The 123,564-nt window shown below is 40.1% G+C and overlaps 3 protein-coding genes across 3 annotated transcripts; all 3 read left to right on the plus strand.

Annotated features, from left to right (window-relative positions):
- The first annotated feature begins 5,933 nt into the window (after positions 1–5,933).
- IL18RAP (interleukin 18 receptor accessory protein) lies at positions 5,934–22,516 on the plus strand. Its single transcript, XM_062579298.1, has 11 exons — positions 5,934–6,015; positions 8,061–8,192; positions 9,348–9,618; positions 9,752–9,926; positions 11,300–11,474; positions 13,881–13,949; positions 14,213–14,333; positions 16,118–16,272; positions 17,107–17,244; positions 21,249–21,419; positions 22,032–22,516. The coding sequence occupies exons 1-11, from the start codon at positions 5,934–5,936 to the stop codon at positions 22,394–22,396; spliced, it is 1,854 nt and encodes a 617-aa protein (XP_062435282.1). The 3' UTR covers positions 22,397–22,516.
- Positions 22,517–24,938: 2,422 nt separating this feature from the next.
- On the plus strand, positions 24,939–59,601 carry SLC9A4 (solute carrier family 9 member A4). Its single transcript, XM_062579426.1, has 12 exons — positions 24,939–25,200; positions 27,500–27,963; positions 33,450–33,709; positions 36,864–37,081; positions 39,374–39,576; positions 40,732–40,818; positions 42,137–42,207; positions 44,515–44,676; positions 51,552–51,648; positions 54,017–54,148; positions 55,117–55,204; positions 59,327–59,601. The coding sequence occupies exons 1-12, from the start codon at positions 24,939–24,941 to the stop codon at positions 59,599–59,601; spliced, it is 2,319 nt and encodes a 772-aa protein (XP_062435410.1).
- Positions 59,602–85,810: 26,209 nt separating this feature from the next.
- Positions 85,811–118,964, plus strand: SLC9A2 (solute carrier family 9 member A2). Its single transcript, XM_062575157.1, has 12 exons — positions 85,811–85,973; positions 91,631–92,094; positions 97,476–97,726; positions 104,507–104,724; positions 106,463–106,665; positions 109,449–109,538; positions 110,987–111,057; positions 112,546–112,707; positions 113,308–113,404; positions 114,319–114,450; positions 116,307–116,397; positions 118,594–118,964. The coding sequence occupies exons 1-12, from the start codon at positions 85,826–85,828 to the stop codon at positions 118,962–118,964; spliced, it is 2,298 nt and encodes a 765-aa protein (XP_062431141.1). The 5' UTR covers positions 85,811–85,825.
- Positions 118,965–123,564: the final 4,600 nt, after the last annotated feature.

Consider the following 123,564-nt stretch of genomic DNA (forward strand, 5'->3'; position numbering starts at 1 on the left):
CATTATTCAATGAAACAGCTGCAGATAGACCACAATAGTCTCATTTTTGAGTTTTATCATCAGCTAAATATGGAATCAATTCATTGCATGGCTTAGTCTTTGTTATATTGCATTGTTGGATCTTCCTTCTTGCCTCTATTGGCCAGAGAGAGTACGTTCATCAGCAAGATATACCACAGTTAAGTGTAATATATTTATTGCTTATTACTTACCAAATATAAAAAATAATAGAGTTCAATACAGTAAGGACTTAAGGTATTTATGGGAGATAAATAGGTGCACAGTTAATTGCTCTGATTCTTTCATCCACTACCATAATTAAAACCAGTTTCAGTCATGTGCTGAAGACCTAATTTCAATATATGGTTATAAATTGTTTACTGTACATTGCAAGAAATTTAGTTGTTTGTTTTTTTTTTTTTTTTTTTTTTGACTATAGCAAAGGAATGCTTTTCCATGAGAATGCTTTTCTAATTATCAATGCTAAAGACTGTGAGAGTGAAGAGATTTTAAAGGCCTAGTATTCTGAGGTAGCTTTTAAATGTGGCTGTTCATGAAGAACTGTCAGTGTATGCTAGGAATCTTCTGAATACCTCTATCAAAAAAAAGCAAAGAGAGCTCTTGAGGGACTTCATTATGGATACACCCCATTTATGAATTCTAAATAGGCATTCATTTAGAAAATCAAGTCTAAATATTCAGCTCAGCTGTGATATCAATGGCTTTGTCTGGATATAGTGGCTTTATATAAGGTATATTAAACTTAAATATTTATATACATAGTACTTAAGGAGTATCCTGCCCTTGGGGACTAATGGCAAAACTTCAGCTACAAGGAGGGACCTCATACCTTAGAAAAGAAAACTCGAGAGAGGAAGAACCACAGTACATTGATCACAATGTTAGGGTTGGTAAAGTGAAGGGAGAAAGGAATAGGATTGTTGTCAATGAATATATCCAGGAAAATGAAAAAAAGTACTAGAAAGGAGGGAGGCATTTAAGCTAAGGAGCGGTATTAGCACATGGACAAATAGGCATGAATGCATTTACAATGAATGTTAAAGCGGTAAGGTATTCTCTGGGAGTAATGGGGAAAATATTCCAACCTATTTCTGTGCTGGAGCACGCTAAGTTCCTGAAAGAAAACACATAATGTAATGGTGGCCATCTGCGTTGATTTTATGTTCCTCAGCCTGTTGTAAGCAGGCTGGACTATCAAAGGTAAGAAGACATTGCCCTTGACTTTAAGGTATTAGAGAATCTTTTCTAATTATCAATGCTAAAGACTGTGAGAGTGAAGAGATTTTAAAGGCCTAGTATTCTGAGGTAGCTTTTAAATGTACCGCAGTATTTTGAGTTGGGAGTGTTTGCTTTGCTCTTTTCTCCATATGCAAGTGGTCTATTCAATCTTCAGTACATCCAAGGATTTACGTGGCACAGGTCATATTATACCCCACTGCCCCGAGGCATATAGTGGAAATGTGGAAGCCCTCTGACTCAAGGGCAGACTGTACTGTAGTGCAGCAAATCTGCACTAAATACCAGCAACTTCCCTTATTTCGCAGAGGAGTGATAGGTGAGTTAGCTCACTGCTCCTAAGCTGCTCTTGACTGTATGCCATTTCATTGACTGTATGACCTTCTTACAGACTGAAGTTGGTATTTAGATGTTGTTCAGACACCTTCTGTGAGAGCAAAATCAATACCACTGACTCAGTTTAAAAAATAAGTGAAGTGGAAAATTTCTTGCCCACTCAGTGTTAACCGTAGCTGGCCAGAGGAGGACGTGATGTGTAAATGTGTGAAGCCAGGATGGTGTCAGAATACCTGAGACATAATCCCTCCCAGAACTCTAAGTAGTACAAGATTATACTGCGTACACACTGAGATGGTGTATTTTTCCCGTGCTTATTGGCTTGCTAAATTCTCGAGCAAAAGTGAGCTGGACAAGGTAGGATACAGACCCCGCCTCACCTTTCCACAGAGGAGGGACAACTCTTTTGTGGGAGTACGCCTGAGCATGGAGTCTGTAATTTCTGTGGCTGTTATATAAAAATATGCTAAACGTGTGTGTCAGTGAAGAATAGGAGAAGAGAGAGAGGGGAAATGGAATTCTAGAGCAGTCCTTTATCCTCTCTTCCGTAAACTTGCTCTAGCTGTAACGGGGAAATAGGAGCCAGAGAAGTAAAGGTAAGTGAAGCTGTTTTGTTAGTACACATATTATTTTTACAAAAGAAAAAAAGAAAAAGGGCTGAATTGCAGCAGAGGCTTGGCCACGTATCTGGAACAGTTTGACAAGATTTTCACCCAGTACAGAAATCGATATGACATACGACCTGACTCAAAACTTCTTGTGGCTGCTGCTTCTGTTGTACTGCTAGACTAAGACCTTTTCTAGAGCCGATGCTGGTAGAGTTGGTCTATCCTACTTAAAATTATTTACTTAATAAACAAATTACCTGGAGAATACTATGTTTAGTATTTAAAATGCATGACGTGTGTTTTATGCGTGTAAGATCCATCTTTGGGAAAGAATCATCTTTTCTGATAGTCTGAACTGTGGCTTGAAGGTGGCATGGGCTTGACTTTATCTGTGTGGGACTCCATAATTCCTTCAAGGGAAGAGGAAAGTAAAATGCTCTTTTCTAGTCAGACAAGACACCTTCTGAATATTTAATTCTTAGTACTGAAACCTAAGAAGATATACTATAACTAATAAACCAAAAGTATATTTTGTTTTGGGGCAAAATACTAAAGATATTTTAGGAGACAATCACCAAACTTGTTTGTCAGTGGGCCCTGTTCTGTAAAGAGCTGAGCGCTAAACACACAGTGGAAGCTGAAATACATAGTTGGCAACTCATCCAATATCCCCAAAAGCTCAGGATGCAACATAAGCAGGCATTAGTACTGGCCATTGCCTAAAAGAATGTGTATGCATGTAAATTGAGACAATGATGAGATCATCTGTTATGTAGAAAAAAGCTTTTTACCTTTTTGCCTTTTTACCTTTTTTTTTCCTTTTTACGTGGAGACCGAATAAAATAGTTGATCCAATCAGCAATAAATAGAGTATACTTCATGTGTGAAAAGAAGAAGCAAGTCCAACTATTTTTCTGGTAAGTCTGATGCAAATCTGTGGACCTGTATACTCATATGATCTCCGCTGACATGGGGGGAATGGGAATCTGAACTGAGAGCAGGGTGCTCTTTGATGCTTTTATGTGGTTTGAATGAATGTGCACCCTGTTTTTTAAGGGTTTCCCATGCACACAGCAAGCCTGGAAGAGTGGTTGGACCATGCGTGACTGTGTACGCTGAAGGGCTCCGCATGGCTAGCAGCTCTGACAGGCAAGTCACAAGTGGTTCATATCCAGGGCTTCACTTTTCTGTTCCTGCTAAAAGCTGTGGCGACAAGGCTTGACTGTGAGGTTATGGACGGAAAGCAGTAGTGAAACACAGCTCCCTTGTGCTGCCGGTTTGCAGTAGATGTCGAAAGTAACTGAGGAGACTAAGGACGAAGAGAATTGGCTATTATAGTGAATATTATTCTGGAGTAGGCAGATGTGTGGCTGTCTTGCAGATTTCCAGTATTGCATACTTTTTTGAACCATTCAGTGGCAGCTTTAGGGCAAAGAAGAAATTATTTTTTGCCCTTCCTGTTCTTAAATAAAGCAAACTAAAAAATCCAGTACATTTTTGGACAGAATGTGAATGAAAGATTTTAAACCACAAAATGCTTTAATCTTTTACTAGGAGTATACTTTTTTCCTTTCTTATTTTTGTAAGAAAATTACCCAGAAATTTTGTGCCTAATGCAACTAAACTGAGAAAGGAAGGGATGATGAGATAGAGGAAATTCCTGTAAAGGAAACAGACTCAACACAGTGCTCAGCTACAACTAACCACAATTCTTACCGTGTAGTGTAGGATGTGCAGGTAAGATTTTCAGATTTTTTTTTTTTTTATGAAAGCATTTAACTTCAATTTTAGCCCCCACCATCTGCTTAACAGGTGAGTTGGCTTTATTTTCTTTGAATATGTATTTTAAAGTATATCAGTTTTAGTTGCTTAGACAAACAAAGCAGTAGTGCATTATAGTAAACAGCTTCATTAGATAGTCTGTATTTTTGCTTTATAGGTATGGTAGAGCTTCTTTATTTTCTCTCCTGTGTTTAAGATTATTAATCTCTTTACTCTTATATTCAGATTAGGTTGCCTTTCAAGTGATGTTAATCCAATACAACTCATAGATATTGATAGCTCTGAGACTGAAGTGAGTCTCAGCCAGATCAGTATAGTAAGCTGTGGCTGGCCACTCTCTGCTAGACTTCAAGGCTATTGTGAAACTTGGTGTCGCTCCCAGTAAATGTATTATGATTTATTTTGCTCAGATTTTGTGTAAATACTTGAAGCAGACTGTGAAGTAGAGATTTGTTGCTATCTTGTGAGAATCCTTTCAGAGTTGAAACATCGGCAAGATAATATGGTTTTTATTCTTCTCTCTTATTTCTTTTTACCACAGGAAATTATGACAAAACCACACTAATTTCCTTTGTGTTTAAATTGCTTTCCAGTGAAATGGTGGATACTGACAAAGATAAAGTCAGTCACTGAGTTTGTCTTACCTTGAGTCCACTTGCAGGGCAAATCAGCAGCTTAAGGCTATCCTGTTTCAAGGTCCCCTCTCCTTTGATAATTACTGTCTGCTTCTGCTGAGAATTTTTCTCCTCATGTCAGGCACAACTAAAAGATGACACGTCTTAAACACTTTATTTCACATGTTATCATATTCTTAATCACTTTGAAATGAGAATTTTCTGAGGACATCTACTGGAAGTCTTATTAGGTAGCCAAAGATTCGTGAGCAAAACCTGACAAAAAGTAATACAGATTGCTAACCAAAGCTATAAAGTTCATTAGTTGCGCCTCCCTTTCCCACTTCCTTCCTCATTCATGCAGACCCTTTGAACCCAAAGAGCACATTGTTAATGTGGCAATAAACTGATAATACATCGGTGGCATTATCAAATACTTAGTGAACTATCTCTTAATGAGATTTCCCTATGTGTAGCCTGCCTGCCCCTGATTACAGATAAACAAGCAGCTGAGAAGTAAGGGCACAGGGATGGTTGCTACTTGATACAGAAGGATGAACAAGATTTAAAATCTTTTCACAGCTTTCATAGATCTAAAGTAAAGTTGTTCAGTTATATTTGAAGTATGTCTTAAAGAATCAACCCCTTCTCTCAAGCACAAATCTGTTAAATAAAGAGGTCAGAGGGGGAGATCAGTTTTCTCTCTTGCTGAGAGATACATTGCAGAATATTGGTTTTGTTCCCCACAGGTTACATCTGGTCTTGGTAGAACATCTGGTTTGGTAGAATCCTTGCTGAGCACTGGATTTTGGATGATGTGTTTCTATCCTGTTTCATGCTAGGTGGAAGCTCTGGAAGGAAGGGGAAAATGTTTGGAAAAAAGCTAGCAGGAAAAAAAAGGGGGGTTGATTCAATCTCCAGATACTGTGCTGGTATAGGACATCTGTATGACATTCGGAACCCAGTGGCAGTGAAAGCATTGCAAAACAGCTCCAGACTTGTGAAGTAAAATGTCCTTCTAAATTTGAAATGAAGGCCATGTCCACACCCTCCATTCTCTGATTAAATCAAATGTGTAGCTGGCTACTCATGGAGACACAGCCATCCCAGTATGATGTTAAGTTGTGGTTTCAGGAGAGTTAATCTAAAGGGCTCACTGCTACCTGATTGCAGAAGTCCTGCTCTTTTCGTTTGTCTCTTTTCTTCCACTCCCAGCTATAAATACTCCCACTGCTTATCTTGTGTCAGGTCAGGAACTCCTCAAGTAGTTTTCTGATGGTTTAGCAAATTGAATTGAATTGGGTCATTGAAGAGCACCAGAGCTGTCACAGGCGAGATGCTGGACCAGTTGCCTGGGATCAAGGGGCAAGGGAGCTGGGAGGAAGATGAGCAGATGAAACTTTTCCCTTTTAACAACAGTAATCTATTAGGTAGCTCACTGACTCAAGAGACTGCAGCATTAAGTCAAATGCAGAGCTCTTAGGCTCTGCTTGCTACTGGTACCGGTGTGCCTTTGCCACACTGGCTGATGGGTGACATAAATCAAAACACCATCTTTTATTTTAGACACTATGAACAGTGCAGAGATGTATCACCTATGTATGCCTTGGGAGATGTCTTTATGTTTGTCCTAAATACAAATTCAAAAGAATCAGGATCTACTAATCATTTTGCAGTGGATATGACAGTCTCCCTAAAGTTTAAGATGGCCTTTGCTCAGTGCTAGTAGGAAGCTCCTTCTCTTTATTCAGACTTATTCGTTGGCTTGGAGCATTAGGAGGATTTTAAAATACGTGTGGGGACATGACAATGGGCAGCAGCTAATTTTGAGGGGTAAGACAAACAAATAGCCTACTCTATGTGACTGTTGAATGTAAAAATAGATCATTCCATTCACTTGCGAGGAATAGAGACATGCTGAACTGAATGATGACTAAAGTGCTCCTTCCTCCGTAAAATAGTTGCCTGAAAAAGTGCAGAGTGGGTGTTCTCTTCACTTTGTTGCTAGCTCAGTGTTCGCTGGATGCTTTGTTGCTGCCTGCTCCTACGAGTAGTGTCTGATTTGCATGAGGTGCCAACCAGTTATGGAGGAACCCTTGCCTGGCTTGTTCTTTCTTTCCCTTGGGCTGACTCAGTGCATCTCTGGCAGCTGTGCAAATGCAGAGTCACTCTGTGGCCCAATGAGCAAAGAAAAACTCCTCGAGTTCTTGGTTGCACAGTGCGAACATCGGCAAAGCATGTTGCGCTTACTCACTGAATAGGGTAGTACACAAATGTCAGGCGCAGGCATTGGGTATATTATAACTAAATACCCAAATCAAGCCATGCCCAACCTGGATGCATGCTGGATAGCCTGCCTTTGCTCTAACCCTGTAGTTGAGAAGGCTGCAGGATACTCAGCTCAAAATTTCTTGACAGTGGAGGTAAAACACCTCATTCAGCAGGGTTTGGGGTTTCAGCCATGGCAGTGCACTGGGCTGGTAACAACCCTCTGGACCCGAGCTGTGATGTAGGGGTCTGTGTGCAGCACAGACTGCTCCACTTGTCCCCTGGGGATCAGGGACCTCCCAGTCTTGGCTCACAGACTACTTACCACACGGCTGATACCTCAGGACAGTGTGGATATTACCCTTTCCAGCATGTTTCTGCTAGGATCATTCAGGTAGTGTAGCGCTGTATTGTGGTACGGAGGTGAGGCACATGCCGGTAAGCTGTGGAGGAGGAGGGTTTCGGGGTTGATCTGCTGACCTTAGCAGAGATCTTGGGGCATGTCTGTGCTAGGCAGAAGTACAGTCCAAGGGGAGCTTATCTGTTGGGTTAGCTCCAACGACCTGATGTCCACATTGTACATATTTTGAAGAGTTTTACTTCCAAATAGTTCTAGTCCAGCCCCATGGACTGAACACTGTTTGCAGCTATAGCTCTGATTTAGTATAATCCCAGAGGAATCTTGTTCACACACTCTGGGCCTTCTCACTTTGGACTTTCAGATACAACAGAGTCTGAAGGAAAAGCACTGGGGATCACTGCCAGTTACACCTTCCTCCTAGTCTGCTGCTAGTGGTTATCTCTAGCTGAAGGCTGATCGTGTTATCAGTTATTTTACCATCTGCCTTAAAGAAAAGGTTTCTCTTACTTCCTTCAACAAGAGATACTGAAAGACCTACAGTTCTGCTACAGATCTGCATTGTTGTAGGTATCACTTGGAAATCCACCTGTGAGCAACTCCATGCAAGATTTGTTTAAAGAGATTGTTGCATGTTCTTGGATATCATCTATCCTGTGTCTGTGTGAAACAGTATGAGCAGGAAGAGCATTGCAGATCACATTTTTAAAATACACAGTATTCAGGAAATATTTTCTGCTGATGTTTATAGAGCTACGTAATGAAATATGCAACCATACCTGTCGTGTATAATGTGGATTATTATTTGCAACAAATGGCTGTTTTCCTATTTTACAGCAAGCAAGACGATTCTTAAAGAAAATATCTCTGAATATCAACCAAAAATGATAAAGAAAATTATACTTGCTTTTTACTGGATCCTAGCATTATTTGTTGGTGGGGCAGAAGTTAGAGAGATTAATTTGCCAGGTAAGAGGCTGCTTTGGTGGGTTTTCATGTTTGTGATCCTTTCTAACAGCCGAGAAAAGTGAATCTACATTTTACCATGCCTTCATGATTTTTTTCTGCACTTATTTGTGCCTGTGTAAGGCAAACAGCTGTATGTAGCCTTTCTGCAGGCCTTTTAAGTGTTGGTAGTAGAATTGGCACTAAATATGATGTAAAATACTGTTCCCCAATGGAAAGAAAAAAGCAAAAGTGAAGGAGAATTTCTGAGAATTGAATGGAGAAAATGAAGTGCTGCTGTGACTCCTTGAAGTCTCCAGCACCTGGTCTAAGTGCATGGGAGGAGGAAGAGAAAGGCAGGCTGAGACCAGTGTCAAAGTCTTCTGCCCACATAGTCTATATGGAGGAGCTTGATCAAGTTCAGTTTGCAGAGAGAAACTGAAACTGCCAAGAGTCTCCCAAGTGGGCAGGTGATGAACCGAAGAATTCATGCCCTCTCTTCTGCTGAAGTGAAATCCTGCTATCCTCCCACTTTCAGACTTTGAACCCTCTTTGGGGTTACCACATCCTGACTGGTCAGAGAGGCTATGCAGCAAGGTCAGTCAGCCTTTAGAGAAACTGTGGTTAGGATGATCACAGATTTCAGAATACAAAAATGTGTTTAATTTTTGTGGCAGCAGCTATAACATAAAAGCAGAAAGATTTGAAAGCGATGAGAGGATGACAAAATGCTTGTCCCTCTTAGGCTGAATAGTGAGTGGGGCAAGTAGGCTATGTTTCTTCAGATTTTTCATATTTATGTTGGTCAATCCCTCCTCCATTAATCTGAAGCGAACTGGGAGAGCTACGTCTACTCTTCTTGAGAGATGACGTTTGACAGGTTAGCACTCATTTGAAAACCTTAGGTTTGTAGAAAATCTTAAGCTGTTTTCACATTAGGCTTTGAAAAAGGCCTATAAACCTCTGAAAACCTTTGAAAACCTTAGAATAAACCCTTGAGAACTTTAACCAGTTCCATCTTTAAGGAAATCAACTTTGCCAACCTAACATCACATAACAAAACATTAGTCTTGAAGAAAGGTAAAAATATATTTTTGCAGTGTTCCTAATTTTTCTAAAAGCATGAATGCTTTCTGTTCTTCTTAGGTGATTCTGATATTTTGTTGTCCTGCTTTTCAGGATGTCCCCATGTAAAACCTCAAATACGGTATCGTGCAATTAGTAATGAGGAGTTTGTTTTACAATGTGCTTTACCGGATAAAGATGCTACCCACATTTTTAACAAGTCACTTCTAAAACAACATGAGGTGAAATGGTTCTGGCGTCGGAAAGATGAAGAGCCACTGAAGGAGATTACTGAGAAAAGTTCTAACCCTATTCATAAGGGGGATGCACTGTGGTTTAAACCAGTAGGAGTTAGTGCTTCTGGAATCTACATCTGTATGATAGGGTATGTAGTGGGGCAAAATGCTTATATTTCTATGCAATAATTATTAATAATAATTAGTTATTAATAAATAATACTACTTTTTTGGTTTTGTTTTATATATTAAATGTTTAACCTGTTTTTCTGCATCACCTAGGGAAAAAATCCCATGCCTCAAAATGATTCTGGAGGTTCAAACAAAGAGTGAAGCAAACTGTTCAGATTATGGCACAAATACACTGTATCTTCTTGCTGAAAATGGGAATTCAATAGTTTGCCCAGGAACAAAATGTTACAGCCCAATAAAAAAGCCAAATGTGAAATGGTACAAGGTAAGATTTGCTGTCTTAAGCATTCAAGAAAGGTCAGTGCAGGCTTTAAGCCTAGTTCACATTTAGGTGCCACAAGTCCCTGAACTTCTCTAGCAGACTGAGATTTACAACCTCAAATCAGAATTTTGTATTACTATATATCAAGTCTGTATGTAACGGTTTTGAAGAAAGTGAAGGTTTCTTGTTTCGCAGAAGTTGGTATGATTTTGAATCTTTTCTCATTCTTAAAAAAATACAATCCATGCACACAAAATCATTCTATGAAATAGAAGGCTAGAAATGCTTTCTCTTCAGTTCCTTGAAATATGTTCTTTATAAAATTTGTACATGACTGAAATATAAACTTTAAATTTTCTTTTGACATTTTAAATTCCAAAAATATCAAATGTACCAAACAAGGAGCTTTGTTAGAAACACAATTATTTTAAAATTAAAATTTCAAAATACTTTTTCTAAGACTCCTATTTTTAATGAAAAACTATATCAGTGAAATGTACTTACACCTTCTTTTTCAAATGACCATTAAAATACAAGCCAATAAAATAAAAAATGCAATAAAAAGCAAGCTAATATTTACTCCATTTATAAGGATTTCACTATACTATATAAACCTGTATAATTTTATCCAATGAAAATGACTGAAAGTTCCTCAATTGTGCATATTTCTACATGGTGTTATAGCATTATTTATTCTATCAAGTGGAATCATCTAATTAAAGCTACTCTTCGGTTACTTTCAAAATTTAAATGAAGCATATATCTACCTAGGTCTTGCTCTGAGGCCCACTGAATTTAAAGAGAGTCTTTCCATTTTGCATTAATGGATTTTTTTTTCAGAAATTTGATTTAAAGAAAATTGTTCATAGCCCTAGAGATGAGCTTTTCAAAAAATAGCCAGCCTTCATCCTTTTGAAAGCAGTGACAGTATTATCAAAACTCAGTCAATCTGAAAACATAATTTACTTCTTGGAAAAGAATGTGAAAATGGCTTCTAATCATTTATTTGCAAAATAAAAATGCCCAATCCTTCATGAAACAAAGAAGTGATCCTTTTCTTTCTTTTTTGGTTCTGGAACTTTATATAAATTGATGATTTCATATTTCTCTCTGCAGGCATGAATGTTAAAAATTGTTTTAAAACAATTTGAAAGACTGTGAGATTCCAATATTATAGAATCCAATGGTTTAATATAACTGACAAATGTCCTCAGACTCCTAATAAAGCTTTTTGTGGCTTCAGTGAGAAGAGTTTGGCTTAGCCCTACCATTACATCAATCCCATGATGGTAGTAATATAGATACTGTAATTAACATCATTAACATCAACAGAGAAAAGCGACATCTAATCCTTGATATTCTTTTCTTCTTGTTAGGATGGGCGTCAAGTAAAACTTCAAAAAGAGAGAAGTAGCCTAAAGTTTGAGCATAATGAAATCTACTTGAATCCAACCTATGACAAAGATGCTGGAATGTATGTCTGTGATTACACTCTATTTGACAACAATACTGAATGGACAATGCGAACCATAGTTACAGTAGAAGTCATCAGTGAGTAATATAACAGTTCAGAATAAAGTATCTTAAGTGAAAAGATGTTTTCTCTATTCTTTCCTACACTATTTCTCTCTTTTGCTCAGGCTCTTCTGCAAAAGGGGCATGTTTTCCTCTTCAGGTTCTTTTCTTACCTTTGGGGCTATTCATGTAAAGTCTTCACAATCTCTTTACACCTTAGCTAACATTTAGTCTCATAATCTGAGACATATATAAAAATAAATTAAAAATCTTCAGCTGGTCCATAAACTGGATGAGCTAAACTTTCATTAAAATCCTGATCCAAGGATTCTGAGCATATCTCTGGGTGTGGACTAGAACCTTAAATGCTCAATAATAATGTATAACATACAGCGCCATAATTTTCAAGATCTGATTTTGCCTTGGATTTACTGTCATTTCTAACAGTGGTGATCACATCTACAAAAGGATCTCTAGATCTGGAGGTTGAATTCATAAAACCCCAGTATGTGCCTGTGTTCTCCATCTATTTTATGTGGAGTTTTACTGCTTTATATGGATAGTCACGTACTAGGAGGGGGTAACACTGAACCTGCATGGGAAATGCAAAAAATAGAAGTCCATCTCAATGCTACCTGTGTCCCTGAAGTAGAGGATTATGTGAAAGCGGGAGTTGCAAAATCCCCTTCTGCAGTTAGAAGCCAATTGTGGCATGGAGAATTTCATCTTTTAACTTGGCAATGATGAGAAAGGTGATGTGGGTGGGTCCATCTTATATGTAACAATTTTATGGTGGAGAACTTGCAGGAGACCTGAGAGCAACATGAATAACAAGCAAGTCACTTGTTGCCTGCTGTTTTGGGGAAAATATTACGATGTGCGTGACCTATTCTTTTAGGCCTTATCTGTAGTGGTAAATAAAATTGGCCACAGCCCTGTGGCCCCATGATATGGCATAGCTCTATATCTTATATTCCTCCTCCAAAACATGGTGACCTTTCCTGATGATTATTGGCCTCTGCTTCTCTTCAGCTCAAGCCTGGACATTTGCTAGAGTATTAGTTGAAATGCACCAAAATTGTGGAAGAGAACATGATAGCAATTACATACCATGGATGAAAGAGCCTATATTTAGTTTGTTAGAAGAGAGATTTGGTTATGCTTTTCCCCAGACATCAGTGATTGACTGCTGTAAGACACTTATCAGACACTCCTGTCACTCCAATCAATCACAGGCATCCAGAGGAAGGCACAGCTACAATCATGCTATGTCTTGAGGTAGAAGGACTTTTGATCTGAGCAAGTATAGCTGTTCTGCAAAGTGGGCCACTCTGCAAAAAGAAGCTTTTTGGAGTGAAAGAAAGGATAGTTTGATGAAAACTGGTTCTATCATGTAATGGTGAGAGGGTTCCTCTGAAGTAGCTGGTCCCTGCTCTGAAATGATTAATACATTTTATACTAAAAAGTCGTGGGAAGAACGCGTCAGGACAGGACCTGGAAACCACATTCCACCACCCTTTCAGAGCTCCTTGTGCTTGGTTACAACAGCAGATGCTAACTCGCTCTTGTCTCTAGCTGTATTTCTGCAGTATTTTCCAAGCAGGCAGGAAGTTGCTCTGCTTTCATTCCGATCAAACCAAAACTGAACTAATACACTGTGCTTCTCAGTTCTTGTCCCTCAGTTCATAGCATGGTTGAAAAAACAGCTGAAAAGGGCCATACACTCTCTGAATTTTCTGTATTGTGGCTTGGCTTTAAAAAAAGAAAAGCAGTGGGGCACCATTTCCTGCAGCGTAGGACTTTCCTAGAATATTGGAGCTGTGGGATTTAGCCCCTTTGGGCAGCAAGGGTAACTGTTTAGATCACAAACCATATTGTAAAACCGTATTGTGCAAAGCGTGGATGCCATTATCTGTACCTTTGGTAGCTCTTAATTTGAAAAAAGCATAGTTATTTTAATGCAAGTATTTGTGTTGTATATTTAAAATGTAGATGAATGTTGATATGCTCTGTGTATGTTTACTGGGCATGGAACTTGTCTGGGCAGGGAATTGCTTTGGGGGTTAGGTTCTTCATTTTTTTTTTTTTTTTTTTTTTTTTTTTTTTTTTTTGCATTGGGATACCTTATCTGTGAATCCTAAATAACTGTAAGGGTGGGATAGATGTTAAGCTGTTCAGCTCAGCTAAGATGACAGAGCTTCAGAACAACTGCAATAGCAGGTCTTTAAGCTAGTCAGCCTGCTCCAACTAAGTTTTTCAGCTGCTAAATCTTGTAGTAAAAATTCCCATGTCTGTGGATTCTCAGACATCTCTGCAACAGCTATAAATCATCCTCTTCAGACTTTGGTCTAAATTCCACCTAAAATTTGGAAAAAAAAAGTCTATCAGATATTTTCTCTAGTCTTCTACTTTGGTGATTAATATTATTACTGTTAATTGCAGCAAAAAACACTATTCATCCACCAAGCTTCTTGTATCCCAGTGGTGTCACGATCCTTGAAGCAGAGCTTGGTAAGTTTTGGTTCCTTACCTGAAAGCAAAGGGAAATATTTGAAAGGGATATTATTAGATCATGGTAGAACTTGGTAGATTTTGATAAAACAAACCAGCTTTGCTCTCCCAGAATGAGAATTTTATTTAAAATGTAGTGTTTCCTTGGGGTATATCTTAGTATAATAAAGGAAGCATCGTATACTATACAGATCCTAAACTATTGAAGGAGAAAATATTCTAGTGACCTCTGTGCATAGTTTTCCTGTGTTAATTTGTTCCAGGAAAGCCGCTTGAATTGAAATGTGTTGTACAGTTTGGATTTGAACGATTTTTTTTGCCGAGATTGACATGGGTAAGAAACAATGAAGAAAATATAAATGAGAAGTTGGAACAGGAAACAAGGTAAAAAACAAACCTAGTCATCTGTTTACACTGTCAGCAATTCTAAAATCTTTCCACAACAACTGCTTAATGTGACATTTCACTGCAAGAAACTCAGAAGGCTCTAATCACACACTTTGTAAGCAGTCAGCATGTTAACGTGTACGTCCCTGGGCCTGTGAGCGGTGCATGCTCTTTACATACAGAAGAACAGCTTAAAAACACAATATAGTTGTGTCAAGAACTTGAATTTACTTTGTAACCTGAACTCTTCCTCCTAAAGCTCCAGCTTACAGGCTGTGCCAGTGTGGATGCTTGGTTCCTTGTGCTGGGATCAGTTGTTTCCATATGCTCCCTTTGTCCTCCTTGTGAGCAATTCACACCAACTGTCTTAGAAACCTGTCTGTGAGCGGGGAATAAAGCAGATCCAATAAAACAGTGCTATGGATAAGTTCTCTGGGACATGGAAACAAGTTTGGGTGTCTCAGAAGTTAGAAGTGTATTTACTGAGCTATACGTGTTTACTGAGGCTGTTGAGTCAATCTGAGGAGTTACAGCACTGATTTTTAAGACTCTTCAGGTCTTCCATGTGAAGAATTAGCTGGACCCCTCAGAGAAGTGATACATGGGGAAAAGGTTTCCTGTGACTTTGGGATAACTTAAATTGTCACCATGTCTCCTTTTTGTTTCTGTAGTTTCCTGCCTCATTCACTTATACAGTGTCCAGCTTGGGCAGGAAATGTGGTGGAGGCAATAGAGACAAGCAGGTCTACATTACACGGCTCTGTATATTGGGGAAAGCAAAAGCCCTACTGTCACTGTTAAAATGAAGTTCTTAATAGAAGCCGAGATGATCACACACACACACACACACGAACACATGCACAAGATTAAGTTTCAGAATTCAGCAACTAACTTATGGATTTTCCTAACTTTTGAATGCTTTGTTTTGTAATGTTCTTTTTACCAATCTTTTAAGCTTTGTAGGTGTGTACACTTCACTTTCTGTTTATTTTTCCAACACCTGCATGAACCTAACACCCCCAACAGGTCTTTAGCACAGACTGAATCCTTAGATTTACTGTCTGTGCCCATACCTGCATCTCTTGTGCTACCACAGTAACAAAAGGTTGTCACTGGGCCATACTGACCTGTAGTAGCGTGACATGAGGCAACTTTAGGATGACCAAGAGACGCTTGTACTTTGGCTTTCAAAGAGGAATGCTGTGACTCAGAAATCCTGACTGTTCTCTAGTGATTGCAGGCACAGATCTGTTGCCCACTATCTGTCCCCAACCCCAGAGTGACTCCTCTGTTTCATCTCCGTCTTCTAAACTTCAGATCACTTATTTCTGTCTTATTCTATTTGCCTATTCTGTCCTCAGGCTTTTTACCCCAGTGAAAGAGACTATGCTTTCACGGTCTTCTTGTCCAGCTAGTCCTCTCTTAGAGCTCCTTTCCAAAGTTTCATTTCCAGGCATTTCCTCTGAGGAAATCTTAGAAAAACACAAATAGTCTTAATGAAGTCAAAAGTGTCTACATAATTAAAGCAAGGCAAATGCTTAAATATTTTGTTCAGCTGATGAATTAAAAAACAACCTTTTAGTCTGTTGACCTTTGATGTTAATACTTTCTTATGATATAAAAACCAATGGAAGTTCCCGATCAGAATATCGCATCTATGTTAAAATGTTAAGCTGAATGTTGAATGTTACTCACTCCTCTTTCTTTGTATCTAAGACATCAGCGTATTGTGTGAATGAACATCAAAGGTATATTGCAAATATATATTTTTTTCTCTTTAGTGTTCTTTCGAGTAGTTTAAAGGGCCGCATACTTCGTCATGTTGCTAAACTGAAAGAAGTTACCGAGAGGGACCTCAGAAGCAATTTCACATGTTTTGCTCAGAATACTGTGGGGAACTCTACAGCCGTGATCAGGCTAAAAAGGAAACAAAGAGGTAAAACTAGATGGAGGGTTATTTGGCTTTAGAGACACATTTTGTTTTACTCACTATTACAGATTCATTCCCCATGACATGGTCATTGGCTTTTCAGTCAACTGCAGAAATTTTTTGAAGCAAGTTTGATTTTTCAGATGTCTAGAAAGACACATTGTTCTGGTGACTACTCAGATGCCCTGAGTATCTGGGAGGCTGCTACTGGCAAGTGGCCCAAGTGGAAGCTGGAGAATAAGTGAGAAAAGAGAGGTGGATCTACTAAAATGAAGCAGAGTGTTTGCTAAAAGTCATATATTCCTTGATTTTTATCAGACATTTCTGTTTGTTTCTCCAGTCCTTAGCATGCAGGTTTCTGAGAAGCTACTCTAACTGATATGCATATGGTAGCCTTTCAAGCAAAGATCAAAAACTGAGTTAGTGTGGAAATTAAATTGCTCTCCTGTTTCTGATCGTAGTTGGTAGTGGAGCAGAACAGGAAGTCTCCAGCTGAGTATTGTGTGTGGTAGTAAACTGATGTGTCTTTTTCATCTCAAGTGATGGCTACTTTCAGGCCTGTTGAGTAGACTATTTTCTCTGTACCTTCCATCACAGACTGGCTTTTCATACTCTCAAGCAGATGCCCCTCAAACATGATCCTTGGTCTTCCTTCAGTCTGTGGATCCATCCATAGACTGAAACACTATGCTGAGATTTGCAGACCTCCCTGAAGTTTGCCAGTGGAGCAAGAACGAAGATAGTGAGCTGACTTATCCTGTTTCCAGAATGAGCATTTCATCCAAGTGTTAACATTATTTTGGAAACCGTGAGTTATGATAGACCCTTTTCTTTCCGCAGTGTTCCTCTTATATGTACTCTGCAGTGCCATTTCAACACTATTTGCATTCCTTGTGTGTGTTGCCTTTGTTTACCAACACTGGATTGAAATAGTGCTGATATACCGAAGTTATCTGATCCAGAATGAAACTACAGAAGGTAAGAAACATGCTATGATATTACTTTTCTCCAGTTTTCTTTATGGCTTTTGCCTTGTGCATTAATCCGGTGTGTACTAACCACTTAATTTAATGCTCTTAGTAACCTTGCTCTCTCTGAGCTGATACAAAGGCTGTTAAAACTAGCAAGATATTCAGTAGATTCAGATAGCAAAAATACCAGACAGTATGGAGGAGATACCTAAACACCAACTGAAATGTCACAGTCAGCCTTTTACGAGATCCCTAATATACCCACAGAAGATCAACATACAACATTGAATTGTGGCGGTCCCTTTATAGAGAACAATAGAGAATTGCCAGTGTTTTAACACAAAATCTTGCATAAACAAAGCCTGAATGCTAGAATCAAATACCCTTGCAGAATCAAATGAAGTACAAAATATAATGCTTTTTTTTTTAACGTTTAAACCAAATAATTTCTCAGAAGAATACGCAAAGATGAGAAATAAGATGACATAGGGCACCAACTGAGAAGTATACTTCTGGGCAATATTCATACTTCATTTCTAAAATTATATTGACCATCTTGACATTTACACCACAGTGATCACCTTCTGTTCTGATATTTCCAATCTCTGAGGTAGTGATACCCATCACATCAGCTAAAATGGGCCTCTAGAATGGCAAAAATATATCAGAAATGACAGTGCCTACTTCAAAGAACTTATCTAATTTTCTTATATGGGTGTAAAGAAATCTGATATTGTGTGCCTTAGGAAAGTTTTCTAAAAATTCTTGAGTCTTGATGCAGCATGATATGTATATGTCTGTGTCTGCATTTGTGTTTCCATATGTATTCTTCATTTATGTGCAAGTGCGAAATAACTGTATTTATATATCTATAAATATGTACACAATGAAACAATTGACTGCCCTTTTGGGAAATATTTTTATGACCCTCATGGCAGCTGGCAAAAGTGATTTGGGAAATCACTCAGAATTTCCCCTCTGTTTAGTAGCAAATTGATGTAAGAACCTCTGGAAAGTCCCCTTAGAGCTTTCCCCTGCATGTCAGTAGGACAGAGACAGACCTGCCAAGGTTTGTACATTGAAGTTTAGGACACTATTGGGTCCCTCACAGCTAACTGCATCTCATACATGTTTCTGCAACTAGAAGTGCCAGCCTCCGTCCCTCTCTACCACATGCACACGTCACCATTTGCAGCATGGACTTGTGGAGCAGGCACAGAACAGCTGTGCCTATATAGCAAGTTATCTACTTGAAGGTTATTCACTAAAAAATATATGTTCCCCACAGCAGGACCACATCCCTCTCACCTCATGTGGATGCATATCAAATCACATGATATATGAGAGACTTGGAAGAGACGGACCAGGGAGCAATTAAGCAACAGTTATAATTTGTTATTTACTATTTCTTCCTTTCTATCTTTTCTTATCATGGAATCAGAAAATTACAGAGTCACGCAGGTTGGAAGGGACCCCTGTGAATGCTGTGATCCAATACCCTGCTCAAAGCAGAGCCAACCTAGACAGGGTGGCTAATGAACCCTTCCAGTCAAGTTTTGCATATCTCTGATGTTAAAGAATTCAAAACTCTGGAAAATCTGTTCCAGTGTTTGACTACCCTCACAGTGAACACCTTTTCACTGGTATCTAATTAGAATTTCTCTTGTTGCAAGTTGTGTCTGCTGCCTATTCTCTTCCTGCTTCACTGGGCACCTCTGAGAGGAGTCTATCTCCATCTTCTCTGTACCCTTCCATTAGGTAGTTAAAGACAGCAGTAAGGTTATGCTTTATCTGATGCCTCTCTCTCCCTTAGCTAGCTCTGTTATGCCTGCTAACAATCTTCCTCTCTCCCACAAAGTGAAAGAAATAATGCAAAATCTGTGCCTCTAACATTTATAGGTGACTGATGCATTCACTTTGCTTGATCTAGATAATCTTCCTTGCCAACCCTCTGTGTATCTTATCTGTCTGTGTCAAAAGTCCCTCAGGGTGGAACTGCCCTCCTGTACAATTCTGGAAACAAAATCCCAGTGATGCTTACTGTGTATATATTTTTGGCACGCTGTTGTTACAATAACGTTATAAAGGAACCGAGACCACTACACTCCTATATATGTTTATACTATGTTTAGTAGTGAGGGTTGTCTAATAAGACTGCAGTGACCTCTGTGGGTGAAATGAGGAACATCTGACTTCTAGTGCAAAGGATTTACTGACATTTAAAAACATATTAAAAGGAGCTTCAATCCAGGGTGCAGCTGGACAGTATAGCAAAATCAGTCTAATGACCCTCTGCCCCAACTCCGACACCAGTCGAAGGTGCCTGCTGTTGGTGATTCACTCTCAACTTGGTGATACACTGACTCAACTTGGTGTAAAAATTACTCAGCAAGAAAATGAGTAGCTAGCAAATTGAATCAGCTTCTTCTGTTACCACAAGAGCTCCAAAGCCAATGCAAGGAAGTGGTGGAAGTGTGTGGCCAGGAGCACAGACGAGGAGCAGAGAGCTGACTTGTATTGTCAAATCAAATCCTCAGCCTCTAAACTAAGTTTCCATACCTAGATTTTATTCTATTGACACACTTTTTACTACATGGTAGTTTTGGATATAGTTGTTCAACCCCAGGTTGTGCATGCAGTCAGCTTTCCCTTTGTATTCTCCACATTCCCTGTAATCCATATTGGCTCTTCTAGATCCTGCGGGAACCTGATGGCTCTGGCTCAGGTTTGTGATCCTAAACTTACATCTTGGTGTAGAAACTACAAATTTAACACTGAAGCATGAGCTGATATTCAGCTCACTGTCATACTGGTGTCTGTGCTGGAGGTGGCTACATGTTTCAGTTCCCATTCTGTGGAGGCCTAATCAATACAGTGAAATTTAGAGAGCTTTTCAGATCACCCTACAGCAGGACGCTGCATTAGGACCCTATTCTGACCAGCAGAATTACTCTCTGGTTTCTACCGACCTTACTGACCTATGGAACAACTCCGCTGATCAACTATAGGTGTCTGATGTCATCTGTACTGCTTGAGAGTGTCCTGCTATTCCCATATAGAGTTTCTGATAGTTCTTGTGTTGTGCTTGGCAGTCCCATCAACCTTAGGGCATCTCAAATGTACTAGGCTCCTACATTTGGGTAAGAGGACTGAGTCCAGTGTGTCTTTTTGCAGCTTTATCCAGCAATTCCATATGTTTTTCTTCCTTCTTCCTCAAATGTTGTTCAAGTTTTATTTAGGAAATAAATATAGTTTTCTTTTGACTTTTGGAGAATGGACCTAATCTTGGACAGCAGAACAAGAGTGTTTCAAAGCTGAGAAAAACCATAAGTATATTTGCCACCTGCACCTAGCAGATAGCTTCCTGTAATGGGACTGAATCAAAATTCTGGAAATGATCAGCACTCGGTTTCTGAGCTGTTATTTGGGTCAGATCTAAGCTTTGTTACTTATACCCGTCTCTCCAATTGGAAACACACCAGTATATAAGAATAGCACACATCTTTTATAAACCTGTGATATACAAGAGCATTGGTCTTCCCCTTTTGTAGTAAAATTAACTACGTTTCCAAAGTAGGTTGTGCACTAACGAGTATTTTTGGAATCAGTGTCTGTGTGAATGAGAGAAAAGAATGGAAATCCTTAACTGCAGCATTGGATTTGGATGGAAGGGACCAGACGTTCCACTAGTGAAGACTGGCACATATTTGTTAAAATGCAGAAAAACGCCCAACTAAAACTACCTTGCATTATGTATTATGCACCATCTCCATTTGCTTTGGTAGTATGCGTTTACAAAATTTTTAAGACAGTGGGGAGCAAGAGGTAGCCTTGAGTAACCAAATGGATGTACTTCATAAACAGGTGACAATTTTCAACTAATCTGTTGCACTCAGTTAAATAGAACACAAATGTACAAGATATAAATGGAAAATAATAAATAATCCAAAAGCTTCAGATATATTTGTTAAGGTATACAATGCTATTTATTTATTTATTTATTTGTTTTAGATGGCAAAGAATTTGATGCGTTTGTGTCCTATGCAAAACTAGACTCTTCTGAAAGTGAATCTACTTTAATTAGTGAAGAAAAATTTGCCCTAGAGCTCCTTCCAGACATACTAGAAAATAAATACGGATACAAGTTATGCCTTCTTGAAAGAGATATTCTTCCAGGAGGAGGTAAGGTCCCCATGGATGGTAAATCTCCAATGCTCTTTAAAAATGTTTTTCACTTTCCAAAAAATCTTATGCAGTAGATCTGCAAATGGTGTGTTTTGGCAGAATTCTCATCATGTTTTGATTTTTGTATCTGACCTCTACACTTGAGGAACATGAACATTTCAGCATGTTCCCTGGGGAGATATGAGGGTGAGACAAAGCTTCTTGTCCAAGAAATTCTTTGCAGACAGACTCCATTCCCTATAAAAAAGACCCCCAAATGCTTCAGTAGTTACTCTCTGACTGAGTTTAGTCAGTGCTCCCTGCAATAATTAAAAAGCCTTTGGTACATTTCACTGGGATAGACAAAGACTCATCCAAGAGTTCCTTGAGACTCTGTTTGACTAGTGACTTCCCAAGTGTGTTGTGGTTTGAGCTGTGTCCTTCACCTCTTGTGCAGCAAGCTGTGGTCTCCAGTAAGACCATAAGAGTGGCAGTGGTATCTCTGACAGCAAATGCAGTAGAGATCATGTGATAGCTGTACATCCGTATTTCAGGTTTTTAGCTGTTGTTAAAGGAACTGGTTTGATAAAAAGTCCAATGTCCAAGTAACCATGACTACTTCTTTTCCAGCATACACAGATGAAGTTGTAACAGCTATTAAACAAAGTAGGCGAGCAATAATTATTTTGAGCCCTGCCTATGTCAGCGGACCAAGCATCTTTGAACTTCAGGCGGCAGTGAATTGTGCATTAGAAGATAAGAAAATCAAACTACTTTTAGTAAAATTCCAGGCTTTCCAAGAGCCAGAGACTTTACCTCCAGTAGTGAAAAAGGCTCTACGGATTTTGCCGGTCATTACTTGGAAGTCTGCTGCTCCAAACAAAAAGTTCTGGAAATACATGCAATATCACATGCCAGTGAAAACTACTAAGATATTGAGAAATTACAGCCTAAAGAGCTTTTTCCGAAGGTTACTCAACCTGGTTTATCAATAACAGAAATCTCACAGAGAGATGACAGCAGACTCGGGAATGGTGACACGATTGTAAAAGATCTGTCTTGCGTCAGGTGACCAGTAAGGACTGTCACTTCGGTCAGCAATAGCTTTCTCCAAAATAGAGAGGTGAACTGCAATGTGACAGTGCTACAGCACTGTGCAACAACTGTAAATATGATTTAAATTTCATAAATTATTACTCATCACCATTATTATTATTATTTATTATCATATTTTATTGTGATATTGATACATGTGAATGTTTTGCATTTTGCACTGTGTTTCTACTGGAAGATCTATTTTTATATTTTTTTCTAGAAAAAGATTAATAAAGGGAACTCTAGAGGAAACTTGCAGTTTAATTTTCTTACACAGTCCAGCAGGACAAATCTAAACTCTAAAAACGAGTTACTCCCTCCTGTGGAAAAACCAAGGAGGAAAGGTCTGGGAAGCTGCCAAAAGTAGGTATGCCTAAGTGGTTGAGAGCAGGAGACAAGAAGGAGTGCTGTTGGGGCTCATTTCAGCCCCTCCACTATTCCTGCAGAAGAAAAAACCTTGTGAAACATTTCATCCTCAGAGACATCTCCACACTGTTGGTCCTATGTAGTGCTGGTCACTCACAGGTCCCACTGACTCAGCTTGTGCATTGGGTGCATCATGGATGTAAATCAAAGTCCTGGTTGCCACAGCTAATAGGGTGACTTTATCCTTCTTCTAGAGACTCTGAAGTGCTTGTGCTTTCCCTTGCAGTCCTCCGGGTGCTAACTCTCCAGGGTTCAAATCATACAATTCACCTACCTTTCATCCAGCTTGTAGTCCGTATGTGTGTGGCTGCAATGGAGTGAAATGGTCTGTGTTAAGAAGAAAGTCTGACTAGGAGAACCACAGATCTGGTGTTCAGCAGGCTTCCTTTGGCCCTCAAGTGAACAAATCCCTGTTATAATGCTAACTGAATAGCTGGACAGCCAGATGATGCATTGGAAAGAGACTTTAAGAAATACTGCTGTTAACAGGACAATATAATGTATACTGATAAAAAGAACAACTCCTTCATAAGCAGGCTGAGCCTTACCTACCTTATTTTGTGTTGGATTCAAATTGGTAGTGGTAGTGTGCAGGAGAAGCAGGAAGTGCCTCTTGTAGAGACAGAACATTCAACTACATTACTGGCTGTACCAGAGAAATTTTTGACTCTGAATTTGCAACTACATTAGGGTTTTAGTTCAGATCATGCTATGCTTTAAAACAAATCTCCCAATTGTCACCACTTGTTGCCTTGTTGTTTGCATCTCAGAGCGTCAAAGAGTGCACAGACCAGATCCCTTTCTGCAGACAGTTGTGTGGAAGATATTCTCAACCCCTGGTGGACATTGAGTCTACAGGACCAGCTAAGAGCCAATTTGAACGGATCCCCTCCCAAACACATATGGTGTGGATGTGGGGCACTGGCTCTGCACTAGCTGTTTTGCTGTACAGCTCTATTCCTGCTAGGCTGAGGTACTTGCTAATGTAGACATAACCCGAGATTCAACATTGTTTTCTAGCACAACCAGACTAGTAGGTGTGAAGAGAGTAAGTGTCAGTAAATTAAATTTACTCACTGCTCATGTGGGCAACATGGACTTTAACAGCTTCTCCTCACAGTAAACATGATTTTTTTTTTTTTTTTTTTTTTTCTGGAGGAGGAGAAGTGACTGACTAAAAAATTTTGGAGCAGGGTGACTTGATTGTCTAGTAAATGTCTTGTTGGCATGGGTAATACAAATGCTGAATACAAGAGATACCTGACATCCAGGTTTGTGCATGTAATCTGACACAAATATTCCTCTTTTTATAAATTTTTTGCTAAAAATTGTGCATAAATTAAATACATGCATTTAAGAAAAATAGCATATTTTAAGGCTAAATGAAGATGTAATTTGTGTGGTCCTCCACCAGATGTCCCTACAGTAAGCCCTGAGGAGTACATTTTATTTACACACCAAGTCGGTTTTTACGAAGTGAGAAAGGACCAGTGAGCAGTGCCAAATGTGGTACCTGAGTTGCTAGCTGTGCTGGGGCGGCAGGCTGGGAGAGAGAGAGAGACGACACGAGAGGCAGGTATGGAGCAGGTTCTTCTGCCTTTTGACGGTGCTGCCATCTCTTCTGTCTGATGCTATGTACTTGTGCTGCACTTTCTGCTTGAGAGATGCGTGTTGCTGTTTAGTTGTCTTTGACAGTGGGAAAAATCAAAGTGAGTTGAAAAATAGTGTAGTTAAGGCTTTATTTCTTAACAGGTGATGCTGTGATGAGAGTTGATCCGGGTCTGAAGAGCCTGAAGAACTGGTGTCTTCATTTAAACTCCAGGTCCACCTGTAGTACAAGGAAGAGCACAGGCAGTTTAGGACTTATAAAATGAACTCTAATAGGCAAATGAAGCAGCTCTGATGAAGAAGCAGCTGGGAATATGAGCAGTGTGAATCGACAGGTGTGAGTGTTGCATACCTCTATGCACTTGCCATATGCTACATCTATAATAGTGGAGAGGCACAGCTTCAGACATGGACTCCCTTGTGCTCACACATGCAAAGCTTTTGAGCTGGTTGCCATCGCTGTTGACTCTGGTATGCTCTTCTGCTGCTGTTTATGCAGATGAGCCCAATCTGAGCAGTAGTTTCTTGCCTCTCTATGAATCTGACCATGGGGGTGCTGTTGGCTCTGTACAAGATGAAAGGCTGCATGTTTTCACAGTTGATTATGGCTATGTGCAAATTCCTTGTGAAGTTACTCTTTGGATACTCCTTGCCTCTCTTGCAAAAATAGGTAAGTAGAAAATGGGATCATGAGTCCTGCTATCTGGGCAAGAAATGAAAAACATACCATGTAATCAAATATTTTACATATATTTTTGTGGCTGGAATTGTTTTTACGGGTCTTATACTGCAAAAAGCAAGTGTGTTCTTTGACAATGACATAATTCCAACCCGAAATGCTTCTAACTTATTTAAGTGAATATATCACCTGTAACACTCATGTCTCTTGGGTCGTCCACGCCTGTGAGTAGCAATGTATCTCTCCCCCCGCCCCGCCATCAGTGCTTTTCATCCCTTTTTCTAGCCTTTAAACATCACAAGAAATCAGAGCTTACAACCTGCCTTAGCTGTAGAAATCAATAAGAGCTGACTGAGACTTTAAGTGTATTGAAGCCGGGAGGCATTCTTCTGTTGTGTGAATAAAAGGAAACAGTTCCCTAAGAGTCTTTGTTTTAAATGTTTGTTGTCTGAAGTTGCTCAGAAAATAATCCCAGAGGAGACAGTCTGAGAGACTAAGAGAGTGTAGGTCATCAGAGAAACAGGGTAAGTGCTACCTGAATGCGTACCAATACATCTAGCTTCTATTGCAGTTCCATATATGTATCTGAATGACAAAAGACAAACTCACAGAGAAGTAGGGACTGCAATTAACACAGCAAAAATGGCTCATCATCTGTTTTATATCTATGTGGCTAGGCTCAAACTGGTTTGGCCATTTAGAACTAATACAACAAAATTAAATAAATGATGAGGTGGATGACAAGTGTGAGGAGATGCATACAAGTGATTTTCCTGCCATGTGATTTTCATTTGATTTTCAGACATTGCTAGAGAATAGACTGATATGTGAGACTGATTATTTTCTGGAGGTGGCCTGAAGATACTGCAATTTTTTCATGTTGTAGTCCAACAACTAACTGTCAAAGATCATTACTGCTTACTGCGATTTGGCAGTTTCACAGCAACTGATCGTTCCATCTCCTATGAACAGATGTCTCTGCTACTAAAACAATTATCAAAATTTTCATGAATGCAAAATTTATCTAATCAACAGTGTGTGCTAACAGTATACTCATATTGACCAGTTTCTTCATGCATCATCTATAGAAGCACAAGACTTGCCATATGGCATATCTACTATATAGTTTGTTTTGAACAAGAAATAGATACTTCAGAAGAGCTTTGTGATCCTGAAGAGCATAAAGACCAGTTCCTTCTCTGGGAGTTTTCCAACAAAATTATTGTTGAAAAATGTAGTGATGTTGAATTCCAAGCTACTTTGAAAAATGAGTTAGTCTGAATTGTCCTGATTTGGTTGCCTAGGGAACAAGATTACCAAATTGTTAAAATTTTTTGGTGTGGCATTCATATATGATCTTCCTTTTGGATTTTAAGATTTTGGGGTGTGAAACATTTCTGAGATCTTGAAAGCCTTTATGAGATGGAAAAGTAATCCTGTCATTCTGTAAAATTGACAGAAGATTTGATTTTTTTTAATTAAAAAAGGAGATTAGTAAGGCTATGACCATAAAATACTTTTTTGTTAAGGGCAGTTAAACTCTCAAGGAAATCATTTTAAATTTCACAAGAAGAATTTTCCTTTCCCTTTAATTTGAACATTGCTAGTTTGAAAGTTGCAGAAATGCAGTCACGTCATTAACGGCTCAGTTTATGAGATGAAGGTTCACCTAGCTTCAGGTATGGAGACACAGCCACTGGATTTACAGGTTTCTTAGTTTGTCTCATTCTCATTCTTGTAAATTTAGAGCAACTCCTTGTATTTCTAGATGAGGAAGCTCTCATTCACGGTATGTTTATACAGTACCTAGTAAAGTGACTAGATGAGCTGTTGTTAGACATCGTTACAGTATGAGTGTCAAAGGAGAATTATATGAATGCACTTGCAGTAGTAATATATCAAAGTAGGCATGAGGAGATTCACATCCACAATATATATACGATAAGTGCAACCCTTTTTCTTGGCAGTTATTCAGCAAGGATTTTTTCCAAATCGTGGAGAACATTTTCAAAATGTCCATGTGCAGATGTATCTCTCTTTCTAGAAATTGAGTCCATATTCAGTCAGAAATTAAGAAAAGAGATTCATGGGCAATTTCTTCCCCTCTTGTGGTGATGAAAATCCAGATATGATTCATTTTGAAAGGAAGAGTACTGCTTTTGTATTTACACTAGTAATTCTAAGAGCAGAACCTGGTCTTCTGAAGACAAAATACTCAAAGATAGTCAAAACATCCGCCTTGATGTCAGGTTAATTTACACTTGAATATTATCTCATTTTTTTATTCAAGGTTTCCATCTTTATCACCGATTGCCAAGACTCATGCCTGAAAGCTGCGTCCTGATTGTCGTTGGAGCATTAGTTGGAGCAATCATTTTTGGTACTGATCACAAATCCCCACCAGTGATAAACACAAGTATTTACTTCTTGTATCTCCTTCCACCTATTGTTCTGGAGGAGGGTTATTTCATGCCAACTCGCCCGTTTTTTGAAAACTTTGCATCCATCTTGTGGTGGTCTGTGCTGGGATCTCTCCTGAACTCCCTTGGGATTGGCCTCTCCCTCTATGGAGTCTGTCAGATAGAAGCCTTCGGCCTGACTGACCTGAACCTGCTGCAGAACTTACTCTTTGGCAGCATGATTTCAGCTGTTGATCCTGTGGCAGCTCTGGAAGTTTTTGAAGAAGCCTCAGTTAATGAGCAGCTTTACATGATGATTTTTGGAGAGTCTTTGCTAAATGATGGCATAACTGTGGTGAGTTTGTTTCCTTCTTCATTTTCCTCCCTTTGAGCTGTTGTGTCTTGCAAGGTTATTTGGTGGAGGGCAAGAGCAACTCTGTGATTCCAGATATCTTATTCTATGGATACACCATTGGCAACCCACACATGCTTTTACATATATAAAAATTGCATCCTATATTAACTCTTTCAGAAGCAAACTGCCAAAGAGCTGCTAGAAAAGGGAAGCAAACACATCAGACAGCACACCCTGCTCTTGCATTCGCTGAAGAGAATGGATAAACTAAAGCTGAGTTTGCTGCTAGGATCATTGTAAGACCTAGCAACATTTTTGATCTTGTGCAAGCAAATAAACAGAAAATTGTTGTACTCTTTAAGGACTGATTGCAGCTGGACAACAATATAGGGAGTCCTTCCTTCTCGTGTGTTACTCTACCAAAAAACCAGGTGTGGTCAATCCCACATCATTCCCTCCTCCAGCCCCTTCTCCTAAGAAATTTCCACTTCCTCGAAGAACTTAGATCAAAATTCCAAAAGCTACTAATGACTTTGCAGAACTCTGTTTTTATCTACATAACCTGACACCTAATGTTCACCTTTCTCAGTGCCTGAGATAAGACACTTGAGTCTTATCTCAAGTGTACAGACACAATGCTTTTGGAGCAAGAGATACAAATTTTTTGAAATAGGTAAAGAGATTTTTTAGAAAGCTCCTTTCACTAATATTTTCCCTTTTTTATCATCAGCTCTACCAAAATTTGAGCAATCTGAAATTCTAGCTTTAGGTCACAATTGACTAAAGCACCTAGAACATAGACCTTTTTTTGAGCAAAAAATGTAAAGGAGGAAGTTCATTGCATAGAAACCAAAAGAACTGCTCATGTGCTGAAAGTAAACTGCAGGATAAGGAGTTTTGCTAGATAAGATCTTTATAGAATTTAAAGCACAGGAATCTGAAACACATTAAAAAAACTACTCAGATACTGTTAAATATGAAGCACAACACAACTTTGACTTCCGGTAAAATCTGTACAGAGTTCATTGCTGAAAGGCTTCATGGGAGTAGTGCAGTTTATGAGTAATGTGAAAAGGAAAAGGAAAGAAAAAAATTATTTCTTGTGGCTACACTCTGTTTATCATAAATCCTTAATCTTGTTGAATCAGAGATGTAGAACTGATGTAGAATTAATGGTCAAATATTCCTTATATTTGCATGCATACCTCTTATATGTTATAGTTTTAACCAAAAATATGCACCTATCACTACCACTTGCCTTTTTGGTTCTTTTAAGTACCGACCTCAGAAAGTAACACCCATTCCTCACTTAGGGTGAGGAGGGGTGACTCAGTCTATCCATTTTTTGACTGGCTCTCTACCATGCCTTCCCTTCATTCCTAGATGTATATGTGATGTAGGTTTAACTCATTATGGCATTTACATGAGCTTTCAGTCAGGATTCTGCTACAGCATGAACTTGTAGGGATAGAAAGTCTTTAAAAGTAGTAGTATTTAGGCATTTCTCAGAGGTACTGTGTTAGCCAAAGAAATGAAAGCGCTGTACATCGGGAGTGTTTCCTGCACCACGATGAGTTCCCTTTGCCCTGCTTGCTTCATCTCTGGGGCTCTGCTCACGGCAGATACATTGCCATCAGTTTGTCAGCTTCTGCAGATAGACTTCTGCATCCCTCACCTCTCATCCTTTTTCTGGGCTTTCAACTTTGCAAATTCTCTACCAGGCTTTCTGTTTGAAAAGGTGGAAATATTTCTCCCTCAGCTGGAGCTAATTAGGTGGCTTTTTCCTCTCTGATACCTCCATTTGTTATTAAAGTCCTCAAAACTGTTTACCTCTGATGTCTTATCATTTCCTCCCTGTTTCTCTCTTAACAGCTTCCTTTGACTTTATGTGTTTAAAAAGATAATATGACTGAGATATATTTTGCTTGCATATTTTGCTATTGTTTGAATGCAAATATTCTCCCAGTTCTCCCCAACTTGCTTATCAATTTGAATGGTTTTTCTGCAGCAGAAAAAAATGTTATAAATTTTGCTGAACTTGTACTTTATGTCTGAGACAGCAATAGGTCCCCCTATCCCATATTTTGTTAAATAACTTGGTACAAAAATTCCCCAAACTAATAGAATGTAGAATGAATGTGGTGATTTAGGAAGTATTTCTTTGGCTTAAGGAGCTGGCAAAAAGGTTGATATTGAACTCCTTTTCCATTATCTTTAGAAAGGCGAAGTCAGTGGGCAGAACAAGAAGGCTCTAAGTCCTGTTAAATACTCCTTTTTCCAGTTACAATTTCTGAGCTGAGCGTTAGCGTCAGAGTGCAGACGAGAACGGGAGCAGGTCTAGCATGGGTTAAACACAAGTGGCATCTCAAGGCCTTGTCTAAAACAGTGACCTTGGTAAATCCAATGCCGATGCCATTCAAACCTGAAGACACTGAAGCTCTGTGGAGGACCCTGATTTTACTGGAAAGCTTTTCGGGCATCTGATGTGTTGCTTCTGCGCACACACAGATCACCTCTGTCTTGACAGGAGCTGAGCAGCTGCATGCATCAGGAAACTAAATATTTCTCCTGGTTACTTCACCTTTGAGGCTTCATTTTAGAAACACTCTCTGAGAACACCTAGTACATCATACTGTACTCAAAAATGAAGTGGCAGTGACCATTTTCTATCATGGTGTCATTTACCTCTCTGATGCCTCTGTGGAGAGTTTTGGCCACCAAGAAATATGGGTGACAGGGAGCAGGATGGAGATATTCTCTACCTCTGCTAGTCTGTTTAGAATAAAATAAAATTCATGCAATGAGAAAGAAGAAAGTAAGAGTTAACAAGGCTGTCTACATCAGTGGTTAAGGCACTTGCTTGAAAATCTTTGTTTCCAATGCTTCTAGGATATATATCCTGTGCGATATTTATGTCATATAAACTGCAGAAGCCACAGCTGGAGCAGGGATCCAGGTCCAGGGGGAGGTCTCCTGTGGGCAACAAGGTCACACTCACTGTTCATCTCACCAGCAATATAGGCCACCCAGTGGTAGCCTACACGATAATGTCTCCTCAAAAAACTCGAAGCGTGACAATCACAGTTGTTAAATGAGGCCTGTTACTAATTCATCCCTTCTTTCTGAGCAAACCAAGGCATCCTAAGCTGACTCAAGCTTTCCTATCATTTAAAGAATTATAGTAATTCATTTACTGGCGGAAACACTACGATGTAACTTAGCCAAGCAGCATTTACAACCCACTTTACTAGTATGGTGACCAATCCAAGATGTCATACAAAATAGTTTATTACTACAAAGCATATCACAAATAAGGAAATTGTGTTATTATACACTTTAGGAGCCAGAAAAGGAAAGGCAAACTTGCTAAATCATTTGCTGATGACAATTTGCCTTACTCAAACTCACCACTATTCAACACCTTGGTACCAGTTAGAAAGACACCTAAGTCTTAGCACAAATTTGTAGTCAGCAAGAAAGGGAGACCGGAGAGACAGAGCAGGCTTTGTAATCAAACGCTTTGGTAAATATAATAAGATGTATTTACTGTAGAGCCATGAACTCTCTTTTTATTTTCTGCCACTGAAAAGACTAATTTTATACATAATCATCAGGAAAAGCAGCTCTGCTTATTTTTTAGGATGTTCTCACATGGAACATTTTGTTGTGGTTTGTCTGTCCCCCAGAAATACCAGCAATGAGCCTCCTGGAGAACAGACTTCGTGACTGCTCAAGGTTATATGTTCCCAGCAGCAGTTTAAGATTAGATAACGGTTGGGGAATAATTATTATCCTAATGAGCTTGACTCTTCTACCTGCAAATATCTGCTTTAATCTTCTTAATACCTAGACTTCCTAAATTAACTCCATGAAGAAGAAAGACCAAAGAAACTCAGATAAGACAAGTAGTTTTGGTCTGTTTTGCACCAGATGGCTTTTGGGACTAGTTCTTTGGTGTAATAGCTATGGAGAATTGGTGTCATTAGATGTTTCCAACAATCTCTGGAAAACTGAAAGGCAACCTTCCCGTGGTAAACATTCTCTGCAAACAAATCTGACAGGATTTAATATTAACCAACTGTCAGCAGCTTCTAAGACATTTTTATTATTACCCCATTCACCCCGTGCAAACCTTCTAATAGCTTTCAAAAGATGGATGAAAGTTGAAAATACTGAAGATTTTTCATCATTAATTTCTGCAGAAGAGAAATTATTAATAATGTAAGTATGATAAACCCAACTGATCTAAACTTAATGCAATTATCTTTACAAGCTGAGCTATATAATGTAGTAAATTCAGTCTCTCATGTTATCTGACAGTGTTTTTTTAAAAAAAAAACATTTCAAGCTTTCAAGCCAAAATGCGTGTGTTAAGGTTAAGGGTCTCTAAGCCCTTTAGAGTGCAAACCAAGCAGAGCTTTTAGTGCCTGCTGTGAGACTGGCAGAACTGACACAGAGTTATTGCGGAGGAGGCTAAGTGGCACTCCCCCAAACCACACGAGGATAAAAAGGCTGCAAACTTCCCCCTCCCGTGCTGTTGCTACACTAATGTGAAATCTGCAGGGAGCAGGATGGGCTGGGGAACTGTGAGCTTACTCAGGACCCTGTGGGCAGCTCCAAAAGAAAATGCCAAAAATGAAGAGGTTTAGGGCCAGACCAGGGCTGGGAAAATGTCCTTTGGATATTTCTAATGATGAATATAGTAGTGACAGTCATTTATTGGTTTTTTTTTTCGTCAATGAGCATAGGCAATACTTACTATATTAATAAGGCAACTCTTTAAAACTTCGATTAAACAAGAGTTCTGCTATGTCTAACACCAATAACAGAAATGACTGCATTTATCTAGAGGCAATATGATACTGGGGTTGCCAGCTCCTGTCCCCTCTGCTCTGCTTTCTTTCTTTTTCATTGCATTTGTGGTACATTTCATGATTTTTATGCATCAAGTACTACTGAAGAGCATTTGACATTTCAAAGTTTATTCAATAAGGTCCAGTTGACAGATCATGTTAGACTGCCTAAATGGCATCTAGGGTAAAACTCTGATTGTTAGTCACTACCCTGCCTTGCCACATCCAGAGACAGAAAGATAAGACGAGGAAGAGCCTGGAGTTGTTAGGGTATATAGCTGCTGCAACAACAACCTCTGCTGCAAAGGCAAATAATGAAGTTTGTCTTCAAAAAAACAAGAGAGCGTGAATATTTTTCGGTTATATTTAAGAAACCATCTAGGCATCTTCCGTTTAATAGCCTGTGACCCCTCAGCATTTTACTTTTTTTACATAGTCATTTACCCCACTTTTTTGCTACTTGCAGGACATCTGACATACCCTTAATTCTGGGACTTATTAAGAGCCAGATGAGGTTTCAACTGTTACTTTGCCAAGCTGTCTAAAGCAAGATCTGGCATATGTATAAAAAACGTTTAAGTCTGCCAGGTTTGTAAAGGCATCTGACTGCTGTCTCATTATTTTCATACACAGGTGTTATATAACATCTTCATTGCCTTCACCCAAATGCACAGATACGAAGACATCGAATCCATCGATATTCTTGCTGGCTTTGCTCGCTTCTTTGTGGTTGGGCTGGGTGGTGTGCTGTTTGGCATCGTCTTTGGATTTGTTTCAGCATTCATGACTCGATTCACCCAGAATATTTCTGCTATCGAACCCCTGCTGGTCTTCATGTTCAGCTATCTATCATACTTGTCTGCTGAAATCCTTTACATCTCGGGCATTTTGGCGTAAGTATGGCTTTTCAGATGCCCTCCTGAGGGAGGGGGCATTCTTTCAAGGAGAATTTTCTTTCTTTCTTTCATTCTTTCTTTTTTTTTTTAAGATTGGCATTAAGATAAGCATTTTCAATATATGGCCTACAGACCTGCAGTGAACTATGGAGTCTGTAAGATGTACCAGTAAGTAGGAAAAGCAATCCCTGTCAGTATGGGCCTCTAAATGTACTGCAGAGGAGTGAATATCTACCCTGAAAAATATTTAGGTATCTGCTGGCTGAAAAAGATATTGCAAGCTGTTGGTCAGATGACTAGTGCTGCCACCATCTGGTTATTTTGTATTCTTTGGGCCTAACTGTGCAATTTACTTCCTCTGCAACATCTGTTTAATGAGAGAATGAGCTGATAATAGAGTATAGCTGTATTTCAATCCTCACTAGATTATAGAATCATAGAATGAGTAAGGTTGGAAGGGACCTCTGGAGATCATCTAGTCCAACCTCCCTGCTCACCAGGGTCACCTAGACCAGGTCAGACAGCGCTGCATCCAGGCGGGACTTGAATAGCTCCAGAGAAGGAGACTCCACAACCTCTCTGGGCAACCTGTGCCAGTGCTCCCTCACTCTCACAGTGAAGAAATTCCCCCTCACGGCCAGGCGGAACTTCCTGTGCTTCAATTTCTGCCCATTGCCTCTTCTCCTGTCACATGGGACAACTGAAAAGAGTTTGTCCCCATCCCCTTGACAACCTCCCTTCAGGTGCTTGTACACATTGATAAGATCCCCCCTCAGGCTTCTCTTCCCCAGGTTGAAGAGGCCCAGCTCTCGCAGCCGTTCCTCATAGGGCAGGTGCTCCAGCCCTCTCATCATCTTCGTAGCCCTATGCTGGACTCTCTGCAGTAGCTCCATGTCTCTCTTGTCCTGGGGAGCCCAGAACTGGACACAGGACTCGAGGTGAGGCCTCCCCAGGGCTGAGGAGAGGGGCAGGATCACCTCCCTCCACCTGCTGGCAACACTCTTCCCAGTGCGCCCCAGGAGACCATTGGCCTTCTTGGCCACAAGGGCACATTGCTGTCTCATGGTCATCTTGTCATCCACCAGCACTCCCAGGTCCTTCTCTGCAGAGCTGCTCTCCAGAAAGTCAGCCCCCACCTTATACTGGTGCCTAGGGTTATTTCTCCCTAGGTGCAGAACCCTGTGCTTGCCCTTGTTGAACCTCATGAGGTTCCTCTCCACCCAGCTCTCCAGCCTGTCCAGGTCTCTCTGAATGGCAGCACAGCCCTCATGTGTGTCAGCCACTCCTCCCAGCTTGGTAGCATCAGCAAACTTGCTGAGGATGCACTCCATCCCCTCATCCAGGTCACTGATGAAGCAGTTGAACAGGATGGGACCCAGTACTGAGCCTATGTAGCATCATCATCAAGTTACAAGAGGGTTGGAAAAAAATTTTAGTGTGGAAAAAGTAAAGAAAGAATATCCGAGTTCTTGCTTTTGTATACAGCCGTGAACATCAGCTTTAAGATGATTTACGGTAATTATGTTAGATTTGAACAGCATTGCTGGGATTGAAACTGGGCAAAAACAAACAAGAAACACCAAGCATGTATGTACACATAGTGTATGTACTTGTATGTGGATACAGTCACATGTACGGACAGCAGAAAGCATGTCTTTGAGATGATAGAAGTAACTTACTATTGTAATGCTAAGGACCGTGTTCTTAATGTGCTGTGACTGCAAGTGTTCCCAGTGCTTATTTTCATTAGAATAGTGAAATTATTAGTAAGAAGAGAAAGTTAATACAATGGGGATTTATTATTCTTACTGCTTCATTAAGGAAGTTATTGCTCATTTTAGGGATGGGAAGTTTTTGTCACCCTTCTGAATTATTGAGGAATTCATTCATTTTTCACTTGGATCATGAAACTCTATTATGCATATGCCTCTGAAAGTCAACAGTATTAAACATTTATGCCTAATGGTCTTGTCTTAGAATGTCCTTGGACCTGCTAAATGTTTCAGTTCCATGGGCAAGCCCTTGAGATTTCTTTGGTGGAAATTAAATGAGTAGAAACTAGATGAAAGATTTCTTAATGAGCAGTCAGCATTCTCTGAAGTCACAAGTTCAGAAAAATATCATCACATAGAAGCCCCCAAAGACTAAAGTAACATCAACAGAAGCTAGGTAGATGATGGAGTATGTTCCTAGCATAGACCTGAATCTATCTATTCATCTACAACTGTGAAAAATAAAGGGGAGAACAGGAAAGCTGAGGATGGTGTTCAATGGCTGATGTAACTGAAAACACAAAAAACAATCAAATCCTGACATCGATGAGGGGAAGCACCTTACTTCACGTGATGTATTTTACTGTCTTCAATTGGATTGCTTGAAGATCAAGGTACTGCTCAGTGAGCATGTTACGAGCAGCTGTGCTGGGTTGTTGCTGATAACTTTGAACGGATTTTATCCTTGATTGAAGAGCAAATTGGTGGAAAATATTCCTTTGGTTTCTTGAGCACATTGCCCATACCCTGGGTAACAGAGAGGGAGGAAAGACAGACTCTAGGATGACTGCATTTCCCCTGCCTTGCAGAAATGAGCTAGAGTGGGTGGAGAATTACTGAGAGTTAACCTCTGCCTGCTGATATGCCAGCTAGCTGGCAGGGCACAGCAGGGAATTTGGACCCAGTGCTGGACTAGCACCATGTGCTTCCACTATCGTATTAAAGGAAAAGATCACTGAGAAGTAGATTATGTCCCTTTAACTGATCCGCCTGCCCGCAGGCTGGTACAGAATTGACTGCCCTTTGTTTGAGACTCAAATATTTGGTTCTTTGTGCACTACATATTCAGAATAAAATGGACTTTGAACTGGAATGTGATACTCTCACTTCCCCTTCAAGAAGGTTGACTAATTTGCTTCCTTTTTCCTGTATGCAAAATGGACTCATAAAGCTCAATTAAGGTACATCTTTAATCCAGGGTCATATAACTGAGCTAACTCACATTACTGAAGAAGTAAAATGTTACTTGATATTAGGAAGGGCACTAAAAGCTGGTGATGGAGAATGGGAAGCATTCTGATGATGAGGGCTGAAGCTGTTCTTAAATCAAAAGACAAACAGATGGTTGTTGCTGATCTCTGATGTTTTGCCTGGTACAGGATGACAGCATGTGCAGTGACTATGAAAAAATATGTGGAGGAAAATGTTTCCCAGAATTCCTATACGACAATAAAATATTTCATGAAAATGCTAAGTAGCGTCAGCGAAACACTGATTTTCGTGTTCATGGGAGTGTCGACAGTTGGGAAGAACCATGAGTGGAACTGGGCCTTCATTTGCTTCACTCTGCTTTTCTGCCTCATTTGGCGCGCACTGAGTAAGTCAACTTTTGTGGGCAAGCTCTTCTGGTTTCAGTGCAAAGGTATGTTAGAAAAGTCTGTGCAGACTGGTTTAACCAGTTTAATAATGAGTTTACTAGACATGTGTTGCTGACAAGTTCATTTCACTGAATATTTTAAGTAAAATTAAAATATTTTCATGATTATGTCTATATAGATGCTGATATCTTAGTTAACTATCCCCTTGGGTAAGTGGGCTTCATAATAATTTCATCAGACATTGTAATTAACTTACTAATTAGCTAATGTACATCAGCACACTTGTTGTACTATAACACTAAAGGTGTGGGGTTCAGGAATGCATGAGGCATTGAAAAAGAGGGAAGGTGAATATACATACCGATAGATGACTTCTTATACCACAACCCAGGCTGACCATGCCATGTTACTGCTCCTCACAAGTCAGCACAGTCTCTGAAGTGTTAAACTACTAGAAAATATTGCCTGTCTGAAGTTACACTGTTTCTACACACTGTCTCTCTCAATTCCTGCAAAGGTCTCCTGCTCCCTAATCTGTCAGACTGGGATTTCTCCAGCATGGACAACCCCAAGCAACCTGTTCTAATCAGACCTATTCTGAGTAGGTGGTTGGACTAAATGACCTCCATAGGTCTCTTCCAGCCGTAAGTACTCAGAGTCTAAAATTTGGGACCAGCTAATTACTGGCATCTGACAGCTGAGAATAAGGTGCTGTTTCTCAAATCTCTTCTCAGGTGGCTCATCCCTCTGTCAAACAGAATAACAGAGCATGAGGAAGAGGCTGGCTTGGTCCTCAAAGCACATAGTAGTTTCAAGACCTTTGAGTTTCAAGCCTGGGAGCCCTGAAGGAGGGCATTTAGTCATAGGAACAAGAGGAAAGGGAAGGAACAGGCTGCCCACTCAGGCTGTTGAGTCTCCATCACTGGAGACATTCTGGATAGGGTCCTGGGCAATCTGCTCTATGTGACCCTGCAGGAAGAAGCAGGTTGGACTAGATGATCTCCAGAGGTCTCTTCCAATCTCAACCATTCTGTGAGGCCTGGAAGGGTTCAAGTACCTGCCTTTGAACAGCCCTATTACGCAGAGATAACCCAAGTACTCAGCAGTGGAAGTGATGTGATTCTGATGGTTTCACAGCAAGAGGAAATAGTTACGTATTTTACTTTTTTATACTGTGTCAAGCACAGCCTTTAAGTTTTTATGGCCTAACTTTGGAGGCTGTTTTGGAATATCCTTCTAATACAGATAGAAAAGATGCTTTCTCAAAAAAAAAAATCATTCTGTTGCTACATGTCTGCCTCTCTCTCCAACACCAAGGGGAGAGCTAGAGCTTTCCAGAGGAAGATCAGAATATTCTCCCTCAAATCTGTTCTGAAAAATTATTGCATCATTTTGCCTGAAACTTGAGCAAATAAAGAGAATTGGCTGGAAGCTGACACCTCGTTTATAGAGTTTCAGTTTGAGTAGTTACTGTCTAATATAAGTAACAAAAAATGGTCCTGTATAAAGCAGCATCCAGCAACCTAAATAACTAGATATTGCTACTGGCCTTACCTATAATAATTCACAGAGTTTATCAACGACTAACATACAGAATAATGCCAGTAATTAACAGCATTTGTCAGCATTTACATTGGTATTGTAACAATTTCCATACGAAACATAGGATACATATGTCTCATGGAAGATACAGGCAATTAAGAGAAAATCAAGCAAAACATTAAGTGTATCTATAAAGTGAAGCTGCAGTCCTTACACATCTGCAGAGTGTTTCATTAATTTTAAGTTTTATTAAAAGAAAAATTGAAGCAGAGAAATAAATAGAAAACTAGAGAGAGAATAAATCGGAGGATTAAAATTAAAGTGCTATTACTCTTCGCCTTGCAGTGAACCTATCCACAGGACTTGTTGGTGAAGCAATACTTTGGGCAGATACTGTGCAGAAAGCAGGAAACACTGGAAGGGAAGGAGCAGGAAAAACTCTCGTGTAGTGGTTTATCTTGTCTCCAGAATACTTCAGAGAAGAACTGTGTAACATAGATATAGAAAGTAAATCTTTTCTTCTAATCTCACTTCTAAATCACTCCAGTGAATTTAAAGCATAAAGCAGTTAGAAAACACACTCTTTTCTAGAACATTTTCTCATAGTTCCATCAGTTGGTCAAAAAGAAGGTACAAATGCCCCAAAAGAAAAGAAAATCCTGTCAACAACTTCCTGGGGCAGGATGTTACTTTGCTTTAAGTATTTTTCCTTTTTAACTTGCTTAATAACAGGTTTTTTTCCTACCTAGGTGTATTTGTGCTGTTGTACATCAGTAACAAGTTCCGAACGTATCCCTTCACCTTCAAGGACCAGCTCATTATTTCCTACAGTGGCCTTCGAGGAGCCAGTAGCTTCTCTCTTGCATTCTTGCTTCCAGCGAATCTCTTCCCTAGAAAAAATTTGTTCATTACTGCTACACTTGTAGTTACATACTTTACTGTGTTCATCCAGGTGAGTGGATTCCTTAATAAATTTTTTTTTTATAACAGAAATGACTGAAAGCTTTATAGTGAAGATTGCACTGGAATTTACTCTTAAACTAGGACAAACTACTGTATTTTATGGCCAGATTTAGCACTGCACTGTATAATATACCTTTTGAGTGTTTTTTAGGTGTTACTGAATAACTTTTTCAGAAGAACTGTTGAAAACTCAAGTCTTATAAAGCATTCAGGGAAAAGGGTCCACTGTATCCAAAATCTTTTCTTTTCACTGCACATGCACTTCCTAATGCTTCCAAAATAAGAAGCATTTTAACCTGACACTTCAACACAGGCAGAGCTCTTTCCTTACTAGCATCATATCTAAAACTGAGCAGAAGATAGTAATTCTGTCTTATATAGGATTTTGAACTTTTGACTTCATTTGTCTTGGGACCAGACTGGAACATTTTGAAAGCCTTCTTTGTAAAAGAATATTAAAGAAAAATATAGAGAACAAATTAGATTTGTAAGAGTAGATGTCTAGTGTGACTTCAAATGCTCTGGGTTATTCTACTCGGCTTACCCTGCTGTACCATGAGGAACTGAATTTTTCTGGACAACTTGCATCACATTTTCTCTATTTTTCTATACAAACATCTCAGATAGGCTAGGGTGTCAATGGGACTCTATACAGTTGTGGTTAAGCACTCAGATTCCACTCAAAATGGTTCAGATAAACAATTTTGTTTCTATTTGCACTTTTTAAATGCTAGATTCTGCAGTAATGCAAAATAGAATTGGCAGCAGCTAAAAATGGTTTCAAAATGAAAAAATAAAATGTTCCATTCTGAAAATGTTGAAGTAAGAGGTTTCAAGATTGTTAGAATCCCTTAAAGATACATTTTTCTTTCAAATGAGTGTTGTTTTGGTGAAAGTTATCAATGGGTTAGTTACTTTACATAGTTAACACACGTTGATAAATGCAATTTTGATTAGAAAACCTGATGCATACTTTTCAAAAGTTTTTGGTTTTTAGTCCTCTTCTGTAGCTTTCCCCACAGGTGACAGATCATTCTTCTAAGACATAGCTTTCCTGACTGCCTAAAATGAAATTCTTTTGCTTTCTTTCTGTTTTTTTTTCCTAAAGGACAATTAACATTTCCACCCATTTTTCCAAATATAGGGAATCACAATTGGTCCATTGGTCAGATATCTAGATGTTAAAAAGACCAATAAAAAGGAGTCCATCAATGAAGAAATTCATGTGCGAGTAAGTTTTTGGTGTCAGTAGCTAGTGTTCTAGAAAAAAGAGGAAAAAAGGTGTCAGTTCCAATGTAGCTAGGTAGAGCGAGACATTCGGTAGCACTGGCAGTTGGTGGATTTAGACAACAAATACTTTCAAGACTATTTGGAGGAAATCTTAAGCATGATATTCTAGAATATGATATCTCATTTGTATTCATAGATTGTCATATTATGATAGTGTACCATAACTGTTGTGGCATAGCAGAGTTTAGCAGGGTGGGAGCTGTTCTATTTTTAAAAGCTCTAGAATAGACCATTTTCCAAAGACTTGAGTGATGCAACAACAATAGGGTGTTAGATTCTAGCCCTTATATCTGGATACTTGTGACCACGTCATCACAGAAACACAGAACCATGAAAGAAGAGCTTACAAAACACATTCATCATCCTTCCCAGCTATATTTGTCAACTTCCCTTGTTGTTGTCCCTTGACTGGTTCTAGCCACATTGAAACCCGAAAAGCCTTAAATCAGGCATTATAACCAGAGTGAGCTGAACCACTGGCCTGCAAATTTAGTTTCAAGTTCTTCCGAGAAATTATCTTTCTCTCTCTCAAACATTTGCTTTAACTTTTCAAATTACCAATACGTAAAATAACAGAATAACAGTCAAACTGACTTAGCAGTACTCTAAAAATATATATATATTAAATTGTTTCATTGCCATTACAGGAAATATTTGAAACAGTCAGAAATATTGCACCTTAAAAGTAAGCAAATGCAGAGACTTTAGAAAAATCAGGGCATCTCAAATGATTTGAATTTCATTTTAAATTAATTCTTGCTATTTCAACCTTTATACTTTGTTTTGAAAGGAATTTATGTTTAAAAACATCATGCCCAACAATATGTATGTAACAACTGGGCATTTGCAAGCTGTTTCAATAACTCTGGAAACACACAAGAGAAGACTGAAAATACTGGTTATCAGTGATAAACTGACTAGTCTCATGGCAATGTTCAAAATCTCTAGGGCATGTGGAGGTCAAGGCAAGGATCAAGGAGTGAGGTACCTGGTCATGTGTCCCTCCCCTTTCAGGGAGGTGGCACATAGGGAGAGGAAATTTGGCTGACAGAAGCAAGAACTTAATTTTTGGTCTCTGCAAACAGAAAACAAAAAGTGAGATATTTGCTTGAATTTGTAGAGAACTGTAGATGTTTTCAGAATTAACTCCCTTGCCATCTCTTTTAAAAAGCTCAAAATCTTGTTAACAGTTGCATATTTGTGGTGATGTTACTTTCTCATAATGGCCACTCAAAACCTTTCCATGTTTGTTTCTCTAGTTGATGGATCACTTGAAGGCCGGTATTGAAGACATATGTGGGCATTGGAGTCACTATCAACTGAGAGATAAGTAAGCATCTATTGCAGCCTACTATAACAAAATAAGCTATCTATGATGTAAAATGTAATAGGTAAATAGAATAGGAAATATATCTTGTGCTCCATAAGGCTAACATAGCATGCAGTATTGAGGACCTGTCTTATCTCTTTTTAAAAAGTAAACTCCTGAGCAACCATTATCTCCTGGGAGTGCAGTGCCCGTACACTGTTTGCTAAGTTGCTTCCGCACAAACAAGGAGAAAGTAGGCCTTCTGAAAGAAAAACATAACACATAAATGCATGCTGCAGGCATGTAAACAGCCTGTAAACATAGCTTTGACATAAATCTTAGATTGCCAATGCTCCTTTAGGTTCAGATTTAGAATGGAAGCTATGTAAGGAAGGAGTGCTTCATTTTCCTTCATTGTAAGTCACCAGGGCAAAAATGATCCCCTGTTGGTAAGTACAGATTAAATAGTAATTGTCCTTACAAATCTTTGCATTCAGTCATAGTTAAAATAATACTGAAGTGAATGGCTGGATTTAAATATCCATCAGCCTAAGCAAATATGACTTTTAATATGGTGTTCATTCAGGAACTGTACAGGGCTAGTGTTATGTCTTCTGTAAGCTTGATGAGGTGATTATGTATCTATGTATCTTCCAGGCATCGTCCAGGACAGACTTGGTGTTCTGAGTTGCTGTTTGCTTTGCACCTTTTTCCATAAGGGTGCTCAGTGAACATTTGGCCACCATCTTGGCATTTGAAGGCAGTATATGAGGATACAATGATCTTCCTTTTCCACAAGCACCATATTCTGATGCCGTGGGATAGAAGTAGTCCTTCAGACTACACCAAGACTTCCGTGCAGGAGCACTTTGGCTCACCCCTTGGCATTGGACCTCAGTGATCCAGTGAAGGGATACTGTGTGGCAGCTTCCTTTTTGCCTGGGTTTTTCCCTGTGGAAATCAGAATTTAGGAATGGGAAGAAAGTGACTGTTTTGCATCCAGTCTTGTCACAATAGAGAGCAAAGCTGTAGCAAGGGCACATATCTGGACCCAAAAGCTGAATGTTCTTTAGGCTCTTGCAGAGTGGACATAGCTTTAAGGCATCCACATGGCCATACAACTGTCTACACAGTGAATAAGCTCACCAAATTCTTCTTGGAGCAGTGATTTCAATCACATAGCTGCATTCTATGTTTCAAAGAGATAAAACACATTATTTCGCCTTATCCCACATCTACATACAGCTATAATAAGAGAATTTTGTCTAAATCAGTCATAAATGTAGTATTTCAGTTCAGGTGCAGATTAAAAGACCATACTGTGTATAAAAATATTTAATGTAGGAAAGGCTGTTCTAAAAGCTACTCCCCATTCATTTCTATGTTATTTTAAAGATGTTCGGTATATGTATTTTGAAATGAATTTTATAAGTGAAATGACACTCGAAGTAGCTTCCTGCTACCTAGAAAAACATAAAGAGCTCTACTTCGAGTGGGAACACATTTGGGTACCTCTCTATGCTATTAGAGTAAGTATAGAAACAAGCCTTTGTTAAGAAAAAGTGTATAAACTCTGTAATGCTTTTTCTAACATTGTGGACCACATTACCTTGCTGTGGTAAACTGCTCCTTTGGAAGAAACTTCTAAGATGATCTGCTGTTGTTCTGCTAATTGTCTGCCTGAAAACACATACCTATTTCAAAACACACACATACATTCTCATTCAAATTATGTCACACATTAGTGATATTTTATAAACCGCAGTGTGCATGCACATAGTACTTTGAGGTCCATTCAAATTTTGTTATTCAGAATACAAAGAAATATATTTTCTCCACTCTAATTGTCAGGATTCAAAATCATCAGCAACATAATGGGTCCAAACTACTGTAACTACTGGGCCGTTTAGAACATTATTGGTGGCTGGCTGAATAAGCCAGGATTACTGTAAGTGCAGCTGCTGCTGTTATGCCCTATTAGAATACAACACTTGTACAAAAGCATGGAGACTGGCCATATTCTTTTCTTACAAATGAGGCAGTGTTATCTGAAAACACACTCTCAGCCCTCTATTTTGCTCTGATTGCAGCTTGTTTCTGTCTTTTGTCTAGTGGGCTTTACAATCTGTGTGGACCAGTAGACCATACCAAATGTCCTCCTAAAGGTTTCTGTTTACTAGGCCTTCTGGAGTCCAGAGGTGTCTCCAATTTGGAATCAGTTTTCACTGCTGAATTATGTATGTGTGCGTTTGAATGAAGATGAGCTTATTCAACAGGTATAAAAACACATTTCTTCTTTACTCTTTGGTTTTAATGTCTCCTTTGCAGATTTAAAAAGTTTGACAATAAGTATCTGAAGAAAATCTTAATTCGGGAACACCAGACCAAATCCAGCATTGTGTCATTGTACAAGAAGCTGGAAATAAAACTGGCCATTGAGATGGCTGAAAGTGGCATGATAAGTTCAACAGCATCTGCTGTTTCTTCACAGTGAGTATTAGCCTCTGAAGAGCAAAGTAGGGTACAGGAGGGAAGGAAACAAAAATGAGGAAACATCTGAGGGATTTTATGACTTCAGTAGAGACACAACAAATCTAGAGGGTTATGAGGAGTTGTTATTTTGTGCTGGCACTTTGGTACTTATCATATGTTTACTTTGAATCTTTGTTCACCGAATGATAATTAAAAAATGTGACATTTTCATTAAGTTTCTCTTCAATAATGGGCAGTGCTAAAGTGGAATCATGAGTCCATCCCAGAATCTACTCTGGCTGCTTTGTGTCACAGCAGTGATTCAAGTCTCCCGTTCTCCTCACTTCTCTAGCCAGTGGATTTTGCTTGTCACTGCTAGGTGCTTAAAGAACTACACAGAAGTTTAGAATAAAGGTCTTTGGTCCTGAATCCATTATTCCAATTAGAAATCTGGGGTCTTAATATCTGAGTTGATATATGCTTTGGATGGTTTTCTTTCCAGAGTTTTGCAATTTCATTTTGCAGTTCCTCAATCTGTCTTCTTACACTTAGGTTTTCACATCTAGCTTTGGCCAGAACTCAGGTGCAGAGAAAATAGATAAAAAGACAGAAGGAATTAATAGAGAGAACTTTCTGAAACAGACCCTAGATGTTCAGTGTTGGAAATAAGGAAGACTTCACATCAGCATAGTTGCCTACTTTTCAGAGTAGTGTGAGACAAATGTTAGTTCTCCAAAGGTATATGTCTGTGAATGATGCCTGGTAGCCAGGTGGCCTCTAATGGAGTTGTCTGACACACTGGGTCTCCTCCAGCTGTCCCCTCTCTCTTGGGCATGCTCCCCTCTACGTCTTGTCCCCCAGCAGGAGCACTACCTATTCAATTCTTATGGAGAGATGAAGCTTGCTTATAGATGTGCATAGGTAATGTGCTAAAAAGTAATGCAGCTTGGTGTTAGACAGAGCTGGGGAGAAAACTGGTGGGATCTCCAAAGACATCACTGAGGGAACTGCCCTGTAAAAGAGGATTCTGTAAAAAATCGTCACTCTTTCACACTGTAACTGCCCTGCACCTATTTATTTCCACCTGCAACACATTGGCTGGAGGTTGTATACTGCCATATGCCTAGCTATAGGGAGGCAATTTGGCATTTACCTCCCACAGACTCTTTCCTGGGCTCCTGCCAGCTGATGTTGCTGCTGCTGCTCTGCTGCTGCAGGCCTTCAGCCTCTTTATTTTGAGGCAGCCTCTGGCAGGGCTCAGCATATTTTCTCTCTTTGATAGTCCTCTCTCCCCATATTAGAAAGTTTAAAAGATCACATCTCAAAAAGAAATAATGACTGGATATTAAATTAAAATCTCTCTTGAAGCTGTTTGTCTCCATCATGACAAGACTCACTGGCTTGTTGGAGACTGACACTAGCATGCAGTGTAAGACCTAGCATTTTCTTTCTAAATCACTCTTTGCTGAATGGGATGATATTAAAAATGATTGTGTGTTTGTCAGGCTTCCTTCTGCTGTATTCCCCTAACTGATCTGAGCCAAGTACAAATGTACCAGGTTGGTAGAAAATCTGTGACAAATAAACCACTTTCCTCTTCTTTTCCTGAAAGAGATATGGAGAAAAAAGACAAATTGCTTTAATACAATTCAGAAAGTCTCTCCTGAGCTGAGAATTTAGGTTGAAAAAATATTCTAAGTAAACAATGACATGATGGAGTGAGTTTTGCCAGCTGTACTCAGGTTGTAATTAAATTTTACTGTGCATCAGCCTCTGATGTGCTCTGATACTAAGGAGAGAACCTTTCCAAAAAAAAAAAAAAAAAAAAAGGACACCTTAAAATATAAAGTACACCCTGTGGCTCAGAAATGTCCCCACCTTTGGAGGCTGTGAGAGTGACTTAGGAAAATACATATTTTCCTAATTCTGTTCTTAAGTAGGTGTCCATGGTTGAACACTATCACAGCCAGGATAATGAGCTGGTTGTATCTTCGATCTGAGTCAATGCAGTGGTTCTAAATCTCCACTCCCTTGAGCTACCAAGTGAGCCTGCTTAAGAGTGAAAGGTTTCAAAATGGAAGAATATATAAACAACTTTATGGCTTTCATTGAGATAGGTTGTATCTAAAGTTGCTGTCCTGAGTGAGGCTACAAAAATGTGGCCATGAACAAGCAATCCTTAAAAGTTCAGATATGAGATCAAAATCCGATGTATTTTATTTAAAACTATATTTACAGTGCCATTTTACTGAGAATATTTTTTCATCAGCACTTCTGATCAATTCTACAGCCTTTAAGGACCAGTAAAGAAATATTCTATGCCAGTCAAGGCAGATCTCAATTGCTCTGGATTCAATCTGTAATCTGAAATTCAATTCATGTTGGTGAGATTCCTGCAGGTGAAATGAGTATTGAATGTGCATTAAACATTTCCAATGTGGATTGGAGAAATTTGTCCATGGACTGTGCAACAAAGAATCTACATCTGAATGAAAATAGAGCAGTTAGTTATAACAGTTTGGAGAATACAAGCCTTAGAAATAAGTATTTCAAAGGCAAAAGCACAGTCAAGCAGATATTGTAAAAACTGTGTTTGTGTTTTGGGAACTATACCTTAGAAATGCCCATTAGAGAGAGAGAGAGGCTGGTTTGACCGTGAGCTTACTTAATGATGGCTTCATATTGCTGCAGTACTGACTTTGGTAAGAGTAAATCTTAGAATATATCAGTACAGAAAAGATCAGAATCAAATACAGTGTTGTTATTGATGATGATACAGTTGTGCAAGGGCTACATCTGATGAAAGTTACTTCCTTCATAGGACTAATGAAGATTAGTGGAGAGTTGGTAAAGTTCAAAATTTGAAATATTTTATATAAAAAGTAACCTTACAAGGTTTTCATAAGGAATTGTATTTCCACACTGTATGTTAACTATATCTAAGTCTTAAAAAGAAAGAGATACTGTCACGGTACTCCCTACAGAGAGATAGTCAGTTATCATAGCATATTATCAGCTCAGTATTTTCTTTGCAAATATATTTCTCATGCTGTGCTTTGTACTTAACATTCAGGAAGTTTCAATAAGAACAAAAGAATGGTGTCAGCAAGGATTGCTTTATGGGTTTGGTAACATATCAGATTTTTTTTTTCTTTTTTGGAAAAGCTTTTTTTTTAATGTGTTGTATGTTGTAAATGTAAAAGCAACATTTTTATTACCATATCTGTGTATCAGTTAGGTAGGTTAATATCTAATCCCATGAAAATAATATATATTCTTTTTATGCTTCAGATTATCTTCATAGAATCATAGAATAAGTAAGGTTGGAAGGGACCTCTGGAGATCATCTAGTCCAACCTCCCTGCTCACCAGGGTCACCTAGACCAGGTCAGACAGCGCTGCATCCAGGCGGGACTTGAATAGCTCCAGAGAAGGAGACTCCACCACCTCTCTGGGCAACCTGTGCCAGTGCTCCATCACTCTCACAGTGAAGAAATTCCCCCTCACGGCCAGGCGAAACTTCCTGTGCTTCAATTTCTGCCCATTGCCTCTTGTCCTGTCAGACGGGACAACTGAAAAGAGTTTGTCCCCATCCTCTTGACACCCTCCCTTCAGGTACTTGTACACATTGATCAGATCCCCCCTCAGTCTTCTCTTCCCAGATCTCATAGCCGTTCCTCATAGGGCAGATGCTCCAGCCCTCTGATCATCTTCGTAGCCCTATGCTGGACTCTCTCCAGTAGCTCCATGTCTCTCTTGTCCTGGGGAGCCAGAACTGGGTTCAGTACTTGAGATGAGGCCTCCCCAGGGCTGAGGAGAGGGGCAGGATCACCTCCCTCCACCTGCAGGCAACACTCCTCCCAATGCACCCCAGGAGACCGTTGGCTTTCTTGGCCACAAGGGCACATTGCTGTCTCATGGTCAACTTGTCATCCACCAGCACTCCCACGTCCTTCTCTGCAGAGCTGCTCTCCAGAAGGTCAGCCCCCACCTTGTACTGGTGCCTAGGGTTAATTTTCCCTAGGTGCAGGACCCTGCGCTTGCCCTTGTTGAACCTCATGAGGTTCCTCTCTGCCCAGCTCTCCAGCCTGTCCAGGCCTCTCTGAATGGCAGCACAGCCCTCATGTGTGTCAGCCACTCCTCCCTGCTTGGTATCATCAGCAAACTTGCTGAGGATGCACTCCATCCCCTCATCCAGGTCATCGATGAAAACTTTGAACAGGATGGGACCCAGTACTGAGCCCTGGGGGACGCCACTAGCCACAGGCCTCCAGGAACTCTGTGCCACCGATAACAACCCTCTGAGCTCTGCTTTCCAGCCAGTTCTCAATCCACCTCACTCTCCACTCGTCTAACCCACACTTCCTCAGCTTATCCAGGAGGATGTTATGGGAGACAGTGTCAAAAGCCTTGCTGAATTCAAGGTACACAATGTCCACTGCTCTCTCCTTATCTACCCAGCCAGTCGTTCCATCAGAGAAGGCTATCAGATTGGTTAAGCAGGATTTCCCCTTGGTGAGGCCATGCTGGCTACTCCTGATCACCTTCTTTTCCTCCATATGTCTGGAGACGACATCCAGGATGAACTGTTCCATCACCTTTCCAGGGATGGAGGTGAGGCTGACGGGCCTATAGTTGCCTGGGTCCTCCTTCTAGCCCTTTTTGAAGACTGCAGTGACATTGGCTTTCTTCCAGTCCTCAGGCTCCTCTCCAGTTCTCCCGGACCTTTCAAAGATGATGGAGAGCGGTCTGGCAACAACATCCGCCAGCTCCCTCAGTACCCGTGGGTGCATCCCATCCAGGCCCATGGATTTGTGGATGTCTAGCCTGCCCAGAAGGTCTCTAATCCTATCCTCCTCAACCAAAGGAAAGTCTTCCCTTCTCTTGGACTTTCTCCCTCACATCCAGGCTGCAGGATTCCTGGGGGCTGCCCTTAGCAGTGAAGACTGAAGCAAAGAAGGCCTTCAGTAATTCTGCCTTCTCTGTATCCCTTGTCATCAGGGCCCCCGCCCCATTCAGTAGCGGGCCCACATTCTCCCTAGTCCTCCTCTTGCTGCTGATGTATTTGAAGAAGCCCTTCCTGTTGTCCTTGACATCCCTTGCCAGACTCAATTCCAACTGGGCCTTAGCCGTCCTCACAGCATCTCTACATACTACATCTTCACACTATCTGTTCTGCTTCTACTTCAGCTGAGCTGAAACTCAAGGAATTTCATTAAACTCACTTTAAGAGCTAAACAATAAGCATTAAATGAATTAGGACTGGCCACTTCTCCTCTATAGGTATATGGAATTGTCAGGTCTGCAGCTGGGAAAGTAAAAAGATGACCTGATGTCTTGTAGATGTTCTGCTCACCTCTTCGGCTCAGATGGAGGAAGCTGTCTCTTCAGTCTGCTGAATATCACCTCATCTCATTGCAATAGTCTGCTTATGGGTCTCTCACATCCCAGGGGTATGCTTAACCCTATTCTAGCACTAATGCTATCTTCTAGCCTGCTAGTGCTATCCCTTAACCTGTCGTCATGCTCACTCTCTCTTTCTTCTTACTTTATGTAAAATTTGGCAGATTTCAGTTTTGTTCTGATAGAGAATGAAAACACATTCAGAAACCTTGAAGTACTTCAGGAATGAAAATTCTTGAATTCCAGGGATCTTGGACAGGGCCAGCCTACCAATGTTCACTCTCTGGTTGATGGTAAGATGTAGACTGCAAGCTGTACATGATTGTCTTACAAGTTTTAAAGATGATCTTGTTAGATTACAGCATAAAATAGTGGTAATCTTGTTAAATAAACTGTAATTGTGAAATTCCAGTTTTTTTCTATGTTTACAGCATAATCTTAGTTTAGTATGAATCTACTTTCCTTTGCTATTAAAAGATTTTTTTTTTAATTTAAGAGGCATAAACAATGAATTTATACAAAGCTTTGGCATTACTGTACAGTGATAATAATCCATTCTGTAATCACATAATTTACAGACATTACTTTAAGGACACCACTTAGCTGAGAAGAAAGATTGACAATTACAGTAAAAAAGAAAAAGAGAAAAGAAAGCAAAACAGAGAATGGAAAAAACCAACAAGATGAACTCTGACTGTGATTCATCCTGCATGATCATTATCTATTTCCCCATTCTCTTCTTGGGAATTTAACTGAACACCAACTCTCATGCAGGTTCACTTACACAGCAGATCTAGTTAACATTTCACAGCAGCCTTCATCAATTGTTTTGTTAGTGAAAGGGCCAGGCAGTTACAAATGACTGTGGACTTCTTGTCCTAGTTTGAAAAAAATTCTAAGATTACTATCTGTTAGGTAATCCTTTCATTTAAATGAAGAACTAGACTCAGTTCCAAGGAAACTCTCTATGTATTCACCTCTGCACAGAGCAGGTCTCCTGGACAGTAACGTTCCAGTCATTGTTAGTGAGGACATAGTTTATTTATTAAGGATGTTCTTCTCTTTCACAAATAATTCAAAAACAGTAAGACAGTAAGGCCCAGCCTGTTAGACCTTGCTGGAGAACATGTTCAAGCAAGGGAGGAAACTTGCAATGCGTTCCTGAACGTACAGATGTTTCTTGCCTAGTCTAATTCTTAAAACTGAATTTCCTTATGGAGCTCTTTAAAAGAAAGAATGATTTCTGCTGTGAGCTGTATGATGGCTTAGAGCCCTTTCTGACTAGCCAGTATATTGATAAAACCCGGGAAAGGGCAAAAAAGGTCTGACGGTTTTCATTCAGCTTTGGATGATTTCAGGCTGTCACTGGTCAGTGAAAGTCTCTTCATATCCTTCTGCCCTAGAACAAAAAGCAGACCATATGTCATTTGGTAGGAAGAGTGTTTAAGCAACTTGTTAATATCATATTAAATCTTCTCTTTTATTTACAGGAGCTGCAGAAATCGGCGAGTACATAGGCTCTCCCCTGCAGAGGTGGAGTCCATGAGAGATGTCCTGGCACATAATCTCTACCAAGTGCGGCAGAGGGTGTGTAAGCAACTTTCATGCTATCACTCTGTATTTATAGACTGAAAGCTCCTGTTTGCCCTCCTTCACATCATAGCAACGGCTGACGGTAGCAACAGGCACTGGAGTCATGCCGATGGGAAATGTGGGCTCCGGGCCCACAGCCCTTCCAACCCAGGAGACACTCAGGGGAGGACCTGTGGTTCTGAGTTCACTCCTTGATGAAGAACAGGCAAGCAGGGTTTTCCTTCAGCTTTTCACCCTGACAGCAGAGGGAAAAGACAGGAAAATCCAGGTCTGAGCTCTAGAGGTCAGGCTTCCCTCACTGTACGGCTGCCTGTGACTCAGAAATGGCCCTTCACAGGCTGCCAGACACCCCTGGCTTAGTTTGACTTTCCAGGTCCTCTCCCTCTAGGCACACACAGCCTGTGACCTCTTTCTGCAGGAGCTGATGGGTAGGGTATTTCTATGGCAACTCAGGTGATCCAGCTGATATGGTGGTTAATACTGGTATTTGCTGGAACAGGCACGGGAACATTTCTAAAGCAAACCATCCGTAGAGGACGTTTAAGACTGCGACCTGTGTAATCTCGGTGAAAGGGCTGGCTGGAAGCAGGGTGGCTGGGAGGCTCCAGGCGGTGAGACTGGCCGGCATGGCAATGGGCTGGTGTGACCTGGCCTCTCGGGGACCTGGAGTCTGAGGGAGACGACCTGAGAAGTGTAGGAAGCTGGATGGGTCACATATGTGTAGCATTTGCAGTGCAAGTGGGCTCGAATTTCATTGAGACAGACGGACATAGTCATCAGAGACAGTAGGCTGGCTGGCAGATGGCCACTAACAGTGAAACTTTTCTGTGGAAGTGGCAGGCCTGGTGGCGGTAAACCTTGCATAGCCCAAAGTCTGCTGAGAGTCAGGCTGGTGAATTCTCGTTCTGTGTGGGAGCTGCAGTTTATATTCCTCCACCACAGGAGGAGAAAGGAAAAGAAAATCCCCTTCTTCTAGAGCTTCATTTTACAGGCTTTTTTTTTTTTTTTTTTTTTTTTTTTTTTTTTTTTTCATAAAATGGAGATGATAATGCCGACAAGGATTTGTTGTGCACAAATTTGTACTGATTTTGATGCAGTTCAGGGTAGAATATCTATTTAATCCAGTCATGTGTCCAGAATGTACATCTGAGTGCACTCATACCGCAGTGTGTAGTAGAGGATATATTACAGTAACCTTGAAATTATGCAGATAAACTGAGATAACTCATGTAATGCACATTTGCTCGAAAATGCTAGGCCTTGCTCATTTAAATGTGTCATTATTAATATGATATTCTTTCCTAATATTGTTTGATTTGCCATGGCCAATTATCCCTAAGATATTAATTTCTTATCTTACTAGCAACAATTTGCATATACAGTTGCCTCATAGATTACTGAAATGAACTTTCTCTCTTCAAAATCAATTACAGTAATGTCCATTTGTGCCAGTCACTTCCTATGTGGTATTGAGAACTGTGTGCTTTTGGAAATAAAAGATATGAAGTAAAATAGTACTCATTTTAATATTTCACATTAAACTTTGAAAGCTTGATGATGCTCTGGTTCACCAGACTAACTTCACAAAGACAAGTGAGATTAAGATCTGATTCTACATTTTGGAAGAGTTTTATAAACTTAAATGAACTCTTCTCTTTGAGGGGAATAACTATTTCCCTGATTTCACAAGATGTACACGACAAATCAGCAAATAAGCAACAAATAAGCTTGTCGTAAAAAAAAGGCTCAATTTTAAGGTAATATTAAGGTGTGGTTTGCCCACATATGGAACGGAAGCTCAGATGTGCATTTCATTCTGGAGATATATTCTGTTTGATACAGACTTTTGCACCTGAGCATGTCTGCAACTTGCTTCTGGATTAGTAGTGTTGGTACCAAATGCTCAGAAGTGACTTAATGAGCTATCTGTCTCCTGGGACTTCCCTCACATCTGTAACTGCCATTGCATGATTAAAAGAGATCTGAGAAAGAGAGGAAAAGCTCAGAGATGTTAAGAGACCTGTACAGGTGGGTATATTTTTATGGTATATTTTGAGCAGGCTCCAAGTCTATCAAAACTGCACCAAGGAACAGGTCCTGAGGGAGGGCAGTCAGCCAAGGTGGGACTGTGTTGTCTGAAACCTACAACTGTGTCCACACTTCCTTAAGTCTTACTGTCCAGGAGTAAGGTTAATGTGAGACTGCATTTCCCTACACAGTGGCACTAAACAGACCCGTGGTGTGTTGGCGGCTTAGCCAGGAGAGGTGTTCTTTTGGCTATGTGATCAAATAGACTGTACAGCTTCGATTTATTGACAGTTCAGGTGTGAAGAGACTCAGCTGAGTGCATTTTCTATTTTAGGCACCATCATACAGCCGACACAACCTGCCTACGGATACAAATGAGAAACAAGCCCAAGAAATCCTCTTCCGTCGACAGCATAGCCTAAGGCAGAGCTGCAGGAAAGGAAACAGCTTACCTTGGGGTAGACCGGTACCTGTAATGCAAACTATTATTCATTTGATCAAGACATATAAAAACACCTTTGTGTGTCTGTAAATAAAAAAGACACCCATTTTTATTTGCTTTTTGTAATAGTTAAAATGGATATTTTTTGCAATATCCTCATGCAGCGCTTAGGAAGGAAGACCTTTACTTAGCATTCACTATGTCCTGCCTCTGGACATTGGTCAGAAAACATTGGCTGTAAGTAATAAGGTAGCTTGCATTGATTTGGCCCAGATAAAACAAAGTGTGATCACACCTGTGTGAATCTGTGGATGGACAAAGGGCCTGATCCAGAGCCCTTGACACCTTGCACTGACTGTTTGGGCTCTAGATCAGAGAGAAACAGTAATATGTATCTGACCAAACATAGCTGTTGGATAGCATAGACATTTACAGCTGAGATAATCACAGCTAAAGAAGAGAAATAAGCTCCTGCTGGGTACAAATCATTTTATTTAAAGTTATCACTTAAAATGGGAAAGGTGGACTTTAGAATAACATATTTCTCTCCACTGGCTATAAAGAAAACCTAGGACGATTGTATCAGATACAGGCATTTTCAGGTGAGGCCGAGTTCAACCTGCTAAGCGAAGGGTTGACCTTACTCACACTTCTTTAAATTTGATTCTAAGGTTGTAGGCACAGTAGAAAAAGGGTGTAAGCATTCTTCTTTACCAGTTAATTGCACTGTCCTACCAAATGCAAACTCTCCTAATACCTCTCCTTTTTGCCATGAAAATGTAAATTATTCTGTAATGGTTACTTATTCACATATGGAACCATTACTTATTCTTTCACCTGTGTCCTGCTGAATAAGCTCAGTGCGGGCAGTGGGAGGACTGCCTGCTCACCAATGGCTGTGGGGAGCGGCATTTGGCTGCTGAGAGAACAGATCCTGTTTCAGGGGTGAGAGGCAATCACAGGCACTGAATGCACTCCGTCTCTGCACGCAGGCCAGCACCATGGGCGTGCGCTACCTCTCGCTGCAGCATGGCTCCCGTCAACCTGCTAGGCGAAAAGCCAGGCGCGTGACTTTTATAGGTAACGTAAATACTTTACTCTGCATCCTGCTCTGGTAGGGAAAGAAACTGGGTCAGCTGTTCAGTGGATTTTAAAGCAATATATGAATACTCCCATGGAAGTCCATGGTCCATTTAAACGAGTTACACCCTTCTCCCCTATCTATTTATCTGTGCTGTTTATGTGGACGTGACTGCTGTTTGTATCTTGTTCCAGCACCACCTATTTCTCTCTTTTTTCCTCTTGCACAAATATTCCTGTAATCTGTGCACTTCGGCGTGCCCACGGCACCCTGCGAGCCCAAGAAAATAAATTGTCTGTTTCCTGCAACCCCACAAACATAACAGCATGTGAAAGTGTTAGCAGTTGCCAAATCCAGTAGCTCAACAGAGGCAAGGCTGCTGTTGCTCCATGTGCCAAGGTCCAGTTAGTAGCGAGGCTGAGCGAGCTATTGCCAGCAGGTGCACGCACACGCACACACTGCACATACACTCATACACATGGTCAGCAGAACAAGTCAGCAAAGGAGAAAGCGCAGCACTCACGTGAACAAAGACAGCGCCAGTGGCTTCATCCTGTTCCCTTCTCTGGCTGATCAAGACAAAAGTCCATTAGTGGAAAATACATATAGATATGTACAATGTGGATCACTCCAGTAACTGGCCTCCGACACTCAGTTCACACAGTAGCTCCTCTAGATCACTGGTCTCCCCAGTTGCTTGCACCTGTATATGTGAGCCGAGCCCCACTTGAGTTGCTAGTGCATACTCACACACACACACACATGAGCATTAACACTGTGGATCTCCCAGAAACTGACCTTAGACACCTAGTCTTCCCAGCAATTGGCCCCTGGAAATTCTGGTCTCCCAGTTGCCTCACACACATGCATCTGGGTGTCTCTGGTAGCTAGCCCTACGACTTTACCAGGAGCTGACCCTCAGGCCCTGTGATATTCACAGTTGCTGGCCTGGACCTCCTGGTTCCTGCAGTAGCCAACTCACAGGCTCCCTGGTCTCTCCAGTATCTGAACTAGCTTCATCGCCACCCAAACACCTGGCTCCCAGGCTTCTTACCCTGCATACTGGCTAGTCTAGCTCGATGTTTGCTAGTGATTTTACACTGACAGAAGCACCCACACATTGCATACACACTCCAGTCTCTCCTTGTGCTGCTCCCATGAGCATACAGCCCCTCTGACCCATGGTCCCAACCCAGGCGCCAGCACTGAGACCTCTATGCCTGCCTACATGCAGGCTAGAGCCCCTCACCTGGGAAAACAGTTAGAAATGGAATTTAATATGAAGACAGGATAGACGGTGCAGGATATGGCCAGATGAGTGCGCTGACCAGCCCGTATTTACATGGGACTTGTCCCTTTTATCTCCTTTTTTTCCCCTCATTTATTCCTCCCCAAACTGCTCTGGTCCTTCTTCTTCACCACCTTTGGTTCCTCCTTGTACAATCTCCCAAAGCTCTTCCCCAGCATCCCAAAATGAGCCCCACACTCCATAGGCAGCACATGGTCTGCAAGGTGATGAGGGAGATCCTCTCTGCCTGAAGCATCACGATGGGTCTGTGTGGATGGATGGTCCCCTGTGGTCCCTGGGAGGGGCAAGAGCAAGAGCTCCTTTCCCTGACTGGGGTATTTTGGGGTCCTCCACCTGCTCTTGTGCCCTGGGCTCCTTTGTGTTCACAGAAATGAGTCTTTAACCAAGGAACTTAAGATAAAAATATGGCACAGTCTTTCCCCAAATAGCTGGTCTTTTTCCCCCTTTCCCAGCTTGTTGTCTGTGAGCATTTCTGTAATAGTATTGGTCTTACTGGAACAATCTATCAGCCAGTGTCAACACTGTACAAATTATCATAGGTACACAATAAAATACAGTCCTACCATCACTTGCAGTCTAAATAAGGAGAGGGAGTTTAGAGATGGAAGCAAAAAGTGGAGCCTAAGGTAAATACAAGATAGTGTTAGAGAAAACATGGACTTGACTGTCCATCATTGTCTCCATCTGTAGTCTCCCCTACTCTTTGCTGATTTGACTTGTGTGATCCTGAAATGCATTTAGGTTTTTCTGAGAATTACTTCTAATTTCTGGCAAAAACAGCAAGTTTTCAGTGAAATGAAACGATATTTTTAATTATTTCCTTTGTATCGAAAATTTGGATGACCAAATTTGTTTCCTGCAGGTGCAAAATTATTTTATTTCTTCTCTTTCTGTTTATTGTTAGATGAAAGCAAAAGTGATCTGTGCAGGCAAACTGTCCTCTGGGGCTTGCTTGCCACATGCACGTGTGATGGAGGCAGAACAGAAACCTATAGAATCTATTCAGAAAGGAAAGTCAAAGTTATTCAAGTTTTTTTTTTTTTTTTTTTTTTTCCTGGTGAAGTGACTCTTTTCTGTGCTTTTCGTCAGGATGTCATAGTGGGGTATGTGTCTTTCTAAAAGATTCAAATTGTTCTACACAGCAGCCTTGGACTTAGAAACACTTCAGACACTTTCAGGGACCAAGTCCTGCTCTCAGAAATAGGTCCATTATTTCAGTGGGGAGAGGAGTAAATCCTGAAGTAGTGAAGCAGTGAAAGTGGGTACATTTACACTAATAGCTGGCCGTGAATTTAAGCTCTGTGTTGTGCTCTATACAAATAATTAGACTTCTTGGCTCTGCTTCTGGCATTAAGTTAGGTCCCTTGGGTAGCATTCACAGCATTTTAGATATCTACAGTCAAAGAAAGTCACCCTAAATTCCTCTCATAATCTGTGTTAGGATGTGATGACTCACACTAGGGACCTGAGAAGAGAAATATTCAATATGTGGGAGATTAGAATGACAACCTCATTTATACACATCTGCAGAGCTAAATGCCACTTCTTCTGCCTATGCCTGGAAACCTTCCTAAAACAAGCACCCTCTGGGCAAGCTTGATTTCACTATGCAAAAAATATGCATATGCAAAAGGTTTGGTAACTAAGAGATCAAAAGTAGTTTAAACTGCCTGTCTTCTTGCCATTCATACACGTGAATGAGCTCATCACTGGTACGTGTCATGCTCTGAAGCACTGATGACCCCAAAGGGCTAATTAGAACCAGACAATCCTTATCATAACCTTTTCCCTTTCAAATCTGAAAATAGCTATCCTATTTTGCTCCTCCTGGGGCAACTGTGGTTGCCCGCATGGTCTACCAGAAGCGGGGCTCAGCTGTTAATGAAATCAGTGCCCTGTTCAGCTGAGGTAAGTGCACATGTTCTTACTCTGTGCCAACTGTGAAGTAAACATTAGTTTAAAATAACTTAACTGAGGTTAAGCTGTGATAGGCCTTGTCTGTGTGTTTGTACTCAATACATGTATGTTTTAACTAATTTTATTTTTCATAGATCTTTGATTTTAATTCCTGACGCTTCCTAGTTTATTGTGAGTTGGTTTTTATATTAAATAACTGATTTATTAGTGCATAATCAGACTGCAAGGGGGCTGTAATTAAGAAAAGTTTAAAAAGTATATTCTATAAGCCCAATGGAAGAGCCAGCTATGGTGTACTTGGAGCTTGGAAAGCCAACAGGAGCAGATCTGACACACTCAGTGTAATCAAAGCACCTTAGAGTCAAACTCCTGGTTTCAGATGGAACTGTTTTTTCTTTTTTTCTTTTTTTCCTTATTGTTAATTAAAGGTGTCTGGTAAACCTGATTTTCAGTGGCACTAGAATCTGCTCCTTGGTTACTTTTTGTCTTCTGCTGTTTTGGTTTTACAATCCCTTTGAATTATCTGTTAGGTGTACTTGTGAAACTTGGAAAAAAATGAAAGCTACATAAAGGCGACTGCCCTGTGAAGGCAACAGCAGCTCTTCAAGGTGCTGATGGGTAGTTAAATGTGCTCACTCACTGATATTTCAGAGAAGAGGCAAGATCAATAAAATCATTTATACATCAGCTTGAGGAAGAAAATAAAAATGTAGGGTTATTTTTAGTTTTCCTTGAGTGAGATCTTATTCTATAGTAATTATTTAAAATGCTTCAGTTCCAGTGTTTAAAACCATAATACTGTATTATACTGAATATCCTTTAATTTGTCATTGATAATAACACAGTGCTTCTCTTTCTCTTGTTGCTAATATGAATCCTTTGTCTTTTCCTTCAGATAATCATAGCAATGAGTCTGATTCAATGTTCCCAGTAACATTCAGACCCCAGCCCCGACTACGGCCTCTTGAAGTGCAGTACCGCCAGGAAGAGCTTATTCCAATGGCACACTTAGATAGACTTGCTGGCCCATCCAATCTGTCAGGTCGACGAGGAAATTCAGTCACCAGGGCAGACACTCTAGCTCTAATGACAAAGCCGCGATTCACTGTGGAAGAAGTAGAAGAGTGTGAGTCAGAAATGATGGCACCAGCCAGGCCATTAGCCAGATGAAGAGCAGAGAAGAGAAATGTTTGCATCTCTAGGGCCCTCTGTGCACCACTCCAGAGAAAATAACAAAGCTCTTATACAAATCAAACCATAATTTCCCTTTCAGGGCCAGTGCACTCATTCTCATATCACTTTCAAACACTGTATCAAGGTACACTGTGCCTCTGAGAAGACTCAAATTCTTATATGTTTATATTAAACTTGCTTTTCAAAAAAGACACTGGAAGAGAGTAATATGATCTTTGTAGATGTTTGGACATGGATTTAAATGACAATAGTTGGACAACATATAATGCTGTCGGTGAAAGTTGATATTGTTTTCCTTTATATTCTGTACTATGGCCTTAATCCGGAAGAAGAAAACACTTAAGGGATGTGCTTAGGTTTAGACACGAGTGCCCAAACTACTGACTTCAACTTGGCAAGAGCTATTGACCTCAAAGTAATCAAGGTATTCTGGGACAGATTTTTTTTAATAAAGGATTTTTAGGGCACCTAAATGCCACTGAAGATGACTAAAAGGGTATTTAAGTGAAAAGAACTGTTTTGCGTACATTTTCAATGGCAATCCTTTGGTATCTCAGTTTTGACTCCAACAAGTGCCTGCAGTTGGTTGTTGTGGTGGTCCAGAACTGCTGCAACTTCAACCAATTTCAGCACATAGACACCTATCACCCACCTACGCCTGTTTAGCGGCACCCTGGTACATACAACTCCAGAAAGGCCTCTTCAGGCAGGAGTGCTGTAAAAACCCTAACACAAAGTTCAACACTTTTATTTGTGAACATGGGCCTGCAAGAATGTGCCCTGTGGTTAACCACACTAGTCCAGTAAGCAGGGGACTTTGTAGAGAAGAGTCAAATCTCCACCTTTTCCCCCACTTTGCTCAAAGGTACTCAAATCACAAGGCCACTCTTCACAGTGAAGTTGGACCAGCACAGGAGTTGGGAGGCAAGAGAATGGGACTAAAGGAAAGGGAGATTTACTCTAGCATATTGATGTTGAAGAGGAGCCCTGTGTTTTGATCCCAACTTTTCTTTTTTTTGGGTGTCTGCTTACATAGTGCATTTGATAAAAAAGTAGAAATACCTGGGGGAGGGAGGGTGTACACGTAAAACTTCCTACCAAGCTCCCTTCCAACTGTTTGTGTGAATCCATGCTCCAGCTTCAGCGGTGGTTGTGCGTAGTGGCAATGACACATAGAATCATAGCATCAGTAAGGTTGGAAGGGACCTCTGGAGATCATCTAGTCCAACCTCCCTGCTCACCAGGGTCACCTAGACCAGGTCAGACAGCGCTGCATCCAGGCGGGACTTGAATAGCTCCAGAGAAGGAGACTCCACAACCTCTCTGGGCAACCTGTGCCAGTGCTCCGTCACTCTCACAGGGAAGAAATTCCCCCTCACGGCCAGGCGAAACTTCCTGTGCTTCAATTTCTGCCCATTGCCTCTTGTCCTGTCAGACGGGACAACTGAAAAGAGTTTGTCCCTGTCTTCTTGACACCCTCCCTTCAGGTACTTGTACACATTGATCAGATCCCCCCCTCGGTCTTCTCTTCCCAGCTCTCGCAGCCGTTCCTCATAGGGCAGATGCTCCAGCCCTCTGATCATCTTCGTAGCCCTATGCTGGACTCTCTCCAGTAGCTCCATGTCTCTCTTGTCCTGAGGAGCCCAGAACTGGGTTCAGTACTTGAGATGAGGCCTCCCCAGGGCTGAGGAGAGGGGCAGGATCACCTCCCTCCACCTGCTGGCAACAGTCCTCCCAATGCACCCCAGGAGACCGTTGGCTTTCTTGGCCACAAGGGCACATTGCTGTCTCATGGTCAACTTGTCATCCACCAGCACTCCCACGTCCTTCTCTGCAGAGCTGCTCTCCAGAAGGTCAGCCCTCACCTTGTACTGGTGCCTAGGGTTAATTTTCCCTAGGTGCAGGACCCTGCGCTTGCCCTTGTTGAACCTCATGAGGTTCCTCTCTGCCCAGCTCTCCAGCCTGTCCAGGCCTCTCTGAATGGCAGCACAGCCCTCATGTGTATCAGCCACTCCTCCCTGCTTGGTATCATCAGCAAACTTGCTGAGGATGCACTCCATCCCCTCATCCAGGTCATCGATGAAAACTTTGAACAGGATGGGACCCAGTACTGAGCCCTGGGGGATGCCACTAGCCACAGGCCTCCAACTGGACTCTGTGCCACTGATGACGATCCTCTGAGCTCTGCTTTCCAGCCAGTTCTCAATCCACCTCACTCTCCACTCGTCTAACCCACACTTCCTCAGCTTATCCAGGAGGATGTTATGGGAGACGGTGTCAAAAGCCTTGCTGAAGTCAAGGTACACAATGTCCACTGCTCTCTCCTCATCTACCCAGCCAGTCGTTCCATCAGAGAAGGATATCAGGTTGGTTAAGCAGGATTTCCCCTTGGTGAGGCCATGCTGGCTACTCCTGATCACCTTCTTTTCCTCCATATGTCTGGAGACGACATCCAGGATGAGCTGTTCCATCACCTTTCCAGGGATGGAGGTGAGGCTGACCGGCCTAGAGTTGCCTGGGTCCTCCTTCTTGCCCTTCTCGAAGACTACAGTGACATTGGCTTTCTTCCAGTCCTCAGGCTCCTCTCCAGTTCTCCCGGACCTTTCAAAGATGACGGAGAGCGGTCTGGCAACAACATCCGCCAGCTCCCTCAGTACCCGTGGGTGCATCCCATCTGGGCCCATAGATTTGTGGATGTCAGGCTTGCCCAGAAGGTCTCTAATCCTAACCTCCTCAACCAAAGGAAAGTCTTCCCTTCTCTTGGACTTTCTCCCTCACATCCAGGCTGCAGGATTCCTGGGGGCTGCCCTTAGCAGTGAAGACTGAAGCAAAGAAGGCCTTCAGTAATTCTGCCTTCTCTGTATCCCTTGTCATCAGGGCCCCCGCCCCATTCAGTAGCAGGCCCACATTTTCCCTAGTCCTCCTCTTGCTGCTGATGTGTTTGAAGAAGCCCTTCCTGTTGTCCTTGACATCCCTTGCCAGACTCAATTCCAACTGGGCCTTAGCTTTCCTCACCGCATCTCTACATACTCTGCCTACATTCCTATAATTCTCCCAAGTAGCCTGTCCCCTCTTCCAAATTCTGTGTATTTTCTTCTTCTGTCTGTATTTGGCCAAGAGCTCCTTGCTCACTCATGCAGGCCTCCTACCCACTTTGCTGGACTTCTTACTCATAGTGAGGTACTGCTCTTGAGCTTGGAGGAAGTGATGTTTGAATACTAGCCAGCTCTCCTGGACCCCTCTTCCCTTAACCCATCAGATTCCCTTAGGAAGCCAGAAACTATGGACTTGAGTCATTTTGGATAAATTCTAAAATTCCAGTCACCTAGTTTCTTTAGTCGAACTCTGTTCTAAATGGAAGCAGCATTGCCACTGTAAACTGTGTTTTAAAATTATAGCTGAATTGATTGTACTCAAAAGGGGGATGGTTTGAATCCACAAATCCAGAAATTTGGGTTTATAGCTACACTAATCTCGGATCTGCAGCTGAGAAAGACAAGTTCAGTCATGCTTTCTTCACGTCTACCTCTCTCTCCTCCACTCAGAGCTTGCTTAGTTGCCCCACTCGAGATTTTAGTCTGAAAATCAGGGAGAATTGGAGATAGCAATGCTGTCTCCATGCTTTCTTTTTTGACTGTTGCTGTTAAGCACTTGTATGTCCTAGACCAGAAAAGCATTTATGTATAAGTTATGGCTTACAATTATACAAAGCTTTCTGAACTTTTGAATTCTCTGTGCTTTTCTTTATTGAGCTAAGAGAAGTATTCAACTTCCTTTCATGAAATGCAATGGCACACTATTAATACAGAAAGCAGGTTTGGGGTTTTCTACTGACTGTGAATGAACAAGGAAATACAAATCTATACCTGAAAATCAACAAGTAAATCCAGATTCATCACATCACATGAAATGGAAACAAACAAACAAACAAAATGAAATGGCCCAAATAGCTTTTAAATGAAAACTTTGGGCCAGGTCTAAATCTTATAGCAAGCTATATCGAGGTATCATCAAATCTCAATAAAAACTTTATTTTAAGAATAGAACAGGATTATTGCACAAGATCAAGCTTTAAATTGCACTATGAGCTACGCAGTAACCACAAGAAATTAAATTGAGGGCAAAATCAACTTTCGTCTGACGTGGTCCTTATGCCACACAGCTCCACAGAGGGCCATGGAGGTGTAGGACCTGCTTTCTGTATTGCAGAGTCAGGAGAGGATGGGATCATCAGGACTTATTTGTGGGTGATGTGAACTGGGAGACAAGCCTTGGGGAAAGTGGTAACCTGAATGGAGGGTGAAGAAGGGCTAATATCTCATCTTCAAGAGAGAGAATATGAAGGAGATTAGAGGAATTACTGTGAGCTGCAAATGCAGCATTTTCTCTTTAAGAAGATTTAATGAAGGAACTGTCTGGGGGAAGTGAACAGATACAAACTGGGCAAGAAGAGGAAGGTTAGTGTGATGTCTGGAATAACACGGAAAAGCACCAAAAGGATACATCGTGAAAAAGAGAGAGACGTGCAGTCTGGTTAGGGTATTTTTAAAAGGTGTGCTTAAAATTTACTCAAATTCTTTATTAAAATATTTAAAATGTTGTATGTAATTGTCTCTTATAAGTTGGCAGTAAAGCATTCAATTTCAGATGACCATTTATATTAGAATTGGAGAAAAATAATTAAGTCTTTCTAAAATACAAATAAAACTAGTGCATAGCTGGAGTAAATTCTCCCACTTTTGGTGCATTCCTAATCTTCTCTCTTAAGAAATCAGTGAGCCACATCTTCAAATAGTGCAAAGCTGTAGAACATCTAGAAGTTAACGAAGCTCTCCTAGGTTTGCAATCTGGCCCCAAACTTGCAAAGTTTATTTTTAGTTTGCTTTCTTAGCAATTAGAAAATAGAACTGGAGGAAATTTTCTTTCTGTGCCATTAGCTGCTGTTAATGGGTTTGCTGGCTGTTAGCCAAGAAGCAATGCTGCAGATGCCTGCATAAAATACACGCCAGTAACTATAAAGTTGCACTGTTTTTATTTACATAGGATTACATAGAGTGGAAAAAAATTCTCCTTAAAGAAGTGTATTACGTGTAGCTGAAATGGCAATAACTACGGCAATGTTTTACGACAGGTAACTAACTATGTTATGGACTCTGAGGCCTGGTCTTTAAAAAAATTGAACCAGTTCAAGGTATGAATTTAAACCCACTTTAAGTCCTCATGCTTGTGAACGTTCTTAAATTCTTATGCTTGTAAATATAGAAAGGTAAGTTGATCTACTATCTCCTGGTTTAGATTGGTACATTTAGTGTTTACTTTTACTCAGGAATTTGCATTGTACTAGCTAGCCTGGTTTATAAACTGATTTAAGCTGAACTAGCACAGGAGACTCAGGCCCAGAAGATGAAAAATTGTTATTCAAAATCCAGAGAAGAGATGGGAATTGCTAACCATAAGATAAATAAGAAAATAAAAAGAACAGTGACAATGAGAACATATTTTAATAATAAAAACAACAATGGTCAGCATATCGCAGAGAAAGGGAGTGAGTTATGAAGGTTGTGAAAAAGTTCTGAGTAACTGACAGTATTTCCATATTTATTACATGGGATGATTAACTGTGAGCTCCTGTTATTCTTCTTGCCGCAGCTGTTTCTCTTCAGCCAGCACCCTAGGCAAGCACGAACTTGTAGCAAAAGGAGCATCTCTTCCTCAAAGAGCTCCCAGGCGAAGCCGCAGCACCGCGGGGAGCTCGGGCAATCAAGACGTGACGGGCGCTAGCACGACGGACGCCCCTTCTGGGGCAAGCCGCGACCTCGCTCCGTTTCGGGCACGCCGCGTAGCAGAGAGCGCTGAAAGCGGGCAGCGTTCCTTCTCCGGTGCCAAACGGTGCCCACTGGGAATTTTAACGACTGCGTAATCAGGAGTGCCTTGGTCTGCGCAGCACCCGGGGCAACAAAACGCCGGCTACGGCTATGTAGTAACGCCGGCAAGCAAGACCGAAGAAGATGCTGTGAAAGGCCTTAGAAGTGCTTCCTGTGTCGCATGAAGGAATGCAGATGCAGGTGGAATAATTCGCCTTGTAGCATAGTTCAAAACTAAAATAAGCGGAGCAGGTCTGTGTGAATCAGGCTGGAGAAGAGCAACTGCAATAGTGGAGACGTAAAAGAATGAAGGCCCACCTCAAACTTCAGATGGATTGTTAGAAAGCCTAATTCTGATGTACGGTACGGTTTGATGTGCTGTATGTGTGGGTCCAGAGAGAAGACCAGTTTAAAAGGCTAAGGTAAGAATTGTTGAGAGCATTTAAGAACAGTTACACGAGATTCATCAAACTATGTCAGCGATTCAGGCTGGAGAGGCTAGTAAAGAAGCAGGACCTGTGATCATTTTCAACATGAAAAAGATAGGTTAATCCATATTTATGAGCAGGGTAGTCAAAGACCAGTTTTAAAGGGGACCAGTGATATCTACAGGTGAAATCATCAAATTGACGAAATTACAGGAAAATAAAAAAACAGCAGTGAAGTGGTTCTTATTTTCTTACTGGCATGTGAGCATTTAGGATTGACATTTTCAAGGGTTTTCTGCTGTAACAGGCCCTGAAATTCACTTTTTATTGTCATGTAAGAAGGGAGACTAGTATTCAAATGCCTGTGTAGGACTCTGGAAAATATAGCAAATTTTTCCAAGTTTCTTTTCTTTATACCTATTTTTTAAAAAATTTCTATCTACTTGCATGTATAGAGCTCAAACATTAAGAGTGGAAAACCAGATTATCTTATCTTTATGTTTTGTTTGCTTTTTGGGTAGGACAATTATGCTTATTGTTTTGCCAAACACTCTATGTTTAAGAACCTTAAAATCAAAGGTGTTAGGTAACATGAGTAATATTCTGACCCAGCTAAGAAGACTGAAAATCTATTGATTGCTCAATTGCCTAATTTATTTTCAGTCTCACTCTTAAATGCATGTGAAACTCCCCCCCCCCCCCCGGCTTTGGTTTCACAGGTGTAAAATTTCAAAAGTCAATATTAGTTCTTGTTTATTTCTAGTCCATCCTTCCTCCTGGAACACTTAGGATTTCTACTACCTTTCAGTTGTAAGAAATGAGACGTGGATTGCAGGAAACGATGCCAGGTTCTGATTTTCAGATTTCCTTGGCAGGGCAGATTACAACCATACCACTAGCGGACAGACTGTCAGGAATAGACAGCTTAATTGTACAACATCCCTGACTTCTTTCCTACTATTGTTGCAGGGGCAAGCTAGGTAAAAAGAGATACATGCCAAGAGTACCTGCAGTGAGCTAGGGGCAAATGTATTAGTCACCCACAACCTACTGTCCTGTTTGCAAACACATCTCGGATTGCTCAGAGCTTTTCCATAATAAGGTATTCTGTTAAATGCAAAATTTCCATAAAAGAGGCTTCAAGTCAAACTGCCCTTGCGCCACTGGGTTTGTCAGGTGCTAATTTAAATCCACAAACAGGTACTGGGCCAAACACCATTTGCTCCTTTCTTTTCTATATTATCACCAGTGATAAGGAGTGACAAATAGTGAGTTATGCACAAATGTTAAAATAAAAGGGCTTCTATCTTTTTTTTTAATATCTTGGAATAAAACCTATAGCTCTCTAACTAGTTTAGTTTGTACCTTTTTTAAGATCAAATTTCACGTCACAGTAGCTTGTTTTGTGTGAATACTCTGCTGAGAAAACAACATATTAATGAAATTCTGTATGAAAAACTCCTGTTTCCTGAAGGCTAGCTGCCAAAATATATTCAGCTTCTGTATTACATGATGATGAATACTGATAGCATTTGCACTGCAGCACAGTGTCTTCCAGGTGCCATGTGATGTGCACAGGAGCAGCAGATAACGCAGAAGCAGGGTTATGAGAGTTATATGCCAATGCCAAATTCTGAGAATTATGCCAATGTTAACCCCCCTGTGTGAAGGCTGGATAGGCTTGCACAAAACAAGTGAGCCATCAACAGAAACAAGTGCCAGGAACTGGACGTGAGACCACAGTCTCTCAACCTCAAGTTTACCGTTACTTCCCTTGGGATTCAGGTGACCGAAACCTGCAGAAAGGAACAAGAAAAACAGCCTGAAACTGCTCCTCCGGCTTTCACCACAAAAAGAGGAAGAATCTGCATAGAAATAATATTGTTTGTGCACTGCTTGAAGTCAGGCAAAAGGACCTGCTGTTTGCAAACACTTAGTGTCCAAAAAGCATCATAAAATTTGATCATATTTAGATATATGTACAAGATACCTGCAATGTAAATAAGACATAATTCTTCATTCATTCATTCCCTAGTACATTCACTGCTGTTCCTTTCCAAAAATGACGTGCATTTTGCATGGTTAGCATAGTTGCAAAAAGCCTAGTAATATTTAATGGACTACTAAGGAAAATGAGAAGAAAATAAACTGTGGCAAATACATTTTTTCCACAGAAGCTGAAACTGAATCTCTTAAAAGTTATTTCTTTTCCACTTTGGTCTAGTAGGAAGGGGAAACTGTAGGTGTTTGGTGCAGATATCAGACTTAGGAAAAATCTCTTCAGCTTTTTGTACTGCTGTTTCTTCACATCTCAAATAGAGGTAAATTAGTCATAAATAGGTACTTAAAGCTATCTGAGATGCCATATTTGTATGAATGAGTCCTCTTCTCCCCAAGCTGGTAGCTGGAGGCCAGGAGGCCCCTTGGGTACTTTTGGATGCTCTGTGTGGTAGCTGAACTGCACCCCAGAGGCAAGAGTCTCTGGGAAGCTAGAAAACACTGCCCGTGCACCTCGGGGTGCAAATCAGTTGAGCGAACGTGTATGGCTATTTTGTGGTGATGTGATCAGCAATTTAGTCTCCCTTGATGCACAGGGAGCTTAGGCACCTACCCCTCATGTAGGCACTGACGCAGGAAATCTTTAACTGTAATTGTCTGAGTCTGAAGTGAAATCCTACTATCTTATTCCTTTAAACCATTTTGATACCTATGGATGACAAATGTCTTTTCAAAACTAGTTGTTAGGACTGTTTCATCAGTTGTTTTGAGGTGGATCTTTTTTTCCTACCCAAGAAACTAAGGTATTTCTGCATGATCAGTATGTACCCACCAAAAGGCAATATATATTTTTAACAGTGCCTCACTGTGTACAATTCTTATATTCTATTTTATTTCTAAAGTAGTTTCTGTCTGCAAGTATATTTGGCTCAAGCTACGGTAATGGGTTTAGCAATAGACAATTGCAAAGCTCACATTACTGCTGGCTTAAATGAACCCTTTAGCTTCCATTTCTCTTAATGATAAATATCCCCAAATCATTCCTCATAATTTTCATAAGCATAAAAACATAGATTCAAAGGAAAATGATTATTGCTGACAAATTGTTAATCATGTCTCAGCAATTTGAAAGAGCTCTTCAAGGAGCTTTTCTCTTGTTTTATGTAGTGTAAAAAATGCCAGATATTGAATTACTAAGAGCTGCAGAGCAGATATAACAGCCAATGTCAAGACTAGATTTACAGGTCTTGTTTTCAGGTAATGAAAGAAAGACAAATGTACAGGCAAAACTCAAAATCTTACTATAGTCGATTTTTCATGAGTTATGTTAAGTTCCAAAGCTCAAAAATAAATCCATTTAACAAACTTCTTTTTGTACATATATTATTTTTGATTTGATTTTCAACACTCCTCTTACACTCCCACTACGGGCAAGTTTTCCTGCACTAGTCTCTCCTTAAGGGATAGACTAAAACTTACCTAGATAAGAGCATTAATACTGCTGGAATATTATTACCATTTTATCTGTTGAAAAAGGAGTGTTTTCACCAAAGAGGAAAAGAGCTGCAGTGACCTCTGTTGATGGAATTAAGCAATGTAGTTAGAGAGCCAAAATCGAAAGGTGACACGTTCAGATCTTCTGCTGGGATTAAATCAGACCAAAAGTAATTGGCGCAAAGTGTTTTTTAGGTGGTATAAGGGAAAGAATACTTCCCAATGCACACTGCAATCAGAATCCTCATCAGGATGATTGCCTTTTGAAAGTGATTTTTAGAACATTTGTTCTTCTCTCATCTAGAATTAAAAATAAAAGTAATCTCTTGACAAGTGGCATAAAGATATATAGGCATAACACATGAGGAGAGATGTGTTTTTACAGATGATATCCTGCATTCTAGTAGTTTATATCACCAAAGAAAAGCATCATCCTCCTACGTATTGCGTGATCTGAATCTGGTGAGTGGTCCGTTGTGCCAGGCTGACACACTGTCGTCTTGATAATTTGAGGCAAAGAAGCTCTTCAACTGGCGGGCTGCCTTTTCAGAGAGACGTATCTAGGAACTGTCATGCTTTTATGACCAAGAATTTGGAACATTTCTTTATGCACTAGTTCTGATCCAGGAAAATAATTAAACACATAAATACCCACAAGGATCTGGGCCTTAATGCTTAACTTCAAGGTTGAGAGTAGTAAATCAAAGCCTTTAAGGACTGATCATGTACAATTAAAGTTACTGAAATCAATAAGAAAAATTCCATTAAGACCTAAGCAGTTTGTGAGAATTGAGGTATTAAGTCCTAATTTTCTTCAGACTTGTGCCTTTGCTTAGGATTGCTCAATGTTAAATAGAGACATAAATGAAGATCAGGGCTTTTTATAGTTAAAGTTCTTTTATGCTTTCATACTGTCCAGTGAATGACTAGTACTCATGCTATTTGGCTCCTCTAGGAGCCACAGTAGTACAGACTGATATATTTTTCCTCCTATATCTAGTCTTATGGTAGGTCTGACTGTGACCACAAAGTTGGTTTTTTTCCCAGAGCAAGGATTTTAATTTGTTAATAACTATGTCAGACCCCCAAGTAGTTTATTTTGGGTATACCTTTCAGAACCAGTGCTGTCCCTCTGATCCTAAACCATGGTAGAACAGATATTGGTAATGACACTTCATTCATAAATTAATCCATTGGTATGGATTATGGAATACTCACTTGGCTTTGTAGAGAATAATTAGTGGAAGTTTAAGGAGGAAAGAAAATCCAAATTTATTCTGTTTTTTAATAAAAAGTATGAAAAGCTATACATAATCAAATATTTAATTTTAATATAAATATATTAAAATAAGAAAATCAAATGATAAATCAGTACAACGTGACATTATTAACTGGTTGTTAGAGGTAGCTACTTATCTAAGGACCTTATGCTTTTAGGCATCAAGGAAGTATTGATGCCCCATATAATGCCCCATATAAAATTAATCATCTTGACAAACACCTTCATGTACTCCTGGGAAAATTATGTCCTTTTTTTCCCTCTGTATGAGCATTTTCTGACAATTTTTTGAAGGGAGTAGTCAGCCTGGGAAACACATAGAGTGGATCAATGACTTCTCTGCCTCAGTATATTTAGCATCCTATGAAGACCTCTACATTTTAAATGTCTCTAGCTACCCACTCACTCTTCCAAAGATACCCCAAGAAGAGACTCTATTTGCAAAGGAGTTTATACATTAAGTAAATAATTCCTTATTAGAATGGTATACAGAATCATTCTACATAAAGAACAATTGTATTCTACCAAGTTAATCTTGTGGTAGGTCACTTTTTTTAAGGTTACCTAACATTATTCTAAGCCCCACATTTGTTAGATTTCATATAGCTGCAACTTTTGCTCTGAAGTCTAAAGTCACTGGTGCTCTGACAGCTATACTGAAACTGAGCCCCAGTCCCACGTGTATTAGCTCTACCACTTCAGACGTGGTCTAGGAAGCAGATTATGACTCAGAAGGAATCAAAATACTTTACTGTCATTCTTCAACTGTTCATTGTTATTACTAAGCATTCAAGTTTTGTAGTTTAGTTCTTTCCCAGTTTACTCTTACAGTGCAATTATGAACAAGTTCCTGAGCAGTTATTTATACACTAGGCTTCAGAGGTCAACTCTTTTGGCTTATCTTATAGGAAAGAAAGGAAAAAGTCAGCAGTCATCTTTTTTTACATCTGGAAAAGTATCTTTTTTCATACAATTATAACTCAAACTGTTTGACAGGAATTTGCTCAAAGTTAAAGAATATCTTTGGATCGAGATTAAAAATGGAAAATTACATCTTCAAAGATGTACTTTTCTTTAAATTACTAGTATGTGAAAACTGTTTTGGAACTTTAATTGCTGCTACAGACTTACTACAAAATAAACTTTGCAATAAACCCTGGCTGATCCTTATCTATAACCAAAAATCTCTACACTGGCAAGAATAATATAGGGTGAAATACTGTTTGGACTTGGAACTTTTTGCCACTGAGTTCAACAAGGCAGGAGTTCCTCTTTCAAACAGCCCTGAACTTCTCCTCTTCTGGGTATATGGGGATTATTTGGATCCTGCAATAATTGCTGGTTGGGTCAATTGCTTGATTTTTTACAGTGGGGAGTCTTACATACTTTCTGGTTTTGGCATCACACAGAAGCTTTTGGGCATGATTTCTCGGAGTAAACTGGACAGTCCAAACCCAGAGTTTGAATGACCTCTTGAGTCAGAAGTCAACTTCTCTGCTCAATGTCAGCTCTGAACCCTGACAGTTGTGCTGGTTTCCAAAAGTGGTATCTGAACTTGCCATTCTTCTGACCATTCTTATTTTGGCAATTTGCATCTTTCTCCTTAGTCTTGTTTTAGCATGTCCAAGGTAGGCACACCTGAGGGAGGCTGGACCCCAGGAAAGCTCCCAGACTAGTAATCACAGCAAAACTGTTAGATAAAATACCCTCTAATGTATGCCTCCTTTCCCCTGTTACATGAATGGTCGCTTAGAGAACAGCTAGGCAATGTTCACAGTTGCAAGTCTGCTCCTAGTAATGGTCAAAACTCAAATTCCTTGCCAACATCATAGCATAATCAGGAAAAGAGGTGTGGAAAAGATGGACAGTGAGGGAGAGGGCACCTCACTCAGCTGTGTCTATTATTTTAATTGTAGCAGGAAAAAAAAAAAAAAAAAAAAGGATTGGAAGCCACCACATCCGACTTCAGATGTGCAAGTCCAGCCTGTTAACTCTTGGCTCCTTTTACACACAGCTGTAAGAGTCAGGATCTACAGAGTGACTGATGGGGTCTGTGCTGGATGCAATAGGCAGCCCCTCTCAAAGGGCCTGCTGCTTGCCAGCAGCCCTGCATGGGGCCCAGAGTGACAAGTTGGGCTAGAGATGCCTAAGTTTGAAACTGATGAGTCACAATGAAAATAAAATTATGACTGCCTTTTCATGGTGATTTGGAAGGCTTTGTATAAATTTTAGTGTTTCCATGGAAAACTAAATTTTCTGTGATGCTAGGGCTCAACTCATGAGTAGGTGTTAAAAGCTTGACATTTTTCATTGTAGTTCTGTACCTGGATACTAGTATTAGCTCTAAAAAAAATAAGTTCCAAGCCAGAATCGAAGCATCTGTCAGTAATCATGCGCCCTGTGCCAGTGTTCATCTAAGAAGACCAGCTTCATTTTGCCCTAAGAATATATCTGCCCACACTTATATGATCCTGAGCTAGTCTGGGAATCTCTCTGCCCAGGCTGTAATGCATGCAGGATCAAAAATGTGTTAGATCCTTGCCTCTGGACTTCATGCAGCTTCAAGTATTAAGACATTTAATTTCTACAGAATAAAATGCAGGTCAAACTGATTTCTCTTTTCTCTGAATTTTTTTCAGATGACTAGAGCTGTTCTGGTATTTTTCAAACATGGTAGGCTGGTTTTTGTTACCTTAACAGGTCTGACACCAAAATGCTGGTCTAGCTGAGATGAACATGAGAACCAAACTGCTTCTGTGACAAACTGATACCTCACCGCAGTGCAAGTAGGGGTTGACTGCACAGGACAGATATGTTGCTGCCGTTCCTTCCTTCAAAACTGGCATTATTGCTTTGCTGGTATTTTCCAAGCTATTCACAAACAGAGAAATGGATTTATTTATCTCTGTGTACCAAGAGATGACAATCCTTTTTGCCCAGGCTTATCATTAGAAGCTTTATTCATTCTCTTCTTCTTCTTCTTTTTTTTTTTTTTTTTTTTTTTTTTTTTTTAAGCAATGCATTCCTTCCTCAGGAGGTAGATGGAGTGTCACCCTGGAGAAGTTCAAAAAGTATTGATAATTAATATGAACATAATTACCCCTTCTTTTGCATGATTTAATGTTCCAAGAAAGTTTATTGAACAAGAGAACAATCAGAGGCAGGTTCAAATACAAGGAAATGGATACAATCCTTTAAATAAAGTAATGCTATCCTGACATGGATTGTGAGTACACTGGTTTATTGTAGGCATCAGAAGTCACTTCCCTATTTCTCCTCGCTTTCCTGTTGCAATATTAGATCAGTGACTAGGACCAAGATTTCCATAACAGCATAAAGGATTTCACCACACACTTGCCAATACCTTTAGGTCAGCAAGAAAACTAGAGATCTGCAAGCAATCAATATTTCTCTTTACATGATTATATATATAAGAATATTCTCAAAGCTATTGTAAAACAACCAATTCTTCCAGAGTACATCTGTTCATGCCAATGTCTGATATAATCCTGTCTTAGATGACAAAATACACATTCTTCTTTGAATGCCCATGCTCATGAAAATAGAATGGGAAATATTATGATACTGTACTCTAGATTTTGTTTTCAGTTCACTTCCCTGCTGACTTTTTTCCAGAATGGGCTGGGGTCTGTGCTCCAGCCTGTGGTTAGGCTGTATTTTTTTTTTCTAAACAGCCTCTTCTCTGATAAAAAACTATGCTCACATTTTGATCCCTGTATGTAGTTGTGGGATGCTTTTTTTTTCCTTCTTCTTCTTCTTCTTCTTCTTCTTTTTTTTTTTTTTTATATATAATTTGTAAATGCTTGGGATTAAGCCAGCAACTTTGACGTTTAAGTATCTATGCCTAGTTGAATGGTTTAAAAATACAATTTTCAATTGAGATATCTGCATTCATGAAAAAGGGGAAGAGTCCTTTAGAATTTAGGAGTGCTAATCAGAGGTAATTACATGGAGGATATATTTAAATATAAATAAAATTACACACACACACACATATATATATATGTTAACATACCTCTACATGTATATATATGTGTGTGCGTGTGTGTGTGCATGTGTGTGTGTATAAAAATGAAAAAGAGACTAGCTAGGAGAACATGCAGCAGTGGTGAACTTGTTTGCTACCTAACTATAACTACTATGCTGACATAATTAAACACAGAGCATATGTAGGTACAGAGGTTATGAGAGTTAAAGTGCTACTGATGATCTCCCAAAGAATTCCACTGAGGTCACAGTAAAAGCTTGTTCTGTAAAAAGTTTCATCAGATCTTTCCAGTGGTGTAAGTTACACTTGCATTTAAAGGTTGGTCATTGAAGTTACCCAAAGTCATTTTACTGAGTCAAAGAAATTTGCCGCCTTCTTCATGATGATATATCCAGTTTCCTGCTACAGTTGCCAGTAACCATTAGTTCATTTACAAAAATTTTCACTTATCTGGGAGTTATCCAATTTAGTGTCCAAATTTTCCAGTATTTCCTGAAAACTGCTCTATCCTTTTCCTCCTTTAAAATACCATTAAAATTCTTTGAAAGGTTTCATCATTTTAGTAATTTATTCTATAAATTTTGATTTTATTATTTCAAAAACTCTGGTATTGAAGATATTTTACATTTATCTTAATATCCTTTTGGAAGGTTAACTGAGGTGTGAGGTTCAACCATGTCAGCTATGAGATCAAGAAAAAGTTCTTTCTCTAAAACAGAGGATTTTGATGCTTGTCTGCTGATAGCTCTAACCGTTGCAATATTGAATGTTTTAGGCTGAGGCTCTCTTAATCCCACCCGCTGAACCTGTTTTACTTTGAAGAGAGGGAAGCATTGGAGACAGGGCTGCAGTTCAGGAATGGTTTCATGTGCAGCTGAAGCGGTGGAACGGCTCACTGCTCCTGAATGGGGGAGGTCTCCCTTTCCTCGTGCCTTTTCTAATGCCCTAGCAGCAGGATCCTGCCTTCCCCTTGTTCAGGCTGTAGTGCTGGTTAAGTCCTTCCCTGAGCTTGATAGCATTTTGATTGTATAGTTTTTCTACCACTTTAATGTGCTCCGCAGGCTCAGTGCTGCCCGGTGCCAGAGCTAGCCCAGGATGAGGTGCAGGAACCCAGTGGGGAGCAGGGAGAAGAGGGCAACCTTCTGCTTTCAGTGGCAGCAGTGAGCTGTCGTGGTGGCCTTTTGTAACACCATACCCTTCCTCTCCTGTGTGGAGAGGCAGAGTTAATGGCTAGAGTCCTGAAAAAGGTCTCCTTTGTTTCAAGAAATGGGACAGCTGGAGGGAGGCTGTGGTGATGCCTTTCTCTCACACACCTATATGAATGCGCTCTCTAGGGGATAGGGAAGGAAGGGAGAGTATCCTACAGCTTCTTAATCAAGGTGTTCTGTGGTTTGGATAGATCATTCAGGACTCTTTGGACCACAGAGGGAGAGCAAACACCAGTGAGCATGACTTTCTAGGTTAGTAAGTAGTTTGTTCCTCTGGAAAAAGGAGCATTTGGCTGTTTTATGCACCCAGGGAAGCACTACATTTAAAGCACATAGTCTACAGGCACTGGCATGCTGATCTTCTCTTTGTCATAAAGAGTGGGTAAACAGATTATCTCTTCCTCTTTTATACTTGCAGTGGTTGTTGCTTGTCTACAGCACGGAGCTGCTACAGAAGAAAGGGTTAGATTCTTCTTTCCACTACTAGTGTTCACAAAGGCAAGCTTGAATGGAGAGAAGCAAGAAATTGAATATTGTTCTCCTACACATTCAGCAACTTTCTGATTGCTGTGTTGTTGAATAAAGAAAAGACATCCACAATCAGTTCCTCTTTCTTTGCTCACGTTTTAGAAGCAAGTTGGCAACCTCTGGTATATTTTAGAAGAAAATGATTGCTGCAGGTATTTCCTATGGACTGAGGTGCTAGCTTGCTTGGAGAACACCCAGTTTGTGGATCCTGTCTGACACCTAACTGCTGACCTCAGGCAAGATGGACAAGATAATTTTCAGGTACAATTTCAACACTTCATTCCTCTAACTCTCTTTAATATTTGGTCCCAAATAGCTTCAAGTCATTCTGGAAGTACTTGTGTGTGGAATTATAGACAAAGACTTGGGAGTCTGTGACCAAGGATTAGTCCAACCACCGAGATAGCCAAGCAGATGGCAGATCAGACTCCTTTCTCCTCAGTCAGGACTGCTCACTGTAGCTTGTGACCCAAATCCTATGAGCCATTGTGTGTAGCAGCTGTCTCTCACCAAATCCTTCCAAGGTGTTGCTGTGTTGAATTCCTCAGCTCTTTTGTCTTTAGCAGCATTTGGGAAACACGCTTAAGTTTGTGCTAGTGAATTATGTGTTTTCCTGAAAATCAGAAAGAGTCATTTGATAAAAGGTAGCTAAATAAATAAAAAGATTCTTTGCTATTCAACTTACATTTTTGACTGTGTGATTATGGTAGTTACAGAGAACCTTAAACCAAAGTCATCTTTTAACTCTCATGGCCTTATTGTCTATGTTCTCCCAACTACACTTTATCTTTATGCAGCAAAGTACAGGGTGGAGTTTTCTAAGATGTTTCTTCTTTATGCCCATGCTTGAATTACTCTACCTTTCCATGTTATTCTCTCTGGTAAGGCATCCTCCCTTGCTTCTTAGTGATCACAAACACAAAGCCAAAATTCACATGCAAAGAAATTGATTTGCTTTCATTTCTTTCCTGATTTTTTTTTCCTTTACTGAATTCTTTTCCTATGCTAATTCTTTTCCAAGGACAGTATTATGTGAAGAGGTGGAGAAGGTTTATTTTTACACAGGACCTTGGAAGAATTCTAAACTGGACTAATTTTTATTGAAAACAAGATGCATATAACATTCCGGGTGAAACTTAAAGTCAAACTCCCACCAAGTCATGTGGAAAACCTGTGTTCACACCTACTGTCTACTGCTCGTTCAACCAATCAGCTGAGATCAACATTTAAAGATTCTGCAAGGTATTATTAACCCTCTGCAATGAAAACACAAGGACGCCAGAGTTGTAAGTAATGGCTAATTAACTTCAGCAAGTAGACTGGATAGAAATAAGAAGTAAAGAAAAAATGGCAGAGATAAGCAAGTTTCAAACAAACTTAAGCCACCAAAAAGAAGTAAGAATTCATCAATGCTTCAAATGTGTATTTCTGTATCCTAAGAGAAAGTTATACATAGCATACACAAAATATAACCTATCTGAGTTTTCTGGTTCCTTCAGAAAATATCTGCTCACCATTTAGCCTCTGTATACACTGTATTAGTACACAGGCAGTTAATTCTTTGGCTAAGAATGGCAGCAATTCAGGAGTTGCCTCTTAGTGCAACCTGGATACAATCTGCAAAACACTTGTTTGGGCTGCTTTCACTTCAGCTGTACAGGAAGCCATTTCCTTGGCTTCCATGGGATATATCAGCCGAGACAGGGTGTCAAAGCTGACAAGCTTTGAGGGTTGTGGAGGATACTAGTTAGTTTTTTATGCTGTAGCCACAGGACGGTGCCCGTTGGCTCAATGATGAATAGCTGCCGTTCGGTTCTGATGCAGTGAGCATGGTGTGTGTGTATTTGTACTTCACAGGCACTCAGGTGCTCCCTGGTATAAAGAGGATAGATGAGAGGGAATCAGAAACAAGGGGCCAAGTGAGAAAGGAGCCATAGGATAAACTCCATGTACTTTCCACATACGTGTAACAACTCCAGCTACAGGTTATAAAATGAACTGACGATAAACTACATGATGATGTCCTGTAAGGTATTCCAGTAGATGTTTCTAAACGCCTTTGATGATCTGAGTCCTCCTGCAAAAGCACTTAGCAAAGGCCTGAATCTAATCTGTGGTGCTGGTACAAAACAGCTCATGTCAATGAAGGTGGAATCAGATTTTAAGCTGTGCTTGTAAACTGAATATAAGCACATAGAAGAAAGCTCCTGGACCAGAGTGAGTGGTCATTAAAGGAGAATCTGGGAATAAGGTGGCATTTGATTTGTCTCAGAACAGAACACACCTTGGAAACATTATTATTTACTTCAGAACTGCTTGAAAAACACGGCAATTTTTTAAATGTCATTTTCTTTGGGGAAAAAAAACAGCTTAGCATTTCTGAAAAGATCATTTGTTTACAATTTTTTGCCATTAAGTTATTGATAAAGGGGAAGCAGGAAATGTACCTTATCAGAGAGCTTCCTGAGACTCTAGGATGAAATCAGCCTATACCTTGCCTGATGCAGTGTTTAGATCCCCAGCCATTAAAATTTACCAGAGTTATAATTATTGGTTATAGTACTAAAGCAATCTGCTCAGTCACCAAGTCCAACACCTGAACTCATAGACAAGCATTTAAACATATAAATATACCAAACTCTATTTTAAAAAGGGGAAAATTTCTCATTGTCTCTTATGATGCCATTGCAAGGCTGAATAACGAGGCATTCTCTTAGTGATTAACTTTTTTCACAAAAACGAAGAAGTTAAACATTTAAATAAGTATTTCTGCATTCTTGGCAGTGACAGGTACTAAGCTTGGGAACAGTGGCTATTTTTGACACCCAGTGTGGGGACATGGCCTCAAAAAACATTCAATGCCTAAGTGTCCTGGTGCAGAATGAGCTAAAGAAGGAATTTACAGCTTAAACATTAAACATGTTGCTTAGCTAATAAACAATGAGATTGTTTTAATCCTTAAGGGATGGAGACCAGCCTGTCATCTTTGGTTCTGGGTTTCTGGCCAACGTGCCCAACAAAGTCATTTTCCAGTATATGGCGATGCTGTGGGATATGAGTAATGAAAGAAAGGAAAAACAGCACAAAACCCCTCCAGTCAGCTCCTCATGATTTTGCCTGTGTTGCTCAGAACACAAGTGCACTTGTAATTCAAGGATTCAAAAATTGACTTAACGGGTTATTAGCATTCCTGGATATAACTGTCCATTTGGAGCTAGAGACCTCCTCAGTCCTCCTGCAATAGCTGATGGTGGGTCCCTTTGTCCTTCTGGGCGATATTTAATTCCGATGCCTTGCAGCATTGCAAAAACCTCTCTGTTATTTGATATCTAAGGCATAAAATGGTCTCCCAGAACTTCCTGGCTGAACCTGCTATAGCTGCTTGCTCACAGTGACCTGTGTCTGTGTACACACAAAAAGGCTTGGGAAGGTCTTTGAGAAGTCATTGAGAAAGTGTTCACGCAGGTGCAATTAACTCTGCTAACCAGAACAGCTGCTACTCTGGGAGGTGGCTGCCCATAACCTGCAGGAAGAGCGGGGTGCTGCTCTCTCGGGGCTCCGTACTGGGATTGCTATGAGTGGTTTCTCGGCAGTGCAGCTTCTGAGTGCAGCCCCAGAAAATGCCTGAAAACCAAAGTTTGTCACTCTGAATTCAGCACTGCACCTCAGCCTAGTGCTCAGCATCGCTGCTGGGTCATTCATGGGGCTGCTCCTGGAAACTGAAAAAACAGCTGCGCTTCTTCCTTGTGCCTTGCATCTGTAATCACGTAGTCTTCTATCTCTGTCACTCCTTGAACTCTGCCAGGTTAGGCAGCTAATGGCGTCTATGTCCTCACTCTCAGCCCTTTCTGATTTAAAACCAAAGTTGTGTGGACACAACAGGTAACATAGTAAGGGCCATAAAATGGTTTACTGAAGTTCAGATCTGCACAACTAAATTGCTACCATTAAAGTGACTGTATTAGGGAGATATAAAACCTTCTAGTAGATGTGGTTTATGGTGAAGGTTGCTAGGCAGCCCTGGAAAAGTCTGTGGAAAAAAAGCCATCTTCAACGGGCTATTGATTTCATATAATAAATCACTTGATAGCTGAGATATTCTTTCACTAATTAATGGGTTTAGAGACAAAGGTACATGGTCAAGGCCGTGACTACATAGTCCTAATAAAGAGCATCTAAGCTCTAATGGAAGAAATATTGCTAAAATAATGTGCAAAGTGAGTGCCCAGCTTCCTACCTCCAAATTTTGTACAACTATCAACCAAACATGCTTATAGTTTCTAATTCCCAAATATCCACCTAAGGAGGCATTTTTAAATGAGTTAAAAACATATATCACCTCTTTGTTGTCTATTCTCCCATAATTCCTTGAACATATTAGTTAGATGCATCATGGGCACATGTCCTCTGTGTTACTGTGATTCCCATGTGGCTGCTGATGTTGAACAAGAACTACCTTTATTCTTTAAGTAATCTAAACACTTTCTTCTATGTTCTAGTGGAAATGCTATAGTTTTTAATGAATTTATTTTAGTAACACACTAATTTATTTTAGTAAAATGGTCCATGTTTAATTTTCTGGACTAAACTTCTAGGGGAAATTTGAAGAAAACCTTTGTGTCCCTTTTAGAGAAGTGGGTAGGAAGAAGAATGACATTTATAGCTTTCCTCTGAACCAGGAACACAGATTTTACAATACTGCTATTTGGACTATGCCAGAGAATACTCAAGCAGTAAGCAACTTAAAAGCTCCTCTGCATTCTATCTCCATCAAAATAAAATGTCAGCAGTAGAATGTCATTTTTTCCCATTTGCTGAAAATGTCTGTCAAAGTAAAATATCAGTGAAAATTATGGACAAATATCTATTTATATATTCATGAAAAAAAATATCTTTTTTTGGATCATCTAACTAGAGAGCAACTATAACATTGTTCCTAGGAGATTAATTTATTGAAACAGTCACAACAGCATTATCAAGAAGAGTTTTCTTGATATCAAGGAAAGATCGGAAAATTAAACATGCAAACATGATTACAGATCACATGAGTTTTAGACAGTCTCTAAAATGGGGCTGAGTTTATGATACAGTGAAAATTCTCATTTACTTAAATCAGTATATACATTTTTTCATTGTGAGAGCAGAGTTATTACAATGATAATAAGGATAGATCTTTTCCTACTATATAAAGTTGGATTAATATTAACTGATGACATAGAACTCTGTAACTCAAAGCCTCATCTACAATGAAAAGGTTACAATGAAGATAAAACTAAACTTGTGATAAATTTAGAAAAGATTAGAAAAACATAACTTGTGATGGTTCATAACACCTATATTAATGACCTGTTTAGTGTGATTACTAATGGCCTCTTTCCCAAACAGCACACTCTAGGCAGCCCAAACAATTCCTTGCTCTGGTAGTAATTAGAAGCAGCGATCAATAAATGGACTAAAAATCAGACAAACTGCATTATGTGAGTTACCATCTTAATATGTGAGATAACATACATCTTGTCGCAGGAAATGCTGTTAGCACTGGATCTTGTAAAGCACACAAAGCCGAAGACTAGAGTTAAAGAGATGACAGTACCCATGGAGGCAGACATGGTGTGGCACAAAGTGGGCGCTGAAGCATTGGTCGGTGACTCGTGGGAAAGCCCTCCATGGATCATTTGCAGTCAGGCGAGTGCGGCGTTCCTGCCTTCTGTTTGTGCTATCATGGGAGCGGTGCAGAGCGACCCGACACAAAATTGTTCCGAGTAAGAGCAGATGCATTGAGCTGTCAGGGGCAGAGCCATGACGAGACACCGCGGCGCCAGGGACACACCTGCACATCGCAGCTATCACTCCCCCTGGCTAAGTGGGCACCCCCCTTACCTCCCCAGGTAGCTTCAAGGCTCAGGTGTATTTTTCTCCATGTGGTGGTGCCCTCATTAGGAGCTGCTGTTGTGTGGATAGTGGTGGGGTCAGGTGGAGTGTGAGCGGTGTTGGCACAGCCAACACTATTGCTACCATGTCCTATGACTTGGATGAAGCGGAGCCAGTGGGAATATTATACCCTGCTCTTCTCTCTCAGATAAACCCTCCCCTGCATTTTAAGGCCTTCCACCAGCGGTCGAACCCTCTGGCTCCTGTGGGCTCTGAAAAGGTAGAGCTTCAGCTGCACAAGACTGGTGGCAACAAAAGGCAGCATTTGCTGCAAATACTGAGTAAGACCCTGCAATAGCTTCAGCCTCTTATACTGTGATGGGCTTTACCACATCTAGTTCTAATGAGCATTGAAGTCAAATATGGTCCACTTCCCTACTGGGTCATATTACACAATAAGGAAAATCCCATCCAAAAGGTAGATATTTTAATCTATAAAATCTATCTATAAAACAGATATTTTACATCTATTTTAACAATAAACAAGATGATTTTGATTTCTATTAATTGTTGCCCACTCCAGTTTTCTTTAGTCTCCCATTTCTTTTGTCCCTGTGTTAGCATATTTATTTGTTATTTCCCATCTTACCACTATCAGGTAAGTCACCTGTCTCGGGATTAATGATGTCATTTCCTCATTTTATTTTTCTTCCCATCTATGAGCTTCTATTTTTTTATTTATTTTATTTATTTATTTTTTAAATGTATTACCCAGATCCACAGCAATATCAGGGCTAGAAGGATTCCTGTTCTATGTGACCTTTGGGGTTTTCTTTGGAGAGGGGAAAAGGTATTGGGACAAATGATGGCAAATACGCCTGACTGTTGAAAGGTATTGATGACCCCCAGGAGAATGAACCACACTCCCGTGTCAGTGATGGGAGAAACTTGTGATTGTACTGAACCTTGTGAACTGGACTCCAAAGCCTCTCTCTGACTCTATCAATACGCAGAAGGTTGGTTCTCCAAAGAAACCTATAGGACAACACAGAAGAACATTTTCCATAAAAGGGGTCCTTCCACATTTTGTACACATTAGAACTTTTCTGCCGAAAGGCTTCTTTTTCGCTTCTGTGACAAACCAAAAAAACCCCAGCCAGTTGTTCAAGATTTCCAGATGTTGATCTAGCGGCTAGTGTATCTGCTGGGAAATCACATGATGGTCCATTTTCCTGCTATATAACGTATTTCTTTGGTGACCGTTGTATGGGTATAGCAGGACTTCCCTAGCACAGAGAGGGATTATGGGGTGGTGTTAAAGAATGTGAGACCATGGGACAGTACATAAATGATTATACTTCCAGTAGCTTTGGTCAGCTTGCTCCTACCATTGCTTTTTCATTGATTTATTCATTGAAGATAATGCTCACGCCAATGTCATATCCTGAAGCCACAGATCAGATAACTAGAGAGGATCTCTATCGTTCTTAGGACACCCATGTAGTGAAACATTCATAACAATATTTTTCAGAAAGGCTTTCCTCACAGGAGGAAATGATCATAAAACTGAACATTAAAGTTTAATTACAAACCATACGATTATTGATGGAGTTAAATTTGTAATTTAGAGTTTGGCTTGTATGTGAGAGATAATGCTGTATCCTTCACCGAAAGGCTGGATTTTTCTTCCAGTGATGGTGTTCTGACAAAGATATTTTCAGGAATCAAGGAGCCTTTTTCTTCTGATATCTGTTTCTTTTTCCATTAAAGGGAAATTTCCTTAGAAGTGACAATGTTCAGCTGTTGCTTTTATTTCAGAGAATTGAATAAAACAAATAATAGGACTTCTGAAGATATATGCAGTTAAAGGGCTAGACAGTTCAAACACTGGTGAGAAATTCAAACATGTTCTCCACACTGACTTGTAGATGAAATACAGGAAAATCTTTTATTGGTATTATATTTTAAAATGTATTATTAAAATCATAGGCTTAGCATACTGTTTTCATGTTGTGGGGGTAAATGACAGCTGTAAATATTCAGCTAATTGACTCAGAGCATTAGCTTTAACTCCCTCCAAAACCAGCAGGCATGCGTTACTTTTGACCATTTATAGAAAAAAAAGGAGAGCTCTTGCTACTGGCTTTCATTTTACTTTAAGTAACATACTGTCATGAATGATAAGGTTTGCTATAAAGGTGTGCAGGATGGTGTGCTATAAAGATTTTATTGATTTGAGCTTTGGAATACCGTATTACTCTTAAACAGGGAAGTCAGGAGAAAATCATGGCTGTCATCCTAACAGAGCCAATGCTCAACATTATCTGATGAAATTCTGGTGTTGCTGAAATGAATGACAAATTCCTACTTCCTTCAATAGGAGCAGGATTTTGCTCCTATTGCACAATTATGGTTGATACAGGCAACATATATATGTGTGTGTGTGTGTATATATATATATATATTTATTTACATATATGCATATATATATTTATACAGTGTGCTCTTTTAACTAAGTTAAGAGAATTCAACTGTCTTAATTAACATGAAGAGGACTTTGCCTATCTCGAGAGAGGCAACACATGTATTAAGGATATACATCATATGTGTACACATGTATCAATTCGTATTAATACAGAGTGTGATCTTTAAACTCGCTAAATTAACAGAATTTAACTCTCCTAATTAGCAGCGACAACATTTCATCTTTCCTATATTTGATGGAGGCAACCTGTATACATATATGTATCTGTAAACATGTACATGCACCAGAGAGTGTATTACCTCTGTAAATGATATAAACGTATGTATGTATACGTGGGGACTAATGCGCCTATACACAAACCTCTTTTAAAGTAATTTGGAGAGTTAAAAGAGCACACGCCGGCTATTTTTATACCTCCGCAGAGCCCAGCCGCTCCAACATTTGACAGGGAGCAGGGGGCCGGCACCGCCGCGATCTGTTTAACGCCGTCCTGCGCACGAGTACCTATCGCTGCAGGCTCTGCTGCATCCTGCTGACTTTCGTGCTAAGCCCCGAGCAGCGGGCCGGGCCGGGCCGGGCGGGTCCTGCCCCCGCAGGACGCGGCGCGCAGGGCGGCCGCGCAGCCCCCGCGGAGCCCCCGCGGCGTTTGACCGCGGCTCGGCGGCGGCGGGGGCTGCGCCCGCGCGGGGCGGGGGCCGGCGGGGCGGCCCGGGGGCCGCGGCGCCGCCGGGGCCGGCGCTGGTGCAGTCACCGGGCGGGAGGCGGAGCCGGCGGCGCCGCGGCGGCGGCAGGTGCCCGCGGCGGCGGGATGGTGCCGGCGGCCGGCGCGGGGCCGTAGGGCGGCGGCGGGCCGGGCCGGGCCGGGCCGGGCCGAGCCGAGCCGTGCCGGGCGGCGGCGGCGGGGGGCAGCATGGGCGGCAGCGGCCCCCGGCTCCCGGCCGCGGCTCTGCTGGCGCTGGCGGCGGCGGCGGCGGGGGCAGCCGGGGCGGCGGAGGCGCGGGCCACCGCGGAGAGCCGGCCGCCCGACGCGGCGGCGATGGGCGCCGGCGGCGGCACGGCGCCGACTCCCAGCGGCAGCGCCCTGGAGGAGACGCGGCTGCACGTCTTCACGCTGGACTACCCCCATGTGCAGATCCCCTTCGAGATCACCCTCTGGATCCTCCTGGCGTCCCTCGCCAAGATCGGTGAGCGGCCGCCCCGGCGGGAGCGGGGCCGTCGGGGCCACCCTCCTCCCTCGGCGGGACCCCCGGCGGCGGGGCGAGGCGGGTGCCGGCGGCTGGGGCGCCCCGGGGCCGCGGGGGATGCTCTGCACCGCGTCCCCGAGCGGGAGGTGATGCCCGGGCGTGACTGGGCTGGGAACAGACACTTTTCCTTCGCTCGGGAAAGGTAGAGCGAGCGAAGAAAGGAGATTGCTTCCTGCCATTAAAGCAAAGCGTTCATGCCAAACTATTAGGACTATCGCTCGAGAGTTTACTGAGCGCACGACAGACTTTTCCCTACTGTCATTTGAGCACTGCTTTCTTTTTCTTAAAATAACGCCGGATATAATGACAGTTCCATAACATAACAACGGATCGATGGAGAGCAAGTATTAATGAGGCTAGAGTAAGCCTCCTCGTTGTACTTTCCCACCAGTCACTTGTGTCCTGTGAAAGAAAAAAAGAATACAGAACTGAATGAGTAAGAAAGGCTACTTATTCCCTCATGTGGAAAGTATTTGTATTGCATAGTTTCAGTGCGTTTTGTGCAGGTTATATATAGTGTTTTTAATTAGTTTTCTGTGTCCCATATGGAAATGATGAATCACATATAATAATCTAAAGAAAATCAGATAAAGGCATACTAGTGATCTATCTAAAAATCAGAAAAATCTCCATAGATGATGAACGTTGTATCTCCTTAACTAGAAGATCATCTTAACTTCAGGAATAAAGCCATGGGAACTAAAGAAAAGGTATACAAGTATTCCACTTGTTTGATTGAGAAGTCTGATTTTGCACCACAGATTTCTGTGCAAACTGTGGTCATACTCACTCTGATAAAATATTCTGATAAACCTTGAAAACGTTGACTTCCAGTTGTGCCATTTAAATAGGTTTTGGGTTACATTCTGATTAGTGCTCACATAGTTCTGACTCTACCTAAACTCATGCTTGAAACTCACCTCCAACCCCAACTAATGTCAAGGTTGGAGGCCAGATGCTCTAACCAAATTAACTGCCTATAGCTTCATTACCTTCTACAGAAATATTGTATGTTGCATCCTTTTCAGATGTATGCATCTTAATGCATGAAAAATGCATTAAGGTTTGCCTACTTAGTCTTGAGTATGTATTTAGGCTTTTGAAGAATCAGGATAGAGTTCATGTATGATACACCCAGATATATCATGAATTGCTATAGCTAGATCTTATGGAGGTATATAAAGAATTAATCTCAGCCAAATTAAAATAATAATGTAAAATTGCTCTAGGTTCTGAGTTTAGATTTTATAATAAGAACTCTTGAATAAGCTAAGACCAATGAGACTGATGTATTTTATAAGATTTCAGTGAAGCCATTTAAAACATCTAAACACACACTGCTACAGAATAATGTACAGTTTCTGTCGGATTGCATTCGTTCTAACCATTACAACAATTTGCTAGTGCATAGGCATCTATAAAATAAAAAAAAATGGCTTGACTATCTTTTTTTTTTCTAAGCCGACTATAGTAAAATAAACAAGCAAACAGTGTAAATGAGGAGAAATGGGTTTGATTTTTAGATCTTTTCAGTTACACCAAACAAAAACTAGTGTCAGTAATCTAGGGCATTATCTCACTTAATATTAAGTGTGCACTAAGCAATAAGGGCCAGATCCAAGAGAGGTCCTAGGTGTGGCAGTGCTGAGCTTCACCACACCTCACTGCAGGGGCCCTGACTCTGAGACTGCAATTAGGAACACCCAGTTCTTGCTCCTGGAGCACTTTTGGCGCTTCCTTATCCAGCGCCTGCATCAGACAAACCTTCCCAGGACAGGCCCTCATTGCTCACAGATCACATTCCCACAGTGTTAATTTTTCGCTCGTTTGTGCCTTCTCTTATATTAAAGATGACCCACGCAGATAGTTCTCTAACCACTGAGATGTAGAAATATTGGCTCTGCTGCATCCTTCTCCTACATTGTTGCTGTGAGTGGGTCATTTACACACATTTCAAAGGGATGGAGGGAGTTTTACAGCCTCTCTGACGATGCGTAGCCCTGAGATAGGCCCGGGATTCTCTGACACACTCATCTCCCCAGGATTTTGTGCCGGGCAGCATAGGCATCTTGCCCATGTCATGCCAGGTGGCACGAAATCCACGAGGAGACTCATGCGCTACCCAGGAAATTTAGATGTGTAATCTGGTGTTGCAGATTCCTTTCTGGGGCTAGGTGCTGAACACGTACACGTGGCACTGCAAACCTATATGAATTTAGCTCTAACTTCTTTTCAACTGCAAGGATCTCAGAAGGCATGGTCAAATTTAATAATACCTCTCACCGTGTGTGAAGAATCCCAAAGACAAATATATTACAGCACCTTTTTATCACTTGATTGGAACATTTTTGTACAAACACATTTTTGCAGAAATATAGTTTCATTGCAGCTGGAATGTTCCAAAGAGGTGCTTATTTCTATAGAGGATTTATTTGAACTGTTTCTCAGATCCTGGCTGTGATGAGGTCACTGTAGACTAGGATTAGAGAGAGCAAGAAAGAGAATGTGAGAAAGGAAAACATAGTTGTCAAGTAGAACTTAAACATTTTGACAAGGCACATCTTCACAAAAACGTTATAGAAAGATAGTGCTTTTTATTCCGCGTAGAACAAAAACACATTTTGAAACTTCAGAAGATCTCTTGAAAGGAATTGTTATTTTCTGAATATCTCTAGTTATTTATTTGTGTAATGATCTTGTGTAATGATACTATAAATAAGATGTTATTAATATTCTGATGGACTCTACCAATGTACAAGTGGGATCCAGTGTAGTTAAAGTATGCCATACTACCTAGACAGTGAAAGTCTATCTACAGTTTTGCTTAATCCTTATGCTATTAAATTTACAAAATATTGCCTAATTTGTCTAAATTCCTGTGACTCCTACCTTTAATCACAAATGCATGATTAGAAATGCTTCTTCTGGATACATAAGCCAGTATCCTTCCTACGGTTCCCTCCTGAAAAAAGGCTTAAACTGTTCAGCACCTGAACTCTGAAAATACCCTTGAAAAATTCATGTATATTCAGCAGTATATCTGACATTACCAGCATCAGATATACTGGATTTCACCCCAGAAGTAGGAGACCAGGACTCTAAGGACTTCTAAATTGAAGATTATTGGATTTACACTTTAGAAAAGTGTCTTAATGCCCAAAGGCCTGAGGGTAACCATCTTCCATGCTAGTTGAAACTGGATCACTGCACAGTCAGGAGTCCAAGAGTCAGTGGTCAGAGGAGCTGAAAGTAGCTGTGAGCCCAGGTCAGATTCAGCAGAGTGGTCAGAGCGTTCACGTGGTGTGGGGAGTCCGCTTCCAAGGTTGTCCTCTGTTTAGTACCATGATAGCTGCAGTGAAATGCATCCACGTTCCTGGTGCAGGTCTGCAGCCCCAGGTCTGCTCTCCCTCCGGCCTCACAGGGCTAGTGCTCTTGACCACACAGGTATGGATCTGGCAGAGCAGGGATGATATCCCTCATCCTACAGGGCATCTATGCCTAACTTAATGTGCTCTCTGGCTTCTACTAGCTCTCAGCCCTTAAATCCTGTAGGATTACCTGTGAATGCCTTTCATGGAGCCAGGCAGTTTTTTAGGAGTTTTGGCGCAGCTTACATGGATAAAAACCACACCTATCATAGCAGGAGCCTTCCCATTACCTTTACAGGGTAAAATAAAACCCCAAAGGCTCTGAGAAGGTCTGAACTTTCCAATAGGAAAGTTTAAAGAAGGAAAGGAAGCAGTGGGATTTTTATTTTATTTTCATAATCAACACTTCATTGTCTTTGTGTTAGAACTGGTTGGGATGTTTTTGTTTCCATGAAAAGCTGCACTAATAAAAAATCCCCTCCTCTTCAATTTTATTGAGAAAATTATTTAATATACTACTGAAAGTCCTCTAAAAACTTTACTTTTAGCAGAATCTGCTTACTTACTCTGGAGAAGCTTCAATCACAGTGTTAGAAATTTTGGCCTCCTGCCACAGCAGAAACTAATACAAGTCATAAAATATTTTTTTGGAAGAGGAGGAAAGGCGAAGAGTCAAGTCTCCAACCATAAATTCTTGTGTCTCCAGAGTTGTTACCTCTCCTACCCATACAGCAAACTGGATATTGGTGATTCCTATTTGGAGGGATGATGGTGAATTTGGCAGTCCTTTCAAGAAGTCACATTGGCTATATTTCTAAGTATTAAAAAAACAGTCTGTATTCATGCATAAAGGAAAAAATGCAGCTCGAGCTACTTACTTTTAAAGATAGTTTTAATAGGTATAGAATCTGTATGTAAAAAGCTCCCCCCCATCCTTCCTAACCATTTTTTTTCCTAACTAAAAGCTCAGTCTGTCTCTCTCATGAACAAAATCTATGGTGAAAGGAGAGTTAACAAAATAGGTGTCACAAGATACAAAAGACTGAAATTGAGAAACTGGGTATGAAATATGCTAAGTTTGTGCTTATTTAACTGTTTCAACTACGGGTGTGATTTTTACTGAAATAGTTTTACTGAAATAGACCTCCGTTATTGCCACACCCAGTGTTTCTGTGTGGCTCTCATTTAAAATAATTAAAATGCTTTTTAGTTAGGCAGGAACTGTAGGATCTTGTGGGTGTGGACAGTTTTCTATATAATTATGTGGGCTAAATATAGATAAGGAGGAGCCTGGAAAAGATTGGCATCTCCAGGTCCTGAAATGCGACCTTGGTGCGTAAGGTTGACCATTCCGTTAGACTGGCCAGAGTAACTTCCTTTAAAATTTTCCCCAGTAATTACAAAAATCATGTTTTATCAGTTAAAAAAAATTAACTGCTAAAATTAATTGGAATCTTTAAATCAAAACTGCACAGCTTACAGAATTTTAACAGGCTATGAACTATTTAACAATTAAGTCTTCATTCAGAATCTTTTTTATTTTTTCCAATACTTTATATAGTTCTTTAATAGGGATTCTTGACACTACCATAATTCATATAATATAGAACAAGGACCATAATAATAAAGGCTACAAGGCTACTTAATGGAAAACATGCAGTTTTAGAGGTTCCAGTGGATGAGGATGAGTCTGTAGAACACTTCCTCATGGTCGCTGAGGAAGTGACCATGGGTCACTGGGGCTGATCATATGTGCCCATTCCCCTAGCTTTGAGAATCTAAAAGATACCTAAAACCAAAATTAATATACTTTTAAAGTTCTTTTGTGACGCTGTGAATGGAGACAGGAGTAGTTAGTATGATTTTTTTTTTTCTATATTTAGGTGTAATCTTGCACTAGAAAAGTCTTTGGGTAATCTGATTCTGGAGGATTCAATATTGCAGAAACAAAATGCTTTTGCAAACAGAGCCCTTGCACACAATTGCTCCTGCCAGTTCAGCTATTAACAGGAAAGGACTATTCGGTAAATTAACTGAACTAACTACCCTAGCTGATAAATTTATCTTGACCTATTGTGGTGGTCCATTCCAGTCTTTACAATGAAAATGGACTTGCCCTTTGATTACTGCTTGTTTGCTCTACAGACTAAGATAACAGAATCCAGCATAGTATTTTGGATTCTCTACAAATAACTATTTCACTTTCTTGTGTTTGAATTTCCTTTGAAGGCTTTCATCTCTATCACAAGTTGCCCTCAATAGTACCCGAAAGCTGTCTCCTTATTCTGGTTGGATTGCTTCTTGGTGGGATTATTTTTGGAGCACAGGAGAAGTCCCCACCTGTAATGAACAGTGATGTTTTTTTCTTGTATCTTTTACCACCAATTGTACTCGACGCTGGATATTTTATGCCAACTCGTCTTTTCTTTGAGAACTTTGGTACCATATTCTGGTATGCTGTGGTAGGCACGCTCTGGAATGCTTTTGGCATTGGAATTTCACTTTTTGGAATTTGCCAGATTAATGCATTTGGTTTGACTGATATCACATTGCTTCAGAATTTGCTTTTTGGCAGCCTCATTTCAGCTGTGGATCCTGTGGCCGTTTTAGCAGTTTTTGAAAATATTCATGTCAATGAGCAGCTTTACATCCTGGTGTTTGGAGAATCTTTGCTGAATGATGCTATAACTGTGGTAAGTTACTTGATCAATGATTACTTGATAAATGATAAATGATTGTTTGCAAGCCATAAATGACATGTTTGCATGTCTTTATATCTAGTTAATACAGTTTGCTGAAAGAAGGGAGTCAGTGAGTGCTAAGGTGCTTATGCAATCCTCTAAATTTTAGACTAGAAAGTATAGTAGTTTAGGCTACACCAGATTAATGTGCAATGGTAACATATTTTATCTAGTCATTTTGCTACCTGATCTCTTTAGTTTCTATACCTTAGAGTTCTGCTGCTTCAGAAATCTTAAACCAGAGGTTTTCCTCACCTGAAGGTGAGGAAAGGTCTGGGCAGGAGAGGACAACGGGCCTACATATACACAGGGAGACTGGGCAAATCCATGAGATACCACAAGCACAGTGTCCAGCTGATGCTGATCTTTTGCATGTGCTTGTCTAGCTGTAACTGCTCGGAGACCACCAATATAGTTCTTTCAGGCTACGGTTGAGCTAGGACAGCCACCTGGAGGTAGTCTTTTCTAATCATTAACTAGCTGAACTGGGTTTGTGGTGCTGACCTGAGGACATCAATTTGCAAATTCCATTAACACTCCCAATGCCCCTTGTTTGTACCTGGTGACACCATGTCTGGAACATTACTGCCATTTATCCATACCTTACTTGAAGTCCTGGCTGTGTTAACTATGTCCTGTCATGCTTTCTGTTTTATGAGCCATATAAGTCCAGTTTGTTGTATACTGGAAAGATTCATAAGCTGAGTCCACACCTTCCCTGTCTGTCACTGGATTCTTACTTACTGTCCCCTTCCATGCAGAATTGTCCTTCAATTTTCATACTTTCTAGGACTTTACTTGATTAACTTTACACGTGTGTACCCCATCCACTTAATCTGAGTCTTGGTGCTGATCATTTCTTTCTTCTGCTTCCTTGGGAGTACTGTTTTTTATTTTTCCACTTACGCTTCACACTTCTGATTCTATTGTTGCCAACCAATTGAATCGCATCCTCTCTTACAGGCTTGCCTTAAAGCCTAGCTTTTCTCATTAGTTGACAGCTGAAACTGCCTGCCATTCCTAAGCTGATATTTAATCCAGTCCTGAAAAACACTTGATGTAAATATTGATATGCAAATGACTGTAATTCAGCCATGACTGTGCCATCTCTTTTAATGACCACTCATGAAGTGGAATTGTTTTCACGTAACCTTTTTAGGGGAAAAAAAGGATATATTTATCTTAATATAAAGAACCTTCTTTGTGGATTTTCCTAAACAAATTCTCTTTTTTTCAGTCAGAGAATCATTCACTTTACCCTGGAAGACCAATTAGTCTAGCAAAATTTGCAAGCAAAACACTGTTTTCTTGATGGAAGTATTTCTGCATGCAATTGCCCAAGGGAGGATTACTTCAAACCACAATTTTTAAAGGCACTGCCATGTACCAATAACTATGATACATAGCTTTCCTATAGGCATCATCATTGCCTTCTTGTAAATATAGTCATTTTCTCACGGAATTTATGCCCAGATGCACTGACGGGGGGGGGGAAAGGGACGTTCTGAAGAACCTGTTCGGCCAATCCAGCATATATTTATGAGGGAATAAAAGGACTCTAGAGTATGTTTGGTCTTACTTCCTGGCTACTGCTTAAAAGTAGTACTTGGCAGAAGATCAAGTGGTTACCACATGCTAAACACTGGTCTGCTAATATCTCCTTGTTATGTTTTTCCACACCTGTAATCATGTGATTTTACTTAAAATGTGACCCAAGCAGTCACAGAAATCCCCTGTGGATTGCCCTTAAAAGACCTTGCCTCCATACTTGTCATAGTGCTTCTGGGCTGGTTCTCTTGGTGATGCCCTCAGTAAGATGGGGGCACGGCGTGGGAGGGGAGTTGAAGTCAGGCTGGCAGTCAGCAGAAAGCTGCTTAATTAATGACCCTCAAACACTTGGCCACTACATTATCAAAAAACCAGAGGCTATCAGATGTGCTGTGCAGAACGGCATGGCTTTAGTAAACATACTTTCTAAATACTTTAAGCCCCTCTTCCTACTATACTGCTCCCTATGTCTTTCCGTTCCTAATAGAAGCATTTATTGGGAAAGCAGTGTCATCTGTGCTTCCCCTTTTCAACAAACTTGCTACCACACTTTGATTTTATAGATAAAGCAAGATTTGCTTTGGTAGGAATCCAAACCTTACTGTACTTCTAAGATGGGTTAATCTACCTTTATCATCGTGTCATCTTCCATGCAGCCATTCAGGACTGAGACATTTCATGATATGTCTGTGCATTTGCATGACCTATTTCACCCACTGATGGAATTTTGGAGTTTGAATTTGACTGGGGACAAAGTTTGCCAGTCAGCCGTAGTGCTTCTTGTTTGGGGTTGGTGCTTTACCGAAAGACTGCTTCAGTAATAACTAGCACAATGGTATTAAATGGCAAGATCACAGCTGAAGTTGAGTGTTAGTAGTTCAAATTCCACTGCTAGGCTTAAGATCACAATGAGGGAGCCACTGTCATTATAGTAATATTATTCCCATGTTAGAAAGCATTACAGCATTTCTCTGTATTATGCCTGTTCTAAAATCTTTATTTTAGAGTGTTTTAAAGTAATTTCAGAAATAAAAGGTAATAACTGAAAATTGGTGAAAATAAGCAATTAATGTCTCAGAAGAGCAGAGAGACTTCGACAAAAGATTGAAAAATTATTGGTGGTTCTTTATTCTCTGGTGTAACCTTCAGTGAGTTCAGCTAAAAAACACTGAGTAAATGCAAAGCTTGAACTTGAAAACGCCCATTCTCATACCAAATGCACTGAAGAATATCGCTAGTGCTGCTGCTGTTTAACCCACCTAAAAGCTTAAAGAGTTGTAAAACTGTAAAACTTTACTCTAAAAACCTTTAGCACAAAAGGGAGGTAAACCTGATTATGAACTCATTTACACTAGTGTAAATTAAAAGATTAAAATCATGTTCGTGGCATTTTGTAGTCCTCATTACTGTTTCTAGTATGGCAGTCTGGTTTTGAACCCAAGTACAAAGAACATTACTTTTCTTCTTTCAAATAAATTATGGCAGCAGACTAAAGGTTTGTAGGGCAATCTGCGCAGAAACAACAGCTCCATTCTAACTATCTGCAGGGTGAACACTGCTCCGTGAAGGTGAGCTGATGTTTTGGAAAGACTACTGCTTGAATTGGTCAAAACTGTAAGTTTCTTTATAAGCAGCTCTCAGCGGCCTTATTTCAGAAACTTCAGAAATATATGTATATATATTTATATAGCTTTATATATATTTATATAGCTTATTTTAAAATACAAAGAAGGCTATTTACCTCCAATTAAGGAAAATCATCATCTCCCCTAATACATACCAATTGATCATTTTGCAAGGTCAGATTCCCTAGGTGTCTTGAAGAGTAACAAAACTCTGGTGTGTGCCACGAAGTGCCACGAAGTGATTCAGGGAAACTGCTCTGCTTACTTGACATGAAGAATAGTATTTGTCTTCAGCCTGTGATTCATGGAGCCATGGGAGTCTGCAAACTGAAGGGTCTTTGTAAAGTGACCAACACAAGCACACCTATTGTTAGTTGGGTTTATTTTGATATATTTTCCCCATGTAAATACATAGGGTCTGCAAATCAAGACAGGTTGAAAACCATTGGCGCCTACGGCATAACTTTCTAGTCATTCACAGGATAAGTTAACAAGGCACAGAGCAAAGACAGGGGTCTGCCTTGCTGCAGAAAGATGAATGGATTTGCACAGGTGAAAACCGACACTTCTCCCTGGTGGGCTCGTCCTGAGCCCATCATTCTTATGAAATAAATAACTCATGCTCCTACACTTGCCCTATTTATCACTTTCTAATCAGAAAATTCTGGTGACCTTGCTGGATTTGATTTGACCTTCTTTTTTCGTGCTAACACTGGAATTTATTTTTTCTCTTCTTTTTCATTTCTTTCCCTTCACTTAGTTGAAAGGACCCATAATAGGCCATGTCTTTACATTAATCTTTAGTGAGGACTTGTATCTGTGTAAGACCTATCAAATTTTGTCCAAGAAAAGCTCTACAACTTCTTTTCTGCCATGTGAGAGAGAACAAGACTGCTAATTTGACAAATCCCTTCCAGTCACTGTTCAAATATGTACGTGTTGGCACAATGCAAGTACTGAGAAAATATTGCTGTCTCAATAACATTTCTTATGGAGGAACCTATTTGGTTTACTAAAAATTTCAGAAGGAAAGCAAAGATTTAACTTTTGTAAGCTTTCCAAGCTGACTAGTGTGGTGTTTATTAAGAACACCAGCGGTGGCTTGGTCTGTGAACCTGATTTTCACTTCTGGTGTTTATCTGATCTGACAGGAATAGGTGCACACGACCAAGCCTTTGTGTGGCCAAGGAGACTGTGCAGCCCTCATGGTATCACATGGCTGGGGGCGTGTGGGCAGCATCAGGCAAAACTTAAATCTCCCTAGCAAATCTGCAGCTAAGAGACCTTATAAGTTTTCTTTAAGAGTCACTGATTTTATTGGTGAATAACATTCGTAACTAGAACACTGTATATTAGAGAAATGTGGACTTTACGTAATTTCCTGTGTAAAATGGAAAAGACTCTGGCCAAGAAAATATGAAAAACTTATCGACGCAACTTGTTTTGGAGAATGGTTATGACCAGTTCAAAAATGAAACTGGGCGAATTCATAGAAATGGGCCTATTAATGGGAATTATATCCAGATCTCTAGAAACACTCCACAGCTTGAAAAGTCTTTACACCACTGGATTCTTAATTGCTAATATGACTGCTCCATGGATGCCTTGTTTCTTGTACTCCTTCTTCAGGCAGCCTCTGTGCACTCTTCCTACGCCAAATGGATCTACAGTCTGATTCACTACTTCAGCTCTTGGTGTCTTACATAGCTCACGCATATGAAAATAATCTGATTTTTCACTGATTATGAAACTATTTTTTCCTCTTCTTTTTATTTTTTTTCTGAAAATAAGTACAATCTGAAATGGCCATTTCTGGAGAAATTAGAGCTTGCAAATGATTGAGTTTATAGAAATAATGGATAGAGTTTTGACCAGGACTTTGAATTAGCCAGGTAAGGATTCTGCTCATGACTGTACTCCTGACCTACAGAATGACACCTTTTGCAAGAATGAGGATCATGGTATTTACCCTTCTTTGTGAATCTCCCTGATATATATGGATGACAAATAATATGCCAGAGGTACAAAACAGCGTATCTCAAAAGTGAGTTCAAGGTAGATACAGAAATACAAAGTCCAACATTGAAATGGAGGAAGACAATGACACAAAGAGAAATTAAGAAGAGTTCAGAAACATAATGTGCTTTCTTTTTCCCATAGGTCCTGTACAATTTGTTCAAGTCTTTCTGCCAGATGCGCACAATTAAGGTTGTTGACATATTCGCTGGGATTGCTAACTTCTTTATAGTGGGGATCGGTGGAGTATTGATTGGAATCCTTTTGGGATTTGTAGCAGCATTTACCACCCGTTTCACCCATAAAATCCGAGTGATTGAGCCACTTTTTGTCTTCCTGTACAGTTATTTGTCATACATAACAGCTGAAATGTTTCATCTCTCGGGCATCATGGCGTAAGTACCCCAAACTTCAGTAATAATAGCACCCAAATAAGAATGCCAAAGGAAATTGCAGATTTTGCAAACTTTGCCATATGGCGTAGTTCCATTGTGCATGGCAGTGAAGCTGGCTTGAGGATTTCCGGCCTCTCCCCTACTGTTCCCATCCCATTGTCTCATCTTGCCACCACACCAGCTGTGTCACTAAAACTGTTCATGGCATCACACCATAAACCATATCTTTCAAATGTTCCAAGTTAAAAATAATCCCTTGCATTTTTGATGGTGTTATTTTTAACCCAGATCAGTTCTGTGACCTGTGTCCTGGTGTGACCCCACAACTAGTCTTAAAGACATGACTGAAGGGTGATGAATAATGATGTGGGGGCAGCAGTGGTTGAGAAGGAGTGGGAGTGGTAGCCAGGATATTTCATGAGCTGGCTTCACAACTGTGCCAATGTTCTGTGAAACTACATCTTCACTTAGACATGTGAGCAGCCAGTAAGTACCATGCAATGAAGGTGATGAAGGTGAATATATCATTAAAGCAAAACTGCTGCTGGATTACAAGTGCAGTAAGGTTTGGACAAATGTAAGATTTGCAGAATCTAGTCCAATGGTGATATAACCCCATAACTTAGTTTCCTGATATGTATGCCTGTGTATTACAATGCTCTTTGTATGTATATAAATATGTATAAAATAATATTATTATTCTCACTTCTAACAGATAAAAATACTATGCTTTCTCACTCCTGGGCTTCAGTAAAGAGCATAGCCTTTATTTTATGCTGCTTATACTGTAACAACCTCAATTTTAGCAGGAGCCTTTATGACACTACTTAAATGGTTTTCTCTGGTTGCAAGCAATATTTTTAAAGGCCAACCTTTTTTAAGGTCTTTGTATTGTTCTAGTGACAAATATGAGTCATTCAGGCATTAGAAACATAGCTTTCTCTGAAAGCTGAGATGTTACCTCTTAGTATCTCTATTTGATAATACTTCTTTTAGTGATTAACTATCTTTTAAGAAAGTGAAGATAGGTTTGATGCCATGTCAATTTAAGGTTTTCTGGGGCCAATTTCAAAAAGGAACTTAGAGCTGATGATTCACTAGTATAGAAATAGAAATAAGCCACAAAAAGGAAGAGTTTAGTACTTTAATATAAGTGAAGAGCTAAAGATTGCATGGCTTGCTTGCTCTGATATGAGCCTAAATAAAGTAACACATGCATCCACTGTGACCGAGTTCATAGATGTGCCATCTCTTTTCCCTAGTGTCTATTCATAGCATTTGTGTGGTTTCTAGTTTCCTCCTCTTCTTAAGTCAGATGTCCTTGACATCCTATGATCAAGTACTTAAAGGGCTTCTAAACCAAAAACGTGTGGCTAAACTGTATATGGAAAAATTGTAGTAGCATGCATGAAAATATTGAATTGGACATTCTACACCTAGAATAAAACGAAAAGGGCACCATGGGTCTGCTAATGCGTAAGTGGAATTACTGCATGCCAGTGCCAGGAATCAGCACACTAATGCTTCACACAGCACAGATAAATTACTTTTTTTTTTTATACTAGTGGCCCCTGAGTGGGTGCAAAACAATAGAGGAAACATGAAGTATTTTCTTACGCTCCAAAAAAGTTACCTTCTGTATGCCCTGTGTGTGTTTTGACTCTAAGCATATTTTGTAGTAGCTAACAGAGATGAGTAAGTCAGTAACACTCATGGGGAGGAGGTAGAGGTCTCTGCAGAGGTGCAGTGTCTTAGCAGTTAGGAGCTATATAGCGTGATCCCTACCAAGCAGTGCTGGTGAAGGCCTTATAGCTTCTGCAGGCTTCACTTTCACTTGGAGTAGGCCTACCCCACGCTCTTCACATTCGATTAGGTTTCAAACTGCAGAGAATATTCTGCTCTGTGTCACAGAGTGCAACATGTACTGACATTGTGTGCCATTTCCTGCGACAAGTGACTTATGATTGTGTTCACTTGCTTCTGATTTCACCAAATGACCTTGGAGAGTCCCTTGCAACTTGGGTTGTTCAATGCGTCTATGATTCTGTGGTCATTTGGAGTTCAGCCTGTAGGCAACAAACACCTGGTCTCCCTCTTTTCACCCATATCCACTTGAGTCCGTTAAATATTGAACCCGCTTTCTTCATAGCCTGATGCTATGCGACAAGGCATTGCAGTTATGCACTACACCATACTTCAGATAAAGTGCATCAGCAGGAACATACAGTATTAGCAAATAAATAACGTACATGCGTAGAGTACGTAATTTCTGTGCAACAAGGAATTCACTGGCAAAGCAATAGAGGGGAAGGTGCTTGTCTCTCTTCTGATAAGTCTGTATGCTTGTTCTGGGGACAATGATTCTTGAAACATCTGTGTATAACTCCTGAGTCAGGTGACTCGGCTTAAATAGCTAAAGGACTGAATCATATCCTTGTGAGCCACAATGAGAAAGTTCTCTTCAGAAGGAGAGAAAATAGGTTCTCCTGTAATTAGAGCTGGGCTTGAATGAGGATCACGGGTGTAAAAAATACAGATGTGCATCTGAACTTTATTTGCCTGTTTTCATTTCTAATTATAATACTGCATTTTCTGCTTACTTATTTCTTATAAAGGCTGTGAAAGCATAGAAATATTAGTATGTATTTCTTTTGCAACCATGAATTAGCAGGCTGTAAGGAATGAACATTGAAACTACTGTAAATTTAGTAGGTCAAGGAAACATGAGGATTGAACTCAGTGGCCTTGTTTATTCCAGCTATGACAGAAACTGTACTGTTTGTACAGGAGAAGTTTTATTCTTCAGAGGCACTGAAGGTTGCAGATTAAGTGTAATTAACTTTTTTTTCCCCTCCCTTTCTTGACCAAGGCAACCACCTCAGGTCACAGAAATGGAAGCTAGAAGTAATGCATATATGGACAAGAAATATGAAACAAAGCATACCTAAGCTTCTGCTTAGATTATGGTAACAGTGAGAACCTAATCTGGAAATAAGATATTGTAATGCTGTATATAACATCTTGTATATCTTAAGAATTTAATTTTATCTTATATTCTGACACTCTGTTGCTGTAAAATTTTAAGTTGAAGAGACTTCAGTAGGGTTTTTTTTTTTTTTTCCTAACCTGAATAAAATAAGCTGAAGAGACACTGAAATCTTAGAGTGAGCATTGAGTAGCTGTGGAATAGTACTCTTTTAAAAGTAACAAATAATAAGCAGCACTATTTGGTATACTGATGAATTAGTTCAGTTGCTGACACTAATTGGGTGAATGTAAAATGTAACTGAAAAAAAAAGTATATATGAGTGTAGTCACTTTAAATTCTAGTTATTAAATGTGGGAGGTGTTTTAAGTTACAGCTTACAAAGATCCCGATTAATCCAGTGACAGATTCTTATCAGACATCTATTTACGGTGTCTGCATTACCTCAGGATCCAAAAACAAACTGTGCCCAGAACATGCTTCCTTACTCCCAAGTTGCAGGGCTTTCCTAAGTGACTATAATTATGAAAATAATTTATTTTAAGAAGATAATAAAGAGTAGTATTTTGTTTTGCCTTTGATGTGGATTTGACAGCCCTAGTGCTATGGGCAGCAGGCCACAGCTTTGAGACTCTGGAATAACTATGTGTCTGGAAATGGGTATTGTGCAGCCTGCCCATTGCATTCTTGATGTATTTGGAATTGCTGCCCCTGCACTTGCCTACTCTATTGCCTGTGCAATCGATTGGAAGCGGCCAGGATGCACTAGACTTCTTGTGTAGGTAAGCTGTGCATGCACAGGAGAGCTGTCCTGGGCCATGACATAATGTGGGATATTTTTTGGTCTATTAGTGTGGACTTCACAAGACTGTGGCTTGTGAAGTACATTAAATAACAAGAGTTCTGAAGAGGGAAAGCATTAAGCAGATTTGAGACCCTTCACATATTCCTTTAATGTTGGTCACTGGAGCTATGTGTGAACTGAAGAACGTGGAAATGTTTCCTGGCTTCTAGCTCTGGGAGTATGTCCTGGCCTCCATGTCAGGACAAAATCCAGGCATGGTCCAGGTCTTCTTCTTCATTATTCAGAAGATGTACAGGTGATCTCTTCCCAAGACTGTAGTGATTCAGCCAAGTCCTTGGTCTGGAAGACTGCAAGAAGAAGAGCTCTGAAGAGCACCTGTACTGGCAAAATGCAGGACCTCTCTTGTTCCAGCTACACACTTAAACTAGAAACATTACCTAAACCATTGAGTATTGCAGATAGGAAGTTTACATACTTATGAAATATGCATTTTTTTCCTTTCTGTGCTGGATCCCAAATAGCTATGATGACTGCTTCCCAAAGAGCATGCTACTCTTGGGCCAAGAGGACCTTGCTGTTCAAGATCTTGATGAAATAGGGTGACAAGGAGGAGAGTGGATAATCATGTCAGTACTAAGTGCAGATGAGGGCCTGGGAGTGTTTTAATCCAGCTTTTCTTCTGCTCAGTCTTGAAGTTTGTTTAGGTACTAAACTAGCTTTCAAATAAAAATGGCCATTTTATATTGTGCTGACTAGACTTCCTCCCTGTCACTAACTATAGGTGGGCAGAAATGGAGGTTGAAGGCCAGGCTAAGGTACACAGAGCCTTTGCTCTTCTGCTAGCAACCTATCTGTCCCCTCTTCCTTGGATTCCCCTCATCCTTATGTGCATGCAGCGTCCTTTCCAGTGCCCGTGTGGCCTCCCAGATTCATCAGTCAGAAGTAATGCTTCTCAGCCACTCTGGGGATGAGAATATGGATGTATTGGTGGGGTCAGAGATCTACAACTACATTTCAGATCTTAGATTTTCTCCTCCAAAGCCAGTCATTCTGGCTTTACATAACAGAAGGAAACTTTGGGACAAAAGAATGCACTAACTTTAATTAATTAGGAAAACGTGTTAGGAGACTGGCAGTGACTACAGCCTCAGCCTCTGTTGTGGACAGCCTCCATCTAAATGTTAAGAAAGTATATTTTTTGAAGTACTTTTGAGGTCACTGCTGTTTCTGTGATTCCTCTTACTGCTTTGCAAAAAGATCTATTCAGTCCATTCTTTTAGAAGACAGACTTTAGATGTATTTGCTCATAATCACAGCTGCAGGCAGGACCACACTCTAGAAAGTGGAGGCCGTACAGGAGGTGACAGTTCATCACTTGCCAGAGGTGATGTGTTTTGTCTTAATGGTGTTCTGGACCCCCTCTCCTTCCAGCTAGGTACGTGCGAAAATGAGAATTTATACTTTTAGAGTCCTCAGTGGTCTTGCCTGAACTATCCCTTACTTTGTCTTTCCATTTGCTCTCACAATCAGGGATATTTGAGTTGTTGGGAGATGGGGCTCTTGTCTTAGAGGCAGGATATACTCAGTGAAAGTTTCTCTGTACTGGGATCTCCACAAGACATGTGAGAACCTTCTTCAGTTTTTCCAGGAAGAGGCTAGCAAACCTACCATGTTCCTCTGCCCTAAGAGAGAACAATGTGGAGATGAGAAGAGATATCCTCTAAGTTTGCAAATATTTTGTATAAACTACGTCTGCCAAAATTGGGATAAATAAACTTGGAATAAGTCCTCATGGACTATATTCAGAAAGGCAACATAGATACACATCTCTCTCTCTCTCCACTTAGGTTTAATCTGTGTTTTGACTCAAAACAAGGGCATATATAAAGTTGTATTTAACTGGAAAATCTGAAGAGACTTGGTAGCAGGGAGGGGAGAGATGCTTTTGCCTTAGGTAGTACAACCAGGAAAGACAGCTCTTTCACAATGAATCTTGCCACCCTGATAGTTATTAGGTGATTTAGACTGTGCTTCCCCTACACTGAAGCAGAACCTTGAGGTTATCCTCCAGCCAGCACTGCTAACCATCCTTAAGCCTGTAAACCTTCTTTCTCAGTGGTCCTCAGCCATCCCTGCACCATGAGCAGATTTACTGAGAAAATGGTATACAGTTGGTATTGTTATTCTCTGCTCTTCCTGCTGCTTAGAAAACTGTGTTCACTAACACAGGCTCAGAGCCTGGGCGCATAGACACATGCATAGTAAGTCCTGTCTGTTCTCTCATGTCCATCAGCTGAGATGTCCATTTCATTAATTTGTAGGCACTTTAAATGTGCAACTGCACCAGCATGAGTGCTGGTGGCAGGTTTCTCCTGTGGGGGTCGTGGTCAGCCCTATGCATAGGCAAAGCAAGCTTGGTGTGGAGAAGAATGACAAATTGTCTATGGCCTTGCTGCCTACCTTAACTGGAAAAAAGGAGATGGCTAGTCTGTCACTGAGGATGAGGTATGGGATGGGATGGGGAGCAACTTCTGATGGGAAGGGAGGGAAGTCCTACCCCAGGATTTGCAGTTGCCGTCCTAGCTTCTTACATCCTTCAGCAGCAGTGGGAGTAGCTATCCCTGCTCACCAGGGCAGGCCCCCTGGATCTTTGAAGCTCTCTCTTTTTTCAAGTTCAAAATATAGTTTCAGTGATCCCTGCACAGCTCATGTGAATTTAATATGTGACAAAATTCTCCATATACTGATGTCTTCTCTGAAAGTTCTCCACTGTGGAAAAAAAAATCTTGTATCTAAAACTTAGGTTTGCTACATCTATAAATTTAAGATTGGTTAGTGATGGGTTCAGTCATACTTTTTATAATTTGTAAAATACAAATACACTTTGTATTTTAAAAAGGAACATGGAAAAGTGATTGGCATTCTCCAGAAATGAGATGAGCTAACAGAAAAAAAGCCAATGAAACACAGAATAATGTTTGCCTTTCAGGATTACAGCTTGTGCCATGACCATGAACAAGTATGTGGAAGAAAATGTTTCCCAAAAGTCTTACACAACGATAAAGTATTTTATGAAGATGCTAAGCAGTGTCAGTGAAACCTTAATCTTCATTTTCATGGGAGTATCTACAGTTGGGAAGAATCATGAGTGGAACTGGGCCTTTGTTAGCTTCACCCTCCTTTTTTGTTTAATCTGGAGGGCATTGGGTAAGCATGTCTAAGACTATGTGTCGATGTTCTTTACAAATGAATCTTCTAGTCCTACCTCAAGTAGAAAACTTCAAATTTAGGTAGAGTCCCATTAGCCCATACAATGTTCTTATTTATCCAGTGTCTTTTCAGGGTCAGCTCTCACCTTTCCCCAAAATAGTACCCAAAAGATCAATTTGATCTGAGCCTGCCCATATGAAGTCAGACACAGTCTGCATGTTAATCACGGTGAACACTTTGTATCTAAGTACACATTTATTTACAAATATGCACAATTACTTAAATAATTAGAAGTTCTGGAACAACCAATCAGGCTTTCTTTTTTAGTGTTTGCTAGGTTTGTAGGGTTTCCTAGTCATTGGTATATATAGCATTAAACCAGGAAATGCTGTAGTTGAAATGCTGTTCAGGAGTATGTGAAAAGAAACTTCTTGACCTCTCCTGTGTTTACAGTACTAGCTCTTTATCTTTCACATCAGGACTCATGTGCAGGCCAGACCTATAGGTCTTAAGCCTGCCTCTCACCCCAATTCCTTCAATGCTTCAGTCACTTCATGCATGCCAGTGGCTCATGCTCTGGTCTGCTTCTGCACCCAAACTTCCAGCTCCTAAGTGTCCCTCTAGTGCAGATAACTATTTCTCCTCCGCCCCACCTACAACCCCACAATTAATTCCACATGCTCTAAATCAGCCAAGCAGCCTGACTGCCTCTCAGCTCCTGGCCACCAGGCTCACTTCTTTCACTTGCCTACATGCTTTTACTACTGAGCCAGTACCTGCACCCCATCTGTCTACACAGAGGTCTACTGTGTCTCTCTGGGTCCTTCGCTGTCCAGCCACACTGCTCTTCTTTTTCCTCACTGCAAGCCTGAGCTCCAGGTACAGCCTTGCAAGTGCTTCTGGTGCACAACGGTCCTGGTGCACATGCCCAGCTGTGATCATTTTACCATTGGGAAGAGGGAAGAAGGAAGAAGGTGGTCTTTGCCCATCTAGTCACTGAAAGTGGCCCTTTCCCTATCCTGGCTCAAAGCAGTGGTTACACTCTCCGCAGGCCAGAGGAGGAGGACTCATAATAGAAGGAAGAGGAAACAAAGGGCAAGGCTTGAGTGAAATTGCCCTTTTCTCCTGTCCTCTCCCCTCCTGCACTCTGCATCCACTTCCACCCTCTCTCAGTTGTCATCTCAAGAACTGCCACTGTAGCCCGCACTCCCCAAAAAGCTTAAATTTGTGTTTAACTTCATTAGCGTATCCCACTCACTACAATAAAATTACTGTGCATGTAAAATTAAGTGGGTGAGTAGGAAGTTACAGGATGCAAAGCACAAATTTTTGGAGTGGACAAGCAAAAATGTTCAAAAGCACCTCAAATGCCACTTTAAAAATAATTTAGGCACTTTGATCTATCCTGAGACAGAGATTTATGGATATTCTGAAGGTACGGACAAAGTCTAGTAGATAGCTGTCCAATGGAGATCGCTTAGCTGCTTTGTGTCCTAAATCCAGCTGAGCACAGGGTGTTAGCTAAGTAAATATTTTTATTTTTATTTTATTTTTAAATTTTTTTTATGTAGTGTTTAGAAGGTGCTAGGTTACATTTAATTTATTCAAAAATATATAAATAGGAAACAAAAAGTTTTTAAAATAAACTATTTTAGAATATCAGCATTGTAGAGAATTTTCGTGTAATTTTAATTGTTTTTTTTTCTCTTCCTTGGATTTCCATTCTTTCTCTCAGGTGTTTTTGTTCTGACTCAGATCATTAATGTGTTCCGAACAATTCCTCTCACTTTTAAGGACCAATTTATTATCGCCTACGGAGGTCTCCGAGGAGCTATTTGTTTTTCACTTGTATTTCTGCTTCCTCCTGCTGTGTTCCCCAGGAAGAAATTGTTCATCACTGCTGTTATTGTGGTGATATTCTTTACTGTTTTCATTCAGGTAATGCCTTTTCTCTTCTGGACGTTTATTTTTATTTTTATCAGATGGGTTCTAAATAAGCAGTGGGTAGAAAAATAGACATTTACACTTACTTGCAGGAACATACCTGAAGGTACTCTTCTGCACTGCTGCATGGTCATACTTTAAAAAAAAGTCTATGCAGAAGTAGAAAGGTGGTAAAGGTATTTCAGATATTAAATACTTATGCTAGCATGTAAGTAGTATTAAGCTTTTAAGAACCAGTGAAGTTGGGGTAGAGATAAAAGCTAATCTGGATACAGCGTCAGCACTAAGTTGTTGTTGGAGTATTTAAAATTATGTATTTACTTGACAGTTCAGTGGTGAATATGGTATACTGTGAGCAGGGGAGTGGGAGGATCCTTAAGACACTGAGAGATGAATTAGAATGTTTGAATCTAAGTGTTAGGCAAAAATGTTGAAAATCAGCTGGATACCCATCCAAAAGCACCAGGTATGGAGAAGAACGTGCAGAACTTGTCTCTGGCTTCATATTGACCCTGGGGCCCTAGTCAAAATGACTAAGAAGAATAAGAAGAAGGAAGTGACCATAAGCAGCAATATCAGAGGAGATTAAGCCACTCAAGTCAAAATGTGGGCCTAGTCATTACCAGCATTGTGAGAAACCTCTGAGACTGGTACATAGAATTTCGAATCTGTGGACAATTTTTTTTTAACATGACCTTTGCATGAAGGAAGGTGTCATGGAAAGTTGCAAGTATCCAAGCTCATGCTTAAGAAAGGGAAAATGGTGGTTTGCGCAACTACAGGCCAGTTAGTTGACTTTCTTAACATGTAGGCTGTGAAAATTGATTTTGAAAGATAGAATAATTAAAAATGTGGAGGTAAATGGGATGTGTTATGAAATGCAACATGCGTTACCAAAGGGAAACCTGATATCATTCTTTTATAAGATAATTTGTTTTCTAGACCAAAGCAACACTAGTAACCTCATCTAAATGGACCATTGTGAAACCTTTGTGGTAAGGCTGCACAGAAAATTGTTAGTTTAACTGTTAGTTAAACTGAGGTTTAGATTGACTATAGAATGATTGTAAAGTGGATGAAGAAGGGGTTGGTAATTTCTCTGATAGAGGGAAATTTAAATTTGGGTTGGAAAGGACTTTTGGAGGTCTCTAGTTCAATCCCTTGCCCAAGGCAAGGACAACTTCAGAGTTAGATCAGGTTGCCCAGTGCTATGTCCAAGTGAATTCTGAATATCTGCACAGATGAAGATTACTCAGCCTTTCTGGTCACCTGCTCCAGTGTGCAACCACCAGTAGAAAATATTCTGAAGAGATGTCATTAAGGGAATTCCTCAAGGATGGTTCATGGGGATGGTTTTGTTTAATATTCCCATTATATGCCATGGCACAAAAATAGGGGATCTTTTGATGCTGAGGTTTCTTGATGACAGACCTTGGACAGCTTTCTCAGGGTGACAGTGGTATGGAGTATTGTATAGGAAAAAGAGAATGACTGAGGAACAGTATGGTAGAAATAAAATGAAATATAACAGTAATAGGTGCAAGTTGTTGCTTGGACTTTATTAGTTACCAGGAATTTCTCCTATGAAATGGAGGCATTGGGAAAAAAATAGAAGAGAGAAAGACACAGGTGTAATAGCTAAAAACTGTGTGCTATTTAAACCACCAATGCAATGAGGACAGAAAAAAAAGGCAAATGTGATTTTAAGACAAAATGAGGGAGTATTTCAAGCAGAGAATATTGCCATGTTCTAGAGTGATCGGGGGACTGGTAAGCCTGTTGTGTAAAAGGAGACTAGAATGTCTTGGCCTTAGCAGAAAGAAGGAGAAAAGGGAATATAATTACTGTTTATATCAAGGACTAAACACCAGAGAAGGAGGAGAACTGTTTAAGTTAAAAAGACAATGTTGGCACAAGAACAAAGTGGTGCAAAGTGACCATGATGCAATTAAGAAGATTTCTAATTATCAGAACAATAAGGTTTAGGATGAATGTTCCAGTAAGAGCAATGGGGCAAAAAAACCTAACTACTTTTACGATAAAGCTTGATTCATTTATGAAAAGAAATGCATGGCACGGTTGTCTGGGATAGTTAGGACTGATCTCAACACCATGCAAGATTCATTCCCTTCCTCTGTCTCAGCATGCCTGTACAAATAAAAAATTATGTCAGTTCTTCCACAAGTAATTGTGGAATTTGTTTTTTTGGCCATCCCAGTACATCCCAGAACAAAACTTTTTGTTCTTTCACATATTTACCAACCATCTTATTGTCACAGGTACCGAACAGTAATTTTAGTGCTATTTTTGAGACATCTTTATGTACCTGTGTTGAAAGCAATCACTAGAAAAGAGGGTTCCATACATTTACTTTGAATGAGAGAAGATTTGTTTGTTGATTCATAAAACAAATGAGAGTTTTTTAATACATAATAGGATCGGAAAAATTATTTCAAAATCTCAGGGATATGGTAAGTGACATATTCCTGGTTGGATTTGTCATGTTGTGCTTTTTGGGGGACAGGGACCTCTTACCTCTAGAGGTTCCTTTCATTTCTTCTGTTATGTTAGCAGAATCTGTGGGCCAACAAGGAGTTCATATCTAAGTGCAACACCTGCTAATCACAAAAGTGAATTCACTATTGTAAATATAGTTTCAGGCTTGCTTGTTGAGTGCCATTCTGACTGCCTTGACAGAGACAGAAAAGACTAAAAGATTTTCTTCTTCCTTTCTATTCATTGGGTAAAGACAGAAATATTTGCTGTTTTATTCACAGGGAATAACAATTCGCCCACTGGTGGAGTTTCTTGATGTCAAAAGGTCAAATAAAAAGCAGCCTGCTGTCAGTGAAGAAATTTATAACAGGGTATGTTGGAGCTTCAGTGTCATAGATGAAACCCTGATAGAGGCGAAACTCCCAGAGGCTTTCAGTAAGACAAGGGAGACATACAGAGGGAAATGTGCTCTTTTAAATTTCTTTTCTATAACTGCTATAAAGACAATAACTATAAACTTATATTTAACTTTTGATCATTATCAAAATTATTATTATTATTTATCATTATTTTAGAATTTTCACTTTATAAGCTGTTCACCTGCTGAGATAAATTTTCCTCTTGTTGTTTGTTCCACATAGGAAATACTGTTTTAGAGCTTAATTACATTAGGAAACCTATGGCAATATAATTACATTACATTGCGTTCCAGCTAGTCTAATTAAACAAATGCAAACTCCTCCTAAAGACACACTTAATCTTACTTAACTCTCACATCGTCAGCCTCTCTATAGATTTGTCTTTGGTACTTGTACATCTCCCAGGATTGCAGTTCACTGGCCATGCACATTCTTCTGTGTATTTCTCCTTGCAGCATACTTGTGACAGGTGGTTTTAAGTTCCCCAAATGAGGAATAATAACGGCGAGATTCAAAAACCAGAAGTGAACTTGAGTATCTAAAAGACTGTCACATACAGAGCTTATCCTTTGGACATAGCTACTAGGATTTGCCCTGAATTTTAGAGACCCCTGCTGAGGCACTTGAATTAAGAACACAGTAGCTCTAGGAAATGTTTTAGAGGGAGAGAGAAATCCTTCTGGGGATCAGGTGAGGTCTTAGCTGGGCTGATTCACCTTTGCATCACTGGTAACAGACTCCGGAAGAGTGTGTTGCTAATATTAGGTGCTCTGAACGCTCTGACGTCAGGCTGGACCGCAGCCCCCTGAAATAGGAGTTTGGGACCTTCTGCTGGGAATCTCAGCCACGTCCCCGGCACACAGAGTGCTGACGATGGGGAGCTGCTGCCCTCTCGGGCTCTCTCCTCTGCAAAGTCATACCTGGTTCACTGCCAAGCCTGGGGAAGACCCTGGGGAAGTCCCAGGCATAGCCCTAAACAGCTAGGGAACTTCCAAAAGTGAAAATATGGGGAGAACACGTTGCCTACAGTTTTAGCTAGGAGCTGAGCAGGACGGTTCTGGAGACAGGCAACTGACTGTCCTTTTGGGGATTTGGCCTGAGGGAGCTGCAGGGCGAAACAGAGCAGAATCTGGCTCTCTGAGTCAGGCTAATGACTGAATGCATGCTGCCCTCCCCAAGTGTTTGAACTGACGCCAGTTTAAGACTGAGTCATTTTAATAATTATAAGCCAAGTGTGCAGTAGGTTCCTTTGACTGTATTTAGTTAACCTGAAGCATAATTGTGAATTTTGACTAGACTTTTCTGTTTGAAGTAAGCTGGTATTAAAAAAAGAGTAATATCTAAGTGCAAATCAAATGATGTCTCTAAGATTATGTAATGAACCAATATTTCCGCTTTAGTTCTTCGATCATGTGAAGACGGGAATTGAAGATGTGTGTGGACACTGGGGTCACAACTTTTGGAGAGATAAGTAAGAATGGCATTTCAAACTCTTTGTTACCCAGGGAAGACTAAACTGGCTCAGCCACAACAAATGAAGGCTGTTGGGCATCACATTTCATTTTCAGCATTTTATTCCTGAAAGCAGATGGTTGTTTTTAGAACGTGTGGGTTACAAAGAGAAAACAGGAAAACAGAATCTTTGTACTAAACCACAAGCAAGTAGAACAAAAACTCCAGCTGGGAAAAAACACAGCCCTCTGATCCCAGGGTAAAGAGTTTTACTGACTGAGATCTATGTAATCTCCCTCTTTCTGACTGTTTCAGAGCATTTCCTGTGTATCTACTGAGCCTTTCATCCACAGGCTGTTTTCCTGCTGCAAGTTGTATATCTCTCTGGTGTTCGGTGAGAAGTTATTTGATGAGAAGCACACAAAAAGCTTTGGGGCTTTCTATAGGCAGATCAAGGCATTAGATGACATGAGGTGTATGAGAGATCTTAATGGCAGGCAGCTCCACTATTCTTGATGGTATTATTTAAGACTTAGTTTGAGTTAAGAAGATTATCACTAGCAATGCATGAATAATACATATGTTCAATTTAGCTACTGAATTATCATCATCACTGCTTTAGATCTTACTTACTTTTCTCAGAGGCACATTCTTCCCCCTCCCCCCCCCCAAAAAAAAAAAAAATACTAATCCTTTAGACCCAGAACACAGCCATTACTGACGCACCTTCTAGTCACTGCTTCAACAAGCGTGTAAGTGTTTCATACAAGTGGACCGGCATCAGCAGGAGGATCTAAGAGCTCTCACCTATTGGCCTGAGGGCATGACAGTGAGGACACTTACCTGACAGATGCGTAATATGGGTACAACTCTGCTTTATTCAGGCTAGTTCTTTTCCCATGTGTATGAGATCTTTAATTAACAGATTACAAAGAGAAAGAAAGATCCACCTCCACATGACCTTCAGAAACATTTTTGATCCAAATTCAAGAATAATTTCAGGACGACTTTAGGGCAAGATATTTTCTGACAAACAAAATCACCACAGCTCTGATCAATATTATTTCACTAAGCATCCAAAAGGGTTGCAGTTGCTTTGGAGGAAGGGAGAACTTCCAAGATTTTGCAAGAACAGGCTAAAATTTCAAAGAAAAAGCAGGGGGTGTAAACTTAGACATTTTGTTTGTTTTTACAGTAAATATTTAATGTTCTCCCTGTCTTGGTGAAAATGGAGATTTAAAAATAATTTTGGCTAGTAACCTAAAAGTTAAAAGTTCCGTCTAGAGAGACTAACCATTATCACATTAACCAAAACGTAGGTCAAGACCATTTGAAGCAAAGATGAACTTGACCGTTTATTAGGTTATTCACAAGTAAGTTACTAATATGAGCAAAAATGTTCCCAGGGAATAAGGTCTTTTACAACTGCTTTCAAGACAGTATATTGGCTTTCCTTAACTATGGACAATAAAAATTAACTGGCTGGGTTGGTTTGCCTCAAACACAGGTTTAAAAAGTTTGACAATAAATACCTGCGAAGACTCCTAATCCGGGAGAACCAGCCCAAATCGAGCATTGTTTCTTTGTACAAGAAGCTGGAAATAAAACATGCCATTGAGATGGCAGAGAGTGGAATGATAAGCAAGGTCCCATCCTCAGTGTCTCTCAGGTAAGCCAGTGAGGCCAGCGTGGCTGAGCGTCACGGCTGGCTTAGTATGTATTTCCCAGCGCAGGCTGTGCACAGGATAATCACTTTGACAAGGCCTATGTGCTAATGTCACATGAACAGTAAGCTGATAGGAAACAAGAGCGTTTCACTTGCAGTGCGCGTATGAAGCACTCGGTGAACTTCACTCTTCCGGAGAGTCTAGGCTTACAAGGTCAGCTGTGCATGGCCTCCGGGGAGCTTTGATTTGCTGTGTAGGGCTGAGCTAGGTTTGAACCATTGCCTGCACATCTGCTACAGTAGCTACATGGAAAGCTTGAGGGGCTTTTGGAAAAATATCATAATCAAATTCACAACTTCTTAATATACTCTATACAAAATTTTGGAGAGTCTTGAGAACTTGTGGGAAGTTTTGATGGTTACCAGTGACTGAAATGAGGTCACAGTTTCATTTCTATGCATTAAAGGATTGTCTTCCTTGGTTGGTTTAAAAATGTCGTTTCCAGCTCTAACAAAGGAAGTAGCCCTGATGTAATGCCCAATGATAAAAACATGTTTCCTGTCTCTCTCTTTTCTGTATTTTCCTTTTTTCTTCTGCCACAGTGAATATCATGAAGGAAAGATAAAGCCACTTTCTCCCACTGAAATGGAAAACATGCGGGAAATATTAACAAAGAATCTCTACCAAATACGACATCGAGTAAGGATGACGTTTTTACATAGTTAAATATGTGTACTGATTACCTTTAAAATGTGTCTTTGCACTAGCTCTGCATCTACTGTACAATAGCAAAAAATTGAAGGTGTTGTTTGCTTAAACTGCCTATGGGTCCATTCTCCCTCAATTATGTGAATAGTTTACTTGATCTTACACTGTCGATAAAGCTTAATGTTTTATGTATATTATATAATGCATAATATGTATTTTTATACATATGTATATTTGTATAAAGTGTACATATTACCTGCCATGTACTTACATTACTCTGAAGCAGATCATAGGTGCAAATTCAACCACAACATAGTCCCATTTATATCAGCAGTTTGGTCAGTTTTTGATGTAGGATTAGATTTCCCATTTGCCCCCAGTTGTGAAGTTGCTTGTTTTAAGAACAGAGGTGATGAGCTGGAAAAGCAGTGAAATAAAAGCAAAAGGACATTTCACATTTACCCTCCTGTGCCTAAATATTTTGAATGTCTGCATCTTTGGAAAACATTCAGAAGTGGTGCTTGCTTCAGCTTGCTGGAAGTAAAAATGACTTCCCCCTGTGTGACTGATCTTGTTGCTTACAAATGTACACCCTCTGTTCATGTATTGAGTGAGCTAGTACAAGCCTGGGGTAAACACCGTATCAAGCCAGCCTTTTGCAATTTCTTGTCCATTATAAATATCAGCAGGTTTAAAAAAAAACATGCTGGTGAAGCAGGTGACTACAAAAAATGCTGGCTTAATTAGTATCCTTGTTCATAATCATCTTTAATATGATTTTGTTTGCAAGGATTTATGATGCTTATTAAACCATTAAAGCAAAAAGCCTGTTTTGCACAGTTTATATAGTTCAATGCATTTGACATTGTGCTTTTCAGAATGTAACCACAGCCTTTGTATTTCAGACAATGTCATATAACCGACATAGCCTGGCTGCAGATGCGAACGAAAAGCAGGCCAAAGAAATTCTGATCCGTCGCCGGCACAGCCTTAGGGAGAGCTTAAGAAAAACTAACAGCCTGTCAAGAGAAAAACCGGTACTTGCATTTCAGTTTGTTTATACAAAGTAGTTCTCTGTAGCTACATGTTATGTCAAAAAGATCTTCTGAAATGTAGAAACATAAATCCTGAGTTTGGAAGACAACCACACAAACATGTCACACTTGCATCCTGAGTTGCACTCATCCACCCCTGAATTTGTGTTGACCCCTTCAGTAAAGCTCCAGTCTTGTAGAGCATGATGTAGGAGCAGGATTTTCTGCCATGATTTTAGCTCGGAGGAGCTGAACGAGCTCCACTCACAGTGTACCTTTAAGACCTGCTCCGAATTCTGTATTGCTATTTTGCTGAGGCCTGTATGATTGAGGTAGAAAATGACATTGAGATTAACAAGGTGCTCCAAAATATGCGAAAGAGGAGTATTTTTGGTCAAGATAGGATGAGCACTTCTTTAAAAAGTGTCATGGACTCTTTAGTATCCATTAAATGTAGCTAGATCTTCAGGTTAAGAGAAGCCTCTCTCTTTACAAGAACTTTCATGGCATGATGAGATTTGGTGGTCTGAAGCAAACCTATTATACTATCATTGTAAACTTTAGACCATAAAGAAAAAGAGCATGTCGATTAATTCAGCAGGGACACTGAGCCCCCAAATCATCTTCCCATTTCAGGGCACAGGGAAATTAAGCATCTTATAAATATGTATTTTCATGTTGCAAGATTCCTTAATGACTGCTGCCTTCACTGTCACAGTTGTCCTTTGATGGCTGAGGTTGGAATGACATCTCTGCTGTAAGCACCGTGTCTCGTTTGTGATCATTACCTGGGCTACTCTGGCATTTACTTCAACAATAGCTCTGCTCCTGAATGATTTTTTTCCCTCTCAGGCACAGATACATATGTTTTCTTTGTCATACTAATAAATGATTTACTAAGTGCAGTAACGAAGAGACTCAGCAAGATTGAGACATTTTCAGAGCAGGGACAGAAACAGGATGTCTGACAGACTGACAGATTTTTAGATTGCAAAGACTGTAATTTTAAAAATAATGATCCTTAAGTAAATCCATCATATGAGGAAGGTTAGTGATCCTGAGCAGCACTACCTTATCCAAAGAGGGAAAACAGCTTCTGGAAAATGGATTTCTCTTTCAGTTTCCCTTTGAGTGTGCAACAGTGAATGATACAAGCACAGGAGATCACGTAGATTGCAAGGGTTTTTGAAAAAATCTTTGTAATAAATATAAGAAAGACTACCCTTGAGAAATTTCTGAATTTTTAAAAAATATCCTATCAGGAAAGTACCTCTTACGTTCCAGGAAGTGTTAGATGTGTTGTGCATCCAGGACCCTTTGAGTTTAGTCTTTGGGTACTAGACTGTCATACCCTGAACTTGCAGTCACACTAGTACTTAACTTTCCCAGCAACTTCGGTGTGGCTTGTCACCTGTCATAATATCACTTACATGTATAAAGCATTTTCAGGATAGAATATAGATTTGTTCTTGTGCCCAAGCTTCAGTCTCAACCTGATTTTAGCAGCTGATTAATAAGGCTGCAGACTGGAGTTGTAGAAAAAGATGCAGTGTTTGCCTACCTCAAAGAACCTGTCCAAGCCAAGTTTTGGTTAGAGGGCATACATTTGTTAACTCTGATCTCTGAGGGTGTATCATTTTCTTTCACTGAGCTGACTGAGATTACTCTTTGTCTTTACCTTAGTTAGCATAGATCTCAACCTACAAAAAAGCACTGAATGTATAGAAAAGATCCCACATTAGCTCATCCCCCTACTCTCTAGCTTTAGCTACATAAGCCCTTTCAAGCCTCAGTGGTGCATCTTAACATTCATTTTGTAGTCTGCTGTAACTTAACTTTTCTTATATTTATTTGTACAGGCTGCTGCAAATACAAAAAGGTTTCTTTCACTTCCTAAAAACACTAAACTCCCAGAAAAACTACGAGTAAGAAATAAAACATCTTCTAGAGGTAATGGAAAATTTTCTGCTGTCTCTTACTGGGCTGCTACTCATCTTGCCTATGTAGATGGCGAGCTTTTCCAGAGATGACATGGAGAAATCAGCATATTAACTTTCAAATAAATATTAACCATTTTATGCACAAGCACACATTCTAGAGTAATGCATTCTTAGCATATTTCTAGGTGTTGGATATTTAACAGGGGTTATAGAGTGTTAAAGTGACTGGGCCTAAACCAGCTATTTTAATGTTGGGAAATGCCCCAGCAGGAACAGTCTTGTGTAGCTTTTGCAATTCAAAAGCCCCAGTGGCGTAGTCCACACAGCATATCCCCTCATGCGAGCAAGTACTGGCCTGAAACACTTTTGCACCAGAAATATTGTCATGGCCCATGCTCCTTTTCTTTCTTACGTAATACCCAGATCTCCTTCTTGGTTTGTGACCCTATGATTCATTATGGTTTCCTTTCTCCTTGGGTTCAGAGTAGAGGGTGGTGCCCTGAGAAACAAACCAGAGAAGCAAATGAGGATGTAATCTCTGATCTGCAGATCTCAGGAAGAACTTTTAGAAATGCTCAGAATTACAACCAAAATGTTTAATTTTTTTCTGCCTAAACTCACAAAGGTTTCATTCTAGAGTTCCTGAGTTTTATAACAGAACAATTATGTAGGAAAAAAACTATTTAGTATGAAAACTTTGACCATTCTAATGTATTATTTTTCCTTATTACCATGTATATGACCATGCTTATACACGCTCAGAATCACTCCTTTTCATGCCATGTTATGGTCAAGATCTCCTGCTGGGAAGATTAAATCTCTGTACAATCACTAAAATTTTTTCTGCCCCGCTTCCCCTTAATCCCCTATTAGTTTTCCTCTCTTCCAAATTAATTTAGAAGAGATTGTGTCCTTGTCTGTTGATAGTTGCACCTTTGCTCTCCTGAGTGTAAGATGCCTTTTATTTTGTAGCTGTGTCTACAGAGGTCATCTACTGTCACATAGAATTAAACATGAAAAAGGAAATGTGCCTCTAGATTATTCAATTGTCAAAAAATATCCAATTTGATGTATGGGGGGGGGGGGGGGAGAAGCCTGCCAACACTGTCTGAAGAGGAGCTTTCTTGATATAAAATTATCTGGGTGAACAGACAATTATATGGTGATATATTTTGTTGACCTCTTCCTCATCTTTTTAAAAGAAATAATATGTAGGTTATTCATGGAAGTTGTTCTTATGACAGTTGCACAATCTACAATTCGTTACTTTGATACATTTAGAACACCGTGTCTGACTTAAATCTAAGAACAAATGTGAGTCATTCATAAATGATTATCAGATGTCTGAAGTGTGCAAGTTTTAGTGAATATGTTAGTCAATTTAAAATAAGTCTTCTAGGGAAAATATATTATGCATGTACACATTCAGAGTGTTTCTAGCTCGGTTTACCTGACTGTGATCCTTTAAGAGTTCATTCCCTGAGTGGTAGTGCCATCTTTCCCTTGGGCATATTCTGCCCTGCTGTGGAGGGTTGAAGGCATCTGCGGCACTTACAACCCGTGAGATCTGCCCCATAGGTTTTTTTTTTTGTTTTTGTTTTTGTTTTTTTTTGGGGGGGTGGGGGGAAAACTTATGTTCAGCTATATTAAGGATTGAATGTTTCCATCCATCTGTGCATTACACTTGGGAGACTCTTTACTTGGTGGGAAATTGAAGCTCCTTTTCCTAAGTTAAGTTCCTGGCCTCCCTGTAGCATTCAGCACTCTGCAACTCCCTCTCAAATTAGGCCGTTTATGGAGTTTGGGGATGGAACATCTCATTTCTGCATCCTGCCTGGGTGTAAGCAGGGACTAGACCCCAAATAGCTCAGACGGGGTCAGATGATTTTTCATGTCCAGAGCCAAAACTGTAGAATTTGGGGAAATGTCAGCAAAAACAGAGTGTGGTTCGGTAACTTAGTGACAGCTGAGTGGGGGTTTTCTAAAAAACACATTATTTGGGGTGCAAGGATAAGTCAAATCTGTCATCTATCCCTGCAGAGTTAAGTATTTATTACTGAGTCTAATCAGAAAGGACTGAATCTAGAAAACACAGAGAAGCATTTTATTTTCATATGGCTACTTCTGTTCAGGGTGCTGTTATTTGAATACTCCACAAATAGCAATATTCTGCACCTAAAATTTGAATTTTGTTTTAAATTAACAGTGGGTGACAGCAGTGACTCTGAAATGGATGCCTCTACCACAGTGCTCAATTTAAGGCCCAGAGCAGGGAAAATTTTGAGAGACCAGAGACAGAAACAGCAGAGGCCACTGCCCGAGTTTACGATGGAGTGGAAGAATGAAGTCGACGGGAAACAGGATGGAGGAGGAGCGCCCCAGGAGCCGAGCGGCCAGCCTCAGCCATCCGTTGGGTTCAGGCAACCACTGCTGACGAGACCGAGATTTGGCACGTTGACTGGGGAAGATTTATCTACGGACCACAGGTCAACAAGACCTATGCCACCACCACGATTAGTTAGGCAGGCGTCACAAGGGGAAAGGCAGAGAAATAAGCCGGAGAACCAGCCCTATTGAACATAGCAAAAATAGAGGTATCAGTAAGAAATCATGGATGTAATGAATCAGGATTTTAAACTATCTCATCAAACACTGGGATCTATTAAAACAAAAGCAAACTCAGTGGAACGGAATACTGGAGCAACTGCAACTGAAGACGTAAAAAAAAAAATCTCTTTTATAAATGACACAGCAATGCTTTAATTACATTATTTTCACTATTAAGATAGGATGGAAATGTGCCTTATCACATCATCTTTTCTGGAATGAAGTCATCCAAGTTCAATATCTATTGAAAACCATTGTTGAAAGGCCAGTGATGAAAGGAATCTTTAAAGCATTCTATATAATTTCAGATTTTATTTATGATCAAATTGTACTTGTTTTGACCAGAGCTTTAATAAGAATAATGCTGAAAATTGCACAATGCACCTATCATGTAGATTTTGTAAGAAGAATAAATGTTTTCAGAAGCTGAATTTATTTGAAGAGTGGGGACACAGAGAAACAGTATCTTCTTACTGGAAAAAAGGAGCAAGCTGTAAGAGCAGAACAGCAAATACAGTTTATAGAGAAAAGTTGCAATAGAGACAAGACCTGAATATCTTGAATTTTTACTTCTTGAATTTTTGGCAATGTGTAACCTTTGAAAGGTACTGAGGATCACCAAGGAAAATCTGGGTGACTTTGACTTTCATTAATGTCAACGAGAGCACGTAGCACTACACCAGAAGCCCTGAAAAGGAAAGCTTCAAGCAGATAAATAATGTTATTTAAAATTGCTTTTTGCACCTTAGTGTCTCAGTTGCACTGCAAATACAGCACTAGAAGCTGTAGCGCATTGCACATACACAAAGCGAGCAGAGTTGCATCACTGACCTTTGATATTCAAGAAAGCTAGTTCACACATGCTTGTGTCTCTGGTCTACTCATTTGCCTTTTTTTTTTTTTTTTTAACTCAGATAATCTTTTCTTTGCCTGGGCTATACTCTGCCTGGAATGAAAATGTTTCTTCTGATCTGTTTGTACAGAAAAGTAGCACGATAGGGGCCTGGAATCAGCACCTTAATAACACTCATAAGAAACAAATTTTCTTCATTCTAGTGTAAATGTCTGTCATTTGACTGCATACAGGAAGGGAGAGTGCTTTAAAATAAATGATACTTAACTGTAGGTCTCAGGAATTTGCACTTTCTGTCCCACTTAATCTTTCCTGGTTTTTGAGCTTGCTTCAACACAGATATGCATTTCAGCACAATGCAGAAATCATTTTCATTCATTCTACTTGTTACAAGATTCATAATTTTCATTTAAGAATTTTTACTATAAAAGTCACAACTTACTTTCCTTTTTGATTAGCACATTTCTAAATCAGTGGGCAATAAGACTTGTTTTTTTATTTAAGGTTGTTTTGGAAGAACTATTAAAAAAACTATTAAAAATTGGATATTCCTTTTAAAATAAGGTAGAGTTCTTTCAAAGGTTTGGGGACAGAGTTGAGTTTTATTAATAGGAATTAAGACGTCCACTTATTAAACAGCTGTTCAGAAATATTCATTTTACGTATTTATTTGAAATGTCAAACTTTCCTAAACTCTTGTATCAGCACAGGTGTTTCAATCTTCTTCGTCTGTTCAAGCTATGGAAATTTCTGCTCTATGTCAAATACAAATCTTGAGCTTCAGAGAGATGGCTATATGAACCCTAGAAAATCTCAGTCAAATGTTCATGTTGAGGCAATACTTCTATTATAAACAAATTATTTTTGTGGAAGACTGTGGCAATGCTTAGATATCTATGAATAATCAGTCTTATTTGGAAATAAAACTAGGTTCAAAGTCAGTAAATTTTAAAAACAAATCTGAATTTGCCTGTCAACAAGAACATATGTTTCATTAGTAAAACTGTCATGAATACTCTGTCACTGCTTTACTGAGATCATGTTTGAATATGAAGCCCTAAGTTTGGATTTCAGTTTTGAAACCAAGTCCTCCTTTCCAGATCAGATTCTTTAGGTTAGGTATTGTATATCAGTGGCCAATAAATAAACACAAAATATTGCACATCAACATTTATTTTAGTTTCTGTGGAGCTTTATCTTTCCTGGACTGGTAATGACCAAGCAATTGGCTTATATCTAAGATGGTGCCTATTTTTTTCAAATGGTGATCAGCTTTAAATAATGACTGCAGGAACCTTACAATTTCACTTGCTGTCCACTAAAACAGTGCGTACTTGAATCACTGCTATTTAAACTGGGTACCCCATAGCACAGGCACATGAAATTGGAGGTCATTTTTATGAAATCTGGTCTTAAACTCTTGGTGCTTCAAAACATGCTAATACTTAAGTCACCTTTCCAAAGCACTTCAAGGTCCATGGAAGACAAGCATCAAGATAAGACTCCTGCAGCGTTAATGCTGTAAAGCAGAATCACAAGTGTTTTGGGACTGTCTCCACGTGAGTGCTTTCTCGCTTGCCCATCCTTGCTCCTACCACCTTTTCCAGGCTCCTTTCTACTCTCCCATCACCTCTGAGAACTACTTTCCTGGACGTTCTCCTTTTCAATAGCAAGGACGGCAACAGGCAACATACACTGTGTTCCAGCTGGCCCTTCTCATCTCACTCTTACTCTGGTTTGGGTTTGAGGCTTGTCTTTTCATAACTTTTCTTTTTGTTTTGTTTTTCCTTCTGCAGCACTGTTAGGTCTTTCTAAATGGCTCATTTAGCTTCAGCTTGCATAGAAGACTTTTTCTTAATCTTGTATTGAAGAAAGATTCTGCCTGTTGGCAAATATGTTGCCTGATAAATCTGTCCTCGAGCACCATCTGATGGGGAAAGCATGTATTGACTGGGGACATGATTTTCACTTTTTTTTAGCAGAACACTTCTTCAGCCTGACTGGGAAACTTGCCGAATGTACACAGAGATTTCTACTGCCTGATGCCCCAAAACACTCTGTAGTATCGATATTTTACAGTCTTGGGGGAAAGGGACAATGCCCAGCTGCTCAATTTCAGGGATGAGACAGTAAAAAATATGTATGTTAGCATGTGGGTTAGGGGTTTCTGGGATTTTTTCTCCCTCTCCAGCTGCTGAGAGACCTATAGATGGAAAGCAAATAGGATAAGTGTGTAGGTATAGCATGGGCTAGAGAGTAGATACACATCCAGTTATCTGTTTTAAGGAGGTATTGGAAAAAGAGAATAATTTGACATATAGGACCAAATCTTATCAGACAGCCAGCTAAATTGGGAGCTACCAGAAAAATAAAATAAAAGAATAAAAGAAAGCATGGCTGCTTAATTCTCCTCTGAATATTTGAAGGAGTCTTAGCATTCAGAATTTATCCTAGTTAGAGCTGAAAATTCTCCCTCCTGGATACTGTGCATCCCCACTTGAGGATTTTCTGTATCAGAAGTAATCCTTCTGCAGGTGGGAGACACTGCTTCTAACAGGACACCATGATGGGATACTGGGTTTGCAGCGCTTCTCTCTCAGATAGTCACTGAAGCAGTTCCTGTACAGCACTGACATGCTTTGGAAGGCTCTTTAGCCTGGGAGTTTTCACAGAATACCAGGGATTAAGATCTCATGATCTGAAACCCGCTCAGGTTTACATTTACATCTCACAGATTACAAAAGCACTACAACTGACAGAGATCCTGCTTCAAGAAGCAATTTTTGGCCACAACCTGGAGAAAATGGAAAAAGCATTTTAAGTATCCCATTTTGTTTCTTCATTTATTTTTCATGTTGTTTGATATCTGCTATTTATTACAAACTTGACAGATGAAAAAACTTTCTAGATAACCTTTTAGAAAAAGCTCTGCAAACTTTCATTTCTACAAGAAAGAAATCTGAGGTCTGCTCACAACCTATTGATTTTCAAAGCTAAGGCTACAATAAACTTCCTTAAAAGATTCATGATTAGATCTTTGTGAAAGAGCCTGCAAAATTATAGCAGTGACAGCACAGTTAAGCATGGGGTTTTACAAGTCCCAAAGCACCAAGCTATACTCACCCAGCATACTTCACAGAACTGTAACTGAATAGGGATTGGCAGTGAGTGATCATATCCATAGAGATTCCAACAGAATAGCTAGAATGAGATTTTCTATACAGCTGTGACATTAGGCCTACTATGGGGGTTGGACGGTGGTATTAAAAAATGTTTGAAGTACCCTGCAAGTCAATTATTATGTAACACACTTGTCCTGTTTTGTTTCTGCATTACCTGCTCACAGATCAACATAGTCTTAGAAAATGAGAATGGTACTGACCTCTATAGTGGTGCTGCAGTAAGTAAATTCAGAGAAAAGAAAACAAGAAAGGAAACCAAAACATGCAAAAATTGTACATTTAGAAAGTATATTTGCAACATACACCAACATGGAACACAAGTTTTGTATTTGTTTATTCATTTAAAATCAAGACTTAAAGTAGTTACCTACAGAATGAGTACATATCATGTGCCATGAGCTGTTCTACAGAAAGAAGCTACTGCATCGTATATGTAGCCCCTTAAACATCAGCTAACCATAAGGTCAGAAAAGTAGTAACTCTTAAAAAGAAGAAAATTTCAAAAGGTAGAAAGCCCTCCTACAAAACAAACCCA

Source organism: Rhea pennata, chromosome 1 (genome assembly GCF_028389875.1).
Source record: "Rhea pennata isolate bPtePen1 chromosome 1, bPtePen1.pri, whole genome shotgun sequence".
NCBI classification, from domain to species: domain Eukaryota; kingdom Metazoa; phylum Chordata; class Aves; order Rheiformes; family Rheidae; genus Rhea; species Rhea pennata.

Coding starts and splice junctions, on each gene's coding strand:
- IL18RAP (XM_062579298.1), top strand. CDS start 5,934: ATGCTGGACCAGTTGCCTGGGATCAAGGGGCAAGGGAGCTGGGAGGAA. Junction 11,475..13,880: donor AGTTACAGTAGAAGTCATCA/GTGAGTAATATA, acceptor TGTTAATTGCAG/CAAAAAACACTATTCATCCA. Junction 13,950..14,212: donor GATCCTTGAAGCAGAGCTTG/GTAAGTTTTGGT, acceptor AATTTGTTCCAG/GAAAGCCGCTTGAATTGAAA.
- SLC9A4 (XM_062579426.1), top strand. CDS start 24,939: ATGGACTCCCTTGTGCTCACACATGCAAAGCTTTTGAGCTGGTTGCCA. Junction 27,964..33,449: donor TAAATGATGGCATAACTGTG/GTGAGTTTGTTT, acceptor TTTCATACACAG/GTGTTATATAACATCTTCAT. Junction 39,577..40,731: donor ACTTTACTGTGTTCATCCAG/GTGAGTGGATTC, acceptor TTCCAAATATAG/GGAATCACAATTGGTCCATT.
- SLC9A2 (XM_062575157.1), top strand. CDS start 85,826: ATGGGCGCCGGCGGCGGCACGGCGCCGACTCCCAGCGGCAGCGCCCTG. Junction 85,974..91,630: donor GGCGTCCCTCGCCAAGATCG/GTGAGCGGCCGC, acceptor TTTCCTTTGAAG/GCTTTCATCTCTATCACAAG. Junction 109,539..110,986: donor GTGAAGAAATTTATAACAGG/GTATGTTGGAGC, acceptor TTTCCGCTTTAG/TTCTTCGATCATGTGAAGAC.